At 40.1% G+C, this 138,728-nt stretch overlaps 13 protein-coding genes and 1 long non-coding RNA gene across 23 annotated transcripts; 9 read left to right on the forward strand and 5 right to left on the reverse strand.

The window, feature by feature from the left end:
• Positions 1–14,155: 14,155 nt before the first annotated feature.
• On the forward strand, positions 14,156–19,524 carry ip6k2b (inositol hexakisphosphate kinase 2b). Its single transcript, XM_003441451.4, has 5 exons — positions 14,156–14,763; positions 17,007–17,238; positions 17,352–17,518; positions 17,625–17,800; positions 17,904–19,524. The coding sequence occupies exons 1-5, from the start codon at positions 14,550–14,552 to the stop codon at positions 18,492–18,494; spliced, it is 1,380 nt and encodes a 459-aa protein (XP_003441499.1). The 5' UTR covers positions 14,156–14,549; the 3' UTR covers positions 18,495–19,524.
• An 8,644-nt stretch (positions 19,525–28,168) lies between these two features.
• On the forward strand, positions 28,169–32,894 carry LOC102077399 (uncharacterized). Its single transcript, XR_001224022.3, has 3 exons — positions 28,169–28,285; positions 29,002–29,087; positions 31,565–32,894. It is a non-coding gene; the product is annotated as an uncharacterized LOC102077399 (long non-coding RNA).
• Positions 32,895–34,445: 1,551 nt separating this feature from the next.
• Positions 34,446–42,381, forward strand: sec61a1a (SEC61 translocon subunit alpha 1a). The gene is made up of 12 exons (XM_005469536.4): positions 34,446–34,589; positions 35,229–35,296; positions 35,473–35,538; positions 36,876–36,954; positions 37,038–37,169; positions 37,274–37,383; positions 38,572–38,725; positions 38,874–39,034; positions 39,150–39,347; positions 39,749–39,940; positions 40,032–40,108; positions 41,293–42,381. The coding sequence occupies exons 1-12, from the start codon at positions 34,583–34,585 to the stop codon at positions 41,477–41,479; spliced, it is 1,431 nt and encodes a 476-aa protein (XP_005469593.1). The 5' UTR covers positions 34,446–34,582; the 3' UTR covers positions 41,480–42,381.
• Positions 42,382–45,162: 2,781 nt separating this feature from the next.
• chchd4b (coiled-coil-helix-coiled-coil-helix domain containing 4b) lies at positions 45,163–48,720 on the forward strand. Its single transcript, XM_003441291.5, has 3 exons — positions 45,163–45,418; positions 47,219–47,317; positions 47,398–48,720. Exons 1-3 carry the CDS (start codon positions 45,397–45,399, stop codon positions 47,718–47,720), a joined length of 444 nt encoding a protein of 147 aa, XP_003441339.1. The 5' UTR covers positions 45,163–45,396; the 3' UTR covers positions 47,721–48,720.
• A 595-nt stretch (positions 48,721–49,315) lies between these two features.
• On the forward strand, positions 49,316–56,325 carry uroc1 (urocanate hydratase 1). Its single transcript, XM_003441452.4, has 19 exons — positions 49,316–49,557; positions 50,069–50,199; positions 51,222–51,315; positions 51,422–51,481; positions 51,564–51,692; positions 51,779–51,840; positions 51,930–51,996; positions 52,115–52,258; positions 52,364–52,452; positions 53,055–53,117; positions 53,244–53,423; positions 53,519–53,616; positions 53,704–53,776; positions 53,926–54,115; positions 54,242–54,340; positions 54,436–54,535; positions 55,486–55,567; positions 55,658–55,757; positions 55,854–56,325. The coding sequence occupies exons 1-19, from the start codon at positions 49,432–49,434 to the stop codon at positions 55,992–55,994; spliced, it is 2,028 nt and encodes a 675-aa protein (XP_003441500.1). The 5' UTR covers positions 49,316–49,431; the 3' UTR covers positions 55,995–56,325.
• A 301-nt stretch (positions 56,326–56,626) lies between these two features.
• LOC100696070 (MAP kinase-activated protein kinase 2) lies at positions 56,627–61,710 on the forward strand. Of its 2 annotated transcripts, XM_003441453.5 has the most exons (11): positions 56,627–57,029; positions 57,144–57,399; positions 58,462–58,601; positions 59,366–59,430; positions 59,518–59,597; positions 59,856–59,982; positions 60,160–60,235; positions 60,357–60,481; positions 60,990–61,075; positions 61,154–61,234; positions 61,324–61,710. In XM_003441453.5, exons 1-11 carry the CDS (start codon positions 57,013–57,015, stop codon positions 61,558–61,560), a joined length of 1,290 nt encoding a protein of 429 aa, XP_003441501.2. In that variant the 5' UTR covers positions 56,627–57,012; the 3' UTR covers positions 61,561–61,710. The 2 variants fall into 2 exon arrangements, with proteins under 2 accessions (XP_003441501.2, XP_005469592.1); XM_005469535.4 differs by lacking the exons at positions 56,627–57,029; positions 57,144–57,399 and adding an exon at positions 58,279–58,365 and having other exon boundaries at positions 61,324–61,595.
• Positions 61,711–62,106: 396 nt separating this feature from the next.
• On the forward strand, positions 62,107–69,107 carry si:dkey-197j19.6 (neural Wiskott-Aldrich syndrome protein). 3 transcript variants are annotated; one of them, XM_005469534.4, is made up of 9 exons: positions 62,107–62,940; positions 66,755–66,901; positions 67,124–67,210; positions 67,305–67,380; positions 67,471–67,543; positions 67,638–67,722; positions 67,829–67,982; positions 68,097–68,329; positions 68,412–69,107. In XM_005469534.4, exons 1-9 carry the CDS (start codon positions 62,842–62,844, stop codon positions 68,550–68,552), a joined length of 1,095 nt encoding a protein of 364 aa, XP_005469591.1. In that variant the 5' UTR covers positions 62,107–62,841; the 3' UTR covers positions 68,553–69,107. The 3 variants fall into 3 exon arrangements, with proteins under 3 accessions (XP_005469591.1, XP_019214458.1, XP_025763096.1); XM_019358913.2 differs by having other exon boundaries at positions 62,862–62,935; XM_025907311.1 differs by lacking the exon at positions 62,107–62,940 and adding an exon at positions 64,364–65,214.
• A 476-nt stretch (positions 69,108–69,583) lies between these two features.
• pfkfb4b (6-phosphofructo-2-kinase/fructose-2,6-biphosphatase 4b) lies at positions 69,584–85,045 on the forward strand. 3 transcript variants are annotated; one of them, XM_005469531.4, is made up of 14 exons: positions 69,584–69,741; positions 77,553–77,669; positions 77,754–77,850; positions 78,166–78,232; positions 78,330–78,404; positions 78,495–78,551; positions 79,025–79,146; positions 79,560–79,767; positions 79,863–80,009; positions 80,105–80,209; positions 80,311–80,440; positions 80,550–80,612; positions 80,911–80,975; positions 83,565–85,045. In XM_005469531.4, exons 1-14 carry the CDS (start codon positions 69,699–69,701, stop codon positions 83,622–83,624), a joined length of 1,356 nt encoding a protein of 451 aa, XP_005469588.2. In that variant the 5' UTR covers positions 69,584–69,698; the 3' UTR covers positions 83,625–85,045. The 3 variants fall into 3 exon arrangements, with proteins under 3 accessions (XP_005469588.2, XP_019214459.1, XP_003441502.1); XM_019358914.2 differs by lacking the exon at positions 83,565–85,045 and adding an exon at positions 81,791–82,871; XM_003441454.5 differs by lacking the exon at positions 69,584–69,741 and adding an exon at positions 75,532–75,791.
• Positions 84,652–90,540, reverse strand: arpc4 (actin related protein 2/3 complex, subunit 4). Its single transcript, XM_003441455.4, has 6 exons — positions 90,388–90,540; positions 87,603–87,721; positions 87,387–87,498; positions 87,177–87,272; positions 85,295–85,465; positions 84,652–85,195 (listed from the first exon to the last, which is right to left on the reverse strand). The coding sequence occupies exons 1-6, from the start codon at positions 90,388–90,390 to the stop codon at positions 85,190–85,192; spliced, it is 507 nt and encodes a 168-aa protein (XP_003441503.1). The 5' UTR covers positions 90,391–90,540; the 3' UTR covers positions 84,652–85,189.
• Positions 90,541–92,294: 1,754 nt separating this feature from the next.
• Positions 92,295–107,152, reverse strand: LOC102076290 (ras-related protein rab7). 4 transcript variants are annotated; one of them, XM_019358918.2, is made up of 6 exons: positions 101,094–101,154; positions 97,779–97,819; positions 97,003–97,129; positions 96,598–96,816; positions 93,632–93,760; positions 92,295–93,520 (listed from the first exon to the last, which is right to left on the reverse strand). In XM_019358918.2, exons 3-6 carry the CDS (start codon positions 97,108–97,110, stop codon positions 93,416–93,418), a joined length of 561 nt encoding a protein of 186 aa, XP_019214463.1. In that variant the 5' UTR covers positions 97,111–97,129; positions 97,779–97,819; positions 101,094–101,154; the 3' UTR covers positions 92,295–93,415. The 4 variants fall into 4 exon arrangements, with proteins under 4 accessions (XP_019214463.1, XP_019214464.1, XP_025763097.1 ...); XM_019358919.2 differs by having other exon boundaries at positions 97,779–97,816; positions 101,094–101,112; XM_025907312.1 differs by lacking the exons at positions 97,779–97,819; positions 101,094–101,154 and adding an exon at positions 107,046–107,152.
• On the reverse strand, positions 102,148–107,192 carry LOC109202211 (ras-related protein rab7). Its single transcript, XM_019358915.2, has 5 exons — positions 107,059–107,192; positions 106,309–106,435; positions 105,904–106,122; positions 103,179–103,307; positions 102,148–103,042 (listed from the first exon to the last, which is right to left on the reverse strand). Exons 1-5 carry the CDS (start codon positions 107,109–107,111, stop codon positions 102,938–102,940), a joined length of 633 nt encoding a protein of 210 aa, XP_019214460.1. The 5' UTR covers positions 107,112–107,192; the 3' UTR covers positions 102,148–102,937.
• A 2,516-nt stretch (positions 107,193–109,708) lies between these two features.
• Positions 109,709–115,184, reverse strand: LOC109202212 (ras-related protein rab7-like). Its single transcript, XM_019358921.2, has 5 exons — positions 115,066–115,184; positions 114,348–114,474; positions 113,943–114,161; positions 110,945–111,073; positions 109,709–110,820 (listed from the first exon to the last, which is right to left on the reverse strand). The coding sequence occupies exons 1-5, from the start codon at positions 115,116–115,118 to the stop codon at positions 110,722–110,724; spliced, it is 627 nt and encodes a 208-aa protein (XP_019214466.1). The 5' UTR covers positions 115,119–115,184; the 3' UTR covers positions 109,709–110,721.
• Positions 115,185–117,329: 2,145 nt separating this feature from the next.
• Positions 117,330–126,093, reverse strand: LOC100696865 (ras-related protein rab7). The gene is made up of 6 exons (XM_003441456.5): positions 125,746–126,093; positions 121,817–121,879; positions 120,201–120,327; positions 119,829–120,047; positions 118,867–118,995; positions 117,330–118,730 (listed from the first exon to the last, which is right to left on the reverse strand). The coding sequence occupies exons 2-6, from the start codon at positions 121,867–121,869 to the stop codon at positions 118,635–118,637; spliced, it is 624 nt and encodes a 207-aa protein (XP_003441504.1). The 5' UTR covers positions 121,870–121,879; positions 125,746–126,093; the 3' UTR covers positions 117,330–118,634.
• Positions 126,094–129,565: 3,472 nt separating this feature from the next.
• Positions 129,566–135,354, forward strand: si:ch211-157b11.8 (fibroleukin). Of its 2 annotated transcripts, none has more exons than XM_019358922.2 (6): positions 129,566–130,145; positions 130,707–130,905; positions 131,260–131,337; positions 131,412–131,524; positions 131,680–131,942; positions 132,946–135,354. In XM_019358922.2, exons 1-6 carry the CDS (start codon positions 129,867–129,869, stop codon positions 133,286–133,288), a joined length of 1,275 nt encoding a protein of 424 aa, XP_019214467.1. In that variant the 5' UTR covers positions 129,566–129,866; the 3' UTR covers positions 133,289–135,354. The 2 variants fall into 2 exon arrangements, with proteins under 2 accessions (XP_019214467.1, XP_005469586.1); XM_005469529.4 differs by having other exon boundaries at positions 130,710–130,905.
• Positions 135,355–138,728: the final 3,374 nt, after the last annotated feature.

Here is a 138,728-nt window from a genome sequence, read left to right on the forward strand (position 1 = left end):
TCAGTTTTTTTGTGATGTGTGCTAAGTAGCGCTCACCCTGCCCTCCTCCTCCATCTTTTTCATCTTCCTGTACGCCATCACTCTGAGCCTCGGCACTGCAGCACTTGCTCTGGTTGGAAAATTCCACACTGCAGCAGAGCGAGGGGTGGCAGTGGAGAGGGAGACGCAGGTGGGATGGGAAAGAATATGCTCGAAAGAAGTAATCCGTGCTGTAGGTCTTGCAATAAATCGTAGGAGGATACGACCGCATTCAATGATAAAAATCTTATAGGTGACAGTGGTCAAAGAAAGAAACTGGGCTTGTGGTTAACTGTGATAATGCCATGAACAATAATGAAATGCATTACATTGCAAAACGGAGAAAAATGTTTTTGTTTTTTTAATTATCATTATTTTACCTTGATACTATGCAATAAAATACAGGGACATGAAGACAGAGGTCGATTTTTGAGATATTTTAGCAATCATGTTAATTTATGTAAATACTTTTGGAGAGGGAGTCCTGTATATCAGCCGAAAGAGGAAGAGAGGCCTTGAGGGAGTGGGTGATGGAGTGATTGAGGGATAGAAAAATGTAGTTCTTTGGCTACAGCCTCTGCAAAAACGTGCACTAAGAGAATAAGCAGAAAAACACTGCAGCGCCCTAGCACTACAGCTTAGAGCTGGCACCCACAAACACTTATCTGCAGATTTAACCCACGCCCACAGAATTTATGCTAAGATTACTCACAAAGATTATTGGAAATGTGCATCATGCATTTTATCATGCCTGTAAAATGTAATACACACTATACACACTATTACCACTGAGATAAAATACACAATAATGCAGCTGCCTATGGTTACACAAGGGTCACCATAAAAACTTACAAGCTGCTTTTCAGTCCAGTGTTACATAAGTATCTCAATGAAAACTTAAACAACATTAAGTAATTTTGGATTTTTTTCTTTTACTTATTCAGGTCAATGTGAACTCATGAGTCCAGTGGTTATTTATCACCTTAAGTTGTTATTGCAAGCCTGTTTGCAAATAGTCACAGATATTATTTAGATATTTAACTTATGGGCGATATTATTATTCTGATGGAGACTTGAATGGATTGCATAGCGCGTCTGCAAGGAAGAATGACAAATGCGCAGTGAGATTTAAAATATGCAGAGTGAAGGCTGATTGGCCTGAAGAAGGCCGGCAGAAAGATGGTTGGACTGCACCAGTGCTGTTGCAATCAGCTTGACAGCGTGGGAATGTGGAAGTGATATAAAACTTAGATAAGACACCAATACCTGGGAAGCACACAGATATGTGACTACAGATCTTCCTTTTTGAAGACCGCCTTTGATAGGCTCGGAGCTGATGTACAACAGCAGAGAGCCTGCGAAAGGCTGAAAGTTGCAAGACAGAAAAGAGAAGAGCCTGCACCAAGGCTCAGGGCCGCTGATGGCCAGTTGATAACAGAGGGTCTGGGAGAGGGAATGGGTGTTGCAAAGGCAGAAGCAAGAGCAGAAGGTCTGCAATAGGGCTGAGAGTTTGGCAAAGGTCAGGAGAGAAAGGAGAGCCTGATTTAAAGTTCAAGGCTGCTGAAAGTCGGGACAAAGTTAGAACATGCAATAAAGCAGAGCGAGCAGAGAGCCTGCGATAAGACTGAGAGTTGCTGAAGGAAGAGGAGAGAAAAGAGCCTGTATTAAGGCTCAAGGCCCCTCTTGGCCAGGAGAGAGCACAGAGACTGTAATGAGGCTGAGAGTTGGCAGAGCAGGAGAAAAGACAGAGACCGTGATACCGCCACCAGCTATGTGCCGACGTGCCAGGAGTTTTAGACTCGAGTGATTTGGCATTATATAAATAAATGGGATGGAAAGGCTTGTAAAGCTGCTGAGGCTGAGCTTGAAATTTCACCATGAAACAGCAGAGATGGAGATACTGATTTACAAGTTGTAATTGCAGGCCCTTTCGAGGATCCATCTTTAGAATGCACGTATTGCTAGCTTGACTTCTCTCCTTGGAACTCTCCATGGATGCCATTTTTGCCCAGTCTCTTTCTTATTGCTCAATCATGAACTCTGACCTTAAGCGAGGCAAGTGAGCTTTGTAGTTCTTTAGATGTTGTTCTGGGTTCTTTGGCAACCTCCTAAATGAGTTGTCCATGCACTCTTGGAGTAAATTTTGTAGGCTGATCACTGCTGGGAAAGTACACCACTGTTCCAAGTTTTGTTTTCTGTTTCTGGATAATGGCTGTCGCTGTGATTCACCAAAGGCCCAAAACCTTAGAAATGTCTTTGTAAGTCTTCGACTGATAAATGTCAGGGACTTTGTTTCTCAGCTGTTTCTTTAGTTTGTTAGATTGATTTAGATTGCAAATTGAACTCATTATATTATTTATTATCACTTATTTCCAGACTTTGAATATGCATACTCATGGCACTTGACGTTTTCACCCTTGTGAACAGTGCTATGCGCCAAAATGGCATCATTGACACCCATTGTGCTTTGGTGTTGTATCAGCTTGTTGATTTCTGTAACTTGTGCACCAGGTTGGAAACACATGTTTATCAGTGGCTCAGTTTTTACCTCAATTTGAGTGATATGTAAGCGCAGGAGCTCAGAGATATCCGGATTACAGATCCTGCAACAGCCTGAAAAGAAAACAGCCCATCCCAAGCTAAAGGTCATCAGTCAATGAAGCCAATAGGATGACATCATCTACATAAATCAATGACTTGATCCCAGGACCACTGAGCACTTGTCTACACCTGTGTATTCTGTCCATTAAAGTTATGAACAGAATAATTCAGTTTGGCTAGATATCAATGTGACATTGAAACACAGGGCCAAAAATAAAAAGCCACTGCAGTGTTGCAGAACAATCACTGTAGCACACAGATTGATTCAGAGTAACTAACCTAATGTGTTATTGATCAACAACACACAGACTGCAGATGGGCTGGCAAGCAGTTAGAAAATAGGGGAGGACTGTGACACGTGAATACAAAATGTGTGTTGTGCCAGCTCTCATTCAGTCCACTTTTTTAGATACCACTATTAATAATGAGGCTAAGTCCTAAGTGTCACTCACTCTCCTTTATCACAGTTCTGTTTTTGGCCTGTTTCAATTTGCAAAGAGTGACTCGCACTTCAGGGAAGTCAAGTGCTGCTTTTGAGTCAGCACTTTAAGGGATGTTCAGAGAAATCTAACTTTGTGTGATGCTGCTGCAGGACACAGCAGTGCATATAACTCTGAAATTTGCAGGTTTACTTCTGTCATGGGGTTAGTTCAACTAAAATCATTCAGTGCGTTATAAAGTAAGCTGTTAGTGTTTAATATTGAAAGTGAAAGAGTAACACTCAACAAAACTAAATCAAGTTGCAAAGAGCTCGAGTTAAGTTACTAAATGTATGCAAGTAACTTAAATTGAGATCTGAAATGCAACTGGGTGTTCTAAAAACAGAATGAACTGATCTGCAAATCTCATGAAGCCATTTCTTTTCACAATTGAACATAAAATCATAAATATGTTTAAACATTAAAGAACAAACGTTTTATTTGATGGCATCAACGTATCTCCAAAAGGTTGGGTTGGGAGGACAAAGGGCTGGAACAGTAAGTGGTTCTACAAAGAAACAGCTGGAGGAACATTTTGCTGCTTGTTAGATAAACTTGCAATGTTTACCACTGTGTAGCATCTGTGTAGCACGTGTGCTAACAATTTTGGCGGAGAAATGAGGAATTCTTGTCTGAAGCAACAGTCCTGGGTCCTCTTTTTCATATTTTTAATTTAATGATGTGCCAGATGTTTCAGTCGGTAAATGGTGTGGCCTACAGGCAGGCAACTTCAGCACCCAGACTCTTCCACTGTGAAGCCATGTTGTTGTAATAAAGCAATATGCAGTGTTTTTATGAAAAAATGATTTTAAAGTTTGACTTGTCTGACAGAACAGACAGTCCATTTTAAATGAACTTTGGCCCAGAGAAGACAACGACATTTCTGTTGACGATAGAGCTTTGACCTGAATTTGTAGATGGCACAGTGAACTGTGTGTTAGAAGTGTTCCTGAGCCCATGAAGTGCTTTTGACGACAGAACCATACCTGTTTTTAATGCAGGCCTAAACGCCAAGGCCACGTCCCTTGCATAAAGAGATTTCTTCTCTGTAGCAATATACATCTCATGGCTGATGTAAGGAGGCAGGGCAAAAACCTTTGGGCAGGGCAGATCAATAGGAAACAAGAAACATTCTCAGAATCTTTTGATATTATGTACTGTAGTTTTTGCATATTGGTGAACGTCTGCCTAGCTTTACTTCTGAGAAACTCTGTCTCGCTAAGAAGCTCTTTTTATACCCAGTCATGTTACTGACCTGTTACCATTAAATGTAACTAGTTGCAATGTTTCTCCAGCCATTTCTTTTTAGTGCCACTTACTTTTCAGACCTTTGTTGCCCCAATCTAACATTTTTGACAAGCGTTGCTGTCATCACATTCAAACTTTTATCAGTTTAAATATTTGATCTTTTTTCTATGTTCTATTGTGAATTAAATTTTATGACATTTGCAGTGATTTGCCTTCTGTTGTTTTTTACATTTTACACAGTGTCCCAACTATTGTGGAATTAGGATTAGAGATGTCTAAGCAAAATTCTGTGCAGTGACAGATAACACAGCAGGCCCTCACATTTGAACTCATTTACTTTACTTTACTCCTCTGATATACTCTCAGACTATGATATGAAACTAAAAACATTCAGTTCTTAGACCAAAAAACATGCATTTCTTAGAAACATAATACTGAGAACTGTACTTGAGTTTTTGGAACAGAGATGGACTTTTGGGAATGCATGCTCTCAAAGTGCTTCACTGTAACTCTTTTCTGACAGCAGCCTTGGGAACATATGAACCCTGGTCTCTTTTTTCCTAACTCGCACCAGAGTAAGTAGGGATGTGATGGCACTTTCAAATACATGCTGATGTGAACGATATTGGCAGTGAGCCCCACAAAGCCAACACCATCTGGACAATGTCTTAAGCGACTCGTCATGGACTCATGCGAAAGAGCAGTTTCTTGTGGCTGTAGGTTTGTGCTGTAAACAGATCAACTCTCAGCTTTTGCGTTGGTGTGCTTCACTGCTGCTTTCAGGACTGAAAGCTGATGCAGCAACAGAGTCAATAGTAGCCTAGTTTAAAGCCATTCTGATGTGATAGAGTATTGATGGATTCTCACAGTCATCAGACTACTCAATCTTCAGTATTGAAGTACAAACTGGCTAGGTCACTAACTAAACATCGAGGGTTTTATAGTACATCACATGACTGAGTAAATTTCAAGTTTAATTCAGAACTGAATACATAAATGGGGAAATGAGCAATGTAAGCAAACCTTTATGCTGACTGAGGAACTTAACCTGCTACACCACGATCACTTACTGAATCTCAAAATCACCTTTTTTTGCCCTGCAGTTCATCCTATGTTTTGAGCTAAAACGAATCATTTTAGCTCCCTTTAAGACGCGTCTCCCTTTAAGGATATCTTCCAGGATTTCCCACCGAACTATTGAACTATTTCCTAGTTTCTAGGGAGTAAGATAACTTCTGGAGGTTCACATTCTTTCAAAGTTTGCAGTTCTAAAGACATTTAACTGGATTGATAACTGACGCCATGCATTTGTCTTGCATCAGGGAAAAAGACCGCTTGCTGTCCAAACTGTGCTTAATGCAATGAAAAATAAAATCCTGTTTTTGCTTTTTTGGAGGTGGTGAAAAATGAGAGTGCAAAGGTCCTGTACACAAGTCCTCACCACTATATGTACTTTCTTTTTCCAGGAAAAATGAGGTAAACATTATGCGCTGAAAGTCATGCTCAAGACTCCTCCCAGCTTGAACTGACAGAATTGACAGGGGCAGCATATACAAATTAGAGGTTAGGCAGTTTAATGGTAAGTCTGAAATTAGTTGCAAGAGCATGGCTGTGTTTTTGAATTCTTAGAGCTGCCACCTCTGGACAGCCTGTACTTTGTATCAAAATAATGTCATGGGGTTCAGATAGAGACAGATTGAATTTACTGGTCTGTTACATAACACAGCATGAGAAGACAGGACCTATATTCACTCCTTCCCTCTCAAACACATACAGCTGCACATACACACACACCCAGAGGCATGCACACATGTGCCACACAGAAACATACACACACTCACACAGGCTCAGACACCACTGGTATGCGAGGGAACTCCAGGAGCCCTTATATCTGCAGAATAAAAACAAAAACTTTACTCTGTGCAGCCAAGTGGGAGGAGTCTTGAATTTGACTTTTAACAGATGATGTTTACCCCATTTTTCCTGGAAAAAGAAAACTGGTGTACACCACAGAGTGGTGAGGAGGCCACTGCACACAGCAGGAGCACTCATGTACATGGCTTTTGTACTTAAAAAACAATTACGAATTCACTTTTCACCAGCACTAAAGATGGTTTGGAATACAAGACGCACTTTTAATTGTCTTTAGAAGTGCAAAAGCTTTAAAAGAAGGCAAACTTCCAGAAGTTTACCAGAGCAGTAAAAGCTAGGGAACAGTTCTGTACGAAATCCTGTAAAATTCTGTTTAGAGCTCAGTCATGCCTCTCCAATTTGAACTAAGAGGTATTTCCATGTGCCCTAATGAACTTGAGTTTCATGAAAGCCCTTGAATGGTAATTGTATCCCTGCAGTGTTTGTTTTGGGACTGACTCTTCAGTGTGCACAATTCAGAGCTCAGACTAATCATGCCTCATGTGTTTGAGTGTGCACGTGTGTGTGCATGAAAATCAAAATATTATGGTTCTACATTTTGGTGGTTCTAAGCCACGTGACATCTTGTGTAACACGTGTAGAACTGAGGGAGCGTGGGTGTGTTTTTAAGGAGGTTTTTTTTCTTCACTCACCCTCAGCATACTTGGGTCATATGGAACTTGTTAATGTACAGTGAGGTACAGGAAGAGCCCAGTACAACAAGTCCTGCAAGACTGCACAGTTTAAGACAGATAATATCATTTGGACTAATTTGCGTGGTTGGAAACTTCACTCAGCTTCATAGTAAACCTCAAAGAATGCATTCATGAGACCAGATTTTAGTTGGAAGTCGAGGGCAGTTAATATTTATGACTCTCCGTTGCTGTTTTGAGAAAGCAAAATAGAGGTTCAAATTGCATTACGTTTCATGAAAACAAAGAATTATCCATTGCTTTGCTTATCTGCTGAATAAGGTATTTTACCAGCACAAAATCAAATTAAGTGTCCTTTGTGGTGTTGTTTTGTTTTGCACTTGTCCTGTTTACAGCACTGGGAAGCACGATGGCTTTAAACTTATGACCACAGTGCTTGTACTGAAAGTACATGTTGATGATTAGCATCAAGATGGTAGCTGATTTGTTGTTTTTCAGGGAAGTATATTTTGTTATTGTTTGTATGCATCTTTGTGTGTATGTGTATGTGTGTGTGTGTGCATGTGCATGTGCATCAGACTTTGCATGTGCATCAGAAACCGTGAGCGATGCAGCATGCTCCTAAATCGTGGAGGTGTTGACATCTATTTGGAGTGCAGATACAGTGAGCAGTCAAACATCGAGTTTTGCTGTGTTGATAGGATGCTTTGTAATCTTACGTCTGAAAGTATATTGTTTTTTTTATTCAGATACAAAAAACATCCATAATGTTTTAAAGTGACTGGGTATAAAAAGGAAAAAAGTAAGAGAATGTGCAAGATAAAAATTTGAGATAAAAATATTGCATCTTTATCACTGAAAATTCATCATCATCATCATCATATTTTTCCTGTTTCACAAAGCTCACATCTATTTGCAGCAAATTTACAAATTTTGCAGTTTGATGAAGAAATTCTACAAGATTTAGAAGCTTGGTAAGCTGCAAGATGAACACTGCTGGCAGTGAGTGCAGAGCAGATTTATGGGATGATGAAGGGTTTATGCAGCACTGGATAGGATGTGTTAAATGTGATAGGTTGCCCTAGCTATAGATGCTCAATAATTCCCTCCAAGCGTCAATTTATTCTGGTCCATTTGTCCGAGACTGACACCTACTTTCCTTTAACTTTAGCAAAAGTTGGATGCGATGGTTGACGGTCAGGATGTGGGGCATGGGCTGGAGGGAGCCAGGCTACTGGCGACTGTCTGGGTCAGATCATGTGAAACAGACTTGGTGCAGCCGCTTGGCTTGTACCCAAAGCCCACTTGCAGACAGAACCTGGCCACCTGGATCCTGGACAAGGAGCATAAAAATCTGACCTAATTTCTTTTCCAGGTCTGGAGGAGCTAGTATCAGTGTACAGCATTAGTATAAATCTAACTTGTATTTGTTTACTGGAGGTTAGGAGTCAAGGGTAAGGAGGGAGAGGAGGGGTGGTGTTGGTGGTGGCTAGGTTGGCAGTGCGTACGTGAGAAAAAATGTGTCAGCTGAGCTATAACAGATCACCAGACAGATGTCGAAAGGGGCCTGAGGCCGACGTGTCCTATGTGTTCATGTATATTAATAAGTGTGTCCAACGTGAATTCCTTATTTGACTTTTCAATTACACCTTTAAATTTTCTCCTTTAAAAACTACCACTTCTACTTTGGAAAACCAGTCTGCATCTTCTCCTAAATTACTCCAGTCTCTCAAATGCACACCGTCCCTTCAAAACTGTTCCCATGGTGACGTGCTATTGCAGGCCTAGCACTGATGTGCTGCACGTACTATAGAAACTAAGCCATAACAATGAGGCAATAAACACATCCCAATATTTTCAAAACAGGCATGTGAGTGATGACAAATACAAAGACGGAACCATAAACTTTGACACTACCAGTGATCTGTTTGACCATAAAGTCACTTTTTTCCGTTTCTCACGTATGACATGTTTACAAGAGATTCCAGGCTTGTCCACACCTTTCCTTATGCTTAAGAGAAATAGACAAGCGTATCCTGTGGGGGTGGGAGGGGTGTTATGCTCTAGCTGATTGTCTCATGAAAGTCTGCGTCTCATAGCATAGCATTATCTCCAACATCGGCCTGATGAGGACGCAGCAACTTTAAACACTGCAATTATCTGATGTCGAGGCATCTGGTGAATGCATGCATTTGTCTCCACCAGTTAAAAAAGGATTTTGCTGCCATAGCTGAGTGCACCGAGTAGCTTTGTTTGACGCAACATGTTAAGATTTTAAACTGTCATTCGTACGCACGTGACATTCATCAGCAGCACCCATGCTGTGACCTCCAATTTCTAGTACTGAATATCCATGTTGCTCATTAACATCATCAGTGAGGAGGACATCAGCAACATGAACTTTTATGGGGATAAACCATGCAGACCGCCTCTCCCTTTTGGTCATCCCACTGTAGGACGTGACTGCGTTTTGGTCTAATGGGCTCCATGTTGCTCCAGGAATGTACTTGAGGAATGTGTTAGTGTATTTGAAGATAATGCTGTTAAATCCGTGAGGTTGCTTAGGTGCTCACTATAGTTTGAGCAACCACATGCCATACCAACATTACCAGCTTAGATTTTGTATTACTTGGGATTCAGTATCTTTGGCATTTTGATTCAGTGCAGTCTCATTTTTGTTGTTCTTGTGACCATTTCTGATGATTAAAATGAACTTACCCCGGAGAACCACTGGCAGAAGATACTATTTACATAAGCCTTTTCCCACCGCCGGGACTATCAGTCTGTGTAAAGCCTAACTTTTTTTGTCCACATATTACTATCTGTCCTTATTTAAGCACCATGCCACAGATTGTTTTTCAACTATACTTTGCTGATCTTAGAAGAGTTTATTGCTTTTCCTTATCTTTCAGTTTTAACAAGAATATACACACCAACAGCAGAGAAACTCTTATCATTCCAATGAATTATTGACTCAGTGACTGAATATTGCCTTGTGTCATGCTTTATGATTGTATTTACTGTTAAACAGGAATCGCCATCCAGGAACTTCAATTCACCGTGTACAGCTAAATACATTTAATGATGATTTGTCAATTTGTATATATATTATTTATGCTATATTATATTGACAGAAACACACCAGCTGACAAAGAGGTGCTCTGATTTTATTTTTAGTGCCTTTTTTCCATTTGAGACAAAGGGAATGACTGAAGGAGTTATATGAGGATTGTGGGTGGCAGTGGGGAGTGCAGGAATAAACAAGGTTGTCCTTGACTTTGCATTAGCTGTCAGAGTTCCAACAGGATTCATCACTATCAGCACACAGGGCAGAGCTGGTAAGCTCCCTACACACCCATGTCTCATTTCCTCACGAGAGCAGGAATAATTAAAAGGGCTTACAGGCTGACTGGAAAATACCAAGTCAAATTAGAAGCATAATGCTGTTGTGATGTCCCCAAGAAATTAATTTGAAGGCATAGCTTTACTTCATGGTACTCATTTTCACCCACAGTGCAGGCTGCAGTATGGTATACTGAGTTTGTTTGAGCTTTTACTTCCTTAAGTTAAATTACTTTGACAATGGCCCATTTGCATGATTGAGCTGTAGCTGTCCAGTGACCTGGCAGTGCTGTTTAAAAAAAATAACTGGTATCAGTTTGAGTAAAAATACAATAGAATAATTTATTAAACAAACCGGGTTTATTGTAGACAATTGTAGACAGATAGTGTTTCCTAAGCTTGCTATGGAAAAACAAGATAGGTCACATTTTCTAGATGTAGCTACCTTCAGCTGTACGTGTATTCTCTGTTGTAAGTTGAGCTGATTATGGTTATCACTGAACCTTTGAAAGTTGCATTGCTCTGGAAAAATCCACTATTTCTGTACTTGGCCTTAAACGTTTAGCAATTACATATTGATTTAGGCTCGATCCACCCATCCAGCCAGCCATCCATCCATCCATATTCATCCATTAACCCATTTTCTTTGGTTTTCACGGGCGTGCTGAGCCCAATCTCAGCTGTCATAGGGTGAGAGGCAGTAAGCACCCTGGACAAATCACCGATCTGTTGCAGAGCTAACACTGACAGAGAAGCAGACGACCACTGACTTTCACATCTACACCTATGGCGAACTGAGAACCACCAATTAACCTAACCGTATGCATTGGAGTGTGGGAGGAAGCAAGAGTACACAAACCCATGCAGTTTCAGGGAGGACATGCAAAATCCAAACAGCAAGAATCCAGGACTTTCTTGCTGTGAGGTAACAGTGCTAACCACTAATTTGTTTGACTGTTTATATGTAACATGTATTACCATGGCACTGAGAACCCGTCACTAATATCAGACTGATACATTCATAAGTAGTACTGAATTTTAAAGTTGTTGCATTAAAACAGACCATTTCTGTTTTTTATTGGTTAAGATACTGATGTCTTTGTTCAGTGAGTTTTCTGCTGCATCTATGGTGGACAGAGTTTGCAGTGATTCCTCGGTTTTGAGCATTATGTGGCGTGCATATATGAAGAGAGGTTCTAGAAATTGAATCACTGCTCTGATTCACAGCTGGATTGTGGCTCCTGTGGCACAGGCAAGACCTCTTTTCCAGAGACATGGATTCACGCTAAGCTCATATAACACCGATCCATCATTTGTGGCTAAGGAGACTACGTTGGAAAGCTGACAGCTCATTTTGTTTAAATACCCACATGATTTGTTGTATCCTCAGACTGGGTCTGCTGTAATATCACAACTGTTATGAATATTTGGAACTTACAAATTGTGTCAAACAACAATGTCAAAGAAACTTAAGTTTAGTAGCACTGTTTGTTTTTTTTTCTGATGTGATTTCACTGCAACTTCAAAATATAAGCCATTTTTGCACCCTGCCTCTTTTGGTGCCTTTGTAATGTGTGTAGAGTATGATTCGGCACTGTTTTGCTCTAAAGGGCAATGCAAGGCTGTGCAGTATATATGACATCTGTAAGTGCAGCAGTATATCAAATTATACTGCTGCACTTACATGCCATATAGAATCCCAGCTTTTGAACTCTGAGCTGAGAGCTAATAACAAGCCAGGTGGTCTCTTCCTCTTTTATAAATAATGCTTTCAAGAATTTTAAGCTGTTAGCCAGTTTGTCACATTAAGTCTGAGAGTTGTTTCTTAGGCCAAGAGTTGATTTTCTCTACATTTTACACTTTAAAGTGATGTTACAAACTTAACCAGTTTGAAACACACATTAAATAATTAAGTCTGCATTATTTGGATGGTCCTATTAGATTATCGTGGAATTAACCAAATTTGTTTCCAAGGCCAAATTTTTTGAGTAGACATAATGAATTCTCGAGCCTCTAGTCCAACCTTGCCCATCTCAGCTAAGTTGTTAACTCTTACCATTATCTTGAAATACACCCAATTGTAATCTTAACCTAAAAAAGCAGTGTGAAAAATAAGGATCAGTAAAAAGATCGCTGACTTCTCTTTAACCTGCCTTAAACTCAAACAGTAGTTAGTAAGATGGCCAGACAAGTCTACATACACAGACATACACAAACTGCTTCTGCCATGTTAAGTACAAGTGGATGCCTTCTCTGTGTGCTGCTGACCATTTAAATCCTTCCCTGTATGGATCTGGGATCTTTTTCTGTTGTGTGTAATCCCAGTAGAGAACTGGAACATCAGAGATTAGTGCATGCACTTTGATGTGGCCTGGTACACTAGTCAAACTTATTAGGCTAACTGACACTCAAAGCAAAGTTTTTGGGCTTTTCATTGACCTCTTTGATATTGAAGGGGATTTTTGGGTTATATTAGCTAGCTTGACTAGAAGTGTCTTTCAGAGGTCTTTCATTCTTCTTTCTTGTATCTGGAGTCTGTTTGGACAAGAATTCAATTATCTACCAAAGGAATGTACACTTTATTGAAAAGGATGTTGTTCTTTAAGATACAGGCGAGACACTGTCAAGATAGTCAAAGCTGCATCAACAGTAACATGATTTGTTTGTATTCAGAGTAAATAAATGGCTCAGATACTGTCAAAGTACATTTAAAGAAAAGTTGTGCCTCCTCAATTATTCACTTGAGTTTACTGCTTGGAGACAGCTGGGGTGCCACACAAACCCCAGGTGTTGAGTTCATGAGAGCTGTTTTCATGTGTGTGATATTATCTCTGTAAAATCAACAGATGGGGTCGGGAAGGAAATGGTTTTGCAAGAGAGCTGGCAAAAGGCTTTTTGGCACGTGATTTGGATAAACAACTTTCCCTGAACTTACACTGGGGAGATGCAGAGTGACAGATAAATGTGCTATGCAAACTGGGCTTCCTGGATTGTCTGCCATTTTGTTATTATTACCCGATGAAACATAGTCACCCCTGATACAGCCCGGTGTGTCTTTCTTTCAGTGCATCTCTATTTTCGGTCTGAACTTAGATCTCATGTTGCCAGCCCAGTTTTCATCTAAGTATAAACTTAAACACTGTACTTCTGAGGTAATTTATAAGAACTTAATGTTGTTTTGGCAAACACACATTTCAGCCCTCACACGACCCATGCATGTTAATGGATGGTATGTGCAGTTGAAAGTTGTAAACAAGGAAGTGATCTGTATGATCTGTTCCATATGAGGCAGTAGTTATTAACTTCTTGAGCTCCTGCTTTAAGGCAAATGCTCCCATTTTCATCCAAAAAAGATAAATAGGAGCTTGTTTTATGTGAAGCCACCTGTGCCACCTTGTGTTATGACAATAACACAAGCAACATCTAGATTTCATACCCATCTCATTTGTTGTGTATTCCACTTATATACCTTTCACGCCTTTGCCCTGATCAATGAGATGTGAAAAAGTCTCCCACGGAAAAAAAAAAAAAAGAATCAAAGAGGTATAGTGTAAGAACAATTTTGATTTCCTGCTTGGTTTAGTGTTGAATTCACTGCTTGTGTTTGGTGCAAATTAACATAACAGCACTTGAAAACTGTAGCCGATCTCTAAAGCAAAAACAACGATGAAACCTTCAAGGATAGCAAATTAAAGAAAAAAAATCTCCAGTGTTTTGTTTTGTATCAAGCATTTTTCATGTTCTACCCTCCCCCATGTTTTCTCTCCTTCCTCTTTGTTTGCTTGATCCTCTCCTAGGTACCTCGTCTCCTCCCAGCGACAGCTGCGTGTTTCTGATTGGGTGATTCTGGAAGAGAGGTGGGGCTTGCTCACTGCTTCTGCTCTTTTCTAACAGGCGGATTAGCTCAGCTGTCAGTTTCGGTAACAGGAGGCGACGAGTGAAGTCGTCGCCTACGCTGCTTGAATTTTTTCAGGCAGCTTGTAGGAGCTCTATAATATATATATTTTTTTTTTTACTAAGTGTTCAAGCACAACGTACAACATACCGCTTAGTCGGCGAGCCTCATTATTTGTTCTCCGGGAAAGGAAGCTAATCGGAATACGCAATTTCGTCGCTACCGCCGTCCTTCCTGTTCAGCCCTTTGTTTTTCACTGCTTCGGTCAAGTGGGAGAGCACCAGCGCCCCCTGTGAGCGAGCAGGAAACAGCCTGAGGATAGGGAGCCAAACGAGCGGCCGAGCCTCTTGCCTCCCGTACGACGTGGGCCCCCCCAGCTCAGCTGTCCGATGCGGGGTGAGGATGAGTCCCGCTCTGGAAGCCCTCATGCAGGCGGAAGGGACTCCTTATCCCGGGAAAGGGGTGATGCTTGAGCCGTTCGTGCACCAGGTGGGAGGCCACTCTTGTGTGCTACGGTTTGGGGAACAGACAATTTGCAAACCCCTCATCCCCCGAGAGCACCAGTTCTATAAGAGTCTCCCACCAGAGATGAGGAAGTTCACCCCTCAATATAAAGGTGAGTTTGTGCATCCCAAATATGAACTACTGAGCTGCCCGCTAGAGCAGCATGCATGTTTTCCTTTTGTCACCTCTGTGCATGCGTTATACGGGGTTCTCGTGGGTGCTTTTAATATTTCATTGCAAAAAACATCTGTTACGTCCATTTTTGCGCTTATTTGCCGTTGCAATACCTTAAAGTGCATGCTGTACACAACAACACTACAGAATGTATGTTGAATATTTATAAGCTGAATGCATTGGCTTCAAAATGACTTACGTTACATTGTCAGTCATGTTGGAGCTTTTGGCAGGCACAGCTACCCGTTTTCTGGACATATCTCTCATGTGCAAGGCAGGGTTTCAAGTAGCGTCAAACCTAATGGCTTGACTTCCTGCCAAGAGGATGAGTAGCAAGAGTATCCAGAGTTCTTTGACTGTGTGACGCTTTTAAGGCAGCTATAGTTTCAAGATGCGTATTAGAGGGCCACGGCAAATCTAAAATAACTGCGGCAGATCACCAGAGTAATAATTTACAAGTCATTTGAGGAGATTTCGAGGTCTGGTTTCAGGGAACGCACGCATAAAGACTAATTTTCACCCACACACAGACCTGAAGCTGGAATGTTATGTTCCCTGGTTGCATTCAGGTCCGCAGTCTCTCACAGTTTCCCCTACAGACAATTACACCTAGTACATGCTGATACGGAGATCTTCAGGCAGAGATCTTTTGACGTGATGTGTGGTAACTCAATCCACGGTCATGCAGCATGGGGCTATAAAAAGGTCCTTGCTAAGGAATGGGATGTGAGGAGCTGATAGTATAGTAGACGTCTGGGGCCTTCAAGTGCTCAACCCCACGAGCATGTTCCAGTCTTACAGCTCACATTATTATGAGAGACTCATAAAGAGCTGTGTTCTTCTAAAGGAATGTAAGGTTCCTTATCCGCGTTTGGAGATAATTGTGTCTCAGCAGTATCTGATGATTTAAGGACACCTCGCAGTGGAATACTGGATTAGGAACATTAAGACTTTTGAGCAGATGTAGATTAAATTTACAAGTTGGGGATAATTTATGTTGTGTAGAGGATACTATATTGCAATTTAATGTCAAGGTAGTGACCTGAAAAAAAAATGGACAGGAACATTTACACCTAATAAAATGATATTGATAGTGATAATGATGTATAAGTCACTTTAGCCCTACTCTTGTACTCTAATAATCGATTTGCGCAACTGGGATGCAATAATCTCACTTGATATACGTTTATCACAAATTTATGAGCCCTTTTATTGAAAGAAACTCGGAGTGACTCATAAGTTCCTATGCTGGCTGCAGTGGTGTAATGACAGTGCAGTGCTGAGCCACACATTCCTTCAGAGGCGGGGCTTCCTGCAGGCTGATGATGTCAGTGCGCATGACATAAGCCAAGCCTCCGCATGCATAGAAGGATGGAACATTTGCCTGCCATTTAACATCCAAATCTTCTTTTGGTCACTGTAATAAACTGTCATTTCATTTTCTAATTCAGTGGCTGATTTGTAATGACTAATATTGCTGGATGGTTTTGGTATCATGTTTTGTGCCTTGTAACTTGGATGTTACATCCAGATCTAAAACAGTTCCTCTTGAGCTGTTTCGACCACATCCCTTCCCTCCTTCCTGTCTGTGGTTGATCTGTTTCGGCCATTGCAGCTGTGATGTTTATTCTCAGTGCAACACCTCCCCCACTCTGCCTGCAATATGCATGTCCTTGTAGGGAGTATTATTTTGGGGGGGTGCGACCCCCGGTGCGTTTTTGTGGGTCATGTCAGAAATTAGCATTGGCATCAAAGTACACTGGGTTTCTTTTTTCCCGCTGAAGGCCTTCCAGAATCATCCATTAGTCCATGAGTTTATCAAATTGTGTTAATTATTACCAACGGAAGCCCTCAGAGCATATTGTGGTAATGCGTTTTAAAGCAGTAGCTCTATTGTTCTATTTAAGGGTGTGAAATATGAACTAGTTAGATATACTTGCTGCTTAATATCAAAATCTATGTTCTTATCTGTGTGTCTGAATCATTGTGATTTGACACTTTAAAACTCTATCATAGAGGACTGCTTTAACTACTACAGTTAGATTTTCTATCTCTTACTCATTGTGGATCATACAGTTTTCCTTTTGCAATTGTGTTTTCACATTGTGAGAATATGTAAATGTAACAAATGTGAAAATAAAACCTCTCCTATTTCTCTCTCTCTCTCACACACGCTCTCAGGTGTAGTTTCAGTCAGTTTTGAAGAGGATGAGGAAGGGAATTTGTGCCTCATCGCCTACCCCCTCCACAGCGAATCAGGGGATCTGGAAAACAAAGACCCCTCAACAGACTGTGAGCCCAAGAGCAAGATGGTGAAGTGGAGCAACAAAAAGCAATCCCCATTGGGCCCTGAGAATGACAACTATAGCAAAGACAGAAGTAGACACAGTCGTAAAGAAGACAAAATTATGAGGTAAGAGAGCACCTTCACTGTTTCACGGAAATAAGAGTCATGTTGAAGACATGTATTGTTATGAAGCTCTGTAGCACTGTAGCTGATGTCTTTCTTTGTTCTCTCCTCTGCAGTTATAATCGTGATGAGATGCAACAGCAACAGCAGGCAGAGGTACTTTACTTTAGCCTGGAAGAAGGCAATGTGGTGTCACAGATCAAACACAACCCCTGGAGTCTCAAATGTCACCAGCAGCACTTACAGAGGATGAAGGAGAATGCAAAGCACCGTAACCAATACAGTATCCTTTTACCACATGCTTGGAGATATGAGAATTCTCAGTGTCTACTGAAGTGGTTGAAGTGTTCCCTTTTTTTGCCATGTGATCCTTGACTCTCCCTTTACAGAATTTATCCTTTTAGAAAACCTTACATGGCGCTATAGAGTACCGTGTGTCTTAGACTTGAAGATGGGAACTCGTCAACATGGAGATGATGCATCAGAGGAAAAGAAAGCCAATCAGATTCGAAAGTGTCAACAGAGCACATCTGCATCTATTGGGGTGCGACTTTGTGGCATGCAGGTAAAGTATATTTGTAAATGAAACAATATATACATGTGTGTTCTTTTGTATTTACTTGTTTATGTGCCGCTGTAGTGCTTATGTTGCTGTGTGACCTTTGCAGGTGTACCAGTCAGAGCCAGGCCAGCTGATGTTCATGAATAAATACCATGGGCGAAAGCTGACCCTTGCAGGCTTCAAGGAGGCTCTCTACCAGTTTTTCCACAATGGGCATCGCTTGCGTCATGAGCTGCTGTCTCCAGTGTTGCGCAGACTTCGCGAAATGCAAGCTGCCCTCGAGGCCTGCGAGTCTTACCGCTTCTACTCTAGCTCCCTGCTCATCATCTACGATGGCGACCCTCCCAGGGCTCCCACTAGACCTAGACATAGAGGTGGCGAGGAAGGTGATGAGGATGAGCCATCTGATGAGGAGGAGGAAGAAGGAGCCTTTGGTTTCCCTCGCTCCTCCTCTGTGGGTGTCGGCGCAGGTGTGTCAGGAGGGAGCAGCAACAGTGGCAGTAGTCGCTCATCCCACAGCGCAGGAGAGGCTAGTAGCCCCGTGGTGGATGTACGCATGATTGACTTTGCTCACACCACCTGTCGCCACTATGGAGAAGACAGCGTAGTGCACGAAGGCCAGGACAGTGGGTTCATCTTCGGCCTCCAGAACCTGATCACAATCATCTCCGAGCTCGAGGATCACAGTGCAGACTGAGGCTGGACTTTAGTCAGCATGGTCTAAATTTTAAGCGTGGGATGAGCTCACTGAGCTGAAACCCTGCTACCCCAAGATGCATTATCCCTATGCCTATGTAGGGGTCTGCTTGGTGGGAACGTTGGACGCCTCTGCGTGAGGGGACAGTTTCAATGGTGGTACCTGTGGTCTCACTCACCTGCCAGAGGATTGGGCTGCCTGTGCCCTTTTTGCACTTTTCAGAGACTGCTCCTTTTTTTGTAAGACATGATCAGAGAAGTGTAGTATGAGAGAGGTCCCTCAACAGAGACTCCTGTAGCATCCTAGGGCTCTCTTCCCTCCTCTCGCCCCCTGGTACAGATACAGTTCTTTATTGTTAAGTTCTCTCTGAGAGAGAAAGCCTGAGGCAGAGAACATTGAAGCTGTAGGTAACTAGGAACCTGTCGTGGTGCTTTACCTGTGATACTTTTTTTTTCCTTGGGATGTCGCTTTGACTGCTGGTCCCCAACAGCACAACACAATCATGGGGAAGCTGACTGAACAAGCTGACCTTGGCTGGCTGGGTCAGCAGCCTTGTAGCAAATGAGAAGCTAGCATCAAATAAGGACATTTTGTGTCTATTAAGACCCTTATATGGTTTGTGTGTTCAAGTAAGCACTTGGATTTACACTTTTTGGTGGAAGAATATTATTTAGTTCAATAAGAAGGGATCTGCCTTTTTCAACAGTTGTTCCCCTGTACTTATTGCCTATAAACAAAAGACTTTTTGGAAAGGGAATATTATTCTTTTTTCTGGTCATTATCTTTTTCATCTTTTTCATTCCTGAAAATTTGACTTGACAAAGAGAATATATTGATAAAACACTAAAAAGACTATAGACTATTTATTTCAAACGATTGTTAAAAATGTAAACAAGTACATTCCATATTACCACTTTAAATGTTACGTCCTCCTTATACAGACTTGGATTTCTTTTGTTATTGGAAGAGCTCTCTTGTATAACTATGTGTTAACAGTGTCTTGAAAATAAAGGCATTAATTGAGATAAAATTCATTGTCTGTGGTTTTTGTCTATAGTATGTTCGGGGTTTGAAGTTCAGAAACTATGGGTTATGAAATGGATTGTGAGGATCCTAATGAGTACCAAAAACTGTACTTTTGACTAATAGTAGTACTTCCAGTTCCCAGTTTGGATTTGGGAACACAGACACCCTCTGCCACTTTCAAGATTAAATATTTCCTTCTCGATAAAGGATGTGGTTAGAGCTGGATCAGGTGACCCTGAACAATTCCTTAGTTACGCTGCAATAGGCCTTGGCTGCTGGTGACTTCCCACGATACAATAAGGTTTTCTTCAGTCACCTCCTTTGTGTTTATACACTGCTGTGAATTTGATCACTAGTTATTATTAAACTCTGGCTTTCTCTCGTGGAGTTTGTCTTATGTTCTGTGTCCCTCCCCTGATAAGCAGATGGCTGCCTCTCCATGAGTCTGGTTCTGCCTGAGGTTTCTTCCTGTTAAAAGGGACTTTTTTCCTTCTCACTGTTGCCAAGGGCTTTCTCATGGGGTGGTAAGGGTCATCTGATTGCTGGGTTTTATGTGTATTACTTCTCGGTCATCTTGAAGTAACTATTGTAATGTGGTGCTATATTTAAAAAAAAAAAAAAAAAAAAAAAAAAAACAGCCTGAAATTAAATAGCCTGTGTTGACTATCATCTGCATTTGAACTGGAGACATCATATTTAGATCACAAGTGAGGTCATCTGTGAGGTATTAGATGTTTTCATAGTGCACTTAATTAATGTTCCAGTGTGAATGAATCAAACTTGAAGCTGCACTTCAATACACCTAAGGCTGATGGCTGTCAAAGATTGAGGAAGAGGTGATTCATTATTATCAGTAAGAGTCATTTGCTAAACTGGAACTGCTAGAATGGGGAAAAGATCAAATATCACAATGCTGAAACTAGACCTGCCCTGTAATTGTAACATAAGGAATCAATGGTGTGGAAAACATGAGTCTTTTTTTTTTTTTTGCACCTGATACTATGAGTTTTTTCATCCATCATCCATTGTTCATGTTAGGCAGGTACAAACAATGCTTTCTTTTATGAAAGTAACATCTCTCCTTAATGCTGTATAGTACAAAAAGAAGAGTCATCGTTTCAAAGAAAAAACATGTTTTCATACTTGAAAGTGTAAAAGTAACTAAATAAAGGGAAGTGTTAATGTAGCATAAAAACATTAACCTTCACAAAGCAAGCAATTCTTTTGAGTTGAGACCGTGTTGACTAATGACAAACAGTTTTTGTGCGCAAGTTGAACTTCAAAGGATCATTTTTTCCTAAGAGATTTCACTAGACGTGTGAAATCATGGGCACAGGAATGCTTTTTGACCACACAGAGACAAATGTTTTTTCTCTGAAGAAGTCTGGGATTTTATGAAAGCTCAATTTAGTTGTTAAGCTTGAATATAGGGAAAGATTAAACCACTCATGCCTTAATCGTGATGTGATGTGAGTGATGAACCTCATCCTCATTCTGATAAAGGTTTCAGCATAAAACCCATTACTATAGCGCAAGTATGAAAATATCAGACACCCTTTCACTCACACTGTTTAGATAGAATTAATCTGTGTGGGTGGGCAGGGAATTTTTCAAAGTGGCAATAAATAAAGCAAAATTGAGTTCAGCTTATTGGTGCAGCCCTCAACAACAATGCTAAATTCTCATCTAGCTTCTTGGGAAAATTAATTGGCCACCCTGACACAGAAAGCTTCCCAGAGAACTGGCTTTGGGTTTTTCCTTTGCTTTCGCAAGTTTGCTTGGGACGGCATAAACACAAAGATTGCTTACGCTGCATGCGTCACTGTCGGCACAGAGTTCATTATTAAGCAGTTTAGTTGAGGTTTTTGGCGCAGTTGCTCTTTGGCGGTGACATTGGTGACTGATCTGCACAAAGCTCAGATTACAAACTTCTATTCAATAACAGTCCCATAGTGATAAGCAGGAAGAATGAGAAGGTGTTAGCCAGCAGCTCAGATTAGTATTTTCTAACATACTGTATGTACCCTAAACTCCACAGTGAAATGTGTTGCCTGTTAAAGCTGGCAGCTTTGTAGTCTGCCTAATCAGCTTTCTAGTGTTGGAAAAGAGTGTGGAAAGTATGCCTAGAATTTCGACACAACTGCTGGAAGGGTGGAATGAAATGTGACAGAACAATAACTTTGTATAGACGTATAGCAGGTACTGCTTTTAACCTTGCAACAACCTGATGTGAAATGGGTGGAGTAAGTTAACACGAAAAGGTGGTTTAATCTATTAGGATTTCTTATTTACTTTTCCATGTTGGAAAAGTAAATATGGTGAACAGGTTTTCCGTTCTTGCGTTTGCGTGTGTGAAATAAGATGTCTCTTTAAATTAGAATTAAGGTTGCGAGAAGCCTGTGACCAGAAATGAGGAACAGAAATACATGCTGAGAGGAAGCAGTTCAAGTTAAAAGAGAAATGAAACAGAAAGCCAGTCATGCAAATGATCTGATGCCACAACCAATCATCAAGCTTAGCTTCATTTACAACTGGTTGGACTCAAAGCCTCCATTTGACCCACATTCTCCCAATTTGTGTTCAACATTCCTCTCCCTTCTTTAGTTGTAGTTAAAATTCTGTTCATAACCTTTATGGACAGAAATTCTAGATGCAACCAAGGGGTGTGACAGTGTCTGACCTTGGAGGCCTCAGGATCACCTCTCTGCTTTTTGCAGAAGATGTGGTTCTTTAGGCTTCATCAAGCAGTGGCCTCCAACTTGCAGTTTTTAGCTGAGTTTGAAGTTGTTACCACTAAACCTGAGTCCATAATGAATTTAAGTTGAGCTAATGATGTAGCATCCATGAGCAGCTATCAGTACATGTATATTTGTGCATGGTGCAACTGTAGTGCTCTGCAATTTCATGGCCAAAACACTAGTAAGCAGTGAAGTTTCTCTCTTCTAAATGATCCATTCACTAGAAAAATGGCAGCAGTGGAAGAAATAGCCAGAAATGGCTAGGAGTGATTGAGGGTTGCATAGACGTGCTGTATAGTTACATTTCCAGGGAGGTGCATGTCAGGTTTTGGCATTAGTTGTGGTTTTGAGACAGGTTTGTGGTCATAGCATACCTATGGTGCAGACAATTTAACATAATGTATTAATCCCAGATCAGCTGGAAAAGGGTGCCCACTCCAAATTAGAGAGGAATTTCTGTCCCAAGTGGAGAAGCTTCATTATTTGGGGTCTTGTTCAAGAGTGGGGGGAGAGTAGAGAAAGAGACTGACAAACAAATTGGAGTGGTGTCAACGGAAGCTGCCTGTTGTGGTAAAGAGAGAGTCAAGCATAAAAGTGAAGCTGTCAGTTTACCACAGGCTTTACGCAATGACTGAATGAATGAGATCATGAATGCCAGCAGCAGAATTGGCCTTCCTCAGTAGGATGTTTGGGCTGAGCCTTAGAAGTAGCGTAAGGAGTATGGTCGTGAGGGGCTCATACTGCTCCATATTGAAAGAAACCAGTTGAGGTAGTTTGGGCATCTGACAGCGGCACTTTTTGGGTTTCTTTAAGGTGAGGGGATTTGGCATATCCTACCTGGAGGAGATCTCAGGGAAGATCCAGGACACACTGGGAAGATTCTGTCATTCGGCTGGCTTGGCAACAGCTTGGTGTCCCACTAGAAAGGTTCTAAGAGGTGGAAGAGAGAGGTCTGAGCATCTCTAACTGGACTTCTACCCCAGAAGACAAGTAGCAGAAGATGGATGGATGGATGGATGGATGGATGGATGGATGGATGGATTTCTTATCAACAATATATTGTTTTGATATTTGTTATATCAGTTGACTTCTAATCTTTTGCCGTTGCCTACCATATTAGGGGATTTGGTACAGTGAACATCATCTCAGGAAGGTAAACAGAGATGCAGCCAGTTTAGGGGCGATGATAGTAAGAGGCAAGAGAGGAAAGAGATTATAATTTCCTCGTTTCAGATCTAAAAATAACTTCACATCCGCTGCTCATGTGCTGCCTGCTGCAAAACAGATTTAGATTAATGTTTTTCTCCTCAGTGGAATATACTGCTGGTTGCTGTTATGGGTTTTGTGATGAAGCTGAAAAAGCATATGTAATCAGCAAAGAACTCAGAGTGGATACTTTGATTTGCTATATTTTTAACTTTTTGCATTTTGGGGATGAGTCAAACTGTTTTGCTGTGATGACATGACATGGAGCATGACATGGAAAAATGCAAATTAGAAGCATTATACCAACAGAAAGCACTTGTTATTATGTAAGATATTGTGTTATTAATCATACTCTAATATTGCATGAATGCAGCTCCCTTTGCATACGTGAAGATAAACACATAAGTGTTTGTGTTTCTTTGGTGCAAGGAAAACTGTAGTGCATATGTGACAACCCTATATGCGCTATTACAGCCTTTACTGTTCAAGCGTTATAAATGTTCTTATCTGATTGCGTGTCAGTCCAGCTCTGTGTGCTTGAATGCCTTTGAAAGGCATTTTGTTGCAAACACTCTCTTATTCTTCACAAAAGAAGTTGCTTCTCAGCAAAACAAACTACCAAAACTGGATTTGAATGCTATATGGCACATGCACTCTACTCCTCCCTCCAGCAACAACAGAGAATAGTGTACCATCTCAAAAAAGCACAGAAATAAGCAGAAAAGCAGGATGGTATCTTCAAACAGTGGACAGAGAAAGGTTTCTTTGCCCCAGGTGCTATTTTACAAAATGATTAATGTATGAAACTTGAAAGCCTTAAGATGAAATATGGCTTGGAGAACAAAGATTTCTTTACCTTTCACTGCTAATTTATCAGCGGTAAAGCCCAGCAGAGATATGAATAGCATGAGTGAAATTACTGTTTGCATACCTCCAGTGTACCTTGTATTATTTCAGTGTTCTACAAAGCCTTAGGGTAGAAGTGCAACATTATACTACAAGAAGAATTCAAGATTTAAGTTGAAGATGGAAAAAAATGCATATATAAAATGTGTATAGCATAGTATACTGCCAGTACCTATTACAGAGATTTTTCCTTGCAGATTATTCAAGTTATAAATATATATTAAAAAGATGGTGTTTAAAACCTCTTTTTCTAGAGAGACCTGACAGTAATGTACAGAGGTACAGAATCTCCATAGCAAGCAATACATAAGAACTATAAAGCTTATGCATTTCATTGTGTAAAGCACAATGAAATACCATAACTAACCACCTTAGGTAAAGATCAGGTGCATTCATATAAAGCAAAGGTATCAGATTTACTCCTAATAGAGAAACCTAATATATCTTTGAGCTTTTTAATGTGAATTTTAAGTAACAAATTCTAATCTATAAAGATACCAAAGTACTTGCTGTCTATGTTGTGACCATATCAGTTCAGCCCTTTGATTGGTTTTGATTAGAGGAAGTTTCGATGGCTTTGCCATTTGAAAATAACATGAATTTGCAATTGCCTGCATTTAACACAAACTCAAGCTGAGTTAAATGGGACTGATCAACATCAAAGACAGGCTGCAGAAATTCGAGGGTTTGTATTAGTGACGCACAACAAATAACTGCGTCGCAGTGTTTGATATATCTGCATATAGAGAGACAGTCAGTGGTTCTAATATAGAGCCCTGAGCAACTCCTTTGTCTACAGGGGGGGAAAGAGGATGAAGACCCAGCAAAGTAAACACGCTGTTCTGGCCAATATTGTGAAGTCTGTTAAGCAAAGTGGTGATGTCAACTGTGTCAGACACCTTTTACAAATTAGGAAAAAGAATGACACAGCAGTTTTTTAATCCATCTCATTAACAGGGTAAATTTTCATGTTAATAGTTGAATAGAATTTTTGTCTAAAAAATCTTTTAATTGTTCACTGATAAATTTTTAAAGAATTTGCTAAAACATACAACATAGATAGTGGCCTGCAGTTGTTACAGTTTAACCCAATCACTTTGATGCAGTTCTCACATCAGGAACATATCTCCACACCCACAATAGCCTTTGTCTGTTTGTACATACTGCTATTGCTGCTATTGTTACTTCACTGTTGAAGTTTTTTTTATTGTGCTGATCCATTTCTCATCTCAATCGCAATACTCATCAAAACAGTTTGTATTGTTTTTATCAGTCAGAACTACATATCTTTCACTCATCTTAATACTCTCAAACATTTCATTAATGTTTTCAATCAAATTAATTCAAACTTTGTTTCATACATGTATGAAAGCATGAGACCAGTCGCATACTGACGGTAGTAATGAAACTGTCTTTCAACTGAAAGCAAATATACACATGTTCATGTCTTGTATCACATGTGCATATCATGGCACTCCAAATTATACACAAGCATGTACGTACATATGCGACTTTACTTGCTTGTGAGTGGAACAGTGTGGATTGCCAGTAAAGCCGTGCAGAATAAAACCCCCATCATCTCTTAAAAAATCCACAGGGCACAAGAGCAGGACCCCCTTGATCACTGTGCAAACACTGTTTAGCAGATTATACTTTGTTTCCAAAGTACTTTTTGTTTATTGATAGTGATTTGTACAGTGCTGTGAAATTCTTCAGTTTCCTGTGTTTACTGTATTGTACTGTGTTGTATGAACATTGAAGGGAAAATAAAATTGTTTTGTCCAAGTTACACATGTGATACTGAAATAAGCTTTTCTGGAAAATTCACTTTTAGACACAATAGCAGTCAACTATACTTCACATAAAAGAATAGTCAGATACAGCATGCATTCAAAGTAAATGAAAACTGCTAGTCATTATGACAAAGCACTGAAACATTTTCAATACCCTGCTTTATATAGGCTCAACGCAACTTGTCAATTTGGTGAGAATAACTCATTGATTGACAAAAGAAAACCAACCTTTATCTTGACATATGCATTTTCAATGTTGGAAACTTCAAAATTAACATGAGCCAAAGCAACTGACAAAAACTGTTACAGCCTTTTGCAAGTTAACTGTTGCATGTACTATGAGCTATTTTGGGAAATGCATCTTTAGTGCTGAGAACTTAAGAAATGTCCAAAGGCAATTTAGAAAATGGTAAATGCTGAGGAAGCAAAGTGTTTTACCACATTCAAAAGCACAAAATAAGTACAAATAAGATAGTCTCAACACGCGCATATGTTTTTTATAAAAGAACTCAAACTGCTGTGGATAAACCACACACATGTCATAATTTTTTATGACATCACAGTATGTTATGCAACCCTCCTTGAACCGTACATAACAGACTGGTCAGATAAGGCTTCGCCACCAGTAGGAATAAAATTATGGTTGACTGTCAATTTATGACACTATAAAGCTGAACACACTCTGCTCTACCAGTTCTTGTCCCATTTTCATATCAAGCGAGTGGGGTCACAGTCACTTGATAGCTGTGCTATAACTCTGCTTGCTCTGTCTTATCACTTCTTTAACTTTTGGTCCTGGTTAATTACTAAACACTTGATGAAATGTATAACTTTATCCAAGCAGGTAGGCGGGTTGAAATGAACTCCTGCTTTTTCTTAAAGTTGAGTTCAAGGGTCGTGTAAGTCATAGTTTGTTAAGGAACTGAAGGACAAAGGAATGTCTGTGAGACTGAACGAAAATGGGACTGGGGTTGTGTAAGTCCTTATTTTCACAGACTGCTGTCTGTTCTCAGGGTTGTGTCAGGACATCAACATCAATTTGAAAATTTATTTATATCACTTAATCCACAGTCTGTTGTCTGTGCAATCACTTTGTGCTGTCTGTTTCTCATTCTAATGCAGACTACAGACTTAATGGGTTGCCGATTAAAGCAGAAGTGAACATAGTGCGTAATGTGTCAGACCAACATTAGCCTGTAGAAAGTCTATGGTATGGATTGCTTAAGTTTCTTAAATGAGTGCCATTTTTTCAAAAGAAATTCCTTCATTTGGTGTTTTGGCATCAGAACAGGAGGCCGCTGCTCATCTAAACTCATTTGTGGTGACCTTTTCTTGTATAGAGGGCAGTGTATCCAAACTGCAAACAATATATCACAGCATGAAAGAATCAACAGATGGGATCACTGTAACTTTTAGGGCTATACTAATCTGATATATCTAAATCCAGGTGTTTCTTTCAATTTGTTACTCATCTGTAACTTACAACTGTTAATAAACATGAAGTATTTTATTCATAAATAATCTATAAGGCTTTATGTGGTATTTTATGTGGTATGGGACCTGTGTGTGGTTCTGACTACCTTTTGGCCTGATTTATTAGATGTAACTGTAGTTGACAAACTCAAACTTGCAGACATCCACTGTGAAGATGAATTTCCTTTATATGACGGCTGAAGCATGTTAAGATGTGATGTGGGGGCAAGACTGAGTGAATCCTTTATGTGCACTCTAAAACAGAAATCCTTTTTGTCAAGTAAAAAACAAACAAAAACAAAAACCCACGCACAACCTTAACACTGCACAGGTACACTCATTCTCCCCGAAGCAAAAACCAAGTGGACTGTATGACTCTGTATGCTTAAAATATCCCAGACAAGACGAGACACGGACTAGAGAAGGCATTGAGTGTTCAACTCAATAATCTGGATTAAGCCTGATGACTACAGCCCCGTTAAAGATGATTAACTCCTGTGTGGTTATGTTCTGGATTGCCAGTTACAACACATTCCCTGGTCAGTGGGACTGTTTTTGGTTTTCTGCTGGGTAACTCTTTCCATGGAATAACTGCATTTCTCATGGATGGATGGATTAATGGATTGGAGCAAGTATGTGGGTGGAGGAGGTGAAGGCAGTATGTTTCTATGATGAACACACCCATACATTTGCAGCTTAATGATGTCAGCAAAAAACCTTTAAAGTATATATAAGTGAACAATGGCAATAGTTTCAAGGCGTATTGGCTAATTCGTGTGTCCTAAAGTATTTGTTTAACAGGATGTCTCGATTTTAAAATCTTCTTCATTACTTTCTTTTAATTGTGCTTTTAAAAAACATGTTATATGTTCTGACCAGATAAATCAATTTTTCCTCAGTTGGTTGTCTTGTTTTCTCTCCAAGAGATTTAGATGTATCCTTACAGTATTATTAACATCCACAGTGTTTTTTTAAACACTTCATAATGATTTTTTATTAAAAAGTAACCTAAGCAGTTCTGCTTAGTGGCTGTCAAGGTCATGTTTATGTTCAGAGTAAAGATGTGGAAGAACCTTTGAACAGGTTACATAAGGCAGGTACAATGAGGCTGAACTGAGTACAGCTGCTGTAATGAGATTAGGAGGACAAAAGCAAAAAAAGAAAAAATACACAACAACCCTGTCCCCATTTTGTTACACTGACATTTAAATATATCCTCCTTAAACTCCGTGATCTCTATTTGTAAAGTGAGTGTGACCTAACGGCAGCAGTAGGTGTTTCAGACTCAAATTTCTTGTGTTATTGGATCAATCACTAGGAAATTTTCTACAGATGTTCATGAGTCCCATGTTTTGTATCTTGCAGATTTTAGTGGACCAGAAAATTGACATACATAACAACAACTCCTGGACATTCCTGTTGCTTTCTGGATCATGTTTATCAGGTTTAACGTGCGTATAACACAACATATAATAATGTGATGGCACTACGTTAATGATAGTGTTTGACGCAAAACTATTTACAATCCTGTGCTTTGTTTTCAGTGATAATTACCATGGCATGCTAACACACTGAACTAAAAGTCAGCATTGTTTTTGTTGGTATTTAGCTCAAAGCACTGCTGTGTTTGCTGTGTTAACTGCATTGCTTCACAGAGCTTCTCATCTCCGTGTATAGCTCTTTAATCCTTTTAATTGGTTTTCAGAACTTCTCCAACAATATGCTCTTTCTGCCAGCTTTAATTATTTTTCGTCAACCCTCTTAAGACTACGTAAGAAATGTCCTTCAGAGAGGAGCTAGTGCTCTTTGGTCACTAGGGGTTTATCTAACCTGGAGTTTAGGGTCGAGGACATGGCGTTCTTCTGTGTGCTGGATCAGTGCAGCAGATTACAGGAACAATTTAAATCAACCAGTTATAACACACTGACATTAGCACTGGAGCTGTAGCAGTTACATTTTAAACAGACCTAGTGAAATACTATATGTTAGCAGTCTGTGGGTCACCAAGAGTTCAGATCAGCTGTTTGCCTGAGACACAACCTGTTTATTCTGAGAAGTGAAGGCTTGGCTAACTTTAGAGCAAGTGGGTGAATCCAAATTTAAATCAGTAATTAGAAGATTTATAGCATAATAAACCAGTATGCTGGCTAAACAAGCTTCAACAAGTTCTCCTCAACAAGCTTCTCCTTACTGACAGACAATCCGTGGGGTACAGGAGATGGCATAGAACATCAGCATGTGGCCTTATAAATCCCCTGGCGACTAACTCTATCTCTCTCACAGTCAGCTATTAGTGTGACCATCTGTTTTACACACACAAACATGCAAGTCAGTTCAAACCCACACAAATTCATTTAAATTAGAGAAAAATGTGGATCTTTTGATGTCTGTGTGCTGTGAGTGTCCTGTTTTTTGATGGCAGGTGAATTAATGTCTTGGTGCATGTTAATCATCCAGGTAAGTAAATCCCAAAAGGTTGATTCTGTTCATCTGGACGTAGCGTTTTCAGTGGGAGAAACATTTCGTCACTCATCCAAGTGACTTCTTCAGTCTCAGCTGACTGCAGGTTTCCCCAACCTTATAAATAGTACATTGCACAATGACTGAAACTAGCACCACTGAATGAACAATGGGCTGGGAGGTCAGTTCCTTGATCATGGAGGTGAATTAACTGGGAGACTTGCATGAGAGGAGGGCGCACCTCCAGGAACAAAACAAGGAATGAGATGAATGTGAGACAAAAGGAAGGAGAACAAACATTCACCAGTATCAGTCCAAGGAACTCAAAATTCCTTCATGCTCATATTTCAATGAAATCAAAGACTCTTGTGCAACACCAGCTGCCAAGGAACTTTTCTTTGCATGTGTTTTTGTTCAGCTTGAGTATTTGTGTTCACAGTGACCATGTCACAATTCACGTTTACAATTCATATAATGATTTGGGGCACTAGTTCAAAATGTTTTGTTCAAAACACTTATATTTTCTTTTTAGATTTAAATAAAATGTATGAATAATTCTGAGATCTGACAATGTACTATGATATTGTGTGCTACTCCTCAATGCTGAAAGAGCCAGTTGAGGTGGTTTAGGTATTTGATTAGGGTATCTCCTGGGCGCCTCCTGGGTAAGGTGTCTTGGGCATGTCCCACTGGAAGGAGGCCCCAGTGCAGACCCAGGACACACACTGGAGAGATTATATTGCTTGGCAGGCCTGGGAACGCCTCGATGTCCCCCTGGATAAGCTAGCGGAGGTGGCTAAGGAGAGGGAGGTCTGGACCTCTCTGCTTAGCCCCCGCAACCCAGCCCCAAATAAGTGAAAGAGAAAATGGATGGATGGATCTGACAGTGTTGCAGTATATAAAAGTCCTGGTCAAATCTTGTGTTTGTGAAAGGCAGCCAATCAGGAGAAAGTTAAAGTTGCAGGGAGGGTTGCCTCTCACTTAAAGTGAGAGCAGTTTTAGACAGCTGGTGTTAAGAGGCTGCACTAAAGCCCAGTCTAAGAATGGGGAATTGGTATAATAGGTCCTCTTTAAAACATACAGGGAACTGATTTGGAAAATGTGGAATTAAAAAAAGAAATGACTAGAAGAAACAAGAACATCCTCGAAGTTACTATGTGTTTCACCTCCATGTAGATCAAAACCTTGTTTGCGGTTGCAACAAATCGCCACTTTAATTACGTAATGTTGTTACCTTTAAATGCTATTTGTATCTAAACCAGAAGCATCAAATTAAAGCATAAATAGTGGAACCCTTGTTTAAGCTGACGTCATTGCACACCACTTAAAAAGAAAGAGCAGATATATTAATCTTATTCATCATTGTTAATACTGATGCTGGCCTATTGTTTTGCCTTTACTGACACTATCAACTGCTCTGGTTATTTTGTAAACTCCTTTGTGTATATTATTTTGTCTTTGTTGACAGTGAAACTCAAAAGGAGCTGTACCACTTTCTTGACAACCCTGTATTGCCTGAGCTACATTTTTGCCTCTGGTCAGCCCTGCCCTCTGGTGGAGAAAGTCATGTTTCAGCAGTGGAGGAACAAGTAGTCAGGTCGATTTTAAGCAAAATGGTAATATTTTGTAAAGTTTATGATGCAGTTAATGCTTGATATTGTAGCACTTTGTATTATATACCCTCAGAAATAAAATAAGTCATTATGGAATAGCCTCTTTTGAGTGTTAAAATGTCCCAGTCCTGCATCCTAAAGTCGGCCACAATTGTCCCACTGCCAAAGCGTACCGACATTAGCAGCCTCAACGACTACCGACCAGTTGTTCTGACACCTGTTATTTTGAAGTGCTTCAAGAAACTGGTCCGACATCACATCATGTCCTGCCTGCATGCCTGCCACCCACAATCGACCCGCTCCAGTTCGCATACAGAGCTAACAGACCAACTGAAGATGCCATTACTAAAACGCTCCACACCACCATCTCTCACCTGGAACAACAAGGGCATTACGCCAGGCTGCTCTTTGTTGACTTTAGCTCTGCTTTCAATACGATACTCCCGGACAGACTAATAGTTAAACTGCTGGATATTGGGCTTCCTTCTACCACCTGCCGCTGGATCAGAGACTTCCTGTCAGACAGTGTACAGAAAGTTAGAGTGGGGCCTCATCTTTCCTCACCACTCAGCCTTAACACCGGCTCTCCACAAGGCTGTGTCGTGAGTCCTCTACTATACACTCTGTACACATGACTGTGTTAGTACCCACCCAGACAACGCAGTCATTAAGTTTGCAGATGATACCACCGTGGTGGGGCTCATCTCTGGGGGAGATGAGACGGCATACAGAGCTGAGATTCAGAGGCTGTCAGATTGGTGTGTAGACAACAACCTGGACCTCAATACCACCAAAACAAAAGAGCTGGTAGTCGACTTCAGAAGGAGGAAGTCTGAGCTGCAGCCTGTCAACATCAGCGGGGAGTGTGTGGAAAGGGTGTCCAGTTTCAAGTTCCTGGGTGTGCACATAGACACAGACCTCCAATGGAGCTCAAACACCTCTGCGGTTTTGAAGAAGGCCCAACAGCGTGTCCACTTTCTGAGAATCCTCAGAAAATTGGACCTGAAGAAGGAGCTGCTGACTGTCTTCTACCTCTGCTCCATTGAAAGTGTGCTGACTGCATCTGTGTGTGGTTCTCCAGCTGCACCACGAAAAGGCACTTCAGAGGGTCATTAATATGGCCCAAAAAATCATTGGCCATCCTCTTCCCTCCCTGAAGGACCTGTACAGCATTCGCTGTCTCAAGAGGGCACACGGCATCCTACGGGACTGTACACACCCAGGACACCGGGTGTTTAAGCTGCTGCCGTCTGGCAGGAGATTCAGGCTGCTGAGGTCCCGGACAAACAGACTCAAGGACAGCTTTTACAACAGGGCAATAGCCCTAATCAGTCCAAACAGCTGACCTGATTGGCTACCTACCTGAACTTTTTGGGGGGTAACAACAATAACAATAATAATATTTATATTTAGAAAAGGTGCAATAATAATTATTGTGCAATAATAACAGTGTGCAATACACATACACTTATTCTTCATTTTATTACTAAGTTAAGTTACTGTGTTGTGTTGTGATGTGTCGTGTTGTGTTGTACGTAGTGCCAACGGGGGACAGTTTTTCCAATTTCATTGTACTATTGTACTATGTATGACTGTGCAATGATAATAAAGAGTTAAAGAGTAAAGAGTCAAAGAGTAAATAGTATATCATCATCAGCGACAGTGGTGAGGTATAGGAGTAACAGATGAGTTCAGGCAGGAGTCTCCATGGACTAGAGTAGGGAGTTTTATGCGTATAGCTAGAGAGCAGCCTTTTAAATCATACCCCAAAGACGGAGGAGACGAGAACTCGTAGACATTGACCCGTCGTGGCGCCAAATTTTAATTTGTGTCTGCACCTTCAGATTCAAGTTATGAATGACTAGAACTATGCTTTTTCATCTGAGAAGGGGTAGCCTTAACCAAAGAATCAAAAATGCAAAGGAAAGAGACAATGCAACTAGCATCTGTTTAAAAAAATGATTTTCTTCCTCATCACATCAAGATTTATTTCCTGAACTGACTGTTACACATGAAAATATGCATAAATGTGCTTATTTATTCCCAATATTGTTGCAATTACTTACTGTCAGCAGATTAGACATGTCCAACTAGTTGGTTACAAGCCTGGCTGGTTATGCCAGCTAATATCTGGCTTGAGTGTCCTAAAATTCAATCATAAGCACGGAGGAGAGGAGAAAAGGTCAAAACCGGAAGCCAGGATGTTGTCTAACGTTTTTTGTTGTTGTCACGTTTTCAAACTGTTCCAACATCTCAATCTGTGTAAGTGTATTTTTCTGAGCTTCTATGCTATCGCTAAAATGGCAATAAAACCTGACACGATTGTACACTTGTTATTCCAACCAAGCTGTGCACAATGCACCAGGTTACAAAGATCGAGAGGTGCAGGACTGCCCAGTGGACAGGACACAAGATGTGACATCAAAATCAGCAACACGCTGGGCATAATGGCATCGTTATGCTCTTGAACTGGAAGGGATAAATTCATTTGACTGCACCCTGAAATCTACTGACATCAAGTGGCGATATTTTACAATTTGTAACTTTAACTGCAGTAGTAGCAGCTGAAAAATATTGTCTCTCTGTTTCTCTGGGACTGTCAGGCTCCGGGGTTGTTTGCTTTACACCAGTATGTCAAAAATTAAAGTAGGTCTATTAAAATGCAGCTTTTCATATTTGTCCTTCGTTTCTTTGTATTGCAACTGTGATATGCGATGTTCAGTTAAAAGGTCGCTGTCTCTTTAAATCGCTGGTCTTCGTGTCTGTAGTGGTGACGTGTCTCCTCCTTTTCCTCCCGGTGGCTCAGTTACTCAGGCTCAAGCTGGTCTCATTTCCACTGTGAAGAACCGTATAAAGAGACCAGTTGGGACATCATGGGCAGTAAGTTTCACTTTGGCACATGATTTTTAAGACTCTGATCTGCAGAAAACGAGGAGCAAAACTGAAACTGTGTTTTATGTGTTTTTGACAACTTAGTTAGCTAACGGTAACTAGCAACTGGCATTGATCGCATGCAGCTAGCATTTAGTCGCTAGCTTCCTGGTTGATAAATGGTTTTTGCCCTGTTATAAAAATATTTCCAGTGAGAAGTAGTTGTAGGGTTTAGCTTAATAACTAGGTGATATTTTGGCAAACTAGTTTTCTAGTCTGTAGATATCCTTTAAAAGCGATACGGTGAGTGGCTTTGTTTCGAGACCTTTACGCTAACTTGTTAGCCACTTATTCAAAGACATTGACAGTCTAGTGATGACGACGCATAAGACGCTCTGTTTTTTGTGAGTCCGCTGTTCCTGTTTCCTGCCTTGCATTACTGGAAACATGTAGGTAGGTTGTAGAGGTACTGTAAAGATCTGACATAACAACAGGAAACTGATTTATTTTTTTTTCAAAGCTTTGCTTTACATCCAGGCTGTTGGTACATTCACATTTGTCTGTGAAGTCCGCCCCCCATTCATTGCCACGTCTCGCTGATGATAACCAGATCTGATCAACTGTTTACTCATGTTTGTTTCTTTTCAGTCAAATTCTTGGAGGTGATAAAGCCTTTCTGTGCTGTACTGCCAGAGATCCAAAAACCTGAAAGAAAGGTATGTGTGTTTTTAAATACCTCCCTTGTTTTCATAGTTCTAAATAAGCAATTAGCAATCACTAAGCTTTATATTGTGTTTGCTTTTCTTTCTTTCTTTCTTTCTTTCTTTCTTTCTTTTTTTTTTTTTACCCCCCTCCCTTCGTTTTAAACTTATTACATTTGCTCAACCAATAGATCCAGTTCAGAGAGAAGGTGTTATGGACTGCCATCACTCTTTTCATCTTTCTGGTGTGCTGCCAGGTGAGTGTCACTGTTGATTAGTTTGTGTATTTACATCTTTATGATATTTTTAACGGGGGAAAAAACCGTAACAGCTTAAATAAGTTTAAGCATAAATTATTACAATGTTATTATTACATTAAGTTGTCTGTTACAGGAATGTTTCTTACATAATAGTCAAAGTATCAAGCTGAAGCCAGTGAATTCAGGGGACACACAATTATAACACTTAGGGATGGGTATTGATAAGATTTTCACGATTCCGATTCCATTTTCGATTCTGTTTAACGATTCGATTCTTTATCAATTCTCTTATCGATTCTTCTTTTTTTTTTTTTAAAAAGGAGAACACTAAGGTCAATTAGCTTAGAACTTTGTTTTATATCTTCTCTTTGAACAAGATAGAAATTTAGGAGTAACATGGCCTTACAAACCCAACAGTGAGATCTTAAGAGATCCACAGCCTACGGCTCTTCAATGGGCTGTCACAGGATCCCCAGGAAAAAACATTGTAAATGTAAAATAATAAAATAAATATTCTTCTGTAGCACTAACAAAGTACAACATAAATTATTCTGTAGCAATTACACAAGAATATCCAGTAAAGTCCCTGCCTACAATTAAACACATTCACTTACCGAAAATCGGGGGCATCTGCTGTGGCAAATGGGTGCAAGCCTTTTACCACAAACTTAGTCACTGCTCGGTGACATTCGTCTATCCTGGCCTGAAAGAAGACGCTAACGGTGGACTGCAGCGAGAACTGTCAGCATCTTAGCTGACAGTTTGTCTCTCTCATCATGGTCACCTAAATGCAGCGCACAGTAATAGCAGGTTTTGTAATAAGGCAGATCGCGCTAACATAATATGCACTGTTAGTTGATTATTTACCTGCCGCATTAACGGGAGAGGACGTGCAAACGTTACCGCTGCTGCTGGGTTGAGATTCACGAGTCCGGAGCAGACTTAAAAACACGACGTTCATTTAAGGTTATCGCGTGTTTTGTGAGCAAATGCTTTTGCATATTTGTAGTGTTTCCTCCCTTAAATGAAATATCTACTTTGCAAGTATTGCAAGTTGCCCTGTTGTCATCCGTTCTCATAAAGTATGACCAAACTTTTGAGCGTTTGAGCCGCTTAGGCGCCCTGCCAGGTAAATGACGCTCCGCAACGTGGTGACGTCTTTCGGGGCGACTGGAATCGATAAGGGAATCGTTTGCAAAAATGGCAAACAATTCCAAGGAATTGAAATAGTGGGAACCGGTTCTCAACAAGAACCGGGTTTCGATACCCATCCCTAATAACACTTCATGCAACCAATTAAGACTCAACTATAAATGCAATATGTTGCTTTTCAGATTCCCCTGTTTGGCATAATGTCCTCAGACTCTGCAGATCCTTTCTACTGGATGAGAGTCATTCTGGCCTCAAACAGAGGTATATACCTTTTAATATATTTGTGTAAAAGTTAGATATATGTTTGCTGTTTTCTGCGGTCTAACTTGAACATTTTCTTCTAGGTACTCTGATGGAGCTGGGTATCTCGCCAATTGTAACCTCAGGCCTGATCATGCAGCTGCTTGCTGGAGCTAAGATCATCGAAGTTGGAGACACTCCAAAGGACAGAGCGCTTTTTAATGGAGCACAAAAATGTATGTAAACTCTGCTCAGGTGCTGGTTTGAAGTAGTTCAAAACTGCCTATCAAGTCTTTAGGGTCTCTGACCTCTGATTTTTTTTTTTTTTTTTTTTCTTCAGTGTTTGGCATGATCATCACCATTGGCCAGGCTATTGTGTATGTGATGACTGGCATGTACGGAGATCCGTCAGAGATGGGTGCAGGGATCTGTCTGCTGATCATCATTCAGGTAAGAACAGGATGAATATCTGCAAACATACCAGAACTGTGTAATGTTAGGACATGTATATAAATTAACTATAAATTGTTTTATTAATTAATTATTAATTGTTTGGTTCCTCAGAGTTTCCAACAGTGTTGTTTTTGTTTTTATGGATATTATTACAGACATGTCCCTTACACTGGCATTACTGTTTATTCAATGTCATTCTTATTAAACTTAATGTTGACATCACTATTAAAGAAGTGCACGAGGCGCATTTCAGAGAGAGGTTTCATTAGTTACTCTGTCAATACAGGGTAACTAAGTACAAGGTCTGGTTCAGCATTCATATTAGTGTTGTGTGATTAGTAGTTGATTATACAACAATACAAAATTCTAATCTCTTTACAAAAGGCTGAGGCAACAGAGATTTTTTTTTTTTTTTTTCCAGCTTGTCTTTTCCCAAAGCCTTGCCTGCTACCTTTTCATAAACACTCAAAGAATACCAGTGAAAACACTTTGATTAAAATCAGCCATTTTTAATTGTTATTAGTTGAGTAATAGTTTTAAACCTGTGAGTATAATTATACTCCCAAGGAGATGTTACTTTCATGCTCTAGAGAAACAGGAAAGCACCTTGAAATCAAGCTAAAGCACACATACGCTGTACTTTCTATTACTGAGATGATGCTACTGGTACTTTAAAGAAATCTTTGGGCTAGGAAACTTAATTTAATTTTCGGTTATTTTCAGCTTTATTTATAATTTAGGGTAACTGCTCTACACACTGATAACGTAACAACAGGTATAGATGCAGTAATTAAAAAAAAAAGAAAGAAAGAAAAGAATAAACTCAAATCATTTCTTTTTCATTTTTTCTGCTCAGCTCACAACCTGCTGGTGTTGTGAGCTGAGGAGGTTTTGCTATCACCACAGCTTCTTAAAATCTTGTGAATGTGAGAACGAAGTGGAGTACGATTTTTTTTTTTTTTTTAAATTTATCCCATCTGCTGTCAGTATTTTTATTTTTTTTTTTAATCTATCATTCCACAAGCGTACATAATTTCTTAAGAAAAATATAGTTTACATTTATTAATTTTAAATGTAAAAACAGAAGACGTAATGTCTTTGTTGGAGTCGATACTCAAAACTTTCCAAACATGGCAAATCTCCATAGCAATCTCATATGACTCGAACTGTTGTGTTCCTCTCTAGCTGTTTGTGGCTGGGCTGATTGTGTTGCTGCTGGATGAGTTGCTCCAAAAGGGCTATGGTCTTGGTTCAGGCATTTCCTTGTTCATTGCTACCAACATCTGTGAAACGATTGTGTGGAAGGCCTTCAGCCCCACTACTGTGAACACTGGAAGAGGTAAGGAACCAATAATTGTTTTTTACGAAGTGATTTTTTTTTTTAAATTAGTTAATAATTTAAAAAAAAAAAAAAAAAAACATGTTGCATCTTTGCAATCCAAAACGAGGTTTCTAATTTGAGAGCTTTTTTTTCCCTGTGTTTCCAGGTACGGAGTTTGAGGGTGCGATCATCGCTCTTTTCCATTTGCTTGCCACAAGGACTGACAAAGTGCGTGCTCTGAGAGAAGCCTTCTACAGACAGAACCTGCCCAACCTCATGAACCTGATTGCTACAGTCTTTGTTTTTGCTGTAGTGATATACTTTCAGGTCAGTTGCTTTTCTTTTCTTTGGTGTCACTTCACACTAACCCACTTGAGATTTAAAACATGTTTTGTTTTGGGGGTTTTTAAAGTCAATGTGATGAATTAATCTCTTCTCACAGGGATTCAGGGTGGATCTGCCAATCAAGTCAGCTCGTTACCGTGGACAGTACAACACCTACCCCATCAAGCTCTTTTATACTTCCAACATTCCCATCATCCTGCAGTCTGCATTAGTCTCCAACTTGTATGTGATCTCCCAGATGCTCTCCACGCGCTTCAGTGGCAATTTCCTGGTTAATCTGCTCGGAACGTGGTCTGTGAGTACATGTTTGCAATTTATAGATTCTTCACTTCAGTTTGTTTGTGTGTTGACAAGCAAAATGCCTTAAAGTGCAAAAAGACCCAACAACCCAAAAATAAATGCCTCTGGTGATGGTTTGGCAATTCATCTTCTTTATAAAAAACTACCTCCTCTCAAACAGTTTTTTTGTTTGTTTGTTTTCTTAAACCATATTTTTCTAACTACACAAGCTGCATTTATGTAAGCTTACCATGACATTCACACCTGTGTGTCAGGACAAGCTTATTCTTTGATATTTTTGGTTATTAATAAAAGGGAACAAAATAAAATTGTGGAAAGGATGTACCGGACTCTGACAACTCATTATCATGTTAACATTAGTGACTGATGGAGTACATTTTGTTCCCATTTTCCCAGGACACATCATCTGGTGGTCCGGCCCGTGCTTACCCTGTCGGGGGACTCTGTTACTACTTCTCTCCACCTGAATCATTTGGCTCTGTTCTGGAGGACCCAGTCCACGCAGTAATCTACATCATCTTCATGCTTGGTTCATGTGCCTTTTTCTCCAAAACCTGGATTGAAGTATCAGGCTCCTCTGCAAAAGATGTAAGTTATTACTGTTTTCTAGTAGATGGTGTTATGACATTGTTTCAAGAAAACTCGGTCTTAGAGCTCTATTCCATTTCCTGTCATGCAGGTTGCAAAACAGCTGAAGGAGCAGCAGATGGTGATGAGGGGACACAGAGAGACCTCAATGGTCCATGAGCTTAACAGGTAAAATACAAAATGTGTTACATCTGTTAGACTTCTAGATTTTCACCAGCTTCCCAAAATATACAGAATGATTTCAAGTGTTTGTTATGCAATGCTCTGGTTCAGGAGGTTATGTCATGAGTTCATCCAGACACAGCCTGCATAGAACTGCTTTTCAAATTTCCTACATATAAATAATGCCAACCCACACTTTTTGCTAAACTGCTCTTTTAAGCACTACTTAGTTAAGTGAGTGTACACTTCTCAAAAATGTAAGGGAACATGATCATCAGTGTATAACACAAAGTCAGGGATAGGAAGCACAAACTTCTGTCTTTCACATGCTGTGGTGCAAATAAAAGGGACATCAGGTGTATTAGAGGGCTCTTTTCTCTTCACAGATGATCTTGCAGGCACCATGTTTGCCACAGTGTTTACAAACTTATTTATACCTGTCACATGAGGTAAACGTCCTTCCTTTCATCACTGAAGAAAATAGGCCGTCAGTGGCGAACCTGCCAGCTCTGGTGTTCTCTGGGGGAATACCGGTCAAACTGCATGGTGCCAGTCTGTTGGCACAGGTTCCACTAAAGGATTGGGGCCTTTGTGTAACACTCATTGAGTCTGTATCTGACACTTTAGTTGGAATAATGCACATGGAAGGTTATTGGGGGTAGGTCATTTTGTAGGGCTCTAGCAGTGCTGGAGCAGATACAGCTGCTATTGCTGAATTGATGATCTTCTCCTACTATTTCCTTCACACTCTTGAGACCGTGGTAGGTGCAGCGGCACTTTTCAATGTGCCATCCAGGAAGAGCTGGAACTTGAATTGTCTCATGTTGCCAGCAGTGAACAATAAAGATATTAGTAAAAAGTCAGTAGTCACCAAAACCTTTCACAATCATTCCCTTTTGGAGGAATTGTTATTGTTGTGTCTCCAGTGCATTTGTTGTCACTTTCATTTACACCACAGTAGATGAAATGAGTTCACAATGGCTTGTGCTTTCTAAATTGATGGGGTGATATTTATTAATTTTAACTGACTTTGTGTCTTTATGTTATACTGTGATTGAGTATTCCCTTTGTTTCTTCTTTTTTGTTAAGCCATATATGTGAATGCTATCATCCTTACTACAGATTGCATTTTCAACAACAACAAAAAAACACAGCGTGTATAATTTCCTTAATTTCTGTTTTCATTTTAGATACATTCCTACTGCTGCTGCCTTTGGTGGACTGTGTATCGGTGGTTTGTCAGTGATGGCGGACTTCCTTGGAGCCATTGGCTCTGGCACTGGTATCCTGCTGGCCGTCACCATTATCTACCAGTACTTTGAAATATTTGTGAAAGAACAGAGTGAAGTAGGGAGCTTTGAAGGCCTATTCTTCTAGCCATCGTGCTTTTGACCCAACTTTTTTTTTAGCACCACAAACCCCGCATTTATTTTACAGCCATGAGAAACCCCTGCATCACCGGCACTGCAATTTTTTAGGACGTTTAAGGAACCTTCAGGAGTCTCAGCTGAAATCGGGTACTGTGAGGTGCTGGGACAATATGCTGACTCTTCACTCCATTTGTTTTCCCCACAGACCTTCCAAAATGATGCAAAGAAAGACATTTGGCTGTGCTTTATCCATGCTTCTACCTGATTAAACATGATTAAAGCTTCCTATATTCACCTAAAGGCTTCCTGCGGGAGTCCCTCCCCCCCTTCTGGACTGACAAATGCGTTTGGTATGCAGGCATACTTGATTTGGATGGTGACGGTCATCTGTCTTCAGTGTGCTTAGTGTTATCTCCTACTTTTACTTTCAGCTTTATTTTACTTTTTTAGTTAACCTGCCAATCAGTTAATGGTGTAAACCAGGAGGTAAACTGTCAGAGTCGAGGAGTGTGTATGTTTCTGACTGGGACACTGCACTGAAGCGTTTATTGGGTCCGGGTCCTCTGAGAAGAAGAGATGGAGCTCACATTGGGTTCCAACCTCTGGGAAACATTCAAAACTCATTTTTAATTTAAGACATTCCCAGGGAGCTTCAGTATTAAATGACAGCTTCCATTGACTCTTCATGCAGTTTTATGTTTTTTTGGTTTTTAGTTGTCTGCTCTGTGTACTTTCAATAATAACTTTTCCAAACAGACTTTCTGTACATAGGCCGTATATTAAATAACTTGAATTTGTCTTAAGTGTAAGATAAAGTCTTTGGATATGTAAAAATAAATGCATTTCAGAACAAACTTGTACAAAAAACATTCTCAATAAAACATTTTGTGGAAAAAGACTGACTTTTAACTATTTGCTTGGAATGTCCTTTTTATACATACAGGTGTATCTGGGGAGGTTTCTGTGATGTTTATGTCACCACAATGTTATGGATTTAGTTCCCATATTTTGATGTGTCTGTTAACAAATGATGGCTTCACTGTCTGGTGGCTTATAGATCAGCTCGCAGGACACTTTCAGAATTAAACTTATGGTTTCAGTTTGAGTTTCTGGTCTTTGCACATAAACAGCCAAAGCATTACACCAAGGGAAATACGGACAGTTTAAAAGCATGATGAAATAATGTGGTTTTGTCAGAGAATAATACTAAGTAGGACTGCTTGGGCGGTCTTATTGTGAGGGGGTGTGGTTTGTGGCTTAGCTGCAGGGGAGGGGTGGAGCAGCAGGTTCAGTGTGTGGTGTCAGGGGAAGGCTGACCAATGCAGGTTCCATTTCCATTGTATAATCACGCCTTCCCTATTTGAGTGGAATGACAGCAGAACTGGGTATGCTACACTGGAGAAAGGAGTCACTGAAAACGGTATAAATAAACATTTAAGTGCCTGCAAAGCTTTACATCTGACGTATCTACATCTTACAGATATCAAACACAATTGTTCAAAAACATTTTTTTAAAAAGTTGTTTTTTTAAAAAGTGTGCTTCCATAAGAATTGATTATAGTTGTCTTTAAATTAAGAAACTTGAACTAATCCTGCTGCAGCATAATAGCAGTTAAAGAAACATGGTGTTATCTCGGGTTTGGTTTGCTAAGCTACTGAAGCCATTATTCAAACGACTACGCAGTCCTTATTGCACCAACATCCGTGCCATTTTCAAAGTCATTTATATGACAGTTCTCCATTTTGATGCTTGGTTTGAACTTCACCTCCTCTCCAGTTCTAATGTTTCCTGGTTTTCCTTTTGTTTTTCTCCTGCAGTTCTTTGTTTGCCTCATGCATGTCGTTGTTTCTTTGTTGTTATTTGTGATGGATGGCTTTTAACTCATGTCTCTTCTGTAGTTCTTGAAATAAAAACTGAGATTTTTCTCCTGTTGCTGCTTTTGCTCTTGCCTTTTTGTGTTTGCGTAATGGACTTTGTTGTAGAGTGCTTGTAAATGGGTGTTTTTGGTCACCACTTCTTGGATTTGGCTCTATATCTCTGCATATTTTCTCAAGTTGCTCTTTCTCTTCCTTGAGTTCAGTGTTTTTGTCCTATACTTCATTGTACAATACTCACAACTCTGTATTTTTTGTTTCAAAGTCTTGAAGAATATACTGCATCTCTTTCTGGGTTTCTGAAATTTTTCCTTCTCTTTTAGCAGGTCTGAATTTTCTTTGAGTGCTTTATCGAATATTTCTTGTAATTCTTCCATTTTTTCGTCTCTTTGAGTTTGCACTGCATCTGTTGGTGAACTGCATTTCAGTATTCAGTATTAATTCTCAGTGCTTAGTCAAACATTACGTGCAAACATTCATTATTCTTCTCAGTGACTTGAAGCTTGCTCTGGAGCTTTTGCTGAATTGCTTCCATGTCTTGAAGTTTGCCCTGTATTTCTTTGCGTGTTGCTTCCATTTGCTCCTTGTCTTTCAACATTTCTGTGTTTCGTCTCAGTGCTTCATTAAACATTACGTGTAAGCCTTCATTATTTTTTGCCGTGATGTGAAGCTTGTACAGCATCTGATGGTGTAATGCTTCCATGGTTTGGAGCCTGCACAACATGTGTTGGTGTATAACCTCCTGCTGTTCTTTCTCTTTAACCACTTCTGTATTTCTTTTCAACGCTTCACCAAATATTACACACAAACCTTCATTATTTTTCTCACCTGAAGCTTGCACTGCATCTGCTGGTGTATTGCTTCCAAATCTTGAAGCTTAGACTGCATTTGTTGGTGTATTGAGTCCTGCTGTTCCTTTTCTTTCCGCATTTGTGTTTTTCTATGGAGTGCTTCATCAAACATTGTTTGCAACCCTTCATTTTTTTTCTCAACATCTTGGAGCTTGGATTGCATCTGATGGTGTATTGTTTCCATATCGTGGAGCTTACGCTGCATCTCCTGGTATATTGCTTCCTGGTGTTCCTTCTCTTTCAGCATTTGTGCATTCAGCATTTTTATGACATTTGCGACTAAAAATTTTAATTTGTCTGTTTGTTTGTTTTTTGTTTTTTTTTCTTTTATTCAATTTTGCATCAACACTACACATAAATTTAAATGAAATATAATCTAACATAAATTAGTTAACTTAAAAAAAATAAAAATAAATAAATAAAGTCTAATATACCACAGCTTTGATTGTGGAAGAAGTATAACGTCTTTGCTAAGCATTAAAGATCTGATTTAAAGTTGTGGCCACTTTTTAATTAAAAAAAAGAGCGACTGTGACCATTTAAATGGTCAAAATATCTGATCATTTAAAAGTTATTTTGACAAAGGAAGTAATTTGTTGGACACAAGGCATCAGTTATTCGATAGATATTTCAGATATTTCCTCTGTTTCCCCATTAAAGAGGGATTGAGCAATGGTGAATGCTAATGCAATAATTTGTTCATTAGCTTCCTACTGTAATTTTTTTGTAATAATCTTTAATTAGTAGTATTATTTTCAATTTTGTATAATAATGTATTATTCAGGGACGGCAGGTGTTTGGTTTGGGCAAAGCAAATGGACTTTATTTTATTTTTTAAAATTAGATACCAGAATAACTGGTATTACGACTGGCCATCCCTGTATTGTTCATTTCATGTTTTCTACAGTCAATGGTTCAAACACAAGATGAAGATGATATTTCTTTTACGAACTCCAGGGGGCAGCAACGCGCACCGTGGCGTGAACGATCCCAGCAACACTTCAGGAGAAGAAGATTAACCACGTTCCTTCTGGCAAGGATAGTTGTGAAACAGCTTCCGAAGGATGGATTAAAGCCTGTGATGCTGTGATATTTGCTTTTGTTGCATTGTGTGTCAGTAAAAGGCGCAACTATCAGTGACCTGCCAACTGTTTCAAGGAGTCAAGAGGAGGAAGTTAATGTGCTTCGGCGTGAAGAGATGAGCTCGGTCAGACAGGAAGGTAAGCATGCTGTGATAGCCGGCTAACTTTTCTGCAAAGCTACTCTCTAAAGTTTAGTTGCGTCTGAATGAAAAATGAATCTTGGGGTAATAATAAGGTGGATTAAGAAGCTCCCTCATAGGATCTGAGCTAGGACAGTTATCCTGAGAGGGCAGCAGTGCCTGCCACCTGTGGCCGTCAGAGTTTAACCTTGACCAGCACATGCTGCAGTCCACTAGGCCTGCAACATACTGTAATTATTAAAGTGAGTAATATTAGCACGTTTTTCATAGAAAGTCACTTCTAGTCTAGTTATAGTTTAAAGTGTGTGTGAAAGTATTTGGACTGTCATGGTTTTGGTAGCAGATTAAGTAATTCGTCACACCAAGTGTGGTTTTAAGATGCCTTTACACTACACAGCCCTTATTGGCTATGGTGTAGATTAAGTTGAGTTATTTACTGGGGAAAAAAGTGCCTATAATAAATTCTGAACTACAGCTGAATTTGTAATGTATAAACAATGATTACGTGGCTTATTAATCCTTAGTTAATGTTTCAGAGAGCAGGGAGAGTGCACACTCGTTCTTGGAGATAAGAGTTTATAATCACACATTATAATAATAATAATATTATCATCATACAAATGTTTCATTTAAAAGTGGAAACAGAACATTCTTTATTATATAAATGTGTATAATCACAACTGTTAAACGCTCTTAACTGCTTTTTCATTTAAAAACAATCCTAATAACTACCTTTTCTATTTATCAGTATTAAATTCATGTGAATTTAACTAAATGAAACCTAGCTTATTGCAAGCTTGTGCATCTAACGGAGTGGCAGGAAACTTTGCACACTCACTGAAATGGCAGCTCAGGTGCGTTTATGATCTAATGACCCCTCTTCATATCTCTGTTTTAATCAAAGTCAGTTTAATCTCAGTTCGCTCTAATGTTTATTCACTTGCAAGGGAGTAAAAGCAATACAGAGTAATAGTGTATGCGAGTACTTGCCAGGGCAGTCCCGCTGAGCCTGTTTTATACATCTCCCCATTCATATCAACCAGTAAACACGTACTGTGGGAACAGATGTGTGTCAGAGAAAACAGTTTAGTTGTATAGCGTGCAAGAACACAATGCTGATGGAACTTTAATAACTGATAGCAGAGAAGACACATCACAGACTGGGAGAAGGACAGGCAGACAGAGAGAGGGGGACATTTTCTCAGCTTATCCGGAAAGAGTGTTGCATAGCTTTCAGAATTTTCTTTTATCAAGTCTTCATGTTTTTGCTGTGTCTGTGGGGTTTACTCGTATACTTCGGCTTCCTCCGGCAGTCCAAAGAGAAGACTCAATGCCAGATAAAGCTCTTAAGTGCATGGAAAAAATTCCTGGGATTTAGTTTGAAGTGCTTTGAGTGATAACTTCAAATAATCTTTTATTGGCTGTTAAATGATTAAAAGAAAATCGTATAAAATACCAGTCATTAAACAAACAAAGCACAAAAAAGAAAGAAAGCAGCAAATCTTCACTTCAGAGAGTCTGTTAAGAATTGCTGAGCATTGTTTTAAGTGTGTTAACAAAATAAGAACTCTACCAATCATCTCCTGTGGAAGCTTGTTTCCTCCACTGGAAAAAGATGCAAGAAACTGCCAGTCATAAGTAAGCCGGGATTTCATGTTATCTCGTAAAAATTCCATTTATTAAGTGGAAATTTTGAGATGTTTTGACTTATATATGGCAAAAAAAAAACCAATGACAGGAAAAAGTTTTGATACCTTCCTGATGATTTATTTAAAATACTCTTTATTTCACACAACAGGTAAAGACACGATCATCTTTGTCACCAAAGAGGATCATGCAGCACCCAGCACTGCGGAGCTCGTGGAGGAAGACCCCAATGACCCATTTGAGGAGAGAGGTGAGAAACAGTAAAAAAAAGCTTTGGTGAAGTCCCACAATTACAAGTTATTTATTCTGTATTCTCCTCTCTTGTCCCAGGCTTAATTCTTCCCAATGGGGAGATTAATTGGAACTGCCCGTGCCTGGGTGGGATGGCCAGTGGTCCCTGTGGGACTGAATTTAAGGACGCCTTCTCCTGTTTCCACTATAGTAAGGAGGAGGTGAAGGGCTCTGACTGCCTGGAGCAGTTCAGGTCTATGCAGGAGTGCATGCAGCGTTACCCAGAGCTCTACCCACAAGAAGATGAAAAATCACCCAGCGAGACCCCAAAAGACTCTGAATCCACAGATGCGCTGGATGAAAACTCAACGTCTGCCTCAGATCAGGACTCTGATACCAAACAGGCCAACACAGAGAGCTAATAATGAGTCTCTACAGCAACAGCGACGCTCAGTATCCATACATGAAATAATTAAGCAATTGAGCAAAAATAATGCAGAGATATTTTTCATTATTTGTCATTAGTTTATTTTTACTATTGGTAGTTTTTTAATAGCTCATTTAAATGATCAGAAACGGCTGTTTTGCTTTCGGCTGTGTGGAAGCTGGATAGACAAAGTGAGGAAACGGGCAGCACAGATTACAGATTATTATGAGTTAATTTAAAGTAATTTGATTGGCTGGATGGAAGCAAAGGCTGCCACCTTAATATCAAAAAGTATTAAAGAATTTCCCTCCACTGGTTTCTGATTTGTCCTTAGAGGAAAATGGCAACAGAACAGATACTGTTTGCATGCTGTAGCAGACAAAACATTTATTTCAGTTTCATTTACAAACTTTGTTAGCAAAGTGATTTAATGGACAAAAGAAAAAAGGGTTTGTGAAGTTGTTTAATCCTGCCACTGTGCTCATCCAAAATGGTTGTAAATAATCTTCAGCTGAGTGCTAATTAAGGACCAAGCTTCCTGCACCCACACGGTGCACTGTGTGTATACGTTTGGCTCTTTTTCTTCGTGTCTCAGGATGAACATTTGTCTGCTGTGTGATTAACCATCACAGGTTCAGAGAGTGTAAACAGTATATTTTCTTAATTTTCTGTGTTTTACGTTGTTACACAAATGTTACTTATATCAAATTTGTCTAAAAAGTTTATGTTAGTAACATTATTGAAACAGTTGCCAGCTTTACGAGGTATGAAGCACGAACTGAAGGAAATGACTGCAACTTGTTTTTGTTTCTGAGCTCTTCATTTGTGTCTTGGCACTCTCTGTCCAGTAAGACTGCATTTTTTTATAACCCGACCTGAAAAATTTACCTCATCTAAGCTGAAATGAACCGTGTGTGTGCCGCACAGGAGTGACTGACTTGACTTGAAGTGGATATTGTTAAAAGTTTTATAATAAAATCAATTACAAATCTCTGGTTTGTGAGATATTGTTGACTGTACACACCATATTGCAGGTTTACATCATTAACAATGGGAAAATGAACAATGTTACTCATCATGTGTTTGCTCACCGACGTTGAATTTTCGCTCAAAAAAACATTCTGGTGTACAACACAAGATATTATATTGTGTATTGATAATATATCAGTACATCAGGTTAAAGAACCATAAACAATAAGTCTTTGAAAACTGACATCGTGCCTGTAGTTTCCTGTTCTCAGTAAAACTGCGGTATTTAGTTGCACTTGTGGTTTTGTTAGTAGGGCACTGCCTAAGTACAGAGCAACGTTTATATAGGTGCCAGTGAACGAGGGGGGGGGTAATTGCAGTAGAAGTGAAAATGATTCTGCACAGTCACTGTGCTGTCTAAAGGGTTTCGGTAAGTTGTGACACACACTTCTCTGTGTAAGCATCAGGGGGCCAGAGGTCTCAGTAAGTGTTTGTCCACTCAAGCATGTGCTGCTTCAAACTCCGCGAGGGATCAATAATTACCAAACAACCTCCTCTAGTCGCGGTGTACCATTGGTGCATCGTGAAGGGCAAAGATGACCAAAGAGCGATTGCCCTCAAATGTTCCTCCCTCCCTTGAATTCTTTCTCTCCACGTTAGAGCTACTGTCAGGCTCCAGTCTTACCTTTGTCTACAGGTTTCTGATCAGGTGTGTCATAGCAAATATCTAATACAGCATGTCTAGTTTGAAGGAGATATGCAGCGGTTTGCCCCTCGACCCTCTGCCACCTAACCAGGGAAGAGATCCAAATGTGCCACATGCACCTATTCGGACTCCCAACCTCACCGCAGAAGAGGAGCGGGTGAGTAAATGGACTCCAAAACTATATTCTCGCACAGTTTGTAGGAGCTTTACCACCAAGAAATGAGTCAGTGAGTAGCACAGGTATATCCTGCCATAGTTCTTTTCATTGTTTCAGTTAATGGTAAGCACTAATGATGATAATTCAGATTTAAAAGACATGTGAGCGTAATTAAAGGCGGTGACATTACAATTTGTGCACAAGAAACTTTTGGACATTGTCCAAACAGAGCTGCACTATCATGTCACATACTTGTTCTTCTCTAAATGTGTCTGATGGGAAAGTGCATTTGTGTCCTCTGTCCTATTGCATCACCTCCCCTGGATCATGCCCTTTCCTAAAAATTGATTATTCTCAAAGGTCCCCCACTAAGTGAGTGAATAATTTGGAGAAAAACACAGAGAGCTTAATAAGTTACACGAGAAGACCGGGGAGCAGTAAGAGATCTAATCATGTCTTCTGAACATTTACTTTTCTTGACTAACGTCCTCTAAATGCCTCTTTCCTCTAGCTGGCGCTGAGAAATGCCCTGCGTTATTTCCCCCCCTCCCATCACGCAACGCTCGCATCGGAATTTGCTCAAGAGCTGCGGCAGTATGGGCACATATACATGTACCGCTTCTGTCCCACATTACGGATGAGGTGAGGCTCACCGAGGACAGCCTGAGAGGGAATTCTGATGCCAACATTTCTATTCTATTTAGCCAGATATTTAACACTGAAGAATCTTTCTGTGAGTGTTACAACTAATAGAAGGCAAACAGTTGCACTTTGTAATACTTTTAAAATCTATTAACCTGCTGATATATGGGCTGAGTTGTACAGGCACTTACCAGTGTGGGCGTGCATTTACATCTTTTACATATTTTGATGCGGATGCTGCACCGGTCCGTCGTGGTGAAGAGGGAGCTGAGTGTAAAAGCGAAGCTCTCAATTTACCGGTCGATCTACGTCCCTACCCTCACCTATGGCCACGAGCTGTGGGTAGTGACCGAAAGAACGAGATCGCGGATACAAGCGGCAGAAATGAGCTTCCTCCGAAGGGTGGCTGGCCTCTCCCTTAGAGATAGGGTGAGAAGTTCGGCCATCCGGGAGGGGCTCGGAGTAGAGCCGCTGCTCCTCCACATCGAAAGGAGCCAGTTGAGGTGGTTCGGGCATCTGACAAGGATGCCTCCTGGGCGCCTCCTGGGTGAGGTGTTCCGGGCATGTCCCACCGGGAGGAGGCCCCGGGGCAGACCCAGGACACGCTGGAGAGATTATATCTCTCGGCTGGCCTGGGAACGCCTTGGTGTTCCCCCGGATAAGCTGGAGGAGGTGGCTGGGGAGAGGGAGGTCTGGGCTTCTCTGCTTAGGCTGCTGCCCCCGCGACCCGGCCTCGGATAAAGCGGATGAAGATGGATGGATGGACATATTTTTTATATAAAGATTTAAAAGAGGTGCTCAGAATTACAGTCATTGGAATCTTTAGGCAGAACAGGTAGAACAGAGAAAACAAAGAGGAAGAAAAGATTTAAAAAACCACAAAGACTATAACAGTATGAAACTGAAAGACCACTATAATATAAATATATCTTATATTTAAACTGCATTTTAACTTTTTAGGTGGTATTTTGATTTTTTTTCCCCATTTTACAAGTAACATGAATTTCCTTCTGCTTCCTAAGAGCTTACCCCATAGATCAGTACCCATGCCGCACACGTCAAGCAGCCGCTATGATGCTAATGATCATGAACAACCTGGATCCAGCAGTTGCTCAGGTAAGCACAGCTTAACAAGGCTAAGCCTATTGAATAAAATGTTAGGTTTTCTGTATAATTTATGTGTTTGATTTGAATAACAAAGAATTCATTCTTTATCCTTCAGTTTCCTCAAGAGCTTGTCACCTATGGAGGGAACGGACAGGTGTTCAGTAACTGGGCCCAGGTATGGCCTGAGTTAACATGATCGTTTGCCTGTCTCTGATCAGAGTGTATACCTTTTAAGTTTTGCATTTGTGTGGGTGCAGTTCCGCCTCGTGATGCATTACCTGAGCGAAATGACAGAGGAACAAACTCTGGTTATGTACAGCGGTCACCCCATGGGTCTTTTCCCCAGTCTGCCTTCCTCACCTCGCGCCATCATCACCAACGGCATGGTAACGGCGCATCAGGCATTTGGCTCACTAATGTCATATGAAGAGATAAGTGACGCATTCACATGTTTTTCTTTTGCTTCCATCAGGTTATTCCAAATTACTCCTCCAGAGATCAGTATGAGAAGATGTTTGCCATGGGTGTATCAATGTAAGTCCTCAAGATCCATTATAGCTACTTGCTTTTTTTGTCTGGCGATGCCAAGTGTGGTCTCTTTGCTCTTTGCTGTGCATTTTCAGGTACGGTCAAATGACGGCAGGCAGCTACTGTTACATTGGGCCTCAAGGGATTGTTCATGGAACTATGGTTTGTAATAATTACAAACAGATGCACACAACACAGTTTGAAAGTCCCTCACAGAAAAATGTAATAATGCATGCTGTAGTGCCTGTTTTGGATTTGCATTAGTGGTCCTTTTTTGCAGCTGACGGTACTGAATGCTGGCCGGAGGTATCTGGGTTCTGGTGATCTGAGGGGGCGTGTGTTTGTGACCTCTGGCTTGGGAGGGATGAGTGGCGCTCAGGCTAAAGCTGCCGTCATTGCCGGCTGCGTCGGTGTGATTGCAGAGGTCAGCTGGTTTCAAGTCATTTCCCATTAACTCTGATGACTAAGCAACAACAGAGGAAGTACTGTGTAAAGTCAATGTGACTGTGTGAATTTGATTTGTGTTTAGGTGGATGAGGCTCCTCTGAGAAAGAGACATGAACAGGGTTGGCTAATGGAGGTCACTAGCAGCTTGGATCAGTGCATTAAACGCATAAGGTAACTGAAAACATTAGATTAAAAGTCTTTATCAAAGGTTCAGTCAGACTGCTCTCGTTTGAAATGATTTACTGCATCAGAAAAATATATTAAAGGTTTGACAGAGTCTGAGCTTGTTGTTATCCCTAAATGTGTTAATACTGAAACTGTAGGATGATGAGTACATATCCCCTACAAAGTGGATGGTGGGCAGCAGCAGCTCTAACATATGAGGGGCAGAGATTGAAAAGTTGGCCCTTAGATAGACTCAAGTTGGGAAGGTGTGTTTGGTTTTTGATGTAAGGAGACTGGTTATGCATGAAACAGTGCATATCCAGCTGACTGCCTGTACTAGCTTGCAGGATTCACTCGAGCATGTTCTCTTTGTTGAGACTTTGCTCAACGAAGGAACATTTAACCAAATATCAGTGGGAGTGTTTGCGCCTGTATGTATACTTTTAACCTTGTGTGGATTAGAGGTGGTAAAATGTTTCATACATTACAACAAACCCCGTAAACATACAAGTAGCATGGTGATCCAATGTTAGAATGATTCCACAGGAAAGGCCACAGGTAAATCGCTCAGCTGTGAAAGTTACTAATTACTACTTTGTTTCTTACAGAGAGGCTAAGAGCGCCAAGACTCCCCTAAGTCTGGGATACCATGGCAATGTTGTAGACTTGTGGTGAGTCAGACAGGATAACTTTACACTATAAAACCCAGGTCTACAGCTGCAGCTGCAGTGAAGGAGCCAGTTTTTGTTGTTGTTGTGCTCTTGAGGTCTTAGTCATAGTCTGCTCTTTCTAAACAGGGAGAGAATCCTGCTGGAGTTTGAGAGGACAGGCGAGCTCCTGGTAGATCTGGGTTCAGACCAGACCTCGCTTCACAACCCGTATAATGGTGGTTACTATCCAGTCCAGCTCAGTTTCCAACAGGCCAACCAGCTCATGTCTACTGACCCTGACCGTTTCCGCAACGTGGTCCAAGAAAGGTTAAATTAATCACAGAGCTTAACAAAGCTCTTGTGTTATTATTTTATATGTCTCTCTATTAAGCTGAAGAAATGTGTTTTAAATGCTATCACAGCCTCCGAAGACAAATAAAGGCTATCAACAAGCTAGCTGATGCAGGCATGCACTTCTGGGACTACGGTAATGCTTTCCTCCTGGAGGCCCAAAGAGCTGGTAGGTAATTTAACACACACAGAGAACTCCATTATCATGCAGTTAATTATAGACTAATAACGAGGAATATTGTCTTTTGATTTACAGGTGCAGAAGTTCAAAAAGTTGGTGGAGGAGCAACAGAGTTCCGTTACCCTTCTTATGTGCAGCACATCATGGGGTGAGAAACCTTGTGAATGAACTAAACTTCACTAAGTTTAAATGTGTTGTGAAGCATGCCATACTAGACTGTGACTAGACCCTTCAAAGCGATGTGTGAATAAGCTTGTGTGCAATATTTGTGATCGCATTTCATATGCCTTTACCCAGGGATATTTTCTCATTGGGCTTTGGGCCATTTCGCTGGGTGTGCACATCTGGCAACGCCCGAGATCTCGCTGTAACTGACAACATTGCCGCTACTGTCCTGGAGGAAATGAGTGCCAATGTACCTGAACGAGTGAAACAGCAGTACAATGACAACATTCGCTGGATTAGAGAGGCTGGAAAACATAAAATGGTAAGCTCCCTACTAAAACGATCCACCCACTGGATATTTCAGTTTAAATTACACAGGTAATAAATTAATAATAATACAACAAGAATTCTGATATGCTCCATGTATTTTTTGTGTTTGTTTGTTTAGGTTGTAGGATCACAAGCCAGAATCCTTTACTCTGACCAGAAAGGAAGAGTCTCCATTGCTTTGGCGATCAACCAGGCTGTTGCTGATGGAAACGTTTCAGTAAGAGGATAAACTGTCTGCTAAGGTGATCATGAGGCTTGATGTTCAGTTTTGAGTGTAGTCTCAGTAGTGTCTTTGTTGTTACTCTTGTTCAGGCGCCAGTGGTTATTAGCAGAGACCATCATGACGTTAGCGGCACAGACAGCCCCTTCAGAGAGACTTCTAATGTGTATGACGGTTCTGTCTTCTGCGCAGGTACGTGGTACACTCACTACAGCTGAATACAACTGAAATTTGAAGTTTAATACATTGAACTCATTTTACATCATGGGCCACATACAGCCCACTTTGAGCTTAAGTCATCTTAAGTGGGCCGGATCAATTAATTAAGTCTCAGCGTGCATTACTTCCTTCTTTATTTTGTTGGAGTCCCCTGTCTCCTGTGTTTTAGATTCAGTTTTGCTTCCCCAGTCTCATTAATCAGATTTTGTTCACTTGTGTTCCCTGGTGTGTTCCATCCCCCTGATTACCTCATGTGTGTATTTAAGCCGCTAGTTTTCTTTAGTTTGTTGTTGTGATCTCCCCTCGTGTTGTGTGTTCTCCTATCAGTCCAGCAGTGTTAGTTATTTTAGGTAGTTTGTTCCAGCTCTGCCCTGCCTGTTTTATTGGCCTGCCACTTGCCGGCTGATAAAGCTGAGTTTTTTAGTTAAAGTCTGCCGAGTCCTGCATTGGGGCCTGCACCCAACCTGACACACACAAATGTCCCATGACACAAGTCAGTTCCTCAAAGGCATTCTGAATACAAGAATGGGAGGCTTTAAAATATTTTAAAGCTCACATCCAGACAGCACATTGTGGTGACAGATGCAGCTTTATAACAGAGCATATGGCCCATTACTGGTTTGGAGAGTTTCAGTGCCTCTGCAGGAAATCAGTATCAAAGAAAAATGCTCTGCGCTTTGCTTCATGTACTGAAACCAAATTGTGTCTTTAAAAAAAAGAAAACTGAATCTCCATGACTACTGCTGATATGAAAACTGTTGTGGCTGAAAGTTGTGGCTTGGCCGACAAACGTATAACTTTGGTGACATAAAGCCTTTTTTCATATTCTCATCGTTCTTGTATTTCCACATTCATATAATCCATAAATACTTGAGCAGTAATAAAAAAGTCAAGTCACAGTTCACAGCGTGTACCTGTTGCAGACATGGCAGTTCAGAACTTTGTTGGTGATGCATTCAGAGGTGCCACATGGGTAGCCCTGCACAATGGAGGTGGTGTTGGCTGGTAAGTCTGACTACAACAGTTCGCCAAAGCAATATTTATGGATTAATACAAATTTAAATCAGGGTGATTATAACTGCCTCCCATTTACAGGGGTGAAGTCATTAATGGAGGATTTGGTTTGGTGCTGGACGGCTCAGAGGAGGCAGCAAAGCGTGCCCGTCTGATGCTCAACTGGGATGTCTCCAATGGGGTGAGATAGTTGAATGAGAAGCAGCTTACAGCCTCACTTCACGGTCTGCAGACGATAATTGTCCGGCTGCTATCTGTGTGTTTCTGTGTTTTGCAGGTGGCTCGTCGCTGTTGGTCTGGAAATTCAAACGCTTACGAGACCATCCAGCGCACCATGGAGGAGAACAGGCAGTTGCTTGTCACCATGCCCTTTCCTGTGCAGGACGAGCATGTGCTGGATCGTGCCCTGCAGGGCTAAACAGCAGGGCAAAACCACCAGGCTGTGTTAAAAACCAGCCACAAAACTTATCCATCTGTTCAAATTTTACATAACAGACTATTGGCATCCATACCACAAAGACATCTCAATATGCAGAAAGCCTGCAAAATGTCTGTCAGTACTGCAGTAGGTAATAAATCTATATACAGTGGCAATTTTAAAAACAAAACTATCAGGTTGCTTCGGTGTTTCATATATTTTGAATGCATGTATTCTTTATTTTCGAACCTGTATACATTATAAAACCTGTGTTATTTGTGTGTACTGAACCTGCTAATAATATCAAGTAATTAAAATGTCAAGTCCTATATTTCATATGCCATACAGGATGTAAAGTAAGAAAAGCTGCAGTTCTCCGCAGTAAGAGTTAAACAACTGATGTTTGAGCCAAGGCCAAGTTGGTCACAGCTGATAGCACATAAAAACACAATATTATATATATATATATATATGTATATATATATATATATATATATATATATATATATATATATATATATATATATATATATATATATGGGAGCCAACTTCTTTCTAATTGGATCACATTTCATTTTTGAGGATCCGAGTTCCGTTTTGTTACACTCTCCAGGGCGAATGGTCGCGTACTTACTACAGTCATTTCTGGTCTTTTGCTCTGTCTGCTGAGATCCTGCGTCTTAACGCGGGATTGTTCCTTTAAGAAAACTGTGAATGGTCCATGAATTTGAGCCTCGTCGCGCTGACGTAAGGGAATTGGAGAGGTTGGTGTGCCTTGCAGGAAGAGGCAGATACCAGTGATGAGGACCAGGCAAAGGTACCAGATTTTTTGCCGAGATTTTAACCCCCACTTGTTGTGTTTTTTTAACGTCTACATATTTACCCAGCCAATTTCTGAACTCGTTTAAAGTCCGTGACAGTATAACGGTGCGCATTCCCCTCCCTTTTCTGCACATCGAGGATTTTTTTTTTTTTTAATTTTAGATTGCCTCATTTTTTTTCTTCAGCCATAAAAAGAATGGATCGTGACGTGTTGTAAGTAAGCAAGAAAGTCGTCTGGATATATGTGGATGAGCTAAGATGACACTGGGTATTTTATGCGGCAGAGCCTGGTGACATTTTCTTTTCTGCGCCACCGTCGGCTTTTAGAGAAAAAATGGATCATTACCAGGAGGAGCAGTCGGTAAATCCTATTACCGCGCAGCACGGGACAGCGACCAACAGCGACTCCAACTTGGGCAGCGGCCTGACTGACCTCCAGCCACCTGCTTACTTCAAACTGGAGTTCAGGAGAAACGCGGTGACCGATGACTACAAAATAACATCTCAGGTCCTTGGCCTGGGAATCAATGGCAAAGTACTGGAGTGTTACTGCAAGAAAACAGGAGAGAAATGTGCGCTCAAGGTTTGTCACTGTGTCTGCCGCTTTATTTTGTTGTTGTCGCTGGAAAGAAAGAGAACAGCCATCAATTATTCATCTCCCCACAGTTGCTGTGGTCTGCACCGTGTAATGGTGACTGGAAATCTGTGCAAATATCCTAATGTCGTTTTATCTTCAGGATTTAATGTAAACTTCAAATTTCTTTGAATGATATATCATATGATACACATGAACCAGGGATGGATGGAGGAGTAACCTGAAGCAGATTTGCTTTTTGAACTACCCAGACAGTAGTTGTGTCTCACACGCTGTTGTATGCTGTCTGGGATGCTGCTGCACAGTTTTTACTGTGTTGTGATGTTGTTATGTGGACAATGAGCTTCTCTGTTAAAACTTTGTACCCGTGTCTCTGACATATAAAAAGGAAAAAAAAGAAATCCCGCATTTTTCCCTCATCCACGCAGAAATGTTGAGCCCACAAAAGCTTATGTGTTGGGAGAAATGCAGCTCTAAAGCTACTTTCAGCTGCTCTCTTATTCACAAGGCTGTCGCCAGATTGGGTTGCTCCTCATGTTTGATTTGGCAGGTTTTCACGTCGGATGTCATTCCTGATGCAACTCCCAAGGAACTGGTGTTAATTAAATAAACAGCTGGCTATGGGATTGCAGGAAAGCCTTATGGAATTAGGCAGGAAGGGCAGTCACTCCAGTTCCTCCACGTCTTTTCTTTGGAGGTGATGAAATAAGTGGTATTGTGTGAGTGGCAATGTATGTTGATGTGATGTCTTCCTCCTTCAGCACTCAGCTTGCATTGTCACAGCTGTTGGGATTTGGTCTGGCGTGTACATGTAATGGAAAAACAGGATACCCTCCTCAGCCCCTCTCTCTCTCTCTTGCAGTGTACCTTTAAAGATACAGCATGTGTGCTGAGTGCGGCTTTAAAATCCTGACTTTTATTGCTCCTTCTGGAATAACTGCTCAGCAAACAGCAGTAATTTAATGCCTTTAATTTTGCCTGCCTTGAACACTGATTTGCATTTTGAAGCATTTCATTATAATGTTTAAAACATTTTGTCACATTCAACAGATTCTCTACGACACTCCCAAAGCCCGACGGGAGGTCGAGCTGCACTGGCGAGCGTCCGGAGGTCCCCACATCGTACGGATACTCAGCCTCTATGAGAACATGCACCATGGGAAGAAATGTCTCCTCATTGTTATGGAATGGTGAGAATGAACAGCATCACACTGTTTTTTGGCACCTTTAAGCAAAAGCCGTTGCTTAAAAATGGCTTTTACAGATATTGGAGAACAGTTTGTGAATCTGATTTAACCAACAGACTTTTCAAAGTAAATATTGTAACTAATAATTTTCTCATTTCACTGATTAATCAATGGTGTTTTAAACACTCCAGAATTTTGAAAACTCATTATAACTTCACTGAAGAGGTGGTTTGAGTGTGATTATTCGTACAAACAGCCAAAATTAAAAAATGTGAGCATTTGTATTATTTATATTGTTATTTTGCTTCGTGTTAAATTTTAACTTGTGAAAACAGTTAAACTAAAACTCAAAGTGGACGCAACAAAAGAAGAACAGAGGAAAAACATAGTGATAATCATATCCAATCAATCAATAATCAGCACATGATTCATAAGATTTGAGAATAGAATAGAATAGAATAGAATAGAATAGCTATTTTATTGTCATTCAAAGGGTACACCAGTTTGTGTACACTGTTTCCCTCCATTGCCTCAGACTAATGTAATAAAATAAATATAAATAACTAATAATAATAATTGAATGCACACAAGTCTAAGAAATGGTGGTCAAATAAAAACCTGCTCAGACTGCACCCGTCTGAGCAGTTAATAGTCGGGCACAATGACTTGCTTTGTTATAAAACCGTGATTGCAGCGGACAGCTGTGGTCATTTGCCAAGAGTACCCTCACTGCCCCAGTTCTGATCTCTATGTTAATCTTGTCTCAGCATGGAGGGAGGGGAACTGTTCAGTCGCATTCAGGCCAGAGGGGACCAGGCTTTCACAGAGAGAGGTGGGTTAGAGTTCACCTTTAACAGTTTCATTTAATGGTTTCTGCATTGCAATCTGTGCTACCATGTCTCTCATATCCTCCAATCAGAGGTGTCGGAGATCATGCATGACATTGGCATGGCCATAGAATACCTCCACCACATGGACATTGCTCACAGAGATGTAAAGGTACTGTACCGCTGTTCTTTCAGAAGCTGCTGAAGACCGCAAGTGTGGTTAAAATATGCAACATTACATTAAAACTTTAGTGTAAAGTTGATGCATTGAAAAAGGCCACTGTGTGTGTATCAGTGAGATGCAGCAGTACGCTGTGCCCTGGAAGTCATTTACACAGTTAATAAAAGAAAGAAAAGAAAAGAAAAGAAAAGATTTTATAAAACGCAGTCGGATTAAAGAGTTTTTCCTTGTTTGTTATTCTCTCCACAGCCTGAAAACTTGCTCTACACAACTAAAGAGAGCAACGCTACTCTAAAGCTGACTGACTTTGGCTTTGCTAAGGAGATGACGCTGCACAACTCCCTGCAAACTCCGTGTTACACTCCGTATTATGTTGGTGAGTGTCCAGTGAAATGTGATAGCAGGAGTTTCAGGTGCACTGCGTATTTGGCAGTATTAGAGTCAAAATTTGTTTTATTTTATTTATTACTGTCTCCATGTGTGTCTGCATATGATTGACATGTTTTTTGTGACTCTGCACACATTATCGTGTTGTAACTGTTTGCCCTTTCAGCGCCAGAAGTGCTTGGGCCAGAGAAATACGACAAATCATGTGACATGTGGTCTTTGGGTGTAATCATGTACATCCTGTGAGTATCTTGTGCCTCTCTAATTAGCTATACTAATGACTAAAAATCAATTCTGCATAGTGCCAAATTAAGAAAGTGTAAAGCTGTCTTCTCTTCTCTTCTCTTCTCTTCTCTTTTCTAGACTCTGTGGGTTTCCTCCATTCTACTCAAACACAAGCCAGGCCATCTCTCCAGGCATGAAACAGAGGATCAGGTTGGGCCAATATGAGTTTCCGAACCCAGAGTGGGCAGACGTTTCTGAGGAAGGTCAGACTAACAGAATAACTAAACAATACTTGCACTGCTGTGAAATAAAATGCAAGTAGAGAGAGGCTCTAAATGAATATGCTATTGGTCCACACAGTGTAAATTACTGTGCCACGGCGCTTCAGCGTCCAGCCTCACTTTAATCCTCGCACGCTCTAACAACATAATCATGTGCTTAACAGAGAGAGTGGAAATGACCTGCGTAAACTTTCCGCTGACAGTAATAGGAACCTCATGGTTTGCCACACTAGATCTCTGTATGTTTAAACTTCCCATGGTGTTGTCTGTGTGTATCTTTTTGTTCTCTTGAGTGAAGAGGATTTTTTTGTTGTTGTTCTTTTACATTAGTTTTCGATTCCAATCACTGAAGAATTGAGAACATAACACTTCTCAGAGCTTTGGAGCTTTTGCAACATAACATCTGAGATAAACCCATAAAAATATCTCTATTCCACATGCACGTTGCCCTGTTGGATTGCTTGACTGTGTTTCTTAATGTTACCTGCAGCCAAACAGCTCATCATTCAGTTACTGAAGACAGACCCCAGCGAGAGGATGACGATTGGACAGTTCATGAACCATCCTTGGATTAGTGTGAGTTAACACCTGTGCCCATTCACCTCTGTGTTTTCTCCCAGTGCACACGCTGATGTGAATGTTTTTATTTAACAGCAATCCATGGTGGTCCCTCAAACACCTTTGTACACCTCTCAGGTTTTGACAGAGGACAAGGAACTATGGGAAGATGTAAAGGTGAGAATTGTATTTACTTCAGAATCTGGCCACAAGATGGCAGTAGAGCATTAGCTCAGATTTAAAGCACAAACTGTGTCTTCCAACAGGAGGAAATGACCAGTGCCCTGGCCACGATGCGCGTCGACTACGACCAGGTGAAGATCAAAGACTTGGATACATCCAACAACCCTCTGCTGAAGAGACGCAAGAGGCCCGTTCCTCCGGGAGCTGACGGCGTAGAGGAAGCTGACAGAGGGGATGGAGATGGATCAGGAGTGTGTAACAGTCAGAGAGAAGTATTGTTTTCTGAAGAACATGGTAACATGATCACGGAAGAAAAGTAGCATTAAAACCAGAGTAGCAACATTTTCCATCCACATATCAATTGTTGTATTTTACTCGTTCTTTGTGTTCCTGCACTCACTTTAAAGAATCCCATTTATTTTTAACTCTTACTACTTAAAGTGAAATAAAATGTTGTTTTTTATCTTTTACATTGGTGTCCTGTCACATTTTACATGGCAGCTCATTTTATACAGATCTCGAAGATACTTGGAAACTTTCAATTTATTCTGATTGTGAGTAAAACAAGAAAAAGTATTAAGCTCAGAGACTTTGTATAAGCATTAGGAACTGATTTTCCTCGCTGTAACCAATGAAAGACGATATATGGAAGCCATAAAAGATAGTTAGGCAAGATAACATACAACTAGTAATTCCTCTTTACAAGTCACTACTCTTTACGTGGTTATGTCACTGTGCTGTCAAGGGACTAATAAACCTTGCGATATGAAGGTGTTAACATGGTTCTTGCTCATTATTAATCTTGGAAAACATTTCCATGTGCTTGAAATGTCTTCCTTTACCAAACCGTTAGTGTTTCCTGTTGTACTTGGCGTCAAGATAAATGTTGTTCACTTTTTCACTCTAAAGTGTGCAAAACCAAAACACAAGCTCTCTAATTCAAGTGTGGCAAACAAACTTGGATGTGTCATGTATACAAAACCATGAGAGAAGATGTGCTTATAATTATACTAACTACTTTATTTGCTTTGTAACCGAGTCTTTAACAATGTCAGATTTTAAAGCCTTCTTTTGGGATTTCTATGTGAAACCCTGATCTCATGCAGTGGGAGAAAATGAGTCAATATTTTCCACTGGAACGTTCATGGATTTAAAGCAACATGGAAATGTAAATATTCAGGGAAAGTAAAATAATTTCCTTGGGTACAGAACTTAAGCAAATATATGAATGTAGGTGTTTAGTAGTGTGTTTGTCTTAAAACGTTGTATCCCAACCAGAACAGGGAACTGTTTTCCTTAAAAACAACTTTATTTACACTTCATCCTACATATGATTAATAAGTACACTTTTGTTTCACTGACGATTGTACGAATGACCTTTGAGTATGCACCCTCGATCATTTGGTTACTCAAAACTGAGTGGATACAAAGCGTCCATAAATTTGCATGATGAGATGCTGTAATGGAAACGTTAGCATTCAAACTATGGTTAGGATCAGGAAGCGGTGTGTTCAGGACAGGTCCACTGGACGCATCTGGAACGGGAGGAAAGGCGAGATTAAGACGGTTCAGGTAAGGCGAGGAAAACAGGAGTTTCTGTGATGGCCTTGTCCCTGATTACTGGAAGTCAGGTTATAAGTGACCTCCTGACGATCCGTGAGAAAGGCGTCCTCATCAGTCTGCTGGAGCCACAGTGTAAGGTACACTTCATTAATGTCTCTGAAAACAGCTGAAATATACTCGTTTTAATCAGATTAGCAGCCGATTTAAAATGTTTGGTGTTTATTTGTTACATTTATTTGATACATTTATTCATAAATGCTGTAAAATATGATGGAAAAATAAATAACAAGGCTGAGAAAACTGAATGTGTGTTAAGAGGGTAAAACACATTCCCGCCATCTGTTAAATTCTACATGATGATAATATTACTGTAGTAGCTCGATGTACTATGATGTATGCCTCTGTGAATCATTTCATGCTCACACTTGTTTTCATGTTATCATCTGCTGCTATCAGAAGGAGCCTGGTGTATGAATGGGCCATGTGTTAGAGCTGTTTTAGTTTTACATTTAGCCTAATCTTGTCATCCGCAGTCTCAGATGGTTGTTTTGTCTAGCACCGTTGTGTTGCCGGAGCATCAACCACAATATTTAAATGTTATTTAAATTCCACTCCGCAGTAAATAAATGAGGCATTTTTAAATTTTTTCAGTGTTAGGGCTTTAGACAGTTATTTAATGAAATTTTAAATTCTGTGGTGTATTTGTTCCCTTCCCTCTGTTTTCTTTTGCTTAGAGAGTAGAGGTTCCTGTTGCGAAACACAGAGGCACTGTACCTGCTCTCACTGGTGTAGATCAAATTGGGCTATGCACAAACAGGCTCTCCCAGTTAATTACGTTACACTGACATTATCACTACCAACAAGAAACAATTTGGGAAAAAAGACAGAGCAGACCCAGAACAGAGACACTGATAGGAAAGACATCGTCTTCATGGTGCAGCCATAGATGGCCGTTTGATTGGCAACATAAAAATACTAAATGGAGAAAAAAAATCACAAAAGTGAAAAAAATACATTCTTTTATATCCTCCAACAAAATTCTAGGGTTAACTTCCAGAGTTCACAAATACATCCTTTATAGTGGAGTGTAAATGGTTAATGACCCCTTTTTAGGGCACTATAAAGTTCTTGTATGGTATCCTGTGTTTATATGCACACACACTGCATTGCGCCTGTTGTTGTACGCTGGCACTTAGTAGATAAAACTGAATTATGTTAAACTGAATATCTGTAATGTGAAGAAAACACATCCAGATCAAGAAGGGTCAGTATAGCCTGACTAACACATTCTAGACCAGGGGTGGGCAATCTCAGTCCATGAGGGCCGGTGTCCCTGTAGGTTTTAGATGTGTCCTCGAACCAACACAGCTGATTTAAATGGCTAAATTAGCTCCTCAACATGTCCTGCAGTTCTCCAGAGGCCTGGTAACGAACTAATCGTGTGATTCAGGTGTGTTGACCCAAGGTGAGATCTAAAACCTGCAGGGACACCGGCCCTCGTGGACTGAGATTGCCCACCCCTGTTCTAGACAGATGTAACTGTGTCATCAGCACAACAGAGAACATTAGATATCTTGATGAATCTCCTATAGTCCGCAGTCTTGTTATTCCATGTTTTATGTGGTATGGATGAGGCTGACTTGCCTGTGGTGAGAAAAAGCTGCTTTGAAAATGCAGTTTGAAGTACAAACTACTGACAGCAATTTATGATGCAGCATGTCACTGCCATTGTGGGTTCCCTGAGACACGTACAGATGGTTCTTTTATGGTGCTTTCTTCCTTTATTACTTGTGTTTGCTTTCACAGTAAAATTGTCTTTCCAAACAACGTCACGTTCACTCACCTGCTAACACGACCACACCAACTGCCCGTCCATGCTCATTCCACACACCTGGCCCAAGTGTACTACTGCACAAGTACGAGAGACATAATTATACAATGCCTAGCCCGTGCTCCACCCCTCCCCTGTCGCTGAGCCAAACCCACACGCCTCCACCACAACGAAAGACAGTTATAACAATTTATAATGCTAAAACATTCAAATGACAACAAAAATCGACAGAAACTCTAATATACATGAACTGAAACATTAAATGCCACTGGAAAAGTGCAAGGTTCCAGGTTTGGTTTCATTAAAAGAAAAGGAAAAACATGCTGATTAGTCCCTGCTTAAGAAGAATAAAGAGTGCAGGCAGGGTAGAGTGGGTGGAGACGAACGTCGGGGGGCGGGGGGGATTTGTGACAGCAGGATAGCTAACAGTGCAAAGAAAGGTTTACAATATGGTACTTAGACCCGCTATTATGTGCGGTGTGGAGAAAGCGGAACTAACAAAAACACAGGAAGTGGAGATGAAGGTGGCAGAGCTGAAGATGCTTAAACTTTCATTGGGAGTGACCAGAATGGAGAAAAGGTTAGAGAAACAAGGCAGAGATGGTTTGGACACATGCACAGGAGAGACAGTAGACAGTGGAGCTGATAGGCAGGAAGAAAAGAGAAAGACTGTAGAGAAGTTTCATGGATGTAGTGAAGAAGGACATGCAGAGGGTTGTTGTGACAGATGAGGAGAATGCTAGATCAGCTGTGGTGATGAGCTGAAAGAAGAAAAAGTCTCTACTCAAGTGCATTAGCTCTCAAATAAAAACAAATGTTCTATTAGTGGCTGTAATCATTGTCATGGCTTTGCCTAAGGCAGTGGTAAATCTATAGGGCTGAGGTTTGGATTTTGCATTCTGCAGACAGTGAGCAGCTTCCACCACTTTTCACATGCACTACACATAAGTCAAGTGTGTATGGTTATCTGCCTGATGTATACATTGCCTGGGCCTTTGCAGGGTTAGAGGAAGAGAGGTGTGAGGCAGGTCAAATTACATTATATTACAGTATTCAGTTCAGTTCAGGTGTATTTATATTGCCCCAAATCACAACAACAGTTGCCTCAGGGTGCTTTAAATTGTAAAGTAAAGACCCTGCAGTATTGGAGAAAACCCCACAAATCAAGCAACCCCATATGAGCAAGCATTTTGCAACATGGAGAAGAAAAAAATGTACTTTTGACAGAAAGAAACCTCCAGCAGAACCAGGCTCAGAGAGGGAAAGCCATCTGTCATGACCAGCTGGGGGTTGAGGGGAAAGAGAAGAGAAAAGAAAAGAGATTGTAGGGAGGCAGGACAAAACACAGACTATGGGAGAGAGAGGACAAAAAGGCAATGACATGCTGCAGTGGTAACATAAACACGTGGGCCGTGAAAAGAGGTCAGTGGAGTGAAGAAGTGCTCAGTGCATCTCTGAGAGCTTCCTTTTTCCCTCCTGCATGGCAGCTCTATCTTTGGCATCCTTTGTCTAATATTTCCACCATCCCTCCTCTGCACGTCTCGTCATTTCAGTGTACAAAAACTATTTTTTTTAAAAAGCTACTCTACTTGAATAACCACGAAATTGTGATTCAAAATTGAATGTAGTTGAACAAACCAGAAAGATATTACAAAATGTAGTTAAACTACAGGTTTACTTAAAAGTAGTCCACTATTACCTAATTGAAGCAACAGAAAGAAGTTAAATGGAAAAGAGGTCATCAGTCTCTCTGAGAAGCAGCTGTAAAATGAAACTAGAATGACTCAAAGGGTTACTGTCAGTCAGGAAACGTGAGCTGGTTTCGAAAGCAAATGATTTCTTTTTTTAAAATCGGATGTTACTCATTAAAGAAGTGATTGTGTAGGAGGACGGGCGCACAGTGTCTTAAGGACAGGGTTAATGCAAAATATCAGAAAAACAAACCAAAGCTAACTGCACAAGATAATTACTGAAGAGACATTTACACAAAGACACCAGGAAGTTGCATTAAATTGGCATTTTCTAAAATTTAACACCAACATAAACATGCCTGTGCCTTGTAACTTATTAAATTGCACATCATATATTGATGCACTTTGCACCACTACTGTCTATTTCAGCTGATCAAATCTACAGTAGCACAGATACTACAGGCCGAAAGTACCCCAGGGGAGAGGCCAAGCTGGAGTCGCTTAGAATGCGGTGTGGTGTGTCTCATTGAGGATTCGTCCATGCATTCCTATTTCCTGCGCCTATACTGCGTCAAGGTAAGAAGAACATCATTACTGCTCACAGTCACTCCACCCACTCAAACTGGCACATATGCTGAAACGTGCAGGCTGCTTCCAGCATGGCATAGCACGGGGCAGCTTGAAGAGTTTCCTCTACTTTGAGGTTTCCTTCAGCAACAATAGGAAGGCTCATCCTGATGGGTGCGCCTGTGCTTTTCCTCGTGTAACTCTAACAACTCCTCTCATTCTGAAACACAGCGTGCCAAGTTACTGTGGGAGCAGGAAATGTACATTCCATTCAAGTACACTGCAGCACGTGCTTTCTTCCATACTTTCCCCGCAGATGTAAGTGATCCTGTTTGGGCATCGGTGCGTGCCTTTTGATTATCAGAGTGCCACTTTTAGGTTGGATTTGGGTAGATTTGCTGTGTTTTCGCAGGACTACCAGGTAGGCGTCAACTTTGCAAATGAGAATGAGGCAGAGGAGTTTCATCATACCGTGGAGGCTGCTTGTGGTTAGAATAATAACAAACACATCTACATGTATAAATGCTCTCATAGGCTCAGCCCTGTCTCATATTTTAACACTACCTTTATATTTACAGAAAAGATGACCAGCATGATTGAAATGACAGCAGTGGGCAGTTCAACGAGGGAACTGCCTGCTGATGATTTGGGGTAAGAAAGATAGCACCACTTCGTGTCTTTAGAGTGAAGGAAAGAGCGTTAAAGAGGTGGTCCACAGTTTTGTGTTTTTTTTTGTTCTCTTTAGAATTGAACCATTGGACAGTTTGAATGAGGAGAAAGATCTCCCTATGGACACATCTTCCACGGCAGCTCCTCCAGCCTCAAGTCCTGTATGTCAAACTCTACAGTGAAATGTTAATGGGGTAACTGTTAAGCTGTTATTAGTCATTAATAATAGCATGATAAATCACTCCCTGTTATGTCTGCTTGGTGAAGTTTAAGGATCTCGACCCGGCTATGAGGAGACTGTTGATGCAGGCCAAACTCACTGAAGAAGACCTGAAAGGCAAAGACATTGCCGAAGCTGTTGACTGCATCATCAGCAAGTTTGGAGGGCTGAAGGCTGTGCAGAGAGAGCTGAGAAGCAGAGGTACTATATCCCGATAAGTTTATTAGTATGTGCTCTATTTATTTACGTTTTATTTTCAGGAAAAATACAATTGTTTATATTTTTTTAAGACAGTGTTCTGTCATATGCACACAGGCCCAATCTCTCAGACACTGCCAAGATCTGCAGGGGCTTCCATGTCTCTCAGTCTGAAGAAGGGCCCGTTGCCACCAGTCCCTTCCATCAAAGACAGCAACACTTTTCAACAAACACCAAGGGACATGGACACGGTGGACAAGAGTCAGACAAACACTCCGATTCCTTTCCCTCCACCTCCCCCTCCGCCAGCACCTACAGAGAGGATCAGAAAGAGTGCAAGTTTCAAAAATGTAAGAGGAAAAGATCTCATTGAGCATCCATACTTGTACACAGTGGGTGGGCTGAATGAACTTTTTTGTTTTGTGCTGTTAGGCTGGCTCCCGAAAATCAACAGAGACAGGTGACTTAATCCTGGCTGCACTGAGAGAAGCGTTCAAAGAAAAACGGATGCTTCAGCGAAGCAACAGCGAAGATGGAGAACCTACTACTACTAATCCTAATACTAACCAATGACGGACTCCTTTAAGAGATCTTGGAAGTCAGCTTGTACTGTAAATGTAGTTATAGATGTCTGTGAGTGTGTAGTTATAGATGCGGCTTTTTGGCTTTGATCGTCAAACAAGGCAGTGGTAGGATTAAATTGCCATAAGGCCCATGTGGTAAAATGAAAAGCCACATTGTGCATTTTTAAAAAATCTAAAATGCCATCATGTCAGTACAGTATGCTAAGTCTTAGTTTAGAGTCATAGATGTCACTAAAATAGATAACAAAGGGCCAGATTTTCACTTCCCAAAGTAAATCCCAGCTTCCTTAAATGTAGCCTACAGTAATATAAAGATAAATGAAGAAACAGATGAATTTTTAACTACTCTTTTGCTTTAGTTTCTTTTCTGGAGCTGAAAGTGTATGTTTTACTTGTCTTCTGTAAAACATTTGTCATGACTGTAATGTTTATGTTTTTAAATATTCTGATTTCTGTGGGGTGTAATGTTTTATGTATTTTTTAAAGAATGTGCTTTAATGTACACCCACGGTGGAACCTAAAGAATAAACAAAGTGAAGCATGCATTATAGACAAGATATGGAAGCTCTGTTCTCCTGTACTATAACAGCACTGCCTGCTTTCAGTTTGCTTACAATTCAGTAAAATCTGACTTTATTTATCCAGACATAAACAGTGTAAAGGCCAAGGTCAAAGTCAACAAACAGGTGAGTGTGGTAAGTAATTCAGTCAATCGCAAAGGTAAAACCCCCTCTGTTTTTTTCAGTGATGTTAACTTTTTGTTTTAGATGTTTTAGAGTTAACAATGCTGCTCAAGCTGTTCATGTGCTATTTGTGGAACAGTGTTAAAAAAAGGAGATTTGGAAATGACCTCATGCAAATAGATATTTAAACCAACGTGAAGCGGTGTTTCTAATGGCCACCCGTGATATTATATTTCTAAATCTCAAAAGAAGAAAATGAAATGGGGTTAAGGCATTCTTAGAAGTCCGTTTTCGTGGAGAGGTGGGGATGAAAGTGGATGAGCGCTAACGCAGAGAGGTGGGTGTGCGCACGCTCCCGCAGACTGAGTCGCTTCATTCATTTGACTGGCCGAGCTGCTCTAAGCGTACTGCGCTCACCAAGCTGGGAAAAAGAGGCTTTTAAAACGGGGACCATGAGAGGCTCCTACACTCTGCGAAACGCGCAGGAGAGGCCAGGTAGGACGCTGAGTCCTGTCTTTTATTTTTCTTTATTTGCTCTTTTGTACGTGACGTTGCTGCGAGTCTTCGCTGGCACAGAGTACAGAGTGTGCTGTACGCGAGCAGCTGGGCTAACGGGCGGATGAAGTAAACAAGTGTGTGTCACGTAGGCTTGCTCCGGAGCTGTCAGCGCTTTCTGCCGTGCAAACGAGGGAGGCAGACTGCGGGGCAAGGCTGGGAAATATGTGAAAGACGGCTGCTTTCAGATGTGTTGCAGTAAATAATGGATTTTTGTTACTTTTTAAGCGCTTTTGCAGCAGCCTCCTGCAGAATGGCTGCAGCTGTTGCTTAGCTAGCTGCACGCAGCTGACAGCCATGGGAAAGAGAGCAGAGACGTGTAAACACTGTTATCACAGGGTCATAGTAGTTATGTGTCAAACATCACGCCCCAGACTCATCCCTATTACTGCCTGGGCTGTGATTCGGGAATATTTGATACATTTCTGGAGCTGGTCGTTGATCTGGCACTGCTCAAACTTGAAAAAGTTGATGGTTAGGAGATAATTATGAGCATACTGGTAAAAGGAGAACTTCTGGCTCTTCTTGCGTTCACTATGACCTCCGGGTAGCTTTGTCCTCTCCCACGTGGCTTCATAAGTTTTTAATCCATTGTATCTACCCAGTTATAAGGAAACTTTACTCTTGCTGTTACACCAGAGACGTGTGGATCTTTATAAGCATCTTTTGATTTCCAAAAGCACCTCCTGTAAAGTCATTTTATTTACATGTGCTGTGCAGCAGGGGATGGTGCACAAGGACTGAGAGAGATTTCAAAGTCTAAACAGCCGCTCAGGTTTTGTCACTCACTGCTTACTACTCTGTTTACTTCTGCTTGCTGTTCTTGTTCCTCCATGACTCATTTGCATTTGTGCATAACAGCAGCACTTGGCCTAGCTCTAATGCTATGTCCCATATAATACAACGTTTTAGTTATTATAGGCGCTTATGTAATTCTATTAGTTATGTATCCCGATGAGTCTGTTTAATATTGCATAAGACACCATGCAGGCAGGTACACAGATTTCCTGCTGTTCTTTTTCGCAGCTGTGGTCACGGAGGTTTAAATGTGTGCAGCCTGAGCTGCTGTGGCAGGTGTACGAGGGATGAACAGAGCTCAGGCTGCACTGGTGAGGAGACGTGCTTTACTGGCTGTCCTTATTATGCACAGACACAGAGTACACAGAGAGAGGTGGGGCTGGGCAGAAAAACAGGAAAATCATACTGGAGTCAGTCTATCTGTGTGCAGCTGATCTGTTTATACTGAGGGGGCTGTTTAGTGTGGCGATGGCAGCTGATGTGCATATTAAGCTGCCCTTGCTGTTTAACAATAATCACTGCTACTCGGAGTGGAGGGTTGGAAAGGCACTGAGTTAGCTTAGTCATGAGCACCAATATGTGGTTATAACTGCAGATTGGCTAGGAATATGTTCCAGCATGTGCAGCAGAGCCTTAACAGATTATATCATTATGTTTAGCCACAATAGCTGTAACTCCTGCAGGATATTCATCTCCCTGGCTCAGAGGTTGCCTCAGACGCTGCAGTAAGACTGCCTTCTTTCACCATCCTTCTCTCTGTAATAAAATACAGTTTGAAAAAAAAATCTTTATATTTAGACATTTTCATATCCTCCAGATTGTGACTCTAAATCCCTCTAGTCCCTTCTTAAAGGCTTGTTCTCACTCTCCCCGCACTTCCCTCTCCCTCCTGCCCTCCCTCTCTCCGTCTGCTCTATATCTAGGTGAAAGTTCACCCGCTCACACAGACTCGCAGCAAAGGCTTCATGCAAGGCTGAGGCTGTGTCATGTTTATGCACTGAGTGTGCAGCTCCACGGTGCTCTGATCTAGCTGCTGTTTTTGCATGTGGGAGATTTCAATCTCAAGGTCGTTGGAGGTGTTTTTGTTGTGCCTTACTTGGTCTTTGTTAATCACCCCCGGATGAAACGTCTCCTCTGTTGTTCTCTACACTGTTTAATTAAGTATGAACCGGCAAAATGATTCTGGGTCACACCATTCATACAGATTGGTTACAAAAATATTACTCTTTTAATCTATGTTAATTGACAAAAGATTCATTGGCAGCATATTCGAAAAGCAGAAACAGTCAAAAGGCTTTATTGCTTCACCAACTCAGACTCCACCGTGTTGGATTGCAGATATCTATAATAGTCCTTGTTGTGCTGGTGCAGGAGGGGAAACTCTACCCAGAACCTGCAAGCTCACCACGAGCTACAGAGCAGAACAAAGACTACCAATACAGCAAGCCCAAAGATGGTGGTGTTGGAGTCTGTCTGAGGGAGGAAAGAAATCAGGGAATGCCTCAGCCACAGGGATTGAAAATGGGCCAGGTCATCTTTATTCCATCGCTCTTAATTTGGATCATATTCTGTTTGCAGGACGGTTTCATGTCTATTTAACAGATTTCAAAGCCATCCCAAACAAGCTGCTTCGAGCAAGAAGACAGAAAGAAAGTGTTCTCAAACCGAAGCAATCCAGCTGAAATATGGGTTATAGAGGCTGCTGTTTGGCACTGGCTGTGTAGCTTCGGGTTGAACTTTAGCCCACATTAGATTGGAATCTGTTACATATTCCTCTAAATGATGCTGCGGGTCGAAGCCTATATTTAGGGAAAGTAGGATCATAGTGGCCCAGAAACAGGACTGCCATCTGCTCTCGTCTGCAGCCCACATGAACAGAGAGTTTCAAATCCAGATACTTTTCATTTAGAGCTTTTCTGAGATGTTTTTTGTGGAAGAAATTATGAAACCAGAGGATTAGACATAGAACTTGTACATACACCTTATATTCATACATACATACAAAGAGTTTGTTAAGGATTATATTGAAAAGGTCAAATGACTGGGGTCATTGCAGATCATTAGATGCTGTATTTTAGCAGGATGAATTTAAAGACTAGTTTATATAGTCGTTACTGGACATTATGTATTTGTTATTGATTTATAATTTTCGTTTATCAGATATGTCACTTGTGTTGTTTGTGGCATTCTTGAGATTAAACTGATGCAAACTTTCCAAGAACTCAGCCTCTGAGTGGTTGAAGAATAACTTTTACTGTCCCTAAAAACCTCCTTAGCCTGTAGGCATGCTTGAGTGCTGTTATTTGCTTAGAAAGCCAAACGTTTGAGCATGTCTGTTGATTTCCTGAAGCCCTGAAGTGAAAGGCTGATGGGATTAGTGCTGCTGACATGCTGACTGCTCTCAACACCCCTGCCTGCTGACCTTTTGCCTAATGACCTCTGGTGACGCCATAAACGTCTCCTTACAGATTTGTTCTCATTGTAGGGCCTGCTTTGTTGAAGCACAGCGCCCTCTGGTGTCAGAACCTTGGTATTATGTTTGGGCTTGTCAGCATTGAGGATAACCGATGATTACAAGATGTTGTTGAAGTGACATGACTCAGTTATTACTTAAAAGTGATATTTGAGTCTTCTGCTGATCTAAATTTGTCACTGAGTTTAATCTGGGGCTGCAGGATTGATCTTTTCCTGCCTCTGCAGGTTTGTGCTGCCGTCTGCATTTTCTCACAAGTTCCCATTTATTGTTTGAGTCATAAAAACTGTCAAGCAAACACATTGTGGCTTCTGACTTGACTTTTACCCAGCTGTGAATTCAGTTTATTTATGATGCATGGTAGACTTTACTACAAGTGGGAGCAAATAACTGATTCACACTGATTTACCTAACAGAAAATTAATCTGCTTTTTTTGAAAAACACCGAGAAAAGCCTAAAACATTTGGAAGTTAGTGATTATGAAATGTGACGATGTGTAAGTAAGTTATCCTCCTCAGACCCGAGCTCTTGGTTTAGATGCATTTTTAATTTCTCCTCACTATTTTCGATTACTTCGACCTGATGAGAATAAACTTATCATCCTCTTTGAACAGGAATTTGTTACGTTGTTACATACTTGCTGTAGCTTTTATGTATTTATGTTTTTAAGACAACAAACTTATTTTTTCAGCATAACACAATAATGTCTGTCTCTGTGTTAGCACTGAGCTGAAGTGGACATATGAGTATTGGACTGTTGCTGTATGATATTTTGTATTTTTTTACTACATATGTTACCCCTGGGCCATCTACTTAGTGCCTTTTGTTGTATTTCTTACTGTAGCTATGGTAACTTTACACAGCTCAGCAGCGAATCCTACCTCAGTGACTGTTTCACTACTATTGTTAATTGGATGGCTTTAAATTGTCTGGCAAAACTGAATTGCTTGTGTTCGACTTTGGACTCATTGGACCCTCTGCCAGCATTATCAAATCCTCAGCTAATCTTGGAGTTATTTTCCTGTCTTCAAGCTCATCCTTGTCAAGCTTAGTCTTTACTGTCACTCAGTAAAGAGTCAGTCTCCTGCCTATATGTACAACTGCTAAGGCCTTATTCCAGCCGTCGGCCTCTCTTGTTTAACTTTTTCACGCTCTTATTTTAAATCCAGAGGCGACTACACTTTTGAAGTTGTGGGGCTTAAACTTTGGAAAAGCCTTCCTCTTTATATCAGTTTGGCTGAATTAGTGTTTTGTTTAAAACAACTGCTGAGAACTCGTTTTTCACAGGTAACCGTTTCCTTAAATCCCTGGTTTGTTACTTTGATTAAGTAATCACTTATGCTTGAATCGTGTTTATGTACTATATGTTGGGGTGGCTACATGTCTTAAATGCGTATTTTTAGACAGACTGTAAAGCTATTTGCAAATGTGTGTTTTAAAAAGTAAAAATGAAGATAGCTATTGTTATTCTCCGCACTTTTTATTTTATTTTCTTATCGTTTTTATTCAGAAACCCCTAGGCTTTTCTTATATCATTTTATATAACAGTGAAAATAAACTACTATAATTTGTCAAACACTATACTTAATACTATACTATACACTATACTCGTGTGTGTGTGTGTATTTATTGATCAGTTTCATTGTTTGTTTAAAAAAATATTTACATCTATCAGACGGGAGTTTCTGCTGTGTCTTACTTTGCTGGCAACTTTTGCCACATGAAGCATGTGTGATCAGTGAGGCCCGTGACTGGGTCGTGTAAAGCTGAGGCTTCCATGGTTTTCACGGTGATGTTGAGCTGAGCTCCCAGTAGTCAGCATGCCCTTCTTTCCTGCCCATGCGCCTCTGCTATTGGCTGCTGGGCGTCTCGCTCCATTTCTGATTGGCTCAATTTCTTGCTGCATTCACTGCCCATGTGTGCTTCATGTGAACAGCCTAAAACTTGTTTTTCTCTTAGCGTCTTCGAATCGTAAGTGCGTATTTCACGAGTTATTACGGCAACTTGTAAACAGTCGCGTTTTCGTGGAAGATGTTTTGCTTATTTTATTTTTTTTTAACAGATGTTGGATGTTTGTGATATTTTCAGCACAAGACGCTAAGAAAAAGGCTTCACAAGACTTTAAAACACAAAATTGTCAAAAAAGGATTGAACTTTATATGACCCTGGAGTGAATTTATTAGCTTGACTGAGTATTATCTGGTTAAACATTATAATGTCTTTGGAGTATTTTGTATGTTATTAACACAATTGCATTTTAATTCAAACTCAGTTGTGGCTCTTAATCAGACTAACATACGTAAAATCACGGTGGAAGTTTTTAAGTAAGCACCTGGGATAATACTGTCACGCGAAATATGTAAAGACATTAATTGACGCTGACATGGGGAAAAAAAACGTCTGAGGTATCGTTACATCCTGTACCGGGACATTTTGTTTCCTTCCCTCCCTGGCTTTCCGTTGCGCTCAGTCTCCAGTCCTTACGGTAATGGGGAAACCTCAGCTGATATGTGACATCTATCCCTCTGCAGAATTTCAGTGCCAGACTGAAGCCCACCGCCTCAGTTTGTTTTCAGGAGGGTAACGTAAATGACCCAACAACCAGGATGATAGACAACCAAGAGTTTATGGTGGAGGCTTACCCGCGGGAGCTCACCCAGAACCCGCTCAGGAAGATATGGATGCCGTGCAAAAACGGCCACATCGTTCATAGACGCGGTAAGATGCAGCAGGTCGTCAAGTGCGCAAAGGATGTGTCGGAGATGCGATTTCGCTCATCTGTGGATATGATCTCGTCTCTGGTCTCTCATTTTTGTTCTGTTTTGCACGTTTAATGGTCAGATTTGTGTTTGAGCTTAATTACGCACGGCTGTTTGCGTGCTCGGTTATGTTGCATTAGGCGCATCTTGTCTGGTCCATATTTCTCCTGACATCACATGCAGGGAGTGGGATTCTGAATCAGCTTAGCATCCGGTTACACAGGTCTACTGCTTATAGCCAACGCGCCTTATTTGTCTTGTAGGTGTAACACTGGGCAGCTGTTCTTTAATGTGACCCGGGTGCTTGGTTTTGTGTCTGATTTTCTCTCTTATTTTTTTTTTTTTTTTTTTTGCTGAGTCAGTCTCTATCTTCCTCAGAGGTGGTTTTAGTTAAAAAAAAAAAAAGCTACAGCTAGTCCAGTCCAGTTTTGGCATAACACACGTTATCTTATCAATGACCATGTAATAATATTATGCTGCACGAGTCTCCTTAGACATCAGTCTAAATTTCCTTATCTCCAACGTATTTGATGTGTGGGAGTGTCTTAGTACTTAAAGATATTCCTATGGATGTTTTTCTTTTTGCATAAGCTGGGGGGGGGGGGGGGGGGTTGTTTGTTTTTTTTACTATACAAGCAAATAACAACAAAAAAGTAATTAGTAACAGAAGAAAAACGGAAATTGCTAGTTTAAGTCTTTAATTGCTGTAGAATTTAAAATGCTGAAGGGACTTTTATAACTACTAATAAAACAGTCCCCCAAAAGAGCATTTATAATCTAACAATGAGAAAACATAATCACTAGGCTAACAAATAGCAATTTAAACACTTGTTTGGGGCTGTAACAAGCAGACCTTTGTAGTGTAGTTGTTGTTGCGACTGCAGAGCACAAACCTGGCATTTTTCCACCTAATTAATCAGCATGTGCTTCTGGTTAGCTATTAAGGAAACATGTAGGCTTCTGTTCTGCTGTCTGAATTTATGTGCTCCTCACAGCCTTGTTTTTAGCTGCACTTTTAATTGTAATTTTTTCACTTTTTCTTGATCTCGGCCTGTCTCAGACATGTCGGAGCTGGCCCCCAGCTCTCATAGAGCCCAGCGAATATAAAATGCACATGAAGGATTTTAGTCTGAAGCACGTGGCTTGCATTTTTAAGCAGTCTCATTGTTTTACCTCATCTTTATTCTGTAGCAGTGCATATAACTGTTACAAAAAGTTTTTTTTTCTCCAAAAAAGCCCTCTAGACTATCCATCCATCCATTCGCTTTCCTTTTCAGGGTCGCGGGGGGCGCTGGAGCCTCTCCCAGCTGTCATAGGGCGAGAGGCGGGGTACACCCTGGACAGGTCGCCAGTCTATCGCAGGGCCAACACACAGGGACAGACAACCATTCACACTCACTCGCACATTCACACCTAGTGACAATTTCGATTATCCAATTAACCTATCCCCACAAGCTGCATGTCTTTGGACGGTGGGAGGAAGCCGGAGTACCCGGCGGGAACCCACGCAAACACGGGGAGAACATGCAAACTCCACACAGAAAGACCCGGCCTGATGGTGGAATTGAACTCAGGACCTTCTTGCTGTGCGGCAACAGTGCTAACCACCGTGCCACCGTGCTGCCCTCTAGACTAATTAGTGCTAATTATTGTTGATCACCAAATTACACATGTGAAAAGCATTCAAATTTAGTTTCTTTTGTCTCTCCGTCTCTCTCAGTGTGCATGACAAACTGCCCGACCCTCATTGTGACAGTTGGACTTCCAGCCCGAGGGAAAACCTACATTTCAAAGAAGCTCACACGCTACCTAAACTGGATAGGCGTGCCAACGAAAGGTAGGAGCCACTTCCTTAAAATCATGCATAAAGTGAAGACCAACATTGCTCTGTGTAAACAACACAGTCGTCTCCTCTGAACAGAGTTCAATGTTGGCCAGTACCGGAGGGAGTGCCTGAAAATCTACAAGTCCTTTGAGTTTTTCCGTCCAGACAATGAAGAAGGCCTAAAAATCAGACGGTGAGTCTGCACATGGTTTTCTGGATGTCATGCAAAGTCTCATTCCAACCATTCCACCAGACTTCACCCATGTGGTGAGGAGAGGAGGGGCTCAGCTGCGAAATTACCTGCTGGGTTGATCGGTCAGATTGAAAACCTGGTAGCTTTCAGCTATCGTTGGCACATGCATTAACCGCTACAGCTTGGTTTTATGTATAAAATGATACGTTTTTCTTTCATGATGTAAAAAAGAATGCAACAAAGACTGACCACAAAGTCTAGAATAATCCCAGTACAAATCTGAAATGTAAAAATCTCTCTCGTGTCTTTCCACAGTCAGTGCGCTTTGTCAGCTCTTAATGATGTGCGGCAGTACCTGAGCGTCGAAGGAGGACAGGTTGCGGTGAGTCCTTCATTCTGTGCCTGACGTCTGCTGTAATCCTAGAACACATAAGCACACAGAACGGCTGCATAACGCTTGTTTTTCCATGTTGTTTCAGGTCTTTGATGCCACTAATACAACAAGAGACAGAAGAAAGACCATCATCATGTTTGCTGAGCAGAATGGATACAGGGTATGTTTAAAGCAAGATGGTACTCTCTTTTTCTTTTTTAAAAGTTGGATTGGCGACCTCAAAGTTAACTGTATTTTCTTGTCATTTCAGGTATTTTTCGTGGAGTCTGTGTGTGAAGACCCAGAGGTCATTGCCCAAAATATAGTGGTAAGCTTTGTCTCCTTTCATTGAATCCAGTAGAATCAAAACAGGACTTTTAAAATTTCTGATATACCTCCCCAAACACTGGCTGCTTATTTTAACTTTAAAATTCATCAGAACTGAATTGCAGACATAGACTTTGTATGAAAGATGGATGTAGCTGCTGTAGCATCACCAGTTGGTTAGTGATTTTCAGTTTTGAAGCTTCATGTTGAGCTTTTTAGAGTGCTGCTGTCATGGTGTTTTTGAAAACACACATCATGATCGGGGTGTGGATGGGACTCAGAAAACAAGGATGCTCGTATGAATGGTTGTTTAGTTGTTGCGAATGAGTCTTGAACCTTGCTACTGAGACTTTAAACTAATTAGGAAGGACTTCACTGAGGTTGCAGACCAAGACTTAAAGCAGCACGAGGCAGCAAACTTCCCCTTCCTGGTTTCATCTACTCACATCCTCTCCTTGTGTTTCCTCTTTGTAGCAAGTTAAGCTGGGAAACCCAGACTACATTGACTGCAACTCAGATGAGGCCATCAAGGACTTCATGAAGAGAATAAAGTGTTATGAGTCATCCTACCAGCCTCTGGATGAGGTTCTCGATAGGTGACGACATACAAAACATGAAAGCGCTGGATTTTTAGCTGTATTTTTTGCAACAAGAGTTAAACTTTGGGTTAAACATTAGGTTTGATGTATGTAGATGTTGAATAGTAGGCTTTGACACAGGGATGCAGTTCTTCTTTCAGTCATGAAAACAAATGGAGCTAGATTTATTTAATTTTTTTGCATTTTGCACATTTTACCTCCATCTTGTATCTAGGCTTGTTTTGCTTCTTTTCACAATGGAGCGGGTTTCTGTCTTTATCAGCTGCACATCTGCTAGTTAGGTCATAGCTGCAGTTACATGAGAGGGTTAAATTTTAGGATAGCCTACCCTCTCACAGCGTGCACCCATCAGTAGAGTGGATGAAATCAGTTCAAGCTCACAGGTGGATTAACAGAACGTCTCGTTTCAGGGATCTGTCCTACATAAAGATAATGGACGTGGGCCGTCGTTACCTGGTGAACCGCGTCGTTGACCACGTCCAAAGCCGAATTGTCTACTACTTGATGAACATCCACATCACACCGCGCTCCATCTACCTCTGTCGCCACGGTGAGAGCGACCTCAACATCAAGGGACGCATCGGAGGAGACTCGGGCTTGTCTGACAGAGGAAAAGAGGTCAGTGTCTGTGCATGTAGAGAAAATATGCACATATGTTTCAAATCACCGAGTTGATCTAATGCATCCTTCTGTGGTGCTCTCTTGCATTCCAGTTTGCCAAACGTCTGAGGAATTTCCTCCAGGAGCAAAACATCAAAAATCTTAAAGTGTGGACGAGTCAGATGAAGAGGACAATCCAGACCGCGGAGATCCTTGGAGTGTCGTACGAACAGTGGAAATCTCTCAATGAAATCGACGCTGTATGTCCACCTCAAGTTTTCCTTACTTCTGTGCAAAAGCCTTTGTGGAAACATTTGCATAAATGCTGAACATGTTTCCTCCTCTCTTTCCACAGGGCGTGTGTGAGGAGATGATGTACGAGGAAATCCAAGAGCGTTACCCTCTGGAGTTTGCCCTGAGAGACCAAGACAAATACCGGTATCGCTATCCGAAAGGAGAGGTGAGCATAAAACTTCTTTTTTAAGGACTTTTTAGTTGTTTTTTGGTTGTTTGAGTTTTAAAAACTGTTGAGAGTGTGACTGATCTGCAACCCTCCTTCAGTCTTATGAAGACCTGGTTCAGCGGCTGGAGCCCGTGATCATGGAGCTGGAGAGACAGGAGAACGTTCTGGTGATTTGTCACCAGGCAGTCTTGCGCTGTCTTCTTGCATATTTCCTGGACAAGACTGCAGGTAAGAAGGACTCAAAGTAGGCAATTTGAATTTTTTTTTTTACCTTACCATCAGAGTATGCTTTTTAAAGTCTGACCCTGAAACTTATTATAACTTTCTGTCACCACAGATGAATTGCCTTATCTTAAGTGCCCTTTGCACACAGTACTGAAGTTGACCCCAGTGGCTTATGGTAAGTTCTGTAAGTTAAAAAGCTGCTAACATGTGCACAGTTATAAATGAATCCTTAAATTCTATTCTTGTTTTATCATTGGAAACAAAATTTCATCTTGTTTTGACTTGTATCAAAAGCAGTTAGATGTAAACTTTAAGATAAATATTATGAAAATGTTTACCAAAATAAAACACCTGAGATATTAAAAATGGCTTGCCAGTGGGCGTGAACATAATATTATAAATATTCTATTTATTTAGTATATTTAAAAGGAAAATTTCTGTATTAGAAGTAACTACTGTTTGCTTTCACGCAGGATGTGAAGTGGAGTCTTTCTGTTTAAGTGTGGATGCTGTAAACACACAAAGAGACAGACCAGAGGTAGGTGTCACCAGCAGCACTCAGACCTTTGACCTCACTGCGTTTTCACCCTGTGACCCACAACTCAGTCAGGAGGCTCCCTCATAGGGACCACGACAACAAATAATATTCAACGAAACAAATCATACTCAGGCAACATTATTACAAATGTTTAGATTCTCTAAGCTGCAGACTTGGTGGTGTTTCACACTCTTTAGAGAAAAGAATTAATATAAAAATAGAATTTAAAGTTTGGGTTAGTCTGTGTGCAGGTTCAGTATAAGGTTTTAGGATTTAGAATAAATTTGTGTCTGTATGTATTGCTGATACTCATTTCACAGTACAAACAGGGGTCTGAGGGATCTGAATGGAGAATCCAGAGAATTGATCTGTCAGTAGGCTGTAATTTTGTATCTGCTGATATCTAATCTCAGAGCACAGGTTACCGTGGCGATATCCTGCTGAGAACCAGCCTATTCATTTATCTCCTCTGTAAAGGATATTTGATTTTGGTCTATATCTTTTGATTTATTTGAGCTATCCTAATAAGTCCTGATGTACTAAATAGAGGACATCTTGGGCTTTCCATTGATATCTCTGCTTTTAGCTCCAAAACTTCAATGTGAAGATGAATTTTTCCTCGGTTCTCAGGAGGATGTATTCCTGTAAGAAGTGAACCACCTTCATATTAGAGAAAACCCAGGGTTAACCAGTCCTGTTTCGTATTACAGGGCTTTGGTCTCTCGAGAGGCACAACACCTATTCCAACATTTACTGTAGCTCTCACTCAGGCCTAGCAGTCAGTGCTAATCTGTCTGTTTCTTCTTATCTCACAGAGAATGTAAGCTTTCACTCACACGTTCACTGTCCGTCCTCCAGTGATCCCTGACAGCAATCAAAACAACTGTGAAGTCGCTTATTAATGACATTTCTACCTCTTTTCTCATCAACTATGACTTTGATTTTTTCCTCAGGTTTGCCATCTTAGTAAGAGCTGCATGCTCAGATGGCTGTTTTAGAATAAATCAATCATCTGTGCGTGCTCATGAACATGTACCAATAGCTTTGTGTTAGACTGTGGTTGTGTGAAACGTTGTGTTTGGAGTTAGGCAGGTGGTTGATAGTGTCAGAGTAAGTAAAGGGTATATGTATGCTAGTCAAACAAAAAAAAAGAACAGAAATTGCACGTTTCATGCTGTGAAGTACATTTTTAACTTTGTTTTAAATCAATTTTCTCAGTACATGATGTTTTTAGTTCTGGTTTATGTGTCATTTTACTGAACACAAGTGAACTCCTACACCTCAGCATTGATTCTGTTTCTGGTCTCACTGACTGAAGTCGACCCATTCTGTGTTATTGTCTTAGGTTTAAATATGTAGCATGTGTGTGAACACAATGAGGAAAAATAACAGGGGCACTCCATCAGTGTTTTTAAGTTGTTTTAATGGCATTTCAAAAAATTAATTTATTTCTGATTGTGGCTGATTTGTATTTACATTCATTATTTATAGACGTGTATTTTATGCATAATGTAGCTTGTTTTCTTAACTATGTGATGGAGACTGTTGCTTTAAATCTCAACATTTTTGCTGCTTCTAAAATGAGTCACAGTTTCACTGTTGCGATCTAGGCTTTGTGTCTATGCTACCAAAGTGAACATGTCGAACCTCCAATAGAACCAATAAGTTGTTTTACTATAAAATCAGCGTTAATGTTAACTTGGTGTTGGATACAAAAAAGACTTTGATTTAATTTCTTCTCAACTGTGTTGAGTCTTACACATTGTACACATAAAAATCTAGATAAAAATAAATAAGTTTGTTTATCACACTACTCTTTTGGTCAAAGTGTTTATTTTGTCAAAGCTAAATTACACAAAGTGATTACACTTAACGCAGAAAACTGACTTTAAGTCATACATGTCAGTGGGGTGTGGGTAGATGTTTGATCAGCGGGCTGATATTAGCCGTTTGGCGATGTGTTACCGCTGACATTTATAACAGCTGAAAAATGTAAATTGAGTGTTGCTGTAGTATAATTTATGCATGGTGTCTCCACCAGAGGGCACTCTGCAGCTTCCCTGATAGCAACACACATTTGGAAGGCCACAAATAACAACTAGCTGATCTGAGCAGCCAGGCTGAATAAATAACTACACATTACAAAAGTATCTGTCAGTGTATATGAATATCAGGTTTTTAAATAACCAAATATCAGTATTAACAAATCTGACATCAGTCGTGCTCTGGTGATTGAGTGTGATACAGAATTAGTTATAAATAATTAAGCCGTGTATCAATACTTGTAGAATTAAATGCTAGCTTCTGTAACGCCCTTTTAACACAGATTAAAAATCTGTTTGGCTTTAGTAATTTCATAGCTCTAAAGGCCTCTGGAATATGTTTTAATTATTTGAAATCAACAGTTTAAACAGATTTTTTTAAATGTCATTAAGAATCACTGTAGCAGCACTCACAAGGTCTGCTAGTACCACCTCATGAGACGATGGCTCATTCTTATACTGAATATGGAAATCAGGTAATTAATGAACAAGTGAATTAATGTAAGACTAAATGTAACTCAGTTTTTTACTCTCGTCCCTCTTCCAGAATGTGAATGTGCAGCGCAGCACCGAAGACGCTCTGCAGACAGTCCCTGCTCACTTCTAAACTCCTCCACTTCCCGTCCCAGCCGAGACCTCATCTGACTGTTCTTTTAGGACTTCTGAACAGCATTGACGGTGCTGCTCAGCTGCTGAATGAGGCAGCTTTTTGCCTGTCTCAGAGACATCTTTTTACACTCTCACTGTAAAGCACTTTCACTAAACGTCCTCCATTTTATACATTTATTTTAATCGTACAGTAGCTTGACTCTCTTTGGGGGAGGGCAACAAAAGGCAGATGTGAATTTTTTTTTTTTTTTTATATGTGCACCTTGTTAAAGGTGCAAAAATATTAACTTTAATCATTGTCTTCCATGATGATATTTAATATTTCATTGGCATTGTGTATACTGCCATATGGGCCCGTTGTTCGTTTCTGAAGGTGTTTTTATATGAAGAAAGAGAAGGAAAAAAAAAAAAAAACACCAGAAAAAGATCGAGGACACTAATCACAAATTGCTTTTTAAGTGTTTTCCTTTTCTTGGCTGTTAACATTTCATTTTTTTTTTTTTAACTAAATGGAACAACGTGCCGTGACTGCTCTCGGTGTTATAAATGAAATCACTCCAGAAATTTAACAGTGAGCAACCCACCCCTCCTGAAAAAACATTAGGGGGGTTGAGATATTAAATGCATGTAGCGTGTTTTCTCAAAAATGTAAGTCGATACGCTAAAAATCCGAAATGAAGCACTTCCATTGTTGTAATCATGATGAAACCAAAAGCTATTTGTATATAAGACAAAAGTTGAAAGCCTGTTACTAAAAGCATTTTTGGCCTCACTCTAACCTTCACAAATGAAAAAGAGTATAACAAAACTGTGAAAACTGTACATGCATGTTTGTTAAATTTGTGTGTAAAACCACGTGTATTATACTTTTTGTGGGGTAATGGCTTATATTACTATATTGGGGGAAAAAAAATAACCCAAAATGCCTTTTCTGTTTCCAGCTGTTAGACCTCAATAAATTTGAATGTTTCTTGTAAAGAAAACTGTGGAGTTGTGTTTAAAGACTGAACAGAGATCACAGAAAATACAAAGCATATTGGGGTTTTTTATTCGTCTTCATTGCCAGCAAATGTATTCATGTTTCATCGACGACAGACTCGTCTGTGTACTTGTGAACTAAAGCAAGAATCATTATCTAATTGATTGCATTCATGGGTTGAAGTCTGTTGTAACAAAACAGTAAAAGGAAATTAATATGCATATAGTATATATATTGTCTATATATTTAAAAAAAAAATTAAATTATCTGAAAAAAAGATCCATATTAGCCTGTGCTCATGAATATTGATAAATCTTTTTAAGGACCTGCCCTGACTCGTTATGTTCAAGGCAGAAATGAATGTTTCGCGCATAAATGTTCATTATGTACAACCATCAACATTTCTGAGCACAGAAGGAATTTAAGTTTAAAGGCTAAAAGCTCATTGGCCTGTACATCATTACTGCACGTCTTATGTAGCTCAGCTTTTATTGGCTGATCATAGTTTGTCTCCTCTGATGTGAACGCTCCACAGTGATGGCCAAGATTGCAAAAGGAATGCATTTTTCCGAGTTTCCTCGTTCTCAGAACTGCAACAGAAGAAAAAAAAAAAAGCAATGAAAATCATATTTTAACTCTTGGTCATCTTTATATAAAGTTTTGCATGTGAAATAATTACTGAGACTCACATTTTTGAGGAACTCCTCAGCGACGATACGAGCCCTGGCGTTGACAGACAGCTTCATTTCACTGATCTCCTTGTCAATTTCCTCCATGAAATGAATGACAAAGTCCACTAGTTTATGCTTGTACATCTGTTCTGTGTGGAAATTGGTGATGAGAAAGCTGATGTCATAGCCCTGTGAAATTAAAGAGAACAGTAATGTTAATGATGATCTCATCACCACATTCACTTGAACTGAATGCTGTTGAGCTCAAAAACTAATATAACTCAATACTTGAATCAATGAGCCTGTTATTTGCAACTAAACTTTATCTTTTATTTGTGGAAAACACTGGAGGTAAAATGGCAGCTGATACTTTAACCTAAAGCAATGTTCAAGAACATGTTGCTACCTACATAACTATATAAAGTTTTTGTGTTTAATAATGTTTATGACACTTGAAGGTAGGGCTGGGCCATATTATACCGTTCACGGTAATACCGGTACAATGTTAGGCAACGATAAGAAAATGAACTATCGTGATAGAATATGGGTAAAACGTGCATGCGCAGTGCCTTTGTTTTCATACGCACATGGCCGAAAAAGCACGGCGGCAACGGAGAATGAGAAGGGGGAAAGCGGATTGTGGAGTGAAACGGATGAACCAGAATTGGTTTGTAAAAATAGTGCAACTTCAGTGATGTGGAACTGGTTTGGTGTTTGTCCGTCAGATACATAACAAAGCACATTTTTTTTGTAGAACATGCAAGCAGGCCATCATTATTGCCGTATTTGTTCGACTACGGTGCTCGTAAATCTGGGAGTAATCTGGGTCCTAAACTCCATCCGCTTCAGGTCCCTGCAGTTTAATGTTGCAAAGCACTTCTTTTTAACTTCAGTGGATATTATACATGGTTATGCTCAGGATATGTCAGCCCATTTCTACTGGAAATGCCTTTTGGTTAAACTTTCAGCAAGGAATTTGCATTTGCACTGTTAAATTTTTATATAGCTTTAATGCACATAAACATAAACAGCTGCTTGTTTAAGTGAAAATAAATGGATGGGGGTTTTTTGCGCTAGTAAAGTTGTGGAGTTGTATTTTGTCTCGCATCAATTATATCGTCAGTTATATTGTTATCGCAAATTTTCAAATATATATCGTAATAAAATTTTTTGGGCCATATCGCCCTGCTCTACTTGAAGGTTCATAAAAGTTTGAACTTTTAACTGTATTTTCATAAATTTTACTTTAAATTTATTTTTATTTTTTTTTAATTTTCCTCTTGATGAACACTGCCCACCCCTTTCATACTACATAAAAATACTTAACGAAAAGATAAACAATTAAATGACAGGAAAGTTCACAGTAAATTAAGAAAACATTATCTTTCATAATTACAGGACAGTCTGTGCAATGACCTATCATACGATTTTCTGTATTTTTGCACATTTATCATGTTCAAAATGACCCATTTGTGGCATTTATGCACCTATAACATGTTATAGGCATTGCATCAGTTTAATTTCACAATACTAACATCTCATTTATATACACAAAATTATGAATGACATAATGGCACCATGTTGCCCAGCAACCACCTACCAACTGACTAAAATCCCCTGACTAAACAATACTGATGTATTGTATGTATGTACTGATGATAATATTATTACTAGTAATAATAGTAATAATAACAATAATAACGATGTCGGTTAAATTTAACGTTGTCTTTTGTTTCTTTAGGCAAATGAATTCTAATAAAATATGTGTAGAAAGTTGCAGAATTTAAAACATTTTTTTCATTTTTTAAATATTATCATTATCGTCAGTGGCAACAAAATGCCCAACACCTCTAATAGGAACCATTTAAGTGTGACTGATGCATTTTCCCAGGCCACCAACCTCCACTGGTTTCCTCCTTAGGATGAAGAAGTTCTCCGCTCTCATCATCATGAAGCGCATGAACTTATGGCACAGAATCTTCTCAATCTCATCGGCCTAGAACAAATTAGTTAATTAATTAAAAATAATAATGGGCATTATAGACAGCTGTGACGTTTACATGAGCATATTAAAAACTAACATCTGGTCTAAATCAGGGTCTGCATTCACCTGCTTGACAGCGATGCTGACTCTGACAGAGTTGATGGAGCCTTCGATCAGAACCTTCTCTTTGTCATTACGGCTGATGATTACAGGCTGGAGGAGCAACTCTTTACTGCTCCTAAAAAGAACCAGAGAAACACACACACAGACTTATTAACACTATAGGTCCATGGACATTGTCATGTTAAACTCCTTCAAGTTTTACGCTGTTGCTAGGCTCACCTCACTTCCACCTCTGGCTTGTTGTGTCTCTCCACCACTTGTGAGGAGAAATTCTCCAGGCACAGGGCGGCCTGCAGTGTGGCACGCACAGCGTTGAGATACGGGCGCAACGTTGCTGTCTGAGAGTGAAAATCAAAGAAAAAAAACCAAGAGAATATTTTCTTAACCATGTCTGTCTATTCCCAGGTACAGCCAAGTCTGACTGGACAATAAGAGGTCATGAGTGTTTCATACAATTTCTCCTGCTTGCAATACTTGCTTATGTTCCAAAGGTATGTCAACTCAAAATGCAGTCCTGTCATTAACACCAAAATAAAGCAATCCATAACAGGAGAAACAAACCACCAAAAAACCCACTACTGATGTTGGTGTAAAAGATATATAAAATCTCAATCAATAAAGGGGGAAACCAACATAATACATGCAGCTGTTGTAACACTGGTACCCTGCATGATTTGCATCTAAAAAGATAGAACATCAACTCTAAACAAGCACAGATATGCAATGTGTATAAAATGAACTAAACCTGTGAATAGAATGAATGTGATGACAAACATATTCAATGCAATATGAACCCTGTAAACAATATTACTGATAAACAATGCTGTAAAACATGTTCTTAATGCAATCATAATAATGCAGATTATATAGTAGGAATAAAAGAATTTCTGATTCCCCACAGTATCTACTGTAAAAACATCCACAAAAAGGAAGTTGTCAGCAGCTGCAATTTAGCAACTTCCCATAGTTAAATGACAATGTGATGTGACAGACAGATGTTATAGTAGGGTTAATGAGCATTTCACCCCTTATGAATGTGTGCGTGAATGGGTGAATGACTGGATATGTAGAGCGCTTTGGGGTCCTTAGGGACCATAAAAGCGCTATATAAATACAGGCCATTTACCATTTATTAGAAATAAATTGTGAGAGATTAGAATGGATGTGGTCAAGTGAGTCATCTTTAACCATATGTATGTGTACACCAAGAAAACATTCTTAACATGGTTGGGGTGGGGGTTTTCGGGGATGACTGTGGCTCCATCCAAAGAGCATGAAAGGGCTGAATTGTTTGCTCAGTATTAAAAATGATGTGATTCATATGTTGTGGCATTTGCACTCACCAGATCTAAACCCAGTTGAAAACCAAAGTAGGATTTTCAGTTGGCGAGTTAGCCCATAATGAGATACATACTGTTTAATGACATTTTTAAGGGACCCTCATCAAACATGTTTTTATTTTATATTGTAAGCGTCTGTGAATATTACGAGAGGATTTTTTTTAAACCGCCAAAAACTGGTAATGACTTTGTTCACTTTATCCTCTGATCACATACATAAATCAAAGTCATCAATATCACAATGCAGCATACACTCATTGGTCACTTTATTAGGTACACCTGTGCTCCTCGTTAATGGAGCAACTGACATGGCAGCAACTCTGTGCATTTAGTCATTGTAGACCTGGTCGAGCAATTTGCTCAAGTTCAAACTGAGCATCTGAGTGGGGAAGAAAGGAGGTTTTAAGAGAGTATTTCAGAAACTGCTGATTGACTGAGATTTCCCCACACATCCATCTCTAGGGTTTACAGAAAATGGTCCAAAAAAAAGAAATATACAGTGAGCTGCAGTTCTCAGGGTGAAAATGCTTTGCTGATGCCAGACGTCAGGTGACTGGCCACAGTGCTTCAAGCTAATAGGAAGGCAACAGTGACTCAAAAAAACGTTCTCCAAAATTGGACAACAGTAGACTGGAAAAGCTTTACCAGGTTTGATGAGTCTCAATTGCTGCTGACGGTGTCAACAGTCAGATGGTAGCATCAACATTTGAGGTAAACTACATGAGAGCATGGATCCATTCAGCCTGGCGTCATTGGTGGCGTGATGGCATGAGGATATTCTCTTGTCACCAACTGAGCACCCACGTATTGTTGTATACAGTGTACCCATCTTCTGATGACTGCTTCGAGCATGATAAGACACCATGTTTCCTAGCTCAGAACTTCTAAAACTGGTTTTGTGAACATGGCGAGAGATCAGATATGAATCCAGTAGAGCACCTTTCTGATGCGGTGTAATGGAAGGCTTGGATCACGAACATGCAATCAAGAAATCTGCAGCAACTGTGTGATGCCATCGTGCCAACATGGCCCAAAATCTGTGATGAATGTTTCCAGCACCTTGTTCAATCTGTGCTATTAACATTTAAGACACATCTGAAGCAAACTAGCAAAAGTGTGCCTAATAAAGTGTCCGCTGAGTGTTGCTACATGCCGTTCAAAAGTCAGTCAGACAAATAAAAATGTTAAAAGCTTTTATTCATATATGCAACATGGCTTAGCAATAAGATATTTTTTACATAAGCTCCAGAGGGTGCAGCACCTCCACCCTAAATCTCTCCTTATCAAACATATCATCAGGTCAGCTGTGACAACCAGCTCGCGAGACGCAACCCTCCCTTTTCAACACCGTAAACAGCACTGTACGCTATTTAACAATTAATATTACTACAGAGTAAGGACCTATCTGTTCTCACCCTCAGCATGAACTATAACTAAACAGCAATCTGCCTTTTCTTTTAGCAAGGAAACTAGCTGGCTAAAATTAGCCTGTTAGCTATCCGGTCACCTAGCTACTCTAAGTGTCACAAATGGGGAGTAACAAAATCCGTTTATGGGTGCATTTTCAGTTAACGAACGGCTACAAACCCAAAACCCACAACGCCGAATATGTACGACTGTTCAGCTATGTCGTTTCATAAGCACATATGTCTAATTTCTCTTACCATTTCTCAGTGTCAGGAGAGGCGGCTAAAGGCGGAAGTAGCTGCACTAACGGAGCCTCTTCCGTAAATATCCCGGAAATCATCCGCTGCTGCCGCCGCTGTGACGATACTGTCGATCCGTAACCAAGCAAATACAGGGCCAGTATGGCCGATACCATGTATGGATATTGATACTTATAACTTATAAAGTAAGTGTATCATTACTTATGTAGAAGTGTATCATGAGCAGTTTGTCACGACTTGAAATTAATCACCATTGATTTGCAAATCTGAACTTTCCACGATAATTAGTTAATACAACAAACCTCACCTTTCAGGTTTTCATGTATGTCGAAACTATTAAGTTAAAAAGGAAAGTAAAATGAGTGTCTATTAAAGCTAATTAACGTCTACCAATATTATAATGCACCGTAATGTGAAATGGAAATGGAGATGATATATCTGAATTTCAGGAGTGGGACCACACCTCCATACATGCCCCTTCCAGTTCTCTGTCTATATATGACCCCTTGTACTACAAGCTGTTTGTTCAAATCCCAGCTAGTGATCATGTTTTAGTTTCCTTAAATGGTAAGTCATTCCAGTAAAGCAGCTATAATTGCTCACCTAACTGGAATGCAGCTTTTGCGGTTGTCAGTAACGCCTGAAGAGCCTGCAGGTGTTACTGCTTTTTCTGGTATTCTTGCTCTGCTTTTCATTTCCAATTCTATATTTTCAGAGTTTGAGAGTTCTGGTACTACGCAGTACTGCATAGTACTGCTCAGTGACACACACTTTAGTAAGCCCTATGCCTATTTTGAACATGGATAAATAGAAATGCTTTTATGTGAGCGAGGCCTGTCTGCAACAGGATGCATTGCTCTGTTGTATAAGGCCATTCCAACATGTTAGCAGTTATTCTGGGTGATTCCCATTTTTTCTTTAAAGTTAGGGGAACCTATTGCTATTTTTCTAACTTTTTATTGTTTTGTACCCATCCATCCATTTTCATCTGATTATCCAGTTCAGGGTGGCAGGAGGGACTGGAGCCTATCCCAGCTGTTATAGGGCAAAAAGCAGGGTACACCATAGACAGGTTACGAATCTGTTACTGAGCTAAATAGAGACAGAAAATTCATCTTCACAGGCATGGTGATGCAGTGATTAGCACTGTTGCCTCATAACAAGAAGGGCCTAGGGCCTTTCTCTGTTGAGTTTCAGTGTTCTTTCCGGGTACTCTGACTGCATACAGTCCAAAGACATGTGTGGAGTTAGGCTAATGTTCAACTCTAAAATGACCGTAGGTGTGTGAATTGGGTCTTTTGCCAGAAGTGAATTTATCCCAAGTGGCCACATCTGCCACTAAAAAGTGAGAACATCAGTGACGTAGTAGCTCATCCAGCTCACTATCCTTCACAATTCACAGGTGGTGGCAGTACTACTTGTGTGGAGTTTGCATGTGCTCACTGTGCCTGTATGGGCTTCCTCCCACAGTCTAAAGACATGCTTGTTAGGTTAATTGTTGATTCTAAAGTGGCTGTGGCTGTGAGGTAGATAAAGTGCTTGAATTGTATAGAATAAAACACTGCACAAATGTTCGGTTAAAATGTGACTTTTAGTCTAAAGTGCTCTGAGTGGTCAGTAGAAAAGCTCCAAATGCAACTACATTACATTAAAATCCATGCTGACGTCAAGGAGGCTCAAAAACAGTCCTTAATAGTGCAAATTCCTATCATTCACCGGCAAATGAAAGAGTTTGAGTTCAGGAGTGTTATGACTACACTGAAATAAAAAGCATGAAAATATATGTATCAGTGTGTCACTGGACTGACTATATTCCTTTTGTTAACATGGTGATAGAAAGGCCCCAATATCCAGTCCCACCACCCTTAATGTGGGAGTCAACAAATGGAACCACTCACACTATAATCATTAATGATAAGATCATGATCATCACGTTCTAACAAGATACAAGTGATATACGAAAAAGTGTGGCAAAATTATATTTCGAGTTATCACAAATAGGAGTAGGAGTAAGTAGGAGTAGTTTTAGTAGTGGTTTTTGTGGAAGGATGAACGCTAGACACCTCTAGCTAACACAGAAGTGCCAAAATTGCAGTTCCTCTAATAGCCACTAGGTGGTGTCTTGTAAAGCAAGTCAAACCTGTGAGTCTCCCATGTTAAAACAATGCTAAATAGCATTAAAGATCATGTTTAAAATAAAGCAAAAAATTTTATGTACATACGATCTTTTAAGATAAATATCAAAGTGTTTAACAACAAAATGCTAAAACATAAGAAAAAAATTATTCCAAAACAAGTTTAAAAATCTAAGTTTTAAAAAAACTAATCCACCAAGTCCACAGATCTCAGGGGGGAGAGATGTCTTTTGTACTCCATCTCTATCTTTGTATGCTGCAGAGCCAGCAAGCCCTGATCACATGAGACCTCTGGGATATGCTGGAGATACATGGATGCAAAAGTTCACTGATGTACACTGATGCTCGTCTATTATTAAAATAAACCAAAACAAATAAAATAAAATAAAAATCTTAAAATGTACATGGAAGTTCATCGGGAGTCAGTTCAGCTGAGTTAGCAACAGTGTGATATGTGAGTATTTAGAAGAGTTAAACTTATTTAGAAGAGTTAACTTAAACCCAATGAAGTAAAGACATTAATAATATTCAGTGCAATTCAGAGCATGACACAATTGAATTTGACTCCGTTTCTTAATCGATTTAAAGTGATAAAAGCAAAGATGAACCAGAGATTTAATGCGAGCATTCAAAGTGAAAAATCAGTCAAAGGTTACCCCAAGATTCCTGAGAGAGATGCTAGAAATGTGTATTAATTTGTGTATATAGCTAGAGGGGGCCTTTCCATGTGCAGTGCACTGTGTGAAGGGTAGTGTTGGTGGAACGAACAATGGCATGGAGGAGGGAGAACAGTAGGCTGTTTCCATTCCCTGGGTGTGAGGTGGAGGTGATGTAACAAAGGTGACAGTGTGTTTCCAAAAGCCAAGAGAGAAGATAGTCCAAGTTTTCCCTTAGCAGCTGCATCTTTTTGCTGAAGACTTAGATTCATCATTCTCTCCAAATACTATGGGCTCTGGGAAGTCATGATACAACTCCACATCTGTCCCCTGTGAGGCCTGAAAAAAAGCCAACAGAGATTTGAAGAGTCAACAATCACACAATGTACACACACAATATATTCCAAAACCAACATTGTTTTCCCCTCATTCCATAAAACTGTAACTCACCTGTTTGAGTGCGTTACATGCGATTGTCTGGAATGCCTGTTCTAGATTTGTGGCGTCTTTTGCACTGGTCTCAAAGTAGGGGATGTTGTTCTTACTTTGGCACCAGGCCTGAGCCCTTTTGGTGGTCACCTGTGGATATACAATATCATTAATAATCATCTAAATTATACTCACTGGCTGGTGTCAGGTTTTAAACCTGTTTGCTTTCAGAACTGCCTTATTTCTTTATAACATAGATTCAACAAAGTGCTGGAAATATTCCTCCGAGATTCTGGCTCATTCTGATTTGACTCAATCACATGGTTGCTGCAGATTTGTCAGAACAGTGTGGACACTTTGTAAATGCCCAGTTTTCTGCATTAACGGATCTAAAGTATGATCTAATGTTTAAGTCTAAAGTACAGATAGACACACTATTCTTATCTTCTTATCCTTAGTTGTGGGCCCACAACTAGGTGAGGTAGCCTAAGTCCTAAACTATCTGCCTTTATAGACAATTTGTCTACCAATAGACTAAAGAATTTCTAAACTTTGTGACACTTTACGGACGTCAGCAATGTTTAAAATACTATTTTATTAAGCTATGTACAAATGGCATGAAACAAACATCTTTATTTATCCCATACAATAGCCTTTAGCCAATAGCCATAGCCTTTACTCCCTCTGCTCAGTATTGTAATTTCTCCTTTCTCACACATCTGTTACGTCCCCTAAGACGTCCAGCGGACGAGGACAAAGCAAGAAGAAGTGTCCAGGCAGAAAAATAGTCAAGGAGGCACTTTTAAGAGCAGAAAGATGTTTTTCTTTTAATTATTAATTAAACTAAAAGACGGACAAACTGCTATCAAAAAAAAATGAAATAAATAAATAAAACAAAACTCAGCAGTTGATTACTATACAAAAGAATGAGAAATGTAAAATGATCAATCACCCTCCTGTCCACAGAGTAGGAATAAGAAGCTCCTCTAGTGCTGGAGCTTTTTCTTCTTCAGCAGCTGGCAACCAATATACAGGCTGTCACTGCCACTGACTGGATTTTTGACGCAAGACTGCAAACAGCAAGAGGCACCATGAGATGGGAGGTTTCCATCCCACAAAGACTTTGTGCAGTAGTCTCCACAAACCAGCTGTATTTTTTATCTTTCGGCCTTTAAAGACGCAGAATTTCTCTAGGTCCTTTGTATTCACTAAAGTTTAACCAACACGTTGCTGTGTCCATTTCCAGTTTTTTGTTGTCCTTTGGAGAGCGGCCTACTGTTCGCAATCTGTTAGCAATCAAAACAATTGCAAGGAGGTTTTTGGTCAGAGGATACACAGGTATCCCCATGTCCTGACCATGTCCTGAGGGATGTACATGTAGCCCTCAGGACCAGAAGTTGCCAGAGGGTCACTAACCAGTCTTTAGGGCGGTGTGACTAGGATGTTGAAATGTTGACCCTTGACCTTATGTAGTCACAATTATTGTCACACATCCAAAGTGGCAGCCAAATGAACATCACTAGTCAGTAGCTTTAGATGCGGAGCAGCAGCAGTTCAACTTTCTCTTCTCTCTGGTAAAATGACTGTAGCTTTCACCAGATGTTTTTCTGAGACTTCTAAAACGCCATCAGTAGGTGTCAGGCACAAGGATGGTGTCTGAGCTTTTTATAAACCAGACCGTACTCAGCAGAAAAGGCAGAACAAGCTTCCTGGGACTTATCTGTCAATTCACACTGCAGCATTATGGCCCACACATGCTGAGGCCAGTGCAGCGAAACCTCTGTGCACTTGAATTCAGGGAAAAAAGTCTGAGTTCTGTTCTCAGAAAACACTCGAAATGGGTGAATATTTCTGGAGGAGGAGACACCTGTGCACCGACAGTAGCAGAACAGGAGCTTATCAGCTCCAATCGCTGCAACCTAATATCTGTCTCAGCCTCAGTTTCTTTAGTTTAAACTCCCACCAACGCTGGAGCTCGCTCTATTGTCCCTGCTCAGGCTGACATGGCATGCAAGATGGACCTTCACCTTAGCATATATCTTAAAACTAAGAGAAAGTTTAACAGAGAAACAATTAAATTGAATCAGCAGATCTGGCTCTTCCAAACATACCGCACTCAGTGCTTTGGACTTTCCTTCCTAGCTTTGATTGACAGGTACTAGAAAAGGTTTTACTCTGCTTTCATTTACAAAACATATTAGAAAAAAAGTGTTTTTCACTAAAAATATGTGAGAGTTGTGAAAATTTATCTTTAAATCTTATCCATTTATAAATAGACTTGAGAGACAAAATCAACCTTGATTTCATAAGAGGCTGCTTTATCTTTTCCCTTACCTTAGTCATATCTGTGGCATGTAAACAGTCATCACATTGTTACTAACAAAACAGAAAGTCTACTGCTCCAGCTGTCTTACTGTAATATTTAGCAGTATTTCCTCAAAGATCATCCTAATTGCTACATAACATACATGCGTACTCCTGACTCAGAGTCTGCCTTATAGGGGCTTAGAGAGCAAGCAACGATTTGCACTACAAATTAGGCTCCCTCTAGCCTCCACTGATGGAAGTGGGAGGCCAGTGTTTCTTATATGAAAACAGCCGAATAAAGAATAAAGCAGTTTTACAAAGAGAATAAAGAACCAAGCAAATGTTATGTTATACAGTTTTACCTGGTCAGTTGATTTCTGTCCCCTAATGTCTGCTCATTCAGGTACAATCAGTGTTTTTGAATAATATCAAGTGTGATTTAGACAGTCAGTCAATAACACTTCAATCAGGCAGTATTTTAGTCAACATACATCAGTCAGCTAATCGTTTCAAACACAAGCACTTCAGTTACCATCATGAGCTGGAAAGCACCTGCATTCTTTCTGATGGCAAATTCAATACCAGTACTGTGAAGTAAAGTTATCTATGCTATGGCAGAGACAGCCTTTTAACAAACACACTGAACCCGGGCCTTTTTGTCTCAGGAATCTCATACCAACCTGTCTGTTTTCCAAGTCAATCTTGTTGCCTAGCACCACAAATGGGAAGTTCTCTGGATTTCGAGGACAGGCCTGGATCAGAAACTCGTCCTTCCAGTTGTTAAGTGATATGAAGGAATTGGGTGCTGTCAAGTCAAAAACCAGCACACAGCAGTCTGCTCCACGATAGAACGCAGCATTCAAAGACCGGAACCTCTCCTGGCCAGCTGTGTCCCAGATCTAGGCAATGGAAGAGGAACGCAGTTAGTACCAGGACACCAAGACTAGAGATAATGCAAAACAACAACGTCCTACTAAGGACCTGGAAAATTCTTTTCTCAATAAAGCTGTGCTTGAAGCTTTAAACATTTACATCTTCATTTGTCCTCATATGATCAAAGAGTCCATCTACTTTTTATGCCACACCTGCAATACAACAACCCGGTCTTCAACCATCACCTCCTTCGTCAGGAAGTCTGCTCCTATTGTGGCTTTGTACTGGTTACTAAATTTCTTGATGGCATACTGGTTCATTAAGGAGGTCTTCCCAACACTGAGAAAAGAAACAGCAGCACAACAGATATATGAATGTGGTTAAAGCTTTTTAAAATTTCCATTCCAAGTTGAGTTTAAATAAAAGCAGCATAAAGTATAAACAGGTTGAAATATGACTGCTTCAAACATATTACCAACCACTTTAACATGTGGTCTGTATAGCAGTATAGCCGGTTATATTGTCTGTATTCATGTGGTAAAGGAAAATAAAATAAGAGTATGATAATATTATCCATCCATAATAAGAGAATAGATTCAGTAAATTCATTTTTATCTGTGATCGGTGCAAATATGTAATAATCCACATGAGTGAGAGAGCAGTGATTGGTACGAGGAAGCAACTCTGACAATCAAGAAAATGTTTGTTTCACTCTCAGCTGTGGATATCTGATAAACAGCTTTGTGTTGTTATGCACACTTAAACCACCTTTATTAAGTAGTTTTAAACATTCCCTTAAACACTATTTAAGCAACTAAGGTATAATTGTGCATAAAACAATAGGATTAACTAAGTCTTACATGCAAGATACATAGTTAATATTCTGATTAGCGACAGTTTATTGCACAACAACAACAACAACTCATGCCAACGACGAAGTAACACAATTTAAAATTACATTTAAAAGACATTAACCTCAAAATCTCACCCTGAATCTCCCAGGATGACGACTTTCAGGACCACCCTCTTCTTGGATGTCATTTTTCCACAGCGGCAGTAACACAAAACGCAAGAGAGTTTAGTTACTAATGCTTTCCTGACTTCCTGTATTGAGTTTTCATGGCCGTGCACCAATCATGTATGAATGCCACTCATTCCAGTCATCTACCTTATAACCTGTTTGGCAAATCAATCCAACTCCTCCTCAAACCAGGTGATATCAAATGTTTCAGCTGATTTCGGTGTCACTAAGCTGACAGCACACAGATCTCAATCCACTGTCAAGCTTTGTATGGTATAATTATGCAAAACAACCACAATCACAAACATGAGTTCTGCGTCAACATGCATTGATTAAAGAATTTGTTTGCCACACTGGATGTGACTGACCTAAGCCGTGGGTCAGCCACATCCAGTGTGTCAACTGGATCTAACTGTTGTGTAATCTTTTTTGAACATGTAAGTGAATATAAGTGAATATATCTTGTACTGCTACCTTTAAGTGTTGTGATCAGCTGATATATTTTAGAGCCCAAAGCTTGAAGTAAAAAAAAAGAAAAAAGAAGGAAATTACACTGTTTGTAATTTTGAGTCTGTCTCAGTGTTATTTCCTGTTTTATTTTGATAGTCTCTTGTGTCACGTATTTTGTTTTACTTCCTTTTTCTTGTTTTCCTTGAGTAGCTTCAGTCATTTACCAGTGTTTCTCATCTCCCTAATTACCTGGTGTGTATTTATTGCAGTGTCCTCCCTCTATGCTGTGTGCTCCCTTATTCCTTGTGTCTCCCCCCAGAGTTCTAGTTTTGTATTCCTGGCTCCAGCCCTGTCTTGTTTTGTGTTTTATTTTTTGTATTTTGTATGTAAAGACTCCAGCATTAAAGCTTTTTTGAGTTCTTGTCTCACAAGTCATGCATCTGGATCCTTATCCTGCCTGCAGCACAGCCATTTCATGACAGATTTCATAAGAGGCTGCTTTAACTTTTACCCAAACCTTTGTCATATCTGTGGTAAACGGGCATCGCAGTGTTATTGACAAAACAGAAAAAGACTGGTGCAGCAGCTCTCTGACAGTAAGCAGTATTTTCTCAAAGCTGATTCATAGCATACAGGTGTATTCCTGACTCAGAATGTCCTTTTAGAGCTCAAGCATGCATTTTTCTACCAGTAAACTATAAGCCTGTTCTGTCTGGCCTAATTTGACCCACTTTGCAGTTTGTTACATCTTACAGTTAATGGTGGAATATCTAAGAGGGAAAACATTTCACAAACTGAATTGTTGCTGTTACAGTACAACACTCGAATTCAGCGAGCTCTTTAGAACAACCCATTCTTTCACAAATGTTTGTAAAGGCAGACTGCCTGTCTCACTGCTTGAGCTGTGGCAGTGGGACTGAAAACACCTGAATTTAAAGACTGTGAGGAGTGAGGACCAGTAATTTTGTCCATGTAGCATATCTCAGTCTTTCTACTCTGCACAACATCTGTTGGAAAAACTATTCAACATAGAAAACAAACGTGACAGGACATGTTTGCCTGCAACACTAGCACAAAGATGTCTAGCACATTTATTTAACATAGTCTGTCTATTTGAAAACATCAATATTCCCCCAGACAAAATTTCACAAAGAGGAAGGGGCATTTTATGATGCTTTTTATGGACAGGAGCTTTATCCCTTTTAATTAAAAACTTTTTATGTCCTCCATCAGGGGTGGTGTAGGAGTCATCAGTGAATCTTATCCCCAGCTTCACCATTCTGGATGTTGAACCCCAAGTTGCCATGTTTGCAGTTATCCTGGGGGATTTACCCTGTTTTCATTAAAGCTCGTTGTTCCGTCCTGTGTTTGAAACTTTTGAGTTCAGGAAATTTGAAATGGGTGAACAAGGAAGTGACTTAGTTCCAACTTGAAAATGGGATTTTTCACTGAAAATTGGAAGCTGCAGTGCCCCTAAAGCAGGGCTCTAGACTAACTTTTTGACATGGGCGCACCGGTACGCCTAACTTAAAAAATTTAGGCGTACCGGCACAAAAGTTAGGCGCACTCAAATTTTTCAACCGCTTCGCTTAACACCGCAGTTTTACATGTGCACCTTCTTTGGGGGGGGGAAGTCCATACAGACAATATTCATTTCTAAATTATTAACTAACAATCTTGTGCTTAAAGTGCTTTGTCAATATTGTAGAAAATGTTAAACTTAATCATCATCTTGGCCTCCTCTGACGACCTGTTTGCTGTTGCATGCTGCTGAAAGGCAGTGGGGAGAGGGGACACTTGGGCAGTGCATTTATTGCAGCATAAAGTGTGTTTTCTGGATACACTGCTGCTTTTTCAGCATTCAAAGATTGATGGCACCATGTCAGAGCTGGCTATGAATTTCAGACGGATCAGTCCTTAACTTAACACAAAAGTTATCAATAGTTCTTTTCATCTTTTCTTATTACCCACAGCTACATCCACTTCTGTCAGGCCTAGGCTGCTCACTAGGGCTGGATATCATCACTGATTTCTATAATCCATTCGATTCCGATTCTCAAAGTCCTGATTCGATTCAGTTTAGCCTCAGACAGTCAGAAATATTATAATTCTGATCATTTATCAGTACTGACACTTGTGAGACTTCATCAGAATTGTGAAGATCACAGCAGATGCCTTTGTGTCATAGTAACTGAGAATAAAACACAGAAAAACATGAAGGAGATTTTCCTGGTCTGGCTTTTTATAGCAGATAACCTTAAAAATATTCTGCAATATTCTGAAATTTTGCATAATTTTAAGAAGTTTAAATTTCTTCAGTATTGAACAGTAGAAATTAGGCTTTCTTGTCGGACGTCATTTACATGAAAAAAGAAAAAGACAGCGCTGTAAACAACGGTAGACTGGTGGGTAATAAGCGAATGAATAATCCAGAAAACAGAGATTTGAGACGGGAAACTGTTCTTGAAGTACACACAGGGAGCTGTGTAGGAAGTGTAATTTTTATCGTGGGGAAGCAAAACAGCAAACGTCAGAGGGAATTCATGACGACATTGATCAAATGTGAAGCGCAGTTTGCTGCTTCTTTTTGGCTCGGCGAATTTTGGTTGGAGAGACAAAACCTGCAGCTCAGAATCAGCGCAAAAAGACGGAAACACAGCGCGGACCCGACGCATCAGAATCGCTAAGCTCCGACAGCGTGTCCGTCTGCGGGCCGTCCGGTGAGAAAGCCGAGAAAGACAAAGCTGATTCTGATGCGTCGGGTCGTTCTGTGTTTACGTTTTTGTGTGGAATCCGTTAATGAATTGATATCGCCTTATTAAAGCTACTCACCTCCCTCTTCTACCTGCACTTTCCACTGGACCACGGCCAATCAGAGAGGTCCCGCCCCTGACTATCTCTGATTGGTTTAGTCCACGATAGGGGCATAATGTGTGTCTGTTGTTGACCACATGGAGAGTTGCAGAGATTTTTTTTTTGTTACCCAAACAGGTGCGACCAAATGTTGGTAACAGTGGGTCGCACCGGTGCGACCAAATGTTTTTTTTTAGTCGCACCACGGGTCGCACTCTAGAGCCCTGCCCTAAAGGCCACTTGCTGCCTCTAAAAGTAAGGCAAACAATGCCCAACTGAATAGGTGGATTTTTCTAACTCAGATGGATAAAATTAGAGACATAGCTGCTTTGACAGTCATGCGCTGTTGTAACTGATTGTTCTGCAAAATCTTTCCTCTGTTAATTTGAACTGCTGAACTGGACCAGGGGACAGGCTGATGACACCTTTTTGAAGCCTTTAAGAGAATAATCTGACCAATAGGATGGTGGTGTTTCACTTTTGGTGGAAAAAATTACACTAGTCTGTTACAGTAGTTCAGTTTCTAAAATTGTTAGATCGGCCCTTTTGGTACCATTCAAATGAACTCGAATCACCTTCCTTTCTCATTTTGATCTGCAGCAGGTCATTTTGACCATGTCTGCTTTGAGTTCCTGCCATGTGATTGGCTGATTAGATATTTGAGCTAACAAGCAGTTGAACAGGTGTACCTAAAAAAAAAGTAACTGATAACAATAGTTAATGACCTAAAAACTGAAGCACAGTGCATTCCACACCTATACTAGTAGTTTTTTTCTCCTTTACTTAAAAAAAAAAAAAATCAAACAAAAAAACAAAACAAATCATACCAATAATACCAACTGGTTTACAGTGAATCAAAACTTTGTGAACTGAAGGCCAACATAGATGGGAAAAAATGATATCAGTTCTCTGCATCTGTGATTAAGGCGTTATGCAATTACACACCTGCGGGGGTAAAATAAATTAAACATTTTTTTTATGTACATACGATCTTTTAAGATAAATATCAGTGTTTAACAACAAAATGCTAAAACATAAGAAAAAAATTACTCCAAAACAAGTTCAAAAATCTAAGTTTTTAAAAACTAATCCACCAAGTCCACAGATCTCAGGGGGAGAGATGTCTTTTGTACTCCATCTCTATCTTTGTATGCTGCAGCGCCAGCAAGCCCTGATTACATGAGACCTCTGGGATATGCTGGAGATACATGGATGCAAAAGTTCACTGATGTTCGTCTATTATTAAAATAAACCAAAAAAAAAAAAAAAAAAAATCTTAAAATGTATATGGAAGTTCATCGGGAGTCAGTTCAGCTGAGGTAGCAACAGTGTGATATGTGAGTATTTAGAAGAGTTCGTCAGTGGTACAACCTTCAAAGTTCCAAGGAGGTCTTGTTAAGATAATAACCATCAAAACAAATGAGCAACTTAAACCCAATGAAGTAAAGACATGAATAATATTCAGTGCAATTCAGAGCATGACACAATTGAATTTGACTCCGTTTCTTAATCGATTTAAAGTGATAAAAGCAAAGATGAACCAGAGATTTAATGCGAGCATTCAAAGTGAAAAATCAGTCAAAGGTTACCCCAAGATTCCTGAGAGAGATGCTGGAAATGTGTATTAATTTGTGTATAAAGCTAGAGGGGGCCTTTCCATGTGCATCACATTGTGTGAAGGGTAGTGTTGGTGGAATAAACAATGGCATGGAGGAGGGAGAACAGTAGGCTGTTTCCCTTCCTGGGAGTGAGGTGGAGGTGATGTAACAAAGGTGACAGTGTGTTTCCAAAAAGCCAAGAGAGAAGATAGTCCAAGTTTTCCCTTAGCAGCTGCATCTTTTTGCTGAAGACTCAGATTCATCATTCTCTCCTAATACTATGGACTCTGGGAAGTCATGATACAACTCCACATCTGTCCCCTGTGAGGCCTGAAAAAGAAAAAGAAAAAAAAAAAAAAAAAAAAAAAAGCCAATAGAGTTTTGAAAAGTCAACAATCACACAATATATTCCAAAACCAACATTTTTTTTTTTTTTTTTCCATCATTCCATAAAACTGTAACTCACCTGTTTGAGTGCGTTATGTACAATTGTCTGGAATGCCTGTTCTAGATTTGTGGCGTCTTTTGCACTGGTCTCAAAGTAGGGGATGTTGTTCTTACTTTGGCACCAGGCCTGAGCCCTTTTGGTGGTCACCTGTGGATATACAATATCATTAATAATCATCTAAATTATACTCACTGGCTGGTGTCAGGCTGGACCCCTGTTTGCTTTCAGAACTGCCGTATTTCTTTATAACGTAGATTCAACAAAGTGCTGGAAATATTCCTCCGAGATTCTGGCTCATTCTGATTTGACTCAATCACATGGTTGCTGCAGATTTGTCAGAACAGTGTGGACACTTTGTAAATGCCCAGTTTTCTGCATTAACTGATCTAAAGTATGATCTAATGTTTAAGTCTAAAGTACAGATAGACACACTATTCTTATCTTCTTATCCTTAGTTGTGGGCCCACAACTAGGTGAGGTAGCCTAAGTCCTAAACTATCTGCCTTTATAGACAATTTGTTTACCAATAGACTAAAGAATTTCTAAACTTTGAGATTACTCTGTGACACTTTACAGATGTCAGCAATGTTTAAAACACTATTATATTAAGCTATGTACAAATGGCCTGAAACAAACATCTTTATTTATCCCATACAAATATAAGCCATGCATTTCACTGGCCATAGAAGTGCCTTTACTCCCTCTGCTCAGTATTGTAATTTCTCCTTTCTCACACATCTGTTACGTCCCCTAAGACGTCCAGTGGACCAGGAAAAAGCAAGAAGAAGTGTCCAGGCAGAAAAATAGTCAAGGAGGCACTTTTAAGAGCAGAAAGATGTTTTTCTTTTAATTATTAATTAAACTAAAAGACGGACAAACTGCTATTAAAATAAAAACTAAATAAATAAAACTCAGCAGTTGATTACTATACAAAAGAATGAGAAATGTAAAATGATGAAACACCCTCCTGTCCACAGTAGGAATAAAGATGCAGAATTTCTCTAGGTCCTTTGTATTTACTAAAGTTTAATAAAACATGTTCCACTGTTTCCCTTTTGAAATTTTTCCGCACACTGAAATCAACACGTTGCTGTGTCCATTTCCAGTTTTTTGTTGTACTTTGGAGAGCTGCCTAGTATTCGCAATGTTAGCAATCAAAACAATTGCAAGGAGGTTTTTGGTCAGAGGATACACAGGTATCCCCATGTCCTGAGGGATGTACATGTAGCCCTCGGGACCAGAAGTTGCCAGAGGGTCACTAACCAGTCTTTAGGGCGGTGTGACTAGGATGTTGAAATGTTGACCCCACACAAGTCAGTAGCGTTACATGCAGAGCACCAGCATAACTTTCTCTTCTCTCTGGTAAAATGACTGTAGCTTTCACCAGATGTTTTTCTGAGACTTCTAAAACGCCATCAGTAGGTGTCAGGCACAAGGATGGTGTCTGAGCTTTTTATAAACCAGACCGTACTCAGCAGAAAAGGCAGAACAAGCTTCCTGGGACTTATCTGTCAATTCACACTGCAGCATTATGGCCCACACATGCTGAGGCCAGTGCAGTGAAACCTCTGTGCACTTGAATTCAGGGAAAAAAGTCTGAGTTCTGTTCTCAGAAAACACTCGAACTGGGTGAATATTTCCACAGGAGACACCTGTGCACCGACAGTAGCAGAATGAGAGCTTACCAACACCAACTGATGCAACCTACTATCCGTCTCAGCCTCAGTTTCTTTAGTTTAAACTCCCACCTACGCTGGAGCTCGCTCTATTGCCCCTGCTCAGGCTGACATGGCATGCAAGATGGACCTTCACCTTAGCATATATCTTAAAACTAAGAGAAAGTTTAACAGAGAAACAATTAAACTGAATCAGCAGATCTGGCTCTTCCAAACATACCGCACTCAGTGCTTTCCTTCCTAGCTTTGGTTACTCTGCTTTCATTTTCAAAACATATCAGAAAAAAAGTGTTTTTCACTAAAAATATGTGAGAGTCGTGAAAGTTTATCTTTAAATCTTATCCATTTATAAATAGACTTGAGAGACAAAATCAACCTTGATTTCATAAGAGGCTGCTTTATCTTTTCCCTTACCTTAGTCATATCTGTGGCATGTAAACAGTCATCACATTGTTACTAACAAAACAGAAAGTCTACTGCTCCAGCTGTCTTACTGTAATATTTAGCAGTATTTCCTCAAAGATCATCCTAATTGCTACATAACATACATGCGTATTCCTGACTCAGAGTCTGCCTTATAGGGGCTTAGAGGGCAAGCAACGATTGGCGCTACAAATTAGGCTCCCTCTAGCCTCCACTGATGGAAGTGGGAGGCCAGTGTTTCTTATATGAAAACAGCCGAATAAAGAATAAAGCAGTTTTACAAAGAGAATAAAGAACCAAGCAAATGTTATGTTATACAGTTTTACCTGGTCAGTTGATTTCTGTCCCCTAATGTCTGCTCATTCAGGTACAATCAGTGTTTTTGAATAATATCAAGTGTGATTTAGACAGTCAGTCAATAACACTTCAATCAGGCAGTATTTTAGTCAACATACATCAGTCAGCTAATCGTTTAAAACACAAGCACTTCAGTTACCATCATGAGCTGGAAAGCACCTGCATTCTTTCTGATGGCAAATTCAATACCAGTACTGTGAAGTAAAGTTATCTATGCTATGGCAGAGACAGCCTTTTAACAAACACACTGAACCCGGGCCTTTTTGTCTCAGGAATCTCATACCAACCTGTCTGTTTTCCAAGTCAATCTTGTTGCCTAGCACCACAAATGGGAAGTCCTCAGGATGTCGAGGGTAGCCCTCAATCAGAAAATGGTCCATCCAGCTGTCAAGTGATTTGAATGTATCGGGTGCAGTAACATCAAAAACCAGCACACAGCAGTCTGCTCCACGATAGTATGTAACATTCACAGACTGGAACCTCTCCTGGCCAGCTGTGTCCCAGATCTAGGCAATGAAAGAGCAACGCAGTTAGTACCAGGACACCAAGACTAGAGATAATGCAAAACAACAACGTCCTACTAAGGACCTGGAAATGTCTTTTCTCAATAAAGCTGTGCTTGAAGCTTTAAACATTTACATCTTCATTTGTCCTCATATGATCAAAGAGTCCATCTACTTTTTATGCCACACCTGCAATACAACAACCCGGTCGTCAACCATCACCTCCTTCGTCAGGAAGTCTGCTCCTATTGTGGCTTTGTACTGGTTACTAAATGTCTTGATGGCATACTGGTTCATTAAGGAGGTCTTCCCAACACTGAGAAAAGAAACAGCAGCACAACAGATATATGAAATATACAGCAATTAAATTACCACCATTCACTCAGAGCTTGGTGATATATTTGAATGTGATTAAAGCTTTTATTAATTTTCTTTCCAAGTTGAGTTTAAACAGAAGCAGGATAAAGTATAGAGAGGTTGAAATATGATTACCCCAAACATATCACCAACCAATGTAACATGTTGTCTGTGTAGCAGTATAGCCGTTTATATTGTCTATATTCATGTGATAAAGGAAAATAAAATAAGAGTATGATAATATTATCCAACCCTAATAAGTTTCATAACAGATTCAGTCAATTCAGTTTCAACTTCAATCAGTGCAAATACTTAATAATTCCCGTGTGTGAGAGAGCAGTGATTGGTACGAGGAAGCAACTCTGACAAGGCAAAAAATAAATAAATAAAATGTTTGTTTCACTCTTAGCTGTGGATATCTGATAAACAACATTTCAGCAACTAACATATAACAATAGCATTAACTAAGTCTTACATGCAAGATACATAGTTAATATTCTGACTAGCAACAGCTTATTGCACAACAACAGCTTGTACCAATGACGAAGTAACATTTAAATGACATTAACCTCAAAACCTCACCCTGAATCTCCCAGGAGGATGACTTTCAGAAGCGATTTCTTCTTGGATGGCATTTTTCCACAGCGGCAGTAACACAAAACGCAACTGGGTTTAGTTACTAATGTTTTCCTGACTTCGTCATTGCAAGTCACAACCTAACAGGTTGACAGGCCCTGCACCTTGCGCTTGCAATGATAGGCCCTGCACCAGTCATGTATGAATGCCACTCATTCCAGTCATCTACCTTATAACCTGTTTGGCAAATCAATCCAACTCCTCCTCAAACCAGGTGACATCAATGTTTCAGCTGATTGCGGTGTCACTAAGCTGACAGCACACAGATCTCAATCCACTGCCAAACTTTGTATGGTATAATTATGCAAAAAAACCACAATCACAAACATAACATGAGGTCTCCATCAACATGCATATATATTTAATTTTACTTGATTAAGGAATTTGTTTGCCACACTGGATGTGACTGACTGACCCACAGCTTTGATCAGCCACATCCAGTGTATCCCTTTAGTTTGAGCAGGAGCAGCAGCTAACTGTTGTGTAATCTTTTTTGAACACTGCTCAGGGGTGTGCACAGTATATAAGTAAGTGAATATATCTTCTACTGCTACCTTTATGTGTTGTGATCACCTGATATATTTGAGAGCCCAAAGCTTGAAGTAAAGAAAAGGAAAGAAAGAATTGAGATAGTTTGTATTTTTGAGTCTCTGTCTCAGTGTTATTTCCTGTTTTATTTTGATAGTCTCTTGTGTCACATATTTTGTTTTGCTTCCTTTGTCTTGTTTTCCTTGAGTAGCTTCAGTCATGTACCAGTGTTTCTCATCTCCCTAATTACCTGGTGTGTATTTATTGTTGTGTCCTCCCTCTATGCTGTGTGCTCCCTTGTTCCTTGTGTCTCCCCCCAGAGTCCTAGTATTCCTGGCTCCAGCCCTGTCTTGTTTTGTGTTTTATTTTTGTATTTCGAAAGACCTGCAGCACAGCCGTTTCATGACAGATTTCATAAGAGGCTGCTTTATCTTTTACCCAGTAAGCAGTGTTTCCTTAAAGCTGATTCATAGCATACAGGTGTATTCCTGACTCAGAATGTCCTTTTAGAGCTCAAGCATGCATTTTTCTACCAGTAAACTATAAGCGTGCTGTGTCTGGCCTAATTTGACCCACTTTGCAATTTGTTACATCTTACAGTTAATGGTGGAATATCTAAGAGGGAAAACATTTCACAAACTGAATTGTTGCTGTTACAGTACAACACTCGAATTCAGCGAGCTCTTTAGAACAACCCATTCTTTCACAAATGTTTGTAAAGGTAGACTGCCTGGCTCAGTGCTTGAGCTGTGGCAGTGGGACTGAAAACACTTGAATTTAAAGACTGTGAGGAGTGAGGAGCAGTAATTTTGTCCATGTAGCATATCTCAGTCTTTCTACTCTGCACAACATCTGTTGGAAAAAAGTTGATGGTAGTGTCAGACAGAATTAAAAAATGAAATCTGTTGCATGTATGGCAACAGATTTCATTTTGTCCTCAAGCTTGTTGGTACAAGAAATAGGTGTTGTATGATCAGACAATGATGGGTAGCTGTGTGACCTGTGAGTCACAAATGAAAGAAAAACTATTCAACACGGAAAACAAACGTGACAGGACATGTTTGCCTGCAACGCTAGCACAAAGATGTCTAGCATATTTATTTAACATAGTCTGTTTAAAGACGTCAATATTCCCCCAGACAAAATTTCACAAAGAGGAAGGGGCATTTTACGATGCTTTTTATAGGCAGAAGCTTTATCCCTGCTGTGCAGTGAAAACTTTTTATGTCCTCCATCAGGGGTGGTGTAGGAGTCATCAGTGAATCAGATTGCTTGTAGTTTGATCCCCAGCTTCACTATTCTGGATGTTGAACCCTGAGTTGCCATGTTTGCAGTTATCCTGGGGGGATTTACCCTGTTTTCATTAAAGTTCATTGTTCCGTCCTGTGTTTGAAACTTTTGAGTTCAGGAAATCTGAAATGGGTGAACAAGGAAGTGACTTAGTTCCAACTTGAAAATTGGAAGCTGCAGTGCCCCTAAAGGCCACTTGCTGCCTCTAAAAGTAAGGCAAACAATGCCCAACTGAATAGGTGGATTTTTCTAACTCAGATGGATAAAATTAGAGACATAGCTGCTTTGACAGTCATGCGCTGTTGTAACTGATTGTTCTGCAAAATCTTTCCTCTGTTAATTTGAATTGCTGAACTGGACCTGGGGACAGGCTGATGACACCTTTTTGAAGCCTTTAAGAGAATAATCTGACCAATAGGATGGTGGTGTTTCACTTTTGGTGGAAAAAAATTACACTAGTCTGTTACAGTAGTTCAGTTTCTAAAATTGTTAGATCGGCCCTTTTGGTACCATTCAAATGAACTCGAATCACCTTCCTTTCTCATTTTGATCTGCAGCAGGTCATTTTGACCATGTCTGCTTTGAGTTCCTGCCATGTGATTGGCTGATTAGATATTTGAGCTAACAAGCAGTTGAACAGGTGTACCTAAAAAAAGTAACTGATCACAATAGTTAATGACCTAAAAACTGAAGCACAGTGCATTCCACACCTATACAAGTAGTTTTTTCTCCTTTACTTAAAAAAAATTAAACAAACACAAAACAAAACAAATCATACCAATAATACCAACTGGTTTACAGTGAATCAAAACTTTGTGAACTGAAGGCCAACATAGATGGGAAAAAAATGATATCAGTTCTCTGCATCTGTGATTAAGGAGTTACGCAATTACACACCTGAGGGGGTAAAATAAATCAAACATTTTTTTATGTACATACGATCTTTTAAGATAAATATCAGTGTTTAACAACAAAATGCTAAAACATAAGAACAACAATTTACTCCAAAACAAGTTCAAAAATCTAAGTTTTTAAAAACTAATCCACCAAGTCCACAGATCTCAGGGGGAGAGATGTCTTTTGTACTCCATCTCTATCTTTGTATGCTGCAGATCCAGCAAGCCCTGATCACATGAGACCTCTGGGATATGCTGGAGATACATGGATGCAAAAGTTCACTGATGTACACTGATGCTCGTCTATTATTGAAATAAACCAAAACAAATAAAATAAAATGAAAATCTTAAAATGTACATGGAAGTTCATCGGGAGTCAGTTCAGCTGAGGTAGCAACAGTGTGATATGTGAGTATTTAGAAGAGTTCGTCAGTGGTGCAACCTTCAAAGTTCCAAGGAGGTCTTGTTAAGATAATAACCATCAAAACAAATGAGCAACTTAAACCCAATGAAGTAAAGACATGAATAATATTCAGTGCAATTCAGAGCATGACACAATTGAATTTGACTCCGTTTCTTAATCGATTTAAAGTGATAAAAGCAAAGATGAACCAGAGATTTAATGCGAGCATTCAAAGTGAAAAATCAGTCAAAGGTTACCCCAAGATTCCTGAGAGAGATGCTAGAAATGTGTATTAATTTGTGTATAAAGCTAGAGGGGGCCTTTCCATGTGCAGTGCACTGTGTGAAGGGTAGTGTTGGTGGAACGAACAATGGGATGGAGGAGGGAGAACAGTAGGCTGTTTCCATTCCCTGGGTGTGAGGTGGAGGTGATGTAACAAAGGTGACAGTGTGTTTCCAAAAAGCCAAGAGAGAAGATAGTCCAAGTTTTCCCTTAGCAGCTGCATCTTTTTGCTGAGGACTTAGATTCATCATTCTCTCCTAATACTATGGGCTCTGGGAAGTACAACTCCACATCTGTCCTCCGTGAGGCCTGGAAAAAAAAAAAAAGCCAACAGAGTTTTGAAAAGTCAACAATCACACAATGTACACACACAATATATTCCAAAACCAAAAGTTTTTTTTTTTCCCCATCATTCCATAAAACTGTAACTCACCTGTTTGAGTGCGTTACATGCGATTGTCTGGAATGCCTGTTCTAGATTTGTGGCGTCTTTTGCACTGGTCTCAAAGTAGGGGATGTTGTTCTTACTTTGGCACCAGGCCTGAGCCCTTTTGGTGGTCACCTGTGGATATACAATATCATTAATAGTCATCTTAATTTTACTCACTGGCTGGTGTCAGGTTTTAAACCTGTTTGCTTTCAGAACTGCCTTATTTCTTTATAACATAGATTCAACAAAGTGCTGGAAATATTCCTCCGAGATTCTGGCTCATTCTGATTTGACTCAATCACATGGTTGCTGCAGATTTGTCAGAACAGTGTGGACACTTTGTAAATGCCCAGTTTTCTGCATTAACTGATCTAAAGTATGATCTAATGTTTAAGTCTAAAGTGCAGAGACACACTATTCTTATCTTCTTATCCTTAGTTGTGGGCCCACAACTAGGTCAGGTAGCCTAAGTCCTAAACTATCTGCCTTTATAGACAATTTGTCTACCAATAGACTAAAGAATTTCTAAACTTTGAGATTACTCTGTGACACTTTACGGACGTCAGCAATGTTTAAAACACTATTTTATTAAGCTATGTACAAATGGCCTGAAACAAACATCTTTATTTATCCCATACAATAGCCTTTAGCCAATAGCCATAGCCTTTAGTCCCTCTGCTCAGTATTGTAATTTCTCCTTTCTCACACATCTGTTACGTCCCCTAAGACGTCCAGTGGACCAGGAAAAAGTAAGAAGAAGTGTCCAGGCAGAAAAATAGTCAAGGAGGCACTTTTAAGAGCAGAAAGATGTTTTTTTTAAATTATTAATTAAACTAAAAGACGGACAAACTGCTATCAAAATAAAAACTAAATAAATAAATAAAACAAAACTCAGCAGTTGATTACTATACAAAAGAATGAGAAACGTAAAATGATCAATCACCCTCCTGTCCACAGAGTAGGAATAAGAAGCTCCTCTAGTGCTGGAGCTTTTTCTTCTTCAGCAGCTGGCAACCAATATACAGGCTGTCACTGCCACTGACTGGATTTTTGACGCAAGACTGCAAACAGCAAGAGGCACCATGAGATGGGAGGTTCCTATCCCACAAAGACTGTGCAGTAATCTCCACAAACCAGCTGTATTGTTTATCTTTCGGCCTTTAAAGACGCAGAATTTCTCTAGGTCCTTTGTATTCACTAAAGTTTAACCAACATGTTGCTGTGTCCATTTCCAGTTTTTTGTTGTCCTTTGGAGAGCGGCCTAGTGTTCGCAATCTGTTAGCAATCAAAACAATTGCAAGGAGGTTTTTGGTCAGAGGATACACAGGTATCCCCATGTCCTGACCATGTCCTGAGGGATGTACATGTAGCCCTCAGGACCAGAAGTTGCCAGAGGGTCACTAACCAGTCTTTAGGGCGGTGTGACTAGGATGTTGAAATGTTGACCCTTGACCTTATGTAGTCACAATTATTGTCACACATCCAAAGTGGCAGCCAAATAAACATCACAAGTCAGTAGCTTTACATGCAGAGCACCAGCATAACTTTCTCTTCTCTCTGGTAAAATGACTGTAGCTTTGTCCAGATGTTTTTCTGAGACTTCTAAAACGCCATCAGTAGGTGTCAGGCACAAGGATGGTGTCTGAGCTTTTTATAAACCAGACCGTACTCAGCAGAAAAGGCAGAACAAGCTTCCTGGGACTTATCTGTCAATTCACACTGCAGCATTATGGCCCACACATGCTGAGGCCAGTGCAGCGAAACCTCTGTGCACTTGAATTCAGGGAAAAAAGTCTGAGTTCTGTTCTCAGAAAACACTCGAAATGGGTGAATATTTCTGGAGGAGGAGACACCTGTGCACCGACAGTAGCAGAACAGGAGCTTATCAGCTCCAATCGCTGCAACCTAATATCTGTCTCAGCCTCAGTTTCTTTAGTTTAAACTCCCACCAACGCTGGAGCTCGCTCTATTGTCCCTGCTCAGGCTGACAAGGCATGCAAGATGGACCTTCACCTTAGCATATATCTTAAAACTAAGAGAAAGTTTAACAGAGAAACAATTAAACTGAATCAGCAGATCTGGCTCTTCCAAACATACCGCACTCAGTGCTTTGGATTTTCCTTCCTAGCTTTGATTGACAGACACTAGAAAAGGTTTTACTCTGCTTTCATTTTCAAAACATATCAGAAAAAAAGTGTTTTTCACTAAAAATATGTGAGAGTCGTGAAAGTTTATCTTTAAATCTTATCCATTTATAAATAGACTTGAGAGACAAAATCAACCTTGATTTCATAAGAGGCTGCTTTATCTTTTCCCTTACCTTAGTCATATCTGTGGCATGTAAACAGTCATCACATTGTTACTAACAAAACAGAAAGTCTACTGCTCCAGCTGTCTTACTGTAATATTTAGCAGTATTTCCTCAAAGATCATCCTAATTGCTACATAACATACATGCGTATTCCTGACTCAGAGTCTGCTTTATAGGGGCTTAGAGGGCAAGCAACAATTGGCGCTACAAATTAGGCTCCCTCTAGCCTCCACTGATGGAAGTGGGAGGCCAGTGTTTCTTATATGAAAACAGCTGAATAAAGAATAAAGCAGTTTTACAAAGAGAATAAAGAACCAAGCAAATGTTATGTTATACAGTTTTACCTGGTCAGTTGATTTCTGTCCCCTAATGTCTGCTCATTCAGGTACAATCAGTGTTTTTGAATAATATCAAGTGTGATTTAGACAGTCAGTCAATAACACTTCAGGCAGTAATTTAATAGAAACACAAACACTTCAGTCTTCATTTTAGTCAACATACATCAGTCAGCTAATCGTTTAAAACACAAGCACTTCAGTTACTATCATGAGCTGGAAAGCACCTGCATTCTTTCTGATGGGAAATTCAATACCAGTACTGTGAAGTAAAGTTATCTATGCTATGGCAGAGACAGCCTTTTAACAAACACACTGAACCCGGGCCTTTTTGTCTCAGGAATCTCATACCAACCTGTCTGTTTTCCAAGTCAATCTTGTTGCCTAGCACCACAAATGGGAAGTTCTCTGGATTTCGAGGGTGGCCCTTGATCAGAAAATGGTCCCTCAAATAGTCAATTTTTCCAAAGGTATCGGACCGTGTCAAGTCAAAAACCAGCACACAGCAGTCTGCTCCACCATAGTACGCAGCATTCAAAGACTCGAACCTTTCCTGGCCAACTGTGTCCCAGATCTAGGCAATGAAAGAGGAACACAGTTAGTACCAGGACACCAAGACTAGAGATAATGCAAAACAACAACGTCCTACTAAGGACCTGGAAATGTCTTTTCTCAATAAAGCTGTGCTTGAAGCTTTAAACATTTACATCTTCATTTGTCCTCATATGATCAAAGAGTCCATCTACTTTTTATGCCACACCTGCAATACAACAACCCGGTCGTCAACCATCACCTCCTTCGTCAGGAAGTCTGCTCCTAAATGGAGTTTGTACTCGTTACTATACTTCTTGTTCACATACTGGTTCATTAAGGAGGTCTTCCCAACACTGAGAAAAGAAACAGCAGCACAACAGAAATATGAAATATACAGCAATTAAATTACCACCATTCACTCTGAGTTTTGTGATACATGAATGTGGTTCCAAGTTGAGTTTAAATAGAAGCAGGATGCAGTATAGAGAAGTTGAAATATGATTACCCCAAATACATCACCAACCACTGTAACGTGTGGTCTGTATAGCAGTATAGCCGGTTATATTGTCTATATTCATGTGATAAAGAATAATAAAATAAGAGTATGATAATATTATCCATCCATAATAAGATTCATAACAGATTCAGTCAATTAAGTTTCATCTTCAGTCAGTACAAATACTTAATAATCCCCATGTGTGAGAGAGCAGTGATTGGTACAAGGAAGCAACTATGACAAGGCAAGAAAAATGTTTGTTTCACTCTTAGCTGTGGATACAGCTATTTCAGTATTTCAGCAACTAACGTATAACAATAGGATTAACAAAGTCTTACATGCAAGATACATAGTTAATATTTTGACTAGCGACAGCTTATTGCACAACAACGACAACTTGTGCCACTGACAAAGTAACATTTAAAGGACATTAACCTCAAAACCTCACCCCATATCCCCCAGGAGGATGACTTTGAGAAGACCTTTCTTCTTGCATGTCATTTTTCCACAGCTGCAGTAAGACAAAACGCAAGAGAGTTTAGTTACTAATGTTTTCCTGACTTCGTCCTGACAGGCATAACCTGTTTTCTCAAATCACAATGAACTTCTTAGTTACTTCTTAGAATACTGACTCCTCCTCAAATCAGGTGACATCAAATGTTTCAGCTGATTTCAGTGTCACTAAGCTGACAGCACACAGATCTCAATCCACTGTCAAACTTTGTATGGTATAATTATGCAAATAACCACAATCACAAACATAACATGAGGTCTCCATTAGCATGCATATATATTTAATTTTACTTGATTAAGGAATTTGTTTGCCACACTGGATGTGACTGACTGACCCACAGCTTTGATCAGCCACATCCAGTGTATCCCTTTAGTTTGAGCAGGAGCAGCAGCTAACTGTTGTGTAATCTTTTTTGAACACTGCTCAGGGGTGTGCACAGTATATAAGTAAGTGAATATATCTTGTACTGCTACCTTTATGTGTTGTGATCACCTGATATATTTGAGAGCCCAAAGCTTGAAGAAAAAAAAAAGAATTGAGATAGTTTGTAATTTTGAGTCTCTGTCTCAGTGTTATTTCCTGTTTTATTTTGATAGTCTCTTGTGTCACATATTTTGTTTTGCTTCCTTTGTCTTGTTTTCCTTGAGTAGCTTCAGTCATGTACCAGTGTTTCTCATCTCCCTAATTACCTGGTGTGCATTTATTGTCTCACTCTCTCTCTGTTTATTGTTGTGTCCTCCCTCTATGCTGTGTGCTCCCTTGTTCCTTGTGTCTCCCCCCAGTCCTAGTATTCCTGGCTCCAGCCCTGTCTTGTTTTGTGTTTTATTTTTGTATTTCGAAAGACCTGCAGCACAGCCGTTTCATGACAGATTTCATAAGAGGCTGCTTTAACTTTTACCCAAACCTTTGTCATATCTGTGGTAAACGGTCATCGCAGTGTTACTGACAAAACAGAAAAGACTAGTGCAGCAGCTCTCTGACAGTAAGCAGTATTTTCTCAAAGCTGATTCATAGCATACAGGTGTATTCCTGACTCAGAATGTCCTTTTAGAGCTCAAGCATGCATTTTTCTACCAGTAAACTATAAGCCTGTTCTGTCTGGCCTAATTTGACCCACTTTGCAATTTGTTACATCTTACAGTTAATGGTGGAATATCTAAGAGGGAAAACATTTCACAAACTGAATTGACTGAATTCAGTTAAGACAATGACGGGTAGCTGCGTGACCAACTATTCAACACAGAAAACAAACATGACAGGACATGTTTACCTGCAACGCTAGCACAAAGATGTCTAGCATATTTATTTAACATAGTCTGTCTGTTTAAAGACGTCAATATTCCCCCAGACAAAATTTCACAAAGAGGAAGGGGCATTTTACGAAGCTTTTTATGGACAGGAGCTTTATCCCTGCTGCGCAGTGAAAAGCCTAAATAACTTTTTATGTCCTCCATCATTTTTCCTGAGGGGTGGTGTAGGAGTCATCTACGAATCAGATTGCTTGTAGTTTGATCCCCAGCTTCTCCAATCTGCATGTTAAACCCAGAGTTGCCATGTTTGCAGTTATCCTGGGGGGATTTACCCTGTTTTCATTAAAGTTCATTGTTCCGTCCTGTGTTTGAAACTTTTGAGTTCAGGAAATCTGAAATGGGTGAACAAGGAAGTGATTTAGTTCCAACTTGAAAATTGGAAGCTGCAGTGCCCCTAAAGGCCACTTGCTGCCTCTAAAAGTAAGGCAAACAATGCCCAACTGAATAGGTGGATTTTTCTAACTCAGATGGATAAAATTAGAGACATAGCTGCTTTGACAGTCATGCGCTGTTGTAACTGATTGTTCTGCAAAATCTTTCCTCTGTTAATTTGAACCGCTGAACTGGACCTGGGGACAGGCTGATGACACCTTTTTGAAGCCTTTAAGAGAATAATCTGACCAATAGGATGGTGGTGTTTCACTTTTGGTGGAAAAAATTACACTAGTCTGTTACAGTAGTTCAGTTTCTAAAATTGTTAGAAAGTTGTACCATTCAAAGTAACTTGAATTACCTTCCTTCCCCATTTTGACCTTCAGCACATCATTTTGACCATGTCTGCTATGAGTTCCACACAATTACACATCTGAGGGGGTGTCTGAATGGAAAAAGAAACTGAGAATTTCATCAAGCATACATGCACTGAGACACAGAACACCAGACTGTTAATATATTCAAGAGTTTTATTATTTGATGTCCGAATTTTCTTTGACAACATTGTTTGCATTGCAGTAATTTTGTTCTTGTAAGGAGGAGTACTACCAAGACAAATAATTGGATATTTTCATTAAATGGAAAGATAGAACATCCATTTGATTTCAGTCCATTATACCTTTACCAACTATACACTGTAATACACAATCCGTTAAAAATATTAAGTACTTAGCCAACCTGAGCTACAAGCAGATAGCTAGAAGGGCAATAACGAAGACATGACAGAAGACAGGTGTAAGCTGTGTGTTGGTGATGCATATTGTAATTCTATAGCGATGAAAGACGTCTGATGAAAGGACAGAACATATACAGCAGTAATAGTAGCAGTACAAGTAATGTTACACAAAAGGCAAATATTAATATATCAGGGATAATTAATCCATGTTCTACACTGTCTTCCTTATCAGCTTTTACTTTGAGCCTACTTAATAACATTTCTTCTGCGCTGTTTAGGCAGTTATAAACCCTTTAAGCACACAATCTTGAAGGGCAAAGGCAAAGATAATCTCCAGAGTGTTCAATAAATTCTCAGGACATATCAAAAAGGAAAGCGTGAGGAATTCTAATTTGAAAGGCATCTGGCAGCAGACGTTGCCCAAAAATCAGTCATCCCTGTATAATGTTTAAAGGCAAAAAAAACACACAAAGTGCAAAAAGAAAGAAGAAAGTGTTTCAGATTGGCTTCAAAAACATCATCAGCCAATTAATACATTTGTATATATAGTTCAGCAAGATTATTCATTGACAGATAGGCAAAAGAAAGCAAAAGAGAAATCAGAGAATGCGAAACTTGGGATGCTGACATTAGCCAACATCGCCTCACATTAAAGATAATCAGCTAGGACATCTAGAGTTCCCAATTGCACTCTGAAAATGGCTCCATCTTGTCCCCTCAGCGTGAATGTCGGGCATCATCTGCACAAATGGGTTGCTGGGACAGGAGATCACTCACAATCAAGTCAGGGACTGTGAGGTCAGAGCAGAGCTGGGGGGGTGTCATTTTTCTCTTGTGTGATCTTTGGGTACTGGACTCGTCAACATATTTTACAAGAGAACACTAGTGTATTAATTTGTGTATTTATTGTGAGGGGGACACATCCATGTGCAGCGCATTGTGCGAAGGGTCGTGTCGGTGGAATGAACAATGGCATGGAGGAAGACCAGTAGGGAATTCCCTTCCCTGGGAGCGAGGTGGATGTGATGTAACCAGTGATAGGGCGTTTCCAAAAAGCCAAGAGAGAAGATGGTCCAAGTTTTCTCTTAGCAACTGCAGCTTTCTGTTGCGGGTTTAGGTCCTTCATTCCCTCCCAGCTTTATGGGCCCTGGGAAGTCATTATACAACTCCACCTCTGTCTCCTGCAAGGCATCAAGAAAAAAAGAAGTTAAGTAAAGCCGAAAGATTTTTTTTAAAATTCAACAATCACACAATGCAACAAGCCATTTCAAATCCACCACCAGCACACCAGATACACCTCATTAACCTGTAACTTACCTGTTTGAGTGCGTTACGTGCGATTGTCTGGAATGCCTGTTCTACATTTATGGCTTCCTTCGCACTGGTCTCAAAGTAGGGGATGTTGTTCTTACTTTGACACCAGGCCTGAGCCCTTTTGGTGGTCACCTGTGGATATAGAGAGAGATTGAGTCCATCGACAATAACAAGCTAAATGCAATAACTCAATTTTCTGCATTATTTGATTATGATATAGGTATTGATATTTGATATTTAGGTCACAAGCATACAAAGTCATAATATGCTTATAAAAAAAAAATATTCCCAGTGCTGGAGGAAAAGTAAGCGTTGATTTTTCAGCTACATTTGGGCAATAACTGCTCAACAAGCATTTCTCATAGGTGAGTGCACAACTTTCAGGTGGAACATGTATCATTTGTTCTCACAAAACTGCTTTTATTTTGATTTTTGGATGTCTGGCGTGAACAGCTTTACTGAGGTGTCAATTTGTCAATTCACATTGTAATGTTGAAGTCTGTGCTCTGATTATGCCACTTCAAAGAGTGGATAGGATTTACTTCAATGTTTAGAGTTAATATCGCTCAACTTCAGCTGGAAAAAAGCCACTCTGATATTGTTATGTAACACATAAACTTGAGGCGAACTTTCCAAGCTTATACAAAGGCCCAGTCAAGGCATGCACTTCACTGGCCACAAGAAGCTCCTCTGCTCAGGTGAAGTGACTTTTGTAGTTTCACCAAGTGAAACTACAAAACATTCCTTACACAGCAATTTAACCCCATCAACACCTGCGCTAATCTTGATGGTCACAGCAGCGTAAGTCTTTGATGATTTAGTCTTTTCTCCTTCTACAGATCCACCAAACAAAGCAGCACAACAGTAACAGCCATAGTGTGTTGTGTGCCCTTACAACTGACACGCACACATAGTTAAAGTCATTCTTATAACAACTAAACTAGAACCAGGAATCTCATACGAACCTGTCTGTTCTCCAAGTCAATCTTGTTGCCTAGCACCACAAACGGGAAGTTCTCAGGATCTCGAGGACTGGCCTGGATCAGAAACTCATCCCTCCAGCTGTCAAGTGTTTTGAATGTATTGGGTGCAGTCACATCAAACACCAGCACACAGCAGTCTGCTCCACGGTAGAATGCAACACCCAAAGACTGGAACCTCTCCTGGCCAGCTGTGTCCCAGATCTAGGCAATGAAAGAGGAACAATAGTTAGGCACGCCAGGATTAAAGACAATACAAAGCAACAACTCTCAATAAAACTGTGCTTCAATCTATTAAACTTAAAGCTTCATTTGTCCTCACATTATCAAGTCCTCCGACTAGTTATTATACCACACCTGCATTGTAACGAGTCGGTCATCCACCATCACCTCCTTCGTCAGGAAGTCTGCTCCTATTGTGGCTTTGTACTGGTTACTAAACTTCTTGTTCACATACTGGTTCATTAAGGAGGTCTTCCCAACACTGAGAAGAGAAACAGCAGCACAACAGAAATATGAAATATGCAGCAATTAAATTACTGTGTTTGGTGATATATGAATGTGGTTAAAGCTTTTAGAATTTCCAAAAGCTTGAGCACATTGAGTATCCATCTTAATTGAGACGAGATTTTAAATACAAGAAGGATCCACGACATATAACACGAATGATGACTGCTTCAACCATATCGCCAACCACATTAGCAAATGGTCTGTACAGCAGTATAGCCACTTACAGGGTCATAAAGCATGCGATAAAGGAAACTGAAATGCCGCATGCTATGATGATGTTATCAGTGTGTCATTCTTGTGGAACAACAAGAAGACACACAAATTTAACGTGATCCTTAATCAGTGCAAACAAATATTGACCTGTGAGGGTGACAGAGCACCGATTGGTACAGATAAGAGAGAATAGTTAGCAAGTCCAAAGAGTAAAGGCTTTGCCTCACTCTCAGGTGTGGCTACCTGTCAAACTGCTATGTTGTTGTTATACATAAATAAATACAAGGACAAAATTAAGGTATCTTCACACAGTTAGCAAACCATTTCAGATGCTTTACCACCACACTAGAGTGAAAAAGAGGTAACTAATTTGCATCTAGAAAACTGAGATACAAAACAGACCAGTGATCTGATTTAGATATCTGTGGGAATTCTACATCCTAACTCATGAAATAACCAGGAACCCCTCTTAACCCTATACTACAACCTTTCACGCCATTCAGTCGTTGCGGGCTGTGTCACCCTGAAATGTAGAATTACTCAGGAGGTGCACATTAGGCTATGTTCTAAATTAAGACGTAGATTTCCTACTGAAGCATACTAGAGAACTGTTTACATCAAAACCTACAAATTCATCTTACTGGTCAATCAGCGAAGAACCACAGTCAACTTCGGTGTTCTTTCCAAGTGGTCATATAATTCAACAACACAGAGATCATTCCTATTTTAATTTTTGCAAGTTATAATATTCAGTGGCCTGGAGTTACATTTCAGCCTGGCTTAACAATAAGAAATGAATGAATGGTGGTTGATTCAACCTGTTTGGCCATTATATTTTCCTTACATATAAAATACTGTAATTTATTGGTGAATCATATTATAAACAGAGATACTAAAAAGATTTCAGTGTTCTCAGGTTCATGAACAGCAGTTTACAAAGCTTTTTTATAAATTATTGTGAAAAATTAAAAGTTCCCTTGAAACCATGTTTGAATAATTGTAATATAACAAATACTTTTGAAAGACGGCATAATAGGCATGAAAACTGAGCTTGATAGCAATAGTAGTGATTAGCAGCAGATAAGGGCTGTATATACAAGAAGCACAGTTTGTATTCTGCCTGGCGACAGCTTATTGCACCACAACAACAAATTGTGCCAACGAGGAAGTAATGCAATGTAAAACTAAATTTAAAAGACTTTAACCGCAAAACAAAAATAGGGAAAAAAAAAATAGTTTGTGTGACTCACCCTGAATCTCCCAGGATGATGACTTTCAGGAGCACTTTCTTCCTGGATGTCATTTTTCCACAGCTGCAGTAAGACAAAAAGCAAGAGGGTTTAGTTACAAATGCTTTCCTGACCTCGTCATAGCAAGTCACAACCTAACCACCAGCTGTCTATATACCAGGAACAACATAATCAATACAAAAAATGATTCAGTTTCTTTACAGACTGGCCTATTGGACAACTTTATGTGTTGAGTTTCATTGCCCTGCACCAATCATGTATGAATGCCACTCACTTCAGTCATGTGCTTCCTAAGCTGTTGGGCAAATCACGAGGAACATATCTCTCTCTCTCTCCCTCTCACTTAAACACACACACACAGGGAAGTTACTTCTTAGAATATTGACTCCTCCTCAAAGTCCAAACCAAGTGACATATTGGACATTTTCTGCTGATTTCACTGTCACTAAGTCGATACACCAATGTTGCACAATGTAGCGTTTAATACACCGTCAACCATTGCAAGACATAATTATGTAAAATGATCACAATCACAAATACAACATGACTTGGGAGACAACATGCATATAGATGTATAAATAAAATTAAATCAATTTTTCCCAGAATCTATACAAAAGTGAAAGACACATATTAGTCAATTTGGGGCTAAAATGTTGATTAAATTCAGGAGTATTGAACTAAACAACTGGATCTGACTGACTGACCAATGGATTAGGTCAGCCAGAGTGGGTATGTCACTTTAGTTTGAGCAAGAGTGGTAGTTAACTGTTGTGCAATCTGTGCCTTTTCTGAACACTCAAACACTGTTCACTGCTCAGGGGTGTGCACAATTTCCCCCAATTCTCATCAAAAAGATTTCAGCAAGAGCTTACCCAGTGAATGATTAAGTTAATATGTGTTGTATTATATTGTAGCACCCCCTTTAAGTGATCAATTGTTTATTTGAGAAAGCAATGTTTGCAAATAAAAAAAGAGAAATATGAGATACCTTAGTGTTTCACTAGGACACACACAAAAAAAAAGATTTTGTCAGCCGGTATCATTATACAATGCAAGACTGAAGCTGCATCCACACAGAAAGTGCTTTGCTGCAACAAGAGAGCAGAGAAAGTGAATGGCATTCAGCGATTAAGAGCAACTAAGGGTGAAATAACACCTGGCGAGGTAAAGTTGGTGGAAACCAAGAAACTTCTCCACCACCAGGCGAGCGATTAAAACCGTGGTTCTTAACCTTTTTGGGGGTGCCGAACCCCACCAGTTTCATATGCACATTTACTGAACGCCTCTTTAGTGAAAAATAAAATACGATTTTTTTTCAAATTCAAGACATACATATGTTTTTTACTGGTGCACAAAATGAGCTGTGCATGTCACGGTGGAGGCTATGCCGAACCCCTGAGACCGACTCACCGAACCTCTAGGGTTCGATCGAACCCAGGTTAAGAACCACTGGATTAAAGTGAGTGAAAATTAGAGTGCACAAAACTGTTGCTTGACATATGATCTGGTAGTAAGTACTTTAGAACATTCCTTAGATAACCAGAGCCTATGATGTCCACAAGCAACAAGATGTCAGCTTTGATGGGATGTGCGATGAGTGATTCGCTTCCAGTGATGACGAAAATCTGACGTTAAAGCAAATCTTTTGGGTTCTGTCCAATTCTGCAGTGGGTTCCAGTGAAAATGTATATTAATGTTTTGAAGGGCTATGTATAAACCTTTCCCATGCACAAATAGACTAGACAGACAAAATAAAATTAGATTTCTTAAGACACTGCTTTATCTTCTCCCATACCTTTGTCCTATCTGTGCTATGTAAACACTGGTCACAATGCAAATGACAAAACAAAACCTGGGAAAAGTACTGCACTGTCAATAAGGAGGACAGCAATAGCAGCTGTCTGCCAGTAATATGTAGCAATATTTCCTCAAAGTTAAAGATGACCCTAATTGTATAGTATAGCAGTATAGTATACAATTAGTAGTATACAAGTAGTATACCTTACTGCTCCAGTTAGATTGTGTACATGTTTAAACAAAAAAAACTGGCAAACAAAACTATTTAAATGAAACCCGGTGCTTGATTATTGTTTTGAGAGTCAGAAATTCCTCTGAGCTGGAAAAGCACCATATAAAGTTATGTACTGTATATATTATACACTGTAGCAGTGTCTAATTGTCAAGTCCAATTATGTTTCTCCTTTTGGGTGAAAAAAAATACATGAATTGTATCTTTTTTTGGCGGTGAAGCAATAACCTTTTAGGTAACATTTAACAGTAAACATGAACACTTCATTTCAATCCGCATGCATCAGTTTACTAAAGTAAAACAAACATAAGCTGGAAAGCACCAGCATTCTTTCTGAGTGGAAATCCAATACCTGTGAGGCACAAAATAGTTGACAGTAGTATGAACAACAGCAACACACTGTCATGGAGGCGTGCTTAAATTAGTCACATGGTTACGGCAGAAGCGGAGATCAGACGTTTAAACTTTCATGAACAGCAGTCCATGATTTCTCAATAACAACTACGATTTCTGACAGGTGGTTCAGTCCAAAATGAGATGGTGGCCTTTCACTAAAATGATCAAAACAAATTGCCTGAATGAATATACAGTATTTTACAATTAAGAAATGATGGTGCATCAATTAAGACTCATTATTATTTATTATTTTAAAAACCATGAAGTTTTGGACTCCACCACAGTTTCTCTATGCTCATACATTTCTGCTCAGAGCATCTAGTCTTCACCTCTGATATGGGTTATAAATGCAAACCAAACAACACAAAACAAACCCTAAACTAAAAATAGTTTTGGTAAGCAAATTTCAGACATGTCCAATGTTCAGTCCAGTACTCCAGGTCACAGAGGGAAGCAATCATCATATGTCCTTGTTAACCAGCTTCCACATGGGAAACAGATGCTTCAGTAGTGAAGGATCATCTTTTTAAACATGTGTATTTTAGCTATAACAAGTATGAGTGAAGAGATAGATATGCTGAACAACTTCAAAAGACACACAAATTAGAACTGATCCAAACTCACAGGGCTGTTTGCAGTGGAGAAGCAGTTTTTCAACAACTCCAACCATTTAATTGGAAAAAAAAAAAAAAAAAAAGCCACACTGTGCAAGACCATATGTGTGTCATCATACTGTGCACAGTATTTTTTTTTTTTTAAATGAAACAATAAGAAAATGGTAGACGTAAATCTCAGACAGCATCTGTCATTGAAAAGTAAAATACTCAAAACTTGAATAAATGTATAGCAACATGTTTCTTTTCTGTCTCGAGCCTGTTGGTACAAGTAATAGGCGTTGTATAATTAAGACAATTTGAACGACGTGTAACCGCGTGACCTGTGAGTCACAAGCGAAACGAAAACCACTTAACGCACAATACAGACATGACAGGTCAAGATTCCCTAGCAACACTCTCAGACATATATCTGTTTAACTCAGCCTGTAGACAATAAAGCTGAGGAGATGGCTTAAAGTTCACGGTGGCCAGGATCAAGATGTAGCCAAAGAACACACTGACGTGTAGCTAAACAGCCACTCGGAGATGTGTAGTTCTGAGGTAAAAATCCTTCCTTCTCTGTGTGCATGAGCATTAACACCGTTTAAAGACACCAATATTCCCCCTTCACAAAATTTGACAATGAGTAGTTTTTTTGTTGTTGTTGAGGTTTTTTTTGTTGTTGTTGTTCTTTTACGATGCTTTGTCCGACAGACCAACCCCGACTAGCCGGTCTCCTTCCTTGTTGGATTCGACCCAGAGGAGCCACAGGCCGGCCTTGTTTTTTGCCGAAAAACACCTCACCACCATTAGCAGCTACAGCGTCAGGGTTAACAGGACATCCAAAACACTGACAAGTGGGCAGACATTATACATATAAAGAGTTTCTTGTAGTCTCAAAAACTTACTTTCAGCTCGTAACACACGGTAGAGGAGACTTGCTGACCGTATCGAAGCCGGCTGCGAGAAAACTAGCCGTTGTTGTGCAGCGCAGCTAGCGTCAGTTGCTAACTAGGCGTTACGTTAGCTAGCGTTGATTTGGCAATGTCCCGTTTGAGATTCTCAGAAAACTTTCTGACGTCGACACCAACAAAAACCGTGTCGTAAATTCACGAGGTAATTTATCTACAACTAGTGTTTAAATTTGGCACTTGCCTTAAGGCTTGCCTGCCTACAAGCCACCCAACCAGCTAACTACCTAGTTCTCCCTTGTCTTCTCCTTTCACTTCCGCCTCCCAAACAACGCTTGTGCCCTACGTCAGACGTAAACAGCCAATAACGCCCCCTTCTGAAATATTAATTAAGGCCCGTATAACTTCTCTATCCTCGCATTTCACAGCCCATTCGATGCCACAGCTCGCGTCTTTTCAGAGAAAACATTAACATTAGTACTGATTCTCAACCCTGTTGCCATTCATATAAAACAAACATTACAAACACGTATTAAAAACATTAAATAATATTAAACTCAGCTGTCCTAATTTTACCCATTTTATTTTATGGGTTTCTTAGCTCACAAAGTTTTAAACTACTGCCGTTTAACAGCAGAAGCTGAATAACGCGACTGAAAAAATCGCACAGTGTATGCCCAGCATTAGTGGTCAAGAAATTAATATTTTGTTCAATAAAGTTTTCAAGTTTCAGAGTATTGGTATCAGGGTTGCACTAAGCATAATACACAACAACTAAAATATTATAAAATACTGTAAAACATTTAAAATTCTTTAAGCATAGATTGTTTTCCAATTACAGAATTACCCAGGCTTTGATCACAAATGATAACCTGCTGATGTTATGTATTGATAGATTACAGTAAACACTGGGATTAAACAGGCAAGTTGCCAAGCGTTAGCTTTCAGTTAAAAATTAACTCTCACACTGAGATAGGTCTGACCACATCATCACCCTGACTCGCATGATTTTTATCAGGTGTGTTCTTATTATCCTGGTTGCGTTTTTTTCACAAGACCTGACTTTGCACTAGTAACTCCCACTGGATGACATAACAGATAACGGGGCTGAACCTGACAAGTCTGCAGCCTGGAGTTATAATAGAAAGCCATGTTGGAGCTTTGTAGTCATTCTGATGCCCCTTAATGCAGACTGAAGTAATTACAGTTCCCTAAATTGATAATAAATCGGCTTCAGAGCTGCTGTTCCACTTTATACAAAAACACAACCAATATTTTAAATCTTCTAACATAATGAGTGAGATGATGAGCTGCATATTCCAAGTAATTTTACATAACTTTTACAAAACATCCAGTGAACATGAGCTTTGTATTGTAAAAGCCTTTTTTTTTATTTAGTCACTAAACACAAAAATTCAAAAGTGAGTAAACACATCTTTCAACAGGTCTGAGTTGTTCATTTAATCCAAATTTAGATGTTAGATGAGGAAGCCTGTGATCACTGCACAAAAACAAAAAGGATTGGTTTTGAGTTTGACCATTAACATGTAGGGCCAGTGGATACACGTGTTAATAAAATGCATGCTCAGTAATCCATCTAGAAAGTTTTTTTCAGTGCGAAACACCATTCTGGGGAGGCACCTTGAACTGATCTTAACTAATCTTATGCACTCTCAAAACCTCCAACTACCAAATCTTTCATCATTGTATAATCAAGATGATATTCTCCTAAGAACCAGCCTATTCATTTATGTGATGGACATTTGTTTTTGGGTTATATCTTTTGACTTATTTGAGCAACCCTACTAAGTCCTGGTGTACTAAACAGAGGACATCCTGGTCTTTCCATTGATATCTCATGTATTTGGGTGGCCTCTTTTAGCTCCAAAGAGGAAGAAAATCACAAAATAAGTTTAATAGGAAGATTGTCTCATCCTTGGTTCTCAGGAGGATATGTTAGAGTTGTCATTTTAATTATAGTGCATTATTACACTCCACCAGTGAGTCATCTAAGATAATGGTTGGATGGGTGGAGTGAGTAGTCCACCACTAGAGGGCAGTGGAAATTCATTTTGAACAGAAGAACCAAGCGAACTAATGAACTCAGACCTTTTTCAAATGTAGGCTGTCACTCTGTGTAAAACAACAAATTTAACATTAATATTTTTCCTTTTACTTCTCATTGGCTGTTAGTGTTATTTACTATATTGTCAGTTTTACTCACATTAATTATCTCTTACAGAAGTGCAGTCATGAAAAAAACAAGTCTTCACAGGACTCTATTAAGTTTTTTGAAAAACTAAGTACAGCCTTACTACTTCCACAGGAATTAAGTAGCAGCAGGATCTGCTAATCACGTACACTTGATTAACTGATCATCAGCCCCTCAATGAAAGCAGAGGTGTTTGTAGTTTGCCTTGTTTGGAGTATTCAGGTGAGTCTTAACAAAATACCACAATCTTCCCAAAAGTGGACATCCCAGAAAATTCACACTAATGTTCACGCATATTTACAAAAATGAAAGAAAAGCTAAAGAAAAAAACAACAAATCCCAAAACAAAACATGAAGCACACCTCAGGCTCTACAGGCCTCAAATGGTATGTCAAATGCTAAAGTTCATGGCTGTACGTCTGAATAAACCACAAGACATATGGACAATGCATATCAACACAAACACCTCATACCAACTGTCAGCATGGTGATGGGCGGCTGATAATTTGGGTTTATTTTGCAGCCAAGGAACTGGGCACCTGTCGTGGGACGAGGCATCTGTCCAACAGCTAAAACTTGGCTGAATTTGGGTCATGCAAGAGGACAATGGTCCCAAGAACATTAATAAATCTATAAGAGAGGGAAAAAAAACAAACTGTTGCAATGGAAAAGTCCAGACCTCAATCTGATGTTGTGGCCGGTCCTTAAGAGAGCTGTGCATAAACAATGACCTGAAGCAACACTGTAAAAAAAAAGGTGGGCCTAAATTCCTCCAGATTGATATGAGATACTGGTAAAGTCATACAGAAAATGATTACTTAAAGTTATTGCTGCTAAAGGTGGTACCACAAGATACCGAATCATGGGATGTACTTAGTTTTCACAGGACTCTATGTACCAAGGTCCAAGCATGTGAATTTAGCTATTTAAGCTTAAACTTAAACTCTATGTCTTTAAAAATGGTTTCACATTAATATATCACCTCTCCACACTAAATGTCATATGTGCATTTGTTCTCCTCATTACTGGAAGCGTGCCTCTGTAGAATCCTGATGACTGGGATGACTCTTGTGTTTATAGAGAAATTCCTCCCTTCTCACACCTATTGAATCTGGAGTCTTTATGGCCTCTTTGTAAATACAAACACTGCAACACAAAAGCGTGTGAGCTAGAAAACGGTTCATGGGTGGGAAGGCGCCACATACTTGGAGCATCTGCTGGATTTTCATCCCTGCAAACATTGTCACATTTGCACCTTGATGATGGCAAAACGTAAGAGCTGCTCAAGGTGGGACACATCGTTTACATCATTAGGACAGACATATCAGCAAGGTGTAGAGTCTATTAAATCATGAGAGACAGCCATCAAAGTGCTTGTGTGTTTGAGATATAACGGCACTATTTTTCACATTTTTAGTGCGTGTATGTGTAAACATGCATCTCTGTGTGTGGCTGTGTGGGAGGGGAGGAGAGGCAATGAGATGAGTTAAGGAGATGAACAGATTGTGTGTGTGTGTGTGTGTGTGTGTGTGTATTAGGGGGTGGGTGCATTAGTCCGTGTCAGACAGCAAAGAGTGCCGCATTTATCTAGGAATCTGAGCCAAAGCAACCTCACTAGCAGGAGCACGAGAAAGGGGACAACAAGTGAGATGATCTGAGAAGAAAGAAAGAAGATGAAAGAAACCCAGAGAAGAAAACACAAAATGGACAAGGACATGACTATGAAGATCTAATTTTCTTTCTTAAAAAAAAGGGACAAAGTCAGCAAAGTCTATTTGCCTGAAGAGCCACTGCTTGATGAGCTGAAGGAAAGTGAAGAGAAAGTTTGCAGGGAATCGTCAACACAAAGCAACTACTTGGAGGAACAACGCTGGACCACGGTTTAAGAGGTTTAAAACATTTTCCCATGTTTCCTTTCAGTTCCTTTAAGTTTAGCATGCTTCCTCTCCTCTATGTGGGAGTGCTGCTATCCTCAGTTGCCTCTCCAGCCTGCATAAATCCTCCCTGCAAAGAGAATCTAGTGGCCTCACCCATCCAGCCTGGGACTGGAGCTGGAGCAGGTACTGGGGCTTGTGAGGGTCAAACTGGGACAACTGCCTGCAGGACAGGGGTTTCACTTGCAGCAATCTCGGACGTCCCTCGGAAAGTGGAGCACAAACATGAATTACCCCAGTTTCAGTACAAGGTAACTGACATTTTATACAGTACTTTTCATTGTGTGTGGGGTTTTTTTTCACAGTTCCCAGCTTAAAAATCCTAAAATCTCAGAGGGGCCAGAAACAACTCTTAAACAGTCATTTAACTCCAGCAGCCTGGGAGACTTTAAAGTTTATCTGTTTACTCACCGTGATGTAGTGAGAGTGAGCGGCATACTACCAAACTCATGCCAGCAGGTTCTTTCTCATGGAAGGCTAAACTTGGCACCACCTACCAGCCAGTGAACAATAACCGTCAGCAATCAAAGAAGGGACAAAATTAGTTTTGCTTTAAAAATATCCTCATCATATGGCTGTGCTGAGCTCATGCAGGAACAGGTGTGTTAGGGGCATGATTAACATGGGTGATGTAAGTGTAAGAGACACACTGTGACACAAAACTGAGCTGTCGGTTATGTGTGAGGATGATATTTATGCACATGCACAGCTTTATTTTTAGACTTTTTATGCATGACTGAATAACACTAAGCAGTGCTGAATCATTTCTGACTGTCACAAAATGATTTAGATATACCTGTGTCACTGTCTAGCAGACTGGAGGTGTCAAAGAGCGCCTGGTTCAGCTGCAGCGCTGCATGCGCTCTGTCCAGGATACCGGGGGACCTTGGAGTCACGAGGGCCAGGAGAGCAATTCTCTTGGGGCCATCCTGGCTTTAATGGCAGCTGTGCTGACAGAGTGTGACCTCCACTGTCACAGCCAGACCCTTGGGGCAATGGCTAAACGACTGGGTAAGTAGTACACCTTTATATCCCCAATCTCTGCATCACACAAACATGCGCACACATAAATGCCAGTGCAGTCGCTCCCCCACACATAGTAAACAGAACCTCAATGAGACCTGCTAGGCGTCGGTCATAGGTGAGTGCATAGGAATTTAACTGCACTAAGAAGCATGGCAAAAACTCTGTATACATGCACACGCAGATGCACAGACACATGCGGTACAGCTAACAAAGCGAAAAAGCCTTGAGAGCGCTATCATGCATCCTCTCTGTGAGGTATACGGGGGAGCGTCTATTTTCAGCCCCGGACGACAGCGTGACTGGCCTCACTGATAACCTAATCTATCTCTGGGTTGGCAGAGAGCGCAGCGGTGGGGAGAGAGGGGGAGAAAGACTTGCTGCTTTTCCTCAAGAGCATCACTCAACATCCACCCACAGGTGAGGGCATTACAGGTAGCCACATGAATTGTTGTTCATTTCTAAGCAAAAATAATGCACTGTGTGTGCCCTAGTTGCCCCCTTGGAGAGGCTACATCCTCGGGACTGTGCAGAGATTTACACGCTGGGGATCAAAGAGAATGGAATCTACACCATCCAGCCTGACCTGAATGGGCCGGCACTAGAGGTATTTCAGATTCACCGCACTCATAAATGAGACAGACATATCGCCCGCACCCCAAGCCCACACCACCCTGGTCAGCTTCTTTTGGAGATGTGCATGCTATTTGTGGATCAGTAAAATCTGGATCTTATAATATTAGAGTCTCTGTATTGCTTTAGGCTAAATGTGACATGGAGACTGCGGGTGGCGGGTGGACAGTCATCCAGAATCGGCAAGATGGCTCAGTGGACTTCAACAGAACATGGCAGGAATACCGGGAGGGCTTTGGAAATCTGCAAGGAGAACACTGGGTGGGTAATGCAGCGTTGCATGCCCTTACCTCCAGTGGCCAACACCAACTCCGCATTGAGCTGGAGGACTGGCACCAGCAGAGGCGCCAAGCCACCTACAGCAACTTCAAAGTGGCCTCGGAGGCACAGAGGTGAAGCACTCTGCACACAGATATATTTTCTGCACTAAGTGATTAAAGTTACCTGGGGATTTGACCAAAGGTCAGAAAAAGAGAGACTTGAGTCTGGAAGTCAGCTACAACAAAAATGTATTTATTTTATCTTCAGTCACAATCTTATTTGCTTTCATGTATTAACAAAAGCCATGAAAACTTGTTTGCCCAATTACTTTTTTCTTAAGTATGAACTGCATGTTTACACGAACAGACAAGGTTCTGAATATTTCAAATGGGCAATTTCTGCTTTGGTTTGAAGGAAATAGGATTCAGTGACCAATCAAAATGTGATTAATGTCCTGAGAGATATGTGTTGTTTTTGTATGGCTGCCAATCAGTTTTGATCAAACTACATCCTGAAGCAGATCAGCAGAGTTAATAAATTAAAAGTTAATAAAGTTTTTTAATATTACATTTCAAACTTTAGCAAAGGCAAATAATGTCTTCCCCTAATGTCTTTATGTAATTCAAATGACCATCTTTAACTTACTTTAAACTGTAGTTTTTGAAGTTTTCACTTTCACTTATACTCAGTTATTTGCAATCTGTATAGTTTTCCACATATATGATAGTCTACATAACACTATACGAGTTAGGAGACTAGTATATCCAGGACTCTTTCCATTATCAAACATTCACTGTCTTGGTGTGGCTGTGGCTCAGGATGTAGAGCAGGTCATTTACTAATTGGAAGGTTGGTGGTTTGTGAAGGTTGCTAGAAGTGTGAATGTTTGCTAGAAGGCACTTCAACACAGCCAAAAGTGCTTGTATCAATGGGTGAATGAGACGTGTTATATAAAATGCTTTGATTTCTCCAGTAGAGTAGAAAAGTACTATATAAGAATCAATCCATTTGCCACCTTGCTGGGAGTATGAAATTAATATAAAACATAATTTTACTCAGCTTTTAGCAAACAACGCACACATAAAAACAACAACAACAAAAAAAACCCTCAAATGTTGTTTCTCTGTCTTCCAGGTATCGCCTGACAGCACGGGAGTATTCTGGTGATGCAGGTAATGCACTGAGCTACAGTAAGCGCTACAACCACGACGGCAGGTCCTTCAGCACTGCTGACCGAGACTATGACCGTTACGTGTCAGGCAGTTGTGGTCAGTACTATGGTGCAGGCTGGTGGTTTGATGCTTGTCTGGCAGCTAATCTGAATGGACGGTACTACCGCGGGCGCTACAGCGGGGTGACCAACGGCATCTACTGGGGAACGTGGTACATCCTGACAGATGGACGAACTGGAGAGCGCTACTCCTTCAAGAGGGTGGAGATGAAGACAAGACCCCAAAACTTTATGGGAACAGAGTAAAGATAATGATGACAACATAATGGGGAAACTTTGCTGTGCAGTAGACTACAGTAATAATCACAACAGACACTTTCTTTCTTCTTTTATAATCGATAGATGCTTTGGTCACTATATTTAGCACAGCTTTCGTGTCACTTATCAGTTATATGCAGATGGCAGCTAAAAGATTTAAGAAAAAGTGTAAAAGAAATAATGTTTAAATGCTGATTAGCAGACTGTGAAGCTCTACTTTTTTATGATGGGCTCACTCTGGCAAAAAATACATGTTACTTCATAACAGCGAAACAGTTAAATACATATTGAAAAGATTGCAGAGGTTGCTGTAATAAATTTCCAGAATCTTTATTGCACATCAACAACCTGCAGAAGGCTACCTTAATTTATCACAGGATGCCAGGTTAGGCATGTTTTCTCCATGTTAACAGTTTAAGGACAAGACAAACAACCCAAACCATACATGAAAGTCATCCTTCACATGCATGAGTTAATACTGGTAATTTGCTTGTGTTCCTACCTGTCTATGCTCTGTGACCTACAGAAATACAAGCTGCCTGCAGCAACTCACAGACATTGTAGGTCAGATGAAGTCATGGGAGACCGTTTACTCAAAGTCAAGAGGTCATCGTGTCCCTGCAGAGGGCTCAGCTGTTATATACGCAACTCCTAAGACTAAAACATCACACTGTGATTCATGTGACAGGGTGTCTAACCACAGTCCCCTACTGTATGTTCTGCCTCCAGCTGCTTTAATAGAAAGCCAAAGAGCCAAAGCTCACAGTCTGATACTAAACCAAGAGTAGCCCAGTTTTAGACAGGCCATTTTTCTCATCTCACCTGACTAATACTTTCCCAGGTAGAGGTCTAACACACTGATGCTAACTCTCAGGAGCTTCTTTTTTTCTTTTCTGCTGGCAAACCGTCCTCCACCCACCTCTATTAAATCAAACACAAACATACAGAAACAGTCACCCTCCCCTGGTCTCTAGAGTTGGTGTCAGCGGGGGTGATTCATCCACAGATGTGTTTCACGAAGACGTTTTGGGAGTCAGTATGTGAGTCAGTGGGTGTGTGTCTCACAGCCTTTGTAAAATGCTGCCCCTGTTTTAGCATTGTTTGCAGTGAGCTGTCAGTCTCTGCAACAAGCAGGCTGTCTAATGTGATCGTGTGACAGCGCTCTCATCTAAACACACAGACACACTGCTGTCAGACTTCCTACCTGCCGAAGTATTTCACATACACTACTTATCTACACACAAAGAGATGTCTGTTTTATGCACACACACACGCACACACACACACACACACACACAGGACTCAGTGGTTCTCTCTGCAGATAAGGAGGTGCATGATGTGCTTGGCTTCTTAAAAACAAATGGATCCCATTGTACACATCATGGGAAGGTAATCACTGTTACACAACCACAAGCTCCTTTTCACCTTTTCACCTGTTTCACACATAATATTGCACACACACACACACACACACACACACACACACACACACACACACACACACACACACACACACAGGCTAACAATAAGCAATTATGATCAATCACCCATAAAACCTATTATACATATCAGCTTTCTAATTTAATTTTCTCTGTGTGTCTTTGTGTGTGCTGGAAACAAGGCAAAGTTAAGAGCTGGTTGGCTCTGAATTCTGCCCCCTGGTGGCTCCTGGTTGTATTGTAGAGACTGAGAAAAACTTTGTCTCAGCTGAAGATGAAATGTGAAGTCAACACAAAAGAAATTAAAACCAGGATAAAATTCTGTCAGTCTAATTTTTTTTTTTTTATCTTTAAGAGATTCTGCCAAAAGTCCTGTATAGAGATGTACGTCTAAAAGTCAAGCTCAGTATCTAAATCAATTTTCACTCCATGTCAACAATAAATGGAGCAAAAACTTCTTCCTACCACTTTCTGTTCATCATCACTCTCTATTTTGCTTTCTATCACTTAATAAGAGTTTGACTGATATTGTTCAGACCTTCTCATATTTTCTCCTTTTCGACTCTTCATGCTCTGAGCTGCAACTACTTTCAATAAATTCAATCACTCCTCCTGATCTCTTCTTCTCTCCTCCTTTCTGCATCCATCAGTCTTGTTGACAAGGGAGGAACAGACACCCAGGGTTGTGTCACCACAGTATCCTGGCACAGTGTCTGGAGTGGGGTGATAGTGGTGGTGCTGCAGGGTGCGGAGGGGTATCAGCAGGCTTTGCTGCCCCAGGGCCGGAAGCCCAGACTGGGCAGCGGTTAGCCAGCACATCCCTTTGAGAAACACTGTGCTCCTCTGAGGGAAGTTCAAATATGTGTCATTTATTTCTGAGTGACACAAGAAAATATCAGATTTAAAACCGAACTCATGTTAGTAGTAGTGTGTTCATCTTTCTGCAGGAGGCTCTATTTTTTATTTTTTTTAATTAATTTATTTATTTTTGTGGTGCTTATAAAATCTGTTTGTATAATCTTTCACATGATGCAGAAAATTAAGAACAGCCTATCTGGTAACAAAAACTTAAAATATAATATGATCTCAAATGCCCTATGATAGACTCTTAACCTATCTTGGGTGAGTCCTGCATCTCACCCTGTGAAAGCTGGAATCTGCTCAAGCCCCATTGTGACCCTGGAATGGATAAGCTCTTATAATATGGATAGGTGGTCAATAATCACTGCAAATGGAAAAAAAGTTTGCAAATCAAATAATCTGTTTATCCAGGTAATATCCATCCATCAGTCCAGCCAACGTTAATAATAATCAGCTTTACTCAAATGTAATAATCAGTCTCACTTTCTCTTTATATCATATTGAAATGCAGAGTAAGACTTCAATATTTCACCCTGGAAACATTTTATGTTTTTCCTCAGAATTGGCTCCAAAATGAATATAATCTCTCTTCACACTCAAAGGATTTTTTAAGAACATGGATGAAGGCAGACACAGTTTTAAATGTGGGGTGCCCTTTTTTTGACTGCTGGAAATGACTGAAGTTGTAGGAATGTGATATTCCCATCCATGTGTTTAACAGCAGGTGGCAATGTTGCTTAGAGCAAATCTGGAAAACAACTTTCACATGAGAAACTGCACAACAGTCTTTAGCAAACGAGGCAAACAAAGTGTCCATAGACATGAAAGAACAATAGCTACACTGTGCTCTGTCAGAAAATAAACACCCGGAGACAATAACTGTGCTTAACCTACAGCCTGTTTATGTGAAGTGCGATGAGTAAAAACAATAACTGAGGTCTTATTTTTGAAGCCATATATGTTAATGTGAATTATTTCAGGGGTTTTGATGCCTCATAAGTTTTGTTCAACTCATAAGGTTTCAGAGAACCGCTGAAAGCACAAGAACCCTGACTTGACTGACTTGACTGTAGGCTTCAGGTTGCCGTGCCTCTTTTCAACACTGGGGGCGCCATCATTGGTACTGGAGGTCAAAGGACAAAATCTGCTCACAGTGATGTAAGTTTTTGAAATTAAGACTTTACAAAATCACAAAACAGGTGTGTTAATGTGGACTGTGGTGTAAATAAGCCTCGGGCTCAGCAGCACTGCACAGCAGAAAAGATTCTGGTGAGGTGACAGCATGAAGGAGGCGGGAGGATAAACTTAGTGGGCTGCAGTGGAAGGAACTTTTCATACTTTAATCTGCTCTCATTGCGATAAGGGCATGCATGGCGGCTGTCAAGTGCAAGGAGAGTAGGAGGAAGGCTTGAGGGTGGGGAGGAAGCAGGAGCGGGTGAGGTTTGAAAGGTGTGTGAGTATAACAGGCCGTTAGAGGCTTGTTTCCCTGACCACAGGACCACTGAGAGACAGCATGTGCCTGCTTTTAATACTGGTCCTGCAAAAAACCAGAGAAAGGCAGCGTTCCGTTTGAAACCGGAATTCACCAGAACAAGTGTATCCTGATGTGGTGAGGAGCTGAGGTGAGGAGGGGAGAGGAGGGAGGGAGGGCTCAGAGGGCGCCAAGTGGCAGGCCTCGCTCCATCTTTATGCATGAATGTGCGCATGAAAGTGGAGGTGGAGAGGGTTTGCAGGCAGGGAGCAGAGGCACTGCAGGGTTTGGGGGTTTTTTTCTAACACTGACAAAAAACAACAACTTTTAATTAACTAAATATTTATGTGATTAACACACATCGTGTTTAAAATCTTTTGGAGACTAAAATTATTGCAGAGCTTGCTGGTACAGCACATTTTTTTTAAATAAAAAAGTTGAATACTTGTGAATAAAGTCAATAAGCTTTACATTAAGATTATTCATTCATGACATTTAAATTTTATGTAATCAGTTATAATAGTTTTGATAAAACAGTGTTTGATGAACTTTTGGTATAATAAGAAAGCTTCACTTGATACTTTCAAGCAGCAACTTTAACATTAGATGACCACTTGCATATTAAATGTGCTGCTCATAGTAATGAATCTTCAGTGTTTTTAACACAGAAGGAAGCTGGTTCCCTGATTCACTCACATGTGTATGAATTTACATGCTCACAAGCACTTTATTAGAAACACCACATTAATGCTATCATTAATGCTATGTAGGTGCTTCCTTTGCTCATCTTTAGCTGCCATCCTGCAAATTTGTCTGCTGCACAGCTGTGATACAAATCTCCTCATTCTAACATCTCCCAAAGGCATCTTACTGGATTCACATCTACTGAGTGGCCAGGCCTTTGCCCACTGCCCTGTGTAGCCTCAGTCTCTTTTAGCGAGTACAGGAGAGGAACATGGCGCGCTCTCAGTATCGTGAATTATTGCTCCAAAGCACTTTACTTCCATCAGCATTTACGTCTCATGCCATTCCATAATAATCCACCTCTGATGTGAGGGTAAGACGGAGAAAATAACAAGAGAGGAGGTGAAACGATTGAGAGTGCTGATCAGGCAGACGCCGTTTTTCGAATCAAAGGATTATCTAATCTGATAATACCTGCTGACACCAAAATTCATGCGGGCGACCTCCAGGAGGTCAGAAGCAGCTCATTATAATATACCAGGAAGACCTTTCACAATTAATAATCCAGTAAATCCTTTAAATATGCACACTGTGTTTGTCAAATTATGAAATATGAATACTGAGAGAGAAAGAATGAATGTGTGTAATGTGTACATGTGTGCATGAGCGCGTGTGTGTGTGTTTGTAAAGTAAAGTTCAGTATGAAGGATGTGGTAAAGCAGCCCAATGGTCAGCTGTGTTTCTCTTCTCTCTGTAGCTTTCTCTCTTGCACCTGCAGAAAGTTGTGGCAAAGAGGGAAAACACACACACACAGACACACACACACACACACACAGACACACACACACTCTGTCACTGCACTCTGATGACTTCACTGTCTTCTGCCTGAGCAGCCGCAAAAGCCACACTGAATTTCTCTAAATGCTACGAGATTTTCTTTTGTTATTGTGTGTGTGTGTGTGTGTGTGTGTGT

The sequence above is a fragment of the Oreochromis niloticus genome, linkage group LG5 (genome assembly GCF_001858045.2).
Source record: "Oreochromis niloticus isolate F11D_XX linkage group LG5, O_niloticus_UMD_NMBU, whole genome shotgun sequence".
NCBI lineage: Eukaryota > Metazoa > Chordata > Actinopteri > Cichliformes > Cichlidae > Oreochromis > Oreochromis niloticus.

Excerpts from the sequence above, each read along its gene's own strand:
- ip6k2b (XM_003441451.4), top strand. The coding sequence starts at position 14,550 with ATGAGTCCCGCTCTGGAAGCCCTCATGCAGGCGGAAGGGACTCCTTAT. Across the intron at positions 17,519-17,624 it reads AAAGCACCGTAACCAATACA|AATTTATCCTTTTAGAAAAC; the intron begins GTATCCTTTTAC and ends CTCCCTTTACAG. Across the intron at positions 17,801-17,903 it reads TGCGACTTTGTGGCATGCAG|GTGTACCAGTCAGAGCCAGG; the intron begins GTAAAGTATATT and ends TGACCTTTGCAG.
- sec61a1a (XM_005469536.4), top strand. Across the intron at positions 37,170-37,273 it reads TTTTAATGGAGCACAAAAAT|TGTTTGGCATGATCATCACC; the intron begins GTATGTAAACTC and ends TTTTTTCTTCAG. Across the intron at positions 37,384-38,571 it reads GTCTGCTGATCATCATTCAG|CTGTTTGTGGCTGGGCTGAT; the intron begins GTAAGAACAGGA and ends GTTCCTCTCTAG.
- chchd4b (XM_003441291.5), top strand. The coding sequence starts at position 45,397 with ATGAGCTCGGTCAGACAGGAAG. Across the intron at positions 45,419-47,218 it reads GAGCTCGGTCAGACAGGAAG|GTAAAGACACGATCATCTTT; the intron begins GTAAGCATGCTG and ends TTCACACAACAG. Across the intron at positions 47,318-47,397 it reads TGACCCATTTGAGGAGAGAG|GCTTAATTCTTCCCAATGGG; the intron begins GTGAGAAACAGT and ends CTCTTGTCCCAG.
- uroc1 (XM_003441452.4), top strand. The coding sequence starts at position 49,432 with ATGTCTAGTTTGAAGGAGATATGCAGCGGTTTGCCCCTCGACCCTCTG. Across the intron at positions 50,200-51,221 it reads TGTCCCACATTACGGATGAG|AGCTTACCCCATAGATCAGT; the intron begins GTGAGGCTCACC and ends CTGCTTCCTAAG. Across the intron at positions 53,777-53,925 it reads TATGTGCAGCACATCATGGG|GGATATTTTCTCATTGGGCT; the intron begins GTGAGAAACCTT and ends GCCTTTACCCAG.
- LOC100696070 (XM_003441453.5), top strand. Across the intron at positions 59,983-60,159 it reads TTACACTCCGTATTATGTTG|CGCCAGAAGTGCTTGGGCCA; the intron begins GTGAGTGTCCAG and ends TTGCCCTTTCAG. Across the intron at positions 61,076-61,153 it reads TGAACCATCCTTGGATTAGT|CAATCCATGGTGGTCCCTCA; the intron begins GTGAGTTAACAC and ends TTTATTTAACAG.
- si:dkey-197j19.6 (XM_005469534.4), top strand. The coding sequence starts at position 62,842 with ATGGCCTTGTCCCTGATTACTGGAAGTCAGGTTATAAGTGACCTCCTG. Across the intron at positions 67,211-67,304 it reads TCCATACTTTCCCCGCAGAT|GACTACCAGGTAGGCGTCAA; the intron begins GTAAGTGATCCT and ends GTGTTTTCGCAG. Across the intron at positions 68,330-68,411 it reads AGAGTGCAAGTTTCAAAAAT|GCTGGCTCCCGAAAATCAAC; the intron begins GTAAGAGGAAAA and ends TTGTGCTGTTAG.
- pfkfb4b (XM_003441454.5), top strand. The coding sequence starts at position 75,680 with ATGATAGACAACCAAGAGTTTATGGTGGAGGCTTACCCGCGGGAGCTC. Across the intron at positions 75,792-77,552 it reads CCACATCGTTCATAGACGCG|TGTGCATGACAAACTGCCCG; the intron begins GTAAGATGCAGC and ends CGTCTCTCTCAG. Across the intron at positions 80,613-80,910 it reads GTTGACCCCAGTGGCTTATG|GATGTGAAGTGGAGTCTTTC; the intron begins GTAAGTTCTGTA and ends GCTTTCACGCAG.
- arpc4 (XM_003441455.4), bottom strand. Across the intron at positions 87,499-87,602 it reads AAGCCAGAGGTGGAAGTGAG|GAGCAGTAAAGAGTTGCTCC; the intron begins GTGAGCCTAGCA and ends GGTTCTTTTTAG. Across the intron at positions 87,273-87,386 it reads TCAGCATCGCTGTCAAGCAG|GCCGATGAGATTGAGAAGAT; the intron begins GTGAATGCAGAC and ends AATTTGTTCTAG.
- LOC102076290 (XM_019358917.2), bottom strand. The coding sequence starts at position 97,831 with ATGACATCCAAGAAGAGGGTGGTCCTGAAAGTCGTCATCCTGGGAGAT. Across the intron at positions 97,130-97,778 it reads GTCATCCTGGGAGATTCAGG|TGTTGGGAAGACCTCCTTAA; the intron begins GTGAGATTTTGA and ends TTCTTTTCTCAG. Across the intron at positions 93,521-93,631 it reads CATGTAACGCACTCAAACAG|GCCTCACAGGGGACAGATGT; the intron begins GTGAGTTACAGT and ends GCTTTTTTTCAG.
- LOC109202211 (XM_019358915.2), bottom strand. The coding sequence starts at position 107,111 with ATGCCATCCAAGAAGAAATCGCTTCTGAAAGTCATCCTCCTGGGAGAT. Across the intron at positions 106,436-107,058 it reads ATCCTCCTGGGAGATTCAGG|TGTTGGGAAGACCTCCTTAA; the intron begins GTGAGGTTTTGA and ends TTCTTTTCTCAG. Across the intron at positions 106,123-106,308 it reads ACCGGGTTGTTGTATTGCAG|ATCTGGGACACAGCTGGCCA; the intron begins GTGTGGCATAAA and ends TTCATTGCCTAG.
- LOC109202212 (XM_019358921.2), bottom strand. The coding sequence starts at position 115,118 with ATGACATGCAAGAAGAAAGGTCTTCTCAAAGTCATCCTCCTGGGGGAT. Across the intron at positions 114,475-115,065 it reads ATCCTCCTGGGGGATATGGG|TGTTGGGAAGACCTCCTTAA; the intron begins GTGAGGTTTTGA and ends TTCTTTTCTCAG. Across the intron at positions 111,074-113,942 it reads TTGACTTGGAAAACAGACAG|GTGACCACCAAAAGGGCTCA; the intron begins GTTGGTATGAGA and ends GTATATCCACAG.
- LOC100696865 (XM_003441456.5), bottom strand. The coding sequence starts at position 121,869 with ATGACATCCAGGAAGAAAGTGCTCCTGAAAGTCATCATCCTGGGAGAT. Across the intron at positions 120,328-121,816 it reads ATCATCCTGGGAGATTCAGG|TGTTGGGAAGACCTCCTTAA; the intron begins GTGAGTCACACA and ends TTCTCTTCTCAG. Across the intron at positions 120,048-120,200 it reads ACCGACTCGTTACAATGCAG|ATCTGGGACACAGCTGGCCA; the intron begins GTGTGGTATAAT and ends TTCATTGCCTAG.
- si:ch211-157b11.8 (XM_019358922.2), top strand. The coding sequence starts at position 129,867 with ATGTTTCCTTTCAGTTCCTTTAAGTTTAGCATGCTTCCTCTCCTCTAT. Across the intron at positions 130,906-131,259 it reads GGCAATGGCTAAACGACTGG|AGAGCGCAGCGGTGGGGAGA; the intron begins GTAAGTAGTACA and ends CTGGGTTGGCAG. Across the intron at positions 131,943-132,945 it reads GTGGCCTCGGAGGCACAGAG|GTATCGCCTGACAGCACGGG; the intron begins GTGAAGCACTCT and ends TCTGTCTTCCAG.